Source organism: Lactuca virosa, chromosome 8, assembly GCF_052849685.1.
Source record: "Lactuca virosa cultivar CGN04683 chromosome 8, Lactuca_virosa_CGN04683_v6, whole genome shotgun sequence".
In the NCBI taxonomy this organism is placed as follows: Eukaryota; Viridiplantae; Streptophyta; class Magnoliopsida; order Asterales; family Asteraceae; genus Lactuca; species Lactuca virosa.
In genome coordinates, this window is record NC_136433.1 from 6,707,121 (window position 1) to 6,851,299 (window position 144,179).

Below are 144,179 nucleotides of genomic sequence, written 5' to 3' on the forward strand. Positions count from 1 at the left end.
CCAACAGACCGCGTACCCCAAAACCGCGTACACCGTCTCCTGCCGTAGGCAACGGTACCAACGGGAGGTCTAGCACCAATACTCCGAGTCATTCTTTCACCGGAAGCCCATGGCACAGTACGTACCCCGCGGGGGTACCCCCGACGCCATCACCGGCGAGGACGCCGAGGCGGATGTTCAAGTGGCCTTTCCCACCTCCGTCTCCGGCGAAGCCGATCATGTCGGCGATTATGAAACGGCAGGGTAACGGAAAGGGAAAAGGGAACACGGCAGCGACGGGAACGATACCGGAAGATGAAGGCGGAGAGGGAGAACGAGCGTTGGATAAGAGTTTCGGGTACCAGAGGAATTTCGGGTCAAAGTATGAGTTGGGGAAGGAGATCGGAAGAGGGCATTTCGGGCATACTTGTTGGGCAAAGGGCAAAAAGGGAGCTCTCAAGAATCAACCCGTTGCTGTAAAAATCATTTCAAAAGCTAAGGTGCCCTTGATTCACATTCTTTAGTTCTTCACTCAATTCAGTAATCTACACTTCTCTTTGTGTCTTGCACGTTGATGGTGATCAAGTTTTGAAATTTGATTCAAAATCGAACTTAGGGTTAGATATATTCTTTTCTTTTACCAGATGACAACAGCCATATCAATTGAAGATGTACGTAGGGAGGTAAAGTTATTAAAGGGCTTATCTGGACATCAACACATGGTCCAGTTCCATGATGCATTTGAAGATGATCAGAACGTGTACATAGTTATGGAGTACGTATATATCATCTTCCTTTTATTTTACCATATATGATAGCTATCATTCTTCCATAGCTAATACATATTTTACAACAGGCTGTGTGAAGGGGGAGAACTCCTTGACCGGATTTTATCCAGGTGATAACTAAAACACCGTAGTTTTTGTATTTATTTCTTATTCTGTAACATATTTATTAACATTTTCATGTGACAGAGGTGGAAGATATACAGAAAATGATGCTAAATCCATAGTTGTACAAATCTTGAGTGTAGCATCCTTTTGTCATCTTCAAGGTGTAGTGCATCGTGACTTAAAGCCAGAGGTATATATATAATATATTTTGTTTTTCTTAAATCGATTGATATTAGAAGTTGAGAAACCATTTCTTCTAATTAATGATGTTTTGGGCAGAACTTTCTATTTAGCACAAGAGAGGAAGATTCGGCATTAAAGGTTATAGATTTCGGTTTGTCTGATTATGCAAGACCAGGCAAGTTTCTTATTTCACATACATGGAAAACAATGTTTCTTTTTTCTTTTAAAAAAAATATTATTAAAAAAGAAAAAAGATTAAATGTTGTGAATTAATGTACAGACCTACGGCTGAATGATATTGTTGGAAGCGCGTATTATGTAGCACCAGAAGTGCTCCATAGATCATACAATGTAGAAGCTGATATTTGGAGTATTGGTGTGATAACATATATTTTATTATGTGGAAGCCGACCCTTTTTTGCTAGAACTGAATCCGGAATCTTCCGATCCGTTTTAAGAGCTGATCCTAATCTTAATGACTCACCTTGGCCTTCTGTAACCCTAGAAGCCAAAGATTTTGTCAAAAGACTTCTCAATAAAGATCATAGAAAAAGAATGACAGCCTCACAAGCCTTAAGTAAGATCTTCATGATTTTAAATATTTCCGCAGTTTTTATACGTATGTAACTTTTTATCATGTGGTGGTAACTGATTGTGTTTACTTTTTACAGCTCACCCGTGGCTAAGAGATGAAAATCGTGCAATTCCTCTAGACATTTTGATTTATAAATTAGTGAAAACATATCTTCGGGCCTCGCCTTTAAAGCGCGCAGCACTTAAGGTATCTATTAATTATAGAATTTCTATTTTTTGTTTTTTTAGCAATTTTTAGAAGTTAAAGGTTTGCTAAATTTTGTGTTTATATTGATTATTGCAAGGCTCTCTCGAAAGCTTTGACCGAAGATGAGCTTGTTTACTTAAGGGCTCAGTTTGAGTTATTGGAACCGAAAGATGGGTGTGTTTCTCTCGACAATTTTAGAATGGTTAGTTTGTTCTTAATGGAGGCCTTTTATTTTTGCAATTTCTGGGTATAGCTTATTTTTGCAATTTTGGTCCTTATTTGAGCCGTAACTTTACAAAAACCTCAAATAAGGACCAAAATTGAAAAAAATCAGTTATACTTGACCGAAAATGTAATTTACTCTTTTTTCATTGTGAAACTTTCATAACTAACATAATTGAAATGTGAAGGCTCTGGTGAAACATTCGACTGCTGCCATGAAAGAATCGCGGGTTCTTGATATCTTGGATGCCGTAATAAAGATTTCTTGATTTTTATTCGTTTTATAATGTCATTTATTGATTAATAAAAATGGTTTATTTATTTATTTATTTGATTGAAGATGAAGCCACTTTCTTATACACGAATGGGATTTGAAGAGTTTTGTGCTGCTGCAATTAGCCCACATCAACTTGAAGCTCTTGAGAATTGGGAGATGATTGCAAGTACAGCTTTCGACTATTTCGAACTAGAAGGAAACCGTGTCATTTCAGTAGATGCATTAGCACAGGTGATTTTTTTTTTATCTTTTTTTTTTCTTGACCCAATTTTTGATTTTCATTTTCTTAATAAATACAATGACATGGCGATATGTAGGAAATGAATGTGGGCCCATCAGCACACGCGATACTGAAAGATTGGATAAGAAATACGGATGGGAAACTTAACTTTCTTGGATATACCAAGCTTTTGCATGGTTTGACTATTCGTAGTTCAAACACAAGGCATCATTAATAATAAGAAAGATGGATTTATTAAATAGGTGATTCTTGTTTGTTTATTCTTAATTTGTTTCTTCTGATTGATGCATAAACAACAAAATGGGCTGCAATGGTTACATGTATCACACCCTTACATGATGGGGGAAAGAACGATAAAGATAGGGCAGATAGATATATATGCCCATGAGATGACTGATGGCATGTTGGTAATTTTTGTGTTTTTGTCAAATTTGATTTATTGTGAATTGGTGTTTAAAGAAATTGTAAAGGTCAACTTGTTATTATTTTTTTTTTGTTACAGATTAAGTACTTATTTTATCATCAAGTCATTGCTTAGATAATTGTTTGTAATGTTCATTCAGAAAAAAAAAGTAAGTAAAAGCAGATTTGAATTTATTTCATTATTGTTGACCAATGATAGTATGTTTAATGAATGTAGTTAAAGTTTGCAGTCTTAGGCCACCTACCTAGCGAAAGAACAGCAACAACAAAGGCCACCTAAATTTACAAATTTAATATATTCAACACATATACAACAACCAACATAATTCAAGCTTTTATGTGAATCTTCATCTAAATTATTTATCCATGTAATTGAAGGTTTACAACAACACATTATTTTGGTAGTTGTTTATGTAAGTAGTTTTCTGGATCCTTAATTCAATTTAAAAACCTTCAACTACTGATCATGTTCGTTTTGAAGTCCTAGTTTAGAAATTATAATGTTGTAATTTCTTGGATCCTTAATTCCATTTTCAAACAAATCTCTGATTTTGTCATATATCTTGATATTGCTTCCGAAATATGGAATGCACTTAAAGAGCGCTTTCAAGAAAGCAATGGACCACATATTTTTCAAATCAAAAGAGACTAAATAAACATCAGTGAAGGTCAAGATTCAGTGAGTACATATTTTACAAAATTAATAGTGTTGCATGTGGGAAGAATTATCCAACTAAGGGAAAGGAATAACCACACAAGCTACTCTTCTCTAGCATTGGGCAACTTCTTCAGCTTTCTTGCTCTTCTTTTCTTTTGGGCATCTTACTCTACCTGTCAAATAGTCAAATAACATTCTAATTAACTTGCATATTTCTAGGTTCATGGTATTATAACCATTTAAAATGGTAATAAATATTTATTTTAATTTTTTATTATTTAGTAAATTATATATCAATTTACAAACAACCTTAAAAAATAATATGTGTTTTGCAAAATTAAAGTAAATCTCTTTTGTTCTATTTTAAAAAAAAGAAACATAAAGTTAACTTCATTTTATTATTTGATAATTAAATTTATAACATATAACAATGCACTAATTACTTGCAATAAAGATTATATTAACACCAAAGTCAGTTCGGTTTTGGCAATATGGGACGATGAGCTTTAATATGTCAATGTGGGTAACTTACTTAATCTGATATATTTTTCTATTACACATATTGTAACATCCCAAAAATACTAAGTAAAAGTTTTGTTTTTAAGTCAACCAAAACAACCATTCATTCCTCTAACGTATTCTAGTTAAAAAATGTTTTTAAAATAAAAACAATGGGGTGAAAAATCATGATGTTACATTGTAATTAATAATAGTTGCATCAATGATCCCTATCAATGATTTATTTTTTAAATATAGAACAACATATAATGAAAGTAGGATGCTAACAGTTGTAGGAATGGTTCCTATAAATTACGGTTTACATAAATGGTACCGTAACTATAATTTTAAAAAGTTAGTATATGTAATTAGTATGTAATAACAGTTGCAAGAACGGTCCCTATCAATGAAAACTTTTTTTTTCAAAATACTACAACTTATAATCATGTGGCAAGGGTAAAAATGGTCATTCCATTAAACAAATTGGATTTTCAAGTTTCTAATAACAACATTACAACAATAATCAAATTATTTGACCAATTCACGAATTAATACCAATTATAACAACATATTTTCAAAGCACATTGATATAATTTCTATAACTTTATAATAGCAAATTAATCTCTTACCCTTTCTTTCCTTAATGATGAAGCTTAAATTTAAGATTATAGCATATTTAACTGTTTTACAAGTCTACAAACCATGATTTTGTTTCAAATCCAAGAATAATATTTTGAATATGGATATAATGGTCATTTTGAATAATTTTAATAGCAACACACACATATAAAACACACATAGATACACATCAAACACGTAACAGTTAACTAAGATGTTATAAAATAGAATTTTCATCTTTTTAGGAAAAAAGGAACACACATAGATAAACATCAGACATATATGATATAACAGTTACAGTCATCTTTAAGAGAAAGTCGAAGAAATGCTATAACACATAGAGTAACATAGACACACACACTGTAAAACATACAACCTAATATGAAAAAGCAACACACACATAAAAAGAAAAACACAAAAAGAAACATAGCAAAAAGAAAGAATTTGAAAGTAGTTTTTTATACGGGTCCTACTTCATACATACCAACCTACATTATCATCATATACCATTAGACTTACTTTTTAGGTTATTATTATCATATAATTATCATTGATTTTACTTTTTAAATAATCATTACCATATAATTACTATTTGACTTACTTTTATTATTATTCATTATAACCTAATCAAAAAACCATTTATTATTTAATAGTTACAATTTTATTATTAACCTTATTAATATTAATAACTTTAAATTTGTTTTTTTATTAAGATAAATAACAATAATAACATTATTTTTAGAATATAATAATATAAATAATATTATAAAAAAATAAAATTCTAAATAAATTTTTATCAACGTAATATCATTGATAGTATAAATAATATTATAAGAAAAATAAATTAGAAACAAATCTTCATCATTTTTTTTTAATTTTAAATATTACCTAACAAAATTCTGAGACAAAAATAAACAACTAATCATCTATAGTCATAAAAGATCTTTCCGTAGGTCTAAGTCGCTTATAGAATTCTAGACGCGACTTATACATAGTTTGCCATTTCGGCAACGTCTAGTGTTTCCGGTAGCGTCTAGTGGAACAACTGCCAACTCACTTTCAATAAGCAGGCAGTCTAGCAAAACACTTATTCGATCTTCTTGGCCCTCATCCATGAAATCTAGAGACTCAATTACAGGTTGATTTTGTTTCTCATCCATGGCGGCAACATAAATGCTCCAGTAATGTAAGGTAAATATTTAGGACAAGTTAAGAGAAAGAGAAAGAACTTACAGCGAATGCTCCGATAATGTATTTCCAGCAAGAAATGATGGCTCCAACGATAGATATTTCGGTTCCTAAAGTATTTCCGGTGATATTTTCCGGCGATATATGAAGTTTACAATTTATCTTTTGTGAATGTTTTTTTTATGTAATATGAACAGTAAAATTTATAGGTGTAATATAACCTAAAATTTGAATTTTTTTAGATAATAATAATAATAATAATAATAATAATAATAATAATAATATTAAAAGATAACAATTAATTATAATTTTTTTTAACTTTAAGCTTAAGTTTAGAATGAAAAATAATTAAAAAATAATTAATAAAGTGGGTAAATTGTGAACATACACCGATAAAAAAAGTCAAATTCGAAAAACCCAAATATCACTCCACTTGCATTTGGTGGTCAACAATAATTCAGGCTCAATTTCAAAAAAGAAAAAACGGAAGTCATCTTTAATAAAAGAGGCGGAAGATGTGTCCAGACGCCTCCAATCAAAATTAGTCAAAACTCACTGAGTAATTAAAAAGCCCTATAAATATATTGGTGTGTACTGCCGTATAGATAGATTGGTGTGTGAAAAGAAATTTCCTTTTTATACACTTACCGGATGGATTGAACTTCTGTGAATGAATAGGGTATTTTGCATTGGTGCCGACTTTGATCGAAAGCAAAAGACAAAGACGCCAAAGGAACTTGAAATTCCAAACATAATATACTTTTTTGGGGTTCGAGTTTTATCACTGAAATCAAAATGATGAGATTTTAATTAATAAAATAATTGAAGATTTTTTCCAAATTTAATTGATTTAAGTGATTCAAAAGAAATCTTTATTTTTGAAGCAGATAAGTTATAAAATTCATTAATTGTTACGGAATTTACATGCATTCCAGGGTTGCATTCTTATGTTGGATGTATACTTGGTATAAGATAAATAAATTCAAAAAATAAGTACAAATTTTAAGGGATATTAGGTTAAATGTGTTTTAAAACTGAAATGTTGATTTAAAGGATACTATGATCAAATACATCAATGATTTAAAGGATATTTTCATATTAAATGCGTTTGACTTATTTATAATTATTATGGTTTTGATTGTAGATATCTCCATACTTAATAAAAACCTCATTTAAACGCCACATGTCCCTTTTTTAGACCTCCTTCATTCCACGTGTCAATAGTGCAACTTTCTTATCAATTGTTTTCCCGCTCATTGCCTCTTTGAGGAATCGATATCTTCTCCTACTAATTAGCAATTCGGTTACCATATTCTCCCTGCAGCGTCTTCCCAACTTCGCGTCTTCCCAACTTCCTTTCCAAATAAAAGTCCATGAAATATGGATTTCAAAATGTGAAATCCCTAAATCTCGGTTCCTTCTCATCTTTTCCCATTACTATAGTTGTCGTATGCCCTCTGTCATTCATAGTTCTTTCTCTATCACGTAGCTATTGGATTAGGTATAGAAATAGCATGAGGTAAACCATACTCTATTATCTTTTCTCCAGAATAGACACTCCATCTGCCCTATCTTATAGCCGGTGAATACACTTCACCACCATCCAACATAAACCCTAACACCACTTCTATTTCTAAGAGCTTGGTTACCCAAACGTGTTGGCCGATTGAATTTCCTAGGTGCTCACTTACTCTTTTTGTCTCTCTTTAGTCTAACAACGATGGCACAATTAGGGTTTGGGGATTTGATGCACAAAAAAGGTACACACTTAATCATATAAAATACCTTTACTTTTTGGCTTAATCATTAGTCATCTATTGTTTGCCTCTTTATTTCTTAATTACTGTCGTGTGAAAGTTTATGTAGATTCTTACTTCAGGAATTGAATATGTTTATCATTAAAGAGGAGCTTCAAGAAAGAGATAGTCGGCAAAAAGTAGGAGGGCAAACACTTTTTCGAAACTTATTAGTTCATGATTGTCTTCAAGGTATGTGTTATTGTAAATGTTAATAGTTGTTCAAAAATTGATGGTCTATATAACTGCGAAAAATGGCTAATTAGCCTTGCTATTAAGTTTTTTAGCATATTAGTCATGTTTTATTCACCAAGTGCTACTGGGATAACAATTTGTTTGGGATAAACAATAATGTTACAAGATCTTAGAAAATTGCATCAAACTTGGGACTCCTTTATAGTTAAGGAGTAAAGTGCACTGAAATAGAATAATATTGGCTTTGTACGTTCAATAGTATCATATTTATTTACTTCTTTTACAACTTTTATTTCCATTTTTTTTCTTCTTAAAAAGTTATCAGATTAAAAACTATTTTTTTTTGCTCTGGGTCTTATGGTCTGGTTTTGAAAATAGTTCCTTTTTCAGTATGTGATCATTTGTATTCCAAAACTAAAATAATTTTATGTTCTTAAAGGGCCAATTCTTTGTCAAGAAAATAAAAACCGTTCATCAGGTAAATAAAGACAATGGTATTTATATTCATATTTCATATGTATATAATCAAATAACATTGTTATATATTTTATGCATAGTTGTGTATATACTTAGAAGGAAGGTGCTACTCTTTGTTCCTGAGTGAAGAAGCTTTATGCATGTTCTCATTATTTTTAGAGTAACTTACATATTTGGCCCCTGAGTATGTTTGATTATTTAAATTTTGTTCCAAAAAAGCTTTTTGCAGTTTCAATCCTTATTTTAGTGCATTTATAAGTTTTTTGTCACTGTTTTGAATAACATAATCGTAATATGTTTTTTTATTCTTTTAAAAAAGTTTATTTATTTTTTAAATCATTATTATATTAGTTTTGTTGTTAGTGCCTTGACTTTTCATGCATTTAACCCATTTTTTTAATTAAATTGCAGCTAAAGAAAGATGGGAGGAGAGTTTTTATCATGTTAGATTGCTTTTCCATCGGGTTGTTATTTATTTGTTTCTTGATTTTTTGATTCAAATCCTATAAAATCAGCAGTTGATTTATCTCTTTTCAATCCTAAAATAAAATCGACTCTTCTTCTTCTTCTTCAATTTTACACTCGATCTCACTCCTTCCTCCCAATTTTGACGATTTCTTCTGCCACCAGGTCTCCACCATCACCTACTCTGCTGCACAACACCATCTGACCACCACTACTGCATCTTCATAGTTTAGTCACACACCCTTATGACAATATTTGAATCTCTTCCCCCGTTCACTGGTGCTCCACCCTTGGGGTTGTCAATTGTTTAATTACTCATTAATAACGATTAGGTGTTGATATCCTGTTTTGTTTTCTACACAACGATTAACTTTTCAGGATTTATGGTTTTGCAGGGTTGGCATTGTTGAAGTTTTGGGATGGAATTGGGAGGTTTTTGCTTGCCAGAGAGTTTGATTGGCTTTTAGTCAGGTTCATGAACAACTTTATTACTTTGTAATTGGTACTCAATTCTCTTTATTTTCGATTTCCATAATGTCAATCATAGAGGGGAGGAGGAAACTAATTGGTGAAATCAACTGATTTTATACCATTAAACCCATGGTGTTAATAATATATCCTTTTACTCTCTCTCTCTCTCTCTATGAAATCTGACCATCGTTTACTTCTATCTCTCTAACTCTCTAACCCTGTCCTTTTTATCTATCGTAACCAGTGACCTAATCCCCCACCCGAGTTCTCATCAAACGAGAACCAGGTAAACTTTTACATAAGATTTTTAGACATAAATCTCAATTTAAAGCACTTTTTCTGTAATTTAAATAGCCCTTTTTATATATATTTCTTCAGTTTAAAGAGATTTAAAACAAATGGGACAATGTGTGTTATTGTAGTCGAGTTTCTTAATGTTGTCTTCTAACATTCTATAACTTATTTCTCCAAATTGTTTAGATCATATCGTTTTTCCTTTATAGGTGTACCTGTTCTCCAGATGGTTTAGATATTTTAGATTAACATTTTTGATTAAAGTACTCAGTGAAGTAACAAAGGTTTCCTTCACTTTTGATGCATTTATGTTTTTTGAATAATAAATCTTTCTTGTAATCCATTCCTTTATAGGTGTACCTGTTCTCCAGATGGTTTAGATATTAGGATATGGTTTGATGAAATTCCTTGGGTTTTAGATTAACATTTTTGATTAAAGTACTCAGTGAAGTAACAAAGGTTTCCTTCACTTTTGATGCATTTATGTTTTTTGAATAATAAATCTTTCTTGTAATCCATTTCTTGAATGTAAACATATGTTTTAGGTTTAAATAAGATATGTTTTTGGCTTTTAGGAAGTGAAGAAATAAATAAAAAGAAGAGGTTTCAAACTTGCAGGAATCAAAGTCATCAGAAAACGAAGTAGCCGAGCCATATTTATCTAAAATGGGTAGCTGGGTAGTTGAGGTAATTAGTCTCAACACATTCGTAGGACCTTGAATTTTATCTTTCTTAATTTGCTTCTTAATGATGACAAAATATGGTTTTTTGAATTATCAGGCCAAACCCTCAGCTGAAGATGAGATGTTCAAAGTGATCAGAACTTGCAAAAGGAAAAATGAGTTTACCCCACATGACCATCATATATTTTAGGCTCCCTTTGATTCTTTGGTTAGTGTTGTGGCTTTTGAACTTCTTTTTCGGGTACTTATATTGTAGTTGGACCTTTTTGACAATCTTGAAGGACATTGTTTCCCATTTTAATAGATAATTTGTGTAAGTCTACATTTACCGTTACAAGATTGGAATAATAGAAGGCAATTTGCAAACAAATTAATGTACTTCGGTATTACTTTTAGAATTTAGATATCATCAATTTTTATTGGAATTGATAAAACTAATAATAGATTTATTTTCACTTATTATAATTTAATATTTTTTATAATCAACCCGTGTGGTACACGGGTTATAACCTAGTTTTTGAATATATGATCAACTAATGAAAACTGAAAAGTTGATTTATAGGATATGATGTCCATTTCAGCAATTAGGTTTCCAATTTAAGGCCTTTAAAACTGGAAATAAAAAAAATGGTATTGTCAGTTACTAAATTAAATGGAATCGAAATATTTGTTGATTTGGTATGAAATGAAATATCGAAGTGTCATGTGTACAAAATGCAGTGGCGAATATAGGATTCAAACTCACATGTGTCCCATATAAATGAAATAATAAAATTAACGGGTCAAAAAATTTGGTTATTGGGTCGGTTTATTAGTAATATCACTCATCTTATTAAACAAATGGTTTTTTATTAACTTCATTATTTCATTGTGGGTTATCATGATTATGTCACAAAGAGCTAGTTTCACCTTTTTGTTTATAAACCATTAACATATTGTCTAGAATAATACAATAAACAATTACCAATCTAAATAATTAATCAAAACAAACACATCTAATGCTATAATGTATAGGTATATGTATATGAAATCATATGAGCAAGCTGGTAGGTCTATTGTTCTAATTGTTTATTATACCAAAGACATAGAGTATAGACTGACTTTTTAAGTTTATATAGACAATGACTTTTCGTTTACACAGTAGGCTACAGTCCTACGCCCATTTTATTGCTTTACACACATGACCAGTTAACCACAAAGTAATGAAACCAGACATAAAAGAGAGAAAAAGTTTTACCCAAAAGTATATGGAATGCACGAGAAGCAACACACACGTTGTAGCGCCGACGACTGGTATTCTTCGGTCCGGTCGGATGACAGGCTGGCGGCGGAGATGGTATCGATGCAAGTGGAGGCAAGGAGGTAAGGAGTTGGGACTTGGGGGACGACCAGAAATCACAAACTTTAACACCAAGAATTGTTTAAGATAGGTTGCGACCGACGGAAAACGGAGACGGCCAGAACTATGATCGTCGACGACACTAATGAATCGTATGCGGACGGTGGCAATTCGAAGTTGAGTAGACGAAGGCACTTTGGCAGCGTCCGATCCACAAAACTCGTAATTATCTTTAGGGTTTTATTTGCTGTTATTATATTTTTGAAAAATATTTGTTACTTAACGAACTCCTAGATTTTTGCTCTTACGTTTTTTTATAAGGTTTAGAGATTAAAAATAGATTATGATTAGCAAATATAAAAGATCAAAATTGTTTGTTATCTTTCCTTTTCTCCAAAGGTTTTCTCCAAAGGGTGTCCAATTTGTTTTGTCAAAGGGTGTCCCATAAAATTTATGATATATTTAGTAAATAAAATTTCAAAGTCATGGACACCCTTTATGTGCATGTAGACTCGCCTCTGACAAAATGACTCTTTTATATATTAAGATATGGAGAAACGGGAGATGAGAATCGAAGGGTTATTTTATATTGCTATATATATAAACTAGGTTATAACTCGTAAAATCTACGGTTGATGAATTATAATAGCATAAGTATAAAAATAAAAACAATTAATACTAGATTTACATAGACTAATTTTTATAAAAAAAATTTGATGTGTTAATGGTAAATGTATAATGGTTATTACTTGCATTAAGTGAGGTAATAAGAGTTTTTGAATTTATAGTTCAAAAGAAAACTTTAAAAAGAGATGTTATAATAGAATAGAAATAAAAATCATATACAAATACATACTCATGGTATGCATACACAGTAAAATAAAATTGGAATATTACATTTAGAAATTAAAAAAATAACAGGTCTTAATATAGTAAAAATTACATAAGTGGTCGTGTAAAAAAAACTTACCCAAACACGCACATAGGTACTTTAACTGTTTAAGACATCCACATACACACTCATGCACAATTAATCATACATACTTATAAAACTAGCATTTTTTCTTGAATCTCATGCATTTGAAACCCCATTTTTTAACTTCCATTCACCACATTCATTTGAAACTCCCATGCCTTTTCAATTTCTTTACAATAATATTATAAATAAGTTAAATAATGTTCTATAAACAAGAAAGGAATCATTTTCCTTTCACAACAAACATTTGAAACTCCCATGATTTTTCAAATTATTTCTAATAATATTATAAATAAGTTATATAATTTTATATAAATATAAAAAAGCATCTACCTAAACCTAAAATTATAGCTGTTTGAAAAATCACTTTGATTTAAAAGCACGAAATATATACAAACCGGGTTTCACTAGAAAAAAAAATATGTAGTTTGGTATATTTAGTTGAATCGGTCCGAGTTTGATCTATTTGGACCATAAAAGAAGCATTTTCCTTTCACTACATACATTTGAAACTCCCATGATTTTTCAAATTGTTTCCAATGATATTTTAAAAAAGTTACATAATGTTATATAAATATAAAAAAAATCTACCTAAACATAAAATTATAATTGTTTGAAAATTCGATTTGATCAAAAGCACGAAATATATACGCATATTATATTTTATAAATAAATTTTTTTTATAATGAACTTTTGAATCTTGAAAATACATATAAACAAACTTTCTATATTAAGTACCTAACTGAATTTATGATTTTAGAATTGAACAAAAAGTTATTCAATAAAAACTTACTTTTTTGGATAGCAACTTACGAGATTATAGAAAAATTGAACTATTGAACAATAAAGAAAGGGTAAACAAGAGAAAGGGTGTTTTACTAAATAAGTTGAATAATGTTTTATAAACAAGAAAGCATGTTTTATTATAATGTCTTCATCCCACATCGATGGTGAGAGTAAACAAGAGAACATTTCCTCTTCTATAAATAGGAAAGGTTGTGAAATGTTTCAAAGGGACCAAACCATGAGAACTTCCTTATGCCTACCTTTTTAGGATGTTGAAGGTATTCTTTGGTGAGATTGTCTTTATTGGCAACTGTCCATTTAAGTTTTAGAATCCCGAAAATGGTTTTGAACAAATTTTTTTAGGTTCAAACAGAGTTTCAGTTGAAAAACCGTTATGTAGTTTGGTATATTGAGTTGAACCGGTCTGAGTTTGATCAATTTGGACCGATAAAGGAAGCATTTTCCTTTCAGCCAGTGTTGCAGAAATTGGCCAAATAGGCCGATTAATCGGCGATTAATCGCTAATCGGACCTCCACCGATGAGATTTATTGCTAATCGGTCACTATAATCGGGTTTGGTCAATACGGGTCAAAGTCTGGATTAATCGGACCTAATCGGGCATAATCGGACCTAATCGGACCTAATCGGGCATAATCGGACTTAATCGGACCTAACCGGGTTTAATCAACGCAGGTCAAAGTCGGACCTAATCGGCCCTAATCGGCCCTAATCGGACCTAATCGGCGCTAATAGGACCTAATGGCCGATTAATCGCTTTTTTTGTAGGAATAAAATTAGATTTATAAATTTTTGAATAATTTTCTTAATAATTAATGGTCTCCGATTAATCCCCGCCTAGCCGATTAATCCTTAATCGCTAGTCCACCGATTAGCAGCCGATTAGCGATTTCTACAACCATACTTTCAGCACATACATTTGAAACTCCCATGATTTTTCAAATTGTTTCTAATAATATTATAAATAAGTTACCTAAACATAAATTATAATTGTTTGAAAAATAAATTTGATTCAAAAACACAAAATATATACAAACCGGGTTTCAATAGAAAAAACGTTATGTAGTTTGGTATATTAAGCTGAATCGGTCGGAGTTTGATCAATTTGGATCGATAAATGAAGCATTTTTCTTTCACCACATACATTTGAAACTCCCATGATTATTCAAATTGTTTATAATAATATTATAAGTTACATAATGTTATATAAATATAAAAAAATCTACCTAAACATAAAATTATAATTGTTTGAAAAATCACTTTGATTCAAAAGCACGAAATATATACTCGATTATATTTTATAAATGAATTCATTTTATAATGACATTTTGAATCATGAAAATACATATAAACAAACTTTCTATATTAAGTACCTAACTGAATTTATGATTTTAGGATTTAACAAAAAGTTATTCAATAAAAACTTAATTTTTTATAGCAACTTACGAGATTACTGAAAAATGGAACTATTGAACAATAAATTTTCTGGATAACGTTTTATTTTTATTATTTAATATTTTATTTAACAAAATGAAATTATTGGCAAATAAAGAAATGAGTTTAATTAAAATGTCTTCATCCCACATTGATCGTGAGAGTAAACAAGAGAATGTATTCTCCTCTATAAATAGGAAATGTTGTGAAATATTTCAAAGGGACTAAGCCATGAGATATTCCTTGCATCTAACTTTGTAGGACGTTGAGTGTATTTTTTGGTGAGATTGTCTTTGTCGACAAGTGACCAATTAAATTTCAGAATTTCAAAAATGATTTTGGACCGTATTTTTTAGATTTGGATCGAGTTTAATAAGGATCCGAGTGTCTTCTGGCTGAGTTAGGCAAACTCGCTTCCATTCGAGGCCGAGTTTAAGTAACATGCCGAGTATTTGGTTGTGTTAGCCAAGTTTTACAACCCTGTATGTAATACAATTTAAAGTTTTAACCTTATAAAAGACGTCACTATTATCATATGTTCTACATAATTATGGTAATATTTATGATACAAAACATTTTTTGTACTATTTAAGATAAAAAGTTGTCTCTATTATCATATGTTGTACAGAATGATAAAATTTAAGATAGATAAAAAGATGTCTCTATTATCGTATTTTCTACATAATGATAATATTTAATATAAACGTTTTAATTTAATATGAAATTATTATTTAATAGATAACAATAACGATTTATGTATTTTTAATTTTTTTTTTCTATTTTAATCATATAACTTTGTATATGCAAAACAACTTCAAGTTCCAACCTTATCTCTTATAATATAGTTCAACATAATAACAATACTAAAAATCAATTTTTTTTATTAAATTATTATTTAATTGTTAATAACAATGATTTAGTTATTTTTAATATAAAATATTTTTTTATATCCCACGCAATGCGCGCGCATTCGCCTAGTGATAATATAATCTCATGCACAATTAATGATAATATAATCTTGTAATGCGGTAGAAAGATTAATAAGAAATAAAGAGAACTTAAAATGCAAACAACAATATTTGGCTATGTACTCGAGTGTTTTTAATGATAATTATAATTACATTAGTACCCCTCCCCTTAATCAATTTTGCATATATTATAGGAGGATCAAAGTGTACAAGCGAATGAGTTTTTGAAAGTAAGTTATTATTTGTTTTTAATTATTGTATTTATATTAAAGCTTTGATATATATATATATATATATATATATATATATATATATATATATATATATATATATTAAGGGCTTAAGGCATTAAAGATAAAATAAAAATTGACTTGTGAGTTTTAAATAAAATTTTGAAAATTTATAAACACGTTAAATAACTTTTCAATTTTTTTTTCTTATTAAGGAATAGTACAAGAATATCAAGACAAACACACAAATTATAACAATGTGCTTTAAAAGTACATTGCTATAAATCGATTTTTTTCCAAAAAAAAAATAACTTTTCATTTTTGTTTTTTTCTTATTAAGCCATTGTAGTATAGTACATTAACACAAACACACAAATTAAAGGAATGTGTTTCGAAAGTACATTAACACAAACACACAAATTAAAGGAATGTGTTTTGAAAGTACATTAACAATAGTCTCTGTAGTATATGCTGCTGTCATTTTGTAAAAATAACAAAATATACCCAAAAGTTAAGCAAATACCACTACTTTCATATTCAATCTCTTTCATTTTATCATATCAATACAAAAATAATAAAATCCCAATAATTTACGTACTCAATGCCTTTATGCGCTAAAAAAATCATGTGGAAAATATGACATTAACAAATTACACATAGATTCACATCAAATATCTTATAGTGTCCATCAAATAAATGAAAGTATAATGCCATAGTATGTGACAACCGTCAATTTTGGTCAAACAAAGTCAACAAAAGTTAACCAGGTCAACTCAACTCGTATTAGAATTTTAGGAGAAATGTGATATTCCCTAATGTTACTAATGTACTATTGGCAAATTATAATTCAAAGTACCTCTGTTTTTACCAATTATTGAATATAAACCCTAATTAGGGTTAGTAACGTAAAAATTCAATAACTCAATTATATATTATTTAGGTATAAATAATATTCATAACAAATTGTAGTTGAGTTCATAAACCTTATACTACATGACAAATTCATAACAAATGTTACATATTCAGATTTTTGGTGAATTCGTCACCAAATGCGACAAATTCTATACCCGACTTAAACACTCAAACTTTAACGAAAAGAATTAGAAATCATAATAAATGTGTTATTATTTTTTATGATAATGATTTTTATAATAATTTGAATTTAGATGATTCAAATTAAGTAATTATACATCATTTTTACCACATTTTTTATAAAAATCACCAACTCTTATAAAAACTACCCATTCTTTTCATAAAAATAAACTAAGGAAACCACTTTTGTCTTATATGATTACTAGATTATGACCCGCGTTAAACGCGTACAATAATTAAATACATATCACATTAATAGGTGGTTTTGTCTTACGTTGAATTTTAATAAAAAAATGTTAGTTAGATTCTTTTTTAGAGTTTTTGAACCAAACTTATTAGATAAGAATATTTAATAATTATATTTGAGCAATTGGTTTTTTAATACAGTAATTTTTAACATAAATGATTTATGTGATATTTGTTTTATCACAACATAATGCGACTTCTTGATTAAAACATGTTGTGTAGTAACTTTATGAATTGACTGTGTTCGGTGTACTAACCCCCATGGAGGCTCATATGACTTTTTTCATATTGGTCATGTAAAACCAAAAGCAACAATAAGTTGTTACATGTACCAGCAACATTAAATTCTGCAAAGAAATTCGATAAACATCATATCATATCATATCATACTATACTATAAAGGAAACATTTTTCCTTTCACCACATTCATTTGAAACTCTCATGCATTTTTCCTTTCACCACATTCATTTGAAACTCCCATGACTTTTCAATTTCTTTCTAATAATGATTATAAGTTGGTTAATAAGGTTAAATAAATATCAAACCTAAAGTGTAATCATACATAAACTAAATTTCAATATTAAAAAATATATTTACTTCTACATATAAAGTTATGTTTTTTAACTTTTAACATATTATACTTAATTTATTAATTTTAATATATTGTTGGATGTAAACCATTATCATTTTAAAGTTATAAATTTTGAACAATTTGTATAAAATACTTAAATTATAAATTTAAATATCATATTAATTGGTCAACTTAAATATAAATTTTAGTTTAACTTAAACAGCCCAAAAAAATATTTTGTAAATAATTAAAAGTGATAAATTTTAATGTCTTTCTAATAATGATTATAATTTGGTTAATAAGGTTAAATAAATATCAAACCTAAAGTGTAACCATAAATAAACTAAATTTCAATATTAAAATAATATCTTTACTTTTACTTATAAAGTTATGACTTTAACTTTTAACATATTATACTTAATTTATTAAATTTAATATGTTATTGTATGTAAACCATTATCAATTTAAAGCTACAACTTTTGAACAGTTTGGACAAAATACTTAAATTGTTAATTTAAATATAACATTACAGTGTCAACTTAAATATAAATTTTAGTTCCACTTAAAAAACCCAATGAATGTTTTGTGAATAGTTAAAGTGATAAATTGTAGTAAATGAAAAAACTACATTGTAATATCAATTTAACTAAAATATTTCCTAAAGATATTTTTCTAATCGTTAAAAGTTTTCAAATAAATAGCTTAAAATAACTTATAATAACAATAGTTAAAATAACTCTATATAAATGATTATATTGTTACCTTTAAAATCAAAAAACAATGTTTGATGTTTTAAATAATTATAATGACAGAAATTAAAACGTTAAACAAATAAATTTTAAAAAATTAATTAACAATAACAACAACTATAAATAACATTAAACCATATATTATATTTAATTTTATTCATGAGTAACTCGGAGGTAGAAGTTATTCAAACGATTGAGATTATGTAATTATAATAGATGTATATATTATCATATAATTAAAAATAGTCAATATATTATATCAATTTAGTATACAAATTATTATATCAAATTTAACAACAATGTTATTGTTATATTTAAAAAACATATATTTGTAAAGATTTTAACTATATAGGTCTTTCTGCGCAACGCGCGGGTATTCGCCTAGTTACAAATAAAGTGAGTTGTCATAACCATAAACATCAAATTCGGACATTGTAACTTGGTCAATTTCAAAGTATTTTTTCCTTATAAAAATTAAAATATGATTTTTCAGGCTACACCCAATCACATATACATATCTTCCGATCAAATAAATTATTACAAAAAAAATGTTATTAACAAAAATATAATATTTGTTTCATAATTTGCTAAAGGTTAACACTAATAAATAATAATGAACTTTCACAAATCTTGCATTTTTGTCACTACATCCAACTAACAAATGAAATTCGGTTTAGAGGATTGATTCAAGAAGTGCATCAATGACTTCTTGTAGCTGAATTTTTGGAAATGTTAAGACCTACTGAGATATGAGGGAATGGTCTGTGAGGCTACGGTTGGTTTTTGTAGGGCAATACAAATTCAAAATCGTTAGCACATATCTTTCCTACCTGCTTCAATTATCAAATTTAGATCAAACTTGTCAAAATCAAATTATATAAACAAAAAAAAAACAGATATGTAACCTAACAATCAAACAACATATTTTTCGTTGAAATAAATATCATAAATCTACAATTTACACTTTATATATTATTCTTAAATTATATATTACCTTTTCAGCTTTAATGGTCACTCACACCTCTTTCTGCCTTATTGTTGTGACACGCATCTATATCAAAAATAAAAGAAAGAACTATAGAGAAGAATATTAACAGAGTGATACTTCATTGAAAACGTAGCAAAATTCTTCGTAAGGCCGCTAGGATTCTTCTATAGACCGCTAGAAGGTCTATATAGTGACAACCGGTGTGGCATCCATGAGAACGCACCACTTAAAATAACAGTTTTGATTAATGTAAGTGAAAAAATCATTTAGAATGCTTACCAGTTTTGATTGTTTCCACTTGGATGTTAACATTAACATTCTTGTAGAGAAATGGAACCTCAAATGAACCTTACATAGCCAAATCAACAAACATGACAACACAAAAAGAAGCGTAACTTGGCATATAACCAAATTTCCAAAAAATTTCAAAATTTTAAGGTTTTGCTGAACAATTTTTTCAATTTATCAGAATTTTATTTTATTACAACCTTATATGAGTAATCAAGAATCTAAATCAAGTCAAAGAAGTAATTATTCATTTAAATCCAGTAAAAAAAATTACAATATTGTGAAATTGCATATAATTTACATCTTTGCTTATTGTCTTGGAGATACCCTGTCACACCCCCAAACCAGAACGACGGACACGTTCGGGGGCGGAGGACGTCATGTACAATATCACCATAATATAAATATATTTGAAAAGTTTACATGATTGTATGTGTTACATGTTTAAATATCAAATACAATATGGTGATCCAAAATATGTTACTAACGCCAGCGCGTTAGTCTTCAAAAGTAGTTGCTACCTGATTTAGCGTTTTCCTGAGAATACAAGTTATTTCAAAGAAAAAGTGTCAACAATAAAGTTGGTGAGTTCATAAGTAGTGTTTTGATAAAATGTATGCCATTCGAAAGTTCGTGTATGTTTTCCAGAAAATCCGATATTTTCTAACAAATGTATGAAATGAGTATGAAAGATCGTTGTATAAACTGTATGTATTTGAACCAGGAAAATCCTATATTTTCCTAAAAGTGAAATGCAGTCTCAAATGTCCAAGACCGTAACCTGTAAGCAAATATGACATGCTCAAAAGAATGATGTTGTAAATCGTTATTGTACAAAATGAATGTATTTGAACCAGGAAAATCCTATATTTTCCTAAAAGTGAAATGCAGTCTCAAATGTCCAAGACCGTAGCCTGTAAGCAAATATGACATGCTCAAAAGAATGATGTATAGTCTTATTATAAAACAAAACTACAAGAAGATTTGTATTTGAATGTGAAAAGAACTGTATTTGTTACTTTTCCCCATTAAAACGTAATACCATAATAATTGTCTATCCAGTGAGTTTTTATAACCGTACTATCATAATTTGCCTGTAGCGACGTTCTTCAGGCGTCGAAATGAGATGACACTTGTCGCCCCGGGAACTGTAGCTAGCAGTCAGGGCGCGAGATCATTAGTCCCGTATAGATCTATACACACTTTTCACGTTCTCCGGACGAGAGATTCTGGTTATAAACAGGACTTCTAGTGGTACCTTAAAAGGTATATTGAAGATGAATGCCTCACGAATTCTCAATTAAGTCACGTATCAAAATGTATATGTTTGTTTCTGTAACGATTATCCTTTTTCATAATGATAATAAAGGCATTAAATGATTTGTATGTTCTTGTATGTATAAAGATGTCATAACGAAAGTGGTTACCCTAAATATGATGTAAACGTATAAATAGAGCTTATGATATTTATACTCATGTTTCATTCCGTGAGGGTAAAGTAAAGTGAAATGTTTTGTATGTTAGACATGATCCATATGATAGTTATTAAAAACAATCTTAAATGTATAACGAAAGATAGATGTTTTCACACAAGATTAACCATGTGTTTACTTGTATTCTCCCCCGTAAAGTGTTCAAAAGCATTTAAAATCAGTTAAAAGCGTAGAAATGGGGGGTATGAACTCACCTGATAGAAGTGGTGAGTTGAAGAAGGCGAGACTAAACTCGGGCAGTACTTCGACTGGAAAGAAGCAAGTTCCTCGGGAACTACGGGACTTCGAGCCTTGCGTCGTGTGCTAGGGTTGTTTTCGGGGCTTCGGGGTTGTCTCGGGATGCTTAACACAGAGTAGAAGTGGGAGAGAGGATGGGGTTGAGCAACCAAAGTCGGAAGGCTTAGATTTCTATATATGGATATAGATCCGGTAAGAAATTTTTTTTGGTAGGAAGGTAAGAAGTTTTTTTTCTACATATTTTTTTGACGAACAAAATAAATGAATCACTAGATGAGTCATTTGTAAGATGATTCACAAGAAAAAATTCCCAAAAAAACATCTTTATGATTCATTTTTAAGTAAATTAAGAAAAAATTCATTTTTATGACAATTTTAGTGAATAACAACAAAATCATTGTATAAATGAATCATCGAGATGTTTTTTTGAGATTGTTTTCTTGTGAATCATCTTAAAAATGAATCATCTAATGATTCATTTTGTTTGTTCGCGAAAAAAATATGTAGAAAAAAAACTTCTTACCTTCCTACCAAAAATTTCCTTCTTATTTGATATTGACTCTCTATATATAGCCACCATTTTGACATTCGCGTCGTGAGTTTTGGTCCCGAATCGTCATGGCATGCGTCACTCGTCAACTTGCTCTGGAAGGGTCATTCAGACTGTTCACGTCGTGAACACTGACAAATCCTGACACAGCGTCGAAAATCGTGCCTTGAACTTCAAAAATTCATATCTTTCGCATACGAGCTCCGTTTTCGACGTTCTTTATATCCACGCGTAGGTGAGATTATGCTCTACAACTCTCGTTTAGACTTCGTTGGCTAATTTTGATTTATTTTTAATATTACATTTTTAACAGGCCGGGACAGGAAAAGTCCGTTAAAAATCCATAACTTCTTCATTCGATGTCCGTTTTCGTCAGACTTTTTACCGTTACAATACCATTGATGAGATCTTCGATTCTCGTTTAGGTCATGTTGGCAAAAAGTCGCTCGATCTCGATTTCGAGTTTTTAGCTGTCTACTGCTATGTCCGAAACTTCGAAAAATCATAACTTCCTCATATGAAGTCAGATTTGGGCGTTCTTTTTATGTATGTTCACGGTTTTGGGATATATACAACTTTCATTTAGACACCTACGGTTGAAAAGTATTTTATTGAAATTTCTCGTTTTATGTTTAACAGTGTTTTACCGGTATTGTCGCGTATCGTCGATCAGTCATAACTTCTTCGTTATAACTCGGATTTTAGTGTTCTTTATATTTTTGGAAACCTAGTTACGATATCTACCACTTAGTATACTCAATTATGGTTACTGAACAAATTTATTTTTGACCTAATTTTGCTGGTGTTACATTATCCCCCCGTTAGAGAGAATTTCGTCCCGAAATTCGCATTTTGACTGGGACTTCAATCGTTGAGGAAAGATGTGTGTACTTCTGTTCCATTTGATCTTCTTGTTCTCTAGTGAATCCAGATCCTAGCGTGGGTGTTCCAGCGGATCTTCATTATTCTGTCTATTGTTTTGATCGGTAGAGGTCGTGTGGATTTGGGTTTATTTGTCTATGTTCATCTAAATGTTAGTATTGATTACTCGTAATACAGGTCGGATTTGTCTTGAACTTCATAGTTGAATTCATACCTGGTTCGTCTATCATCGCTTTGTGTATACCATTCGCATACACACTTTGTAGTGATAGGTTAACCGTAATCATTCCTAGCCTCTTCGTTTGAGCTTGACTCGTCGTGCGTGTGCTATTCCTAAATAGTCTGTCGGTAATACTTCGGGAAGTTTGCAAAGGATATAACACTCCTCATATGATTGCCACGGGATTTTGAAACTAGAAACGATTTGGGAGTTGTGTCGGGTTTGTCGTTATAAATCGATAGAGTTTCGTTAGCCAACGGTGAAAGTGAAGGGTCTTTTCATAGCACATGCAATTGGCATGGTGAAGACCAAGCCAATCCATTTCTAGTAGCTATTTGGGAACTTCTTATCGTAATAATTGTGAAGTCGATCAGGACAAGTGTTCGTTAGTGGGATAGTGCATTCTACATATGGGTTTTCAGTGCTTGTAGTCTATCTTTGTTATTACTACTATGAAGGTTTTGCTTAATGATTGGGGTGTTTGTTTGAGTAGATTTTTAAATTTAAGACTCACGAAACTCCTCTCCGCTCCACTATAAATCAAAATGCATGTTAATGTTCTATCGAGGAAAAACGTACCCGTAACAACAGTGGAGTCTGCAACGGCTTCCTCCTGGTCCATTGCGATTACTTGGCCACTTCCCCCAGTATTCTTGTTGTTTGCCTTCGGGCAGTCCCTTCGGAAGTGCCCCGTTGCTCCGCACTCATAACAAGTACGGTCTACTACGACATTTGTGGCTGGAGCGGTCGGTTGGGTTGGTTCCTTGCAGTAGCGGACGGTGTGTCCCTTACTGTTGCACCTAGTGCAAAGCATTTCACGGTAGGGTCCGTGATGATGAAAGTTGCATCGGTTACACTTAGACTGGTTGCCGTTGTACGGCCTTGTGGGTGTGGGGGTGGTAGGAATAGTAACAGCGTGAGCTGTCACTACCTGATGTCTTTTGGTAGACCCTTGTTTTGAACTGCCCCATTTTTCATTCCCGAACCTTCGTTTCGTGTTACTAGGTTTGTGGTTTGGAGTATCCTTGTGGGTAGACATTCGTTGATTTCCTTGGTTGACACAACTATTTGAATTTTTGACATCCATTCCAGTGTTACTTGTGTTTCTTGCGTTGAGATGTGCCATGATGACTGTCACGGCGGCTGTGACCGCAGCTTGAAAAGTAGCTGAGTCAATAAGCAGGAGTGGTGTTTCGTTGGTTGCTCGGTTATTTCCATGTGAAGACATGATTCTGTTACATGATGCGAAACGAGTTGGTCAGATAACTATGATCGTTGTTCGTTGGATTCTATAAGTATAATTTCCTCATTTTGTTATTCGGTTTCCAATGTTTCGACTTATATTCTTATGATGTATTTGTGATTGAGGGTTGGACTAGGTATCATATTTTAAGTTTAGTTTCAGTAAATTTAGGGTGGGGATGTTGAAATCTTAAGTCGATCTAGTTTCATGGGTTTTGGGAGAGGGTATCTTTCTTACTATCTTGAGTTATGAAGAAGGATGTGACGTACCTATCTCATAGCGTAAGTAATAAAATTACCAACTCATTAGATAACTATTACTTATTAGTCTGACGTATCAGGTTCTCTACCACTTCGCAGGCTTCACGAGTGGTTTTCTCTGTTCTCTGTCCTATCCTCGGTGGTACTTATTTGTTATAGCCTGGTATCTACATACACGTCGTCCTTCCTTTTCCTCAGGCATATTTAATCTTCGTCATTGGTTTGAGTTCCTTTAGTTGAAGTTGTAAAGGTTTGTTATTATATGGTATCTGTCTCTTTTTCTAAAGAGTGTAGGTGATAGAAAAGTTGGATTTATTGAAGGATTGATTCTGTTTGAATAGCGAGAAGGCATTTCCGGCTATAGGGTTACAGACGAAATGGTGGCAAAACTTCGCCAGTGTTGTTGAGTTCAATAACATTGAACTACATTAGATTAGATCGACAGGGACAGTGTAGTGAGTTGCTATCATAGTTTATGACACGAACTGTTTACACAGCCCAAAGCATGGGTTGATAATGATGATCTTTTTAGAAGAAACAAGAAGTCTGTCATAATAGTTGGTATAGAAGTTACACAGAATTCGGAAAATTTGACCTTGTAGTAGGTCTACAATATACCACATAGGGAAAAACTTGACAGCTTAGAGGTCTAGTGAAACAGTAATTGCTAGACGGGAATATTTACATGAAAAGAGTACTACATGGAGTATGTACCAAGGTTATTCCACAAACCAAAAGAAGGAGCGAGTAGAGTATTCCCTACTCGTGACGGGAACTGTTCTGGTGATCCTTTGGTTCTGCCAACTGACGCTCCATCCCGATCATACGCATTTCATACCTTGCCTGGCGTGCTCTAAGTTCCCTAACTTCAGTTTGAGTTGCAGTTAGCTCTCTCTGCCAGGCCTCATTTTGATTCACGATTCTTCCATGAGCTAATCCTAACTGCCGGATGCGAACTGTATTGACTCCAGTGTTCGCATCATTCTCCTCAATTCGATGGATGGTTGTCCTTCCTTGTTCATCAATGCGAGAAATTCGGCGAACCAATATAGGAAGGACTCTATCTGCTGAGCCTCCCTCACTCAGATTGTAGAAGCTTCGGTCTCCGTTGTATGGAAGGGATTGACCCTGTTCGCGACTCCACCTATTCAGGTTGGTTGCCCATAGAGGTGTCGAGCCATGAAATTCCGGTCGAGGATTAGGATTTTGAATTTAAGCCGCTAAGGGTAGGTTATTGTCCTCGGGATCTGGGTCTGAGTCTTCTTGCATTTCTTCTTCTGGATCATTCTCTATCCCTTCTCCACTGTCTTGGATCGGGTAGTAGGGGTCTCCTGGTAGGTGGAATCCGGCCATTGTGTCTGTACGAGAATAGGGGTATAAGAATTGTCTAGAATTAAGGCACATAAGGCTGATTATTAAAGTTAAACTAGGGTATGCATAATATACTCCTATAGTATTTTAAATGTTATGCTTGATTCTAAAGTTTATAAGTTTGGTAAGTTTTAGACTTGTTGTCCACGGTAGCTATCCCCTGGCATACGCAGTTCGGCTCTCGGACAAATATAGTTGATCAGACTATATTCATCCCAGTCCCGATTACATATCCCAAGGCATACCTGTATTGTACAACTCATCTATAATACTTCTATATTGTTTTCATTATGATACTGACCTTGTTATATAATGTATGCATGTATACTTTATAAAAATTTCATTTTAAAAGTATAACTCTCACTCAGAGTGTTTTTGCCCAGTTGTGTTTATAGTTGTATATCAAAAATGGTTTTGATATACTTAGTTCACTATAAACAATGCTCTGATACCAATCTGTCACACCCCCAAACCAGAACGGCGAAAACGTTCGGGGGCGGAGGACGTCATGTACAGTATCATAACAATTGAATAGTAAAGAAAGTACACACCACCATAATATAAATATATTTGAAAAGTTTACATGATTGTATGTGTTACATGTTTAAATATCAAATACAATATGGTGATCCAAAATATGTTACTAACGCCAGCGCGTTAGTCTTCAAAAGTAGTTGCTACCTGATTTAGCGTTTTCCTGAGAATACAAGTTATTTCAAAGAAAAAGTGTCAACAATAAAGTTGGTGAGTTCATAAGTAGTGTTTTGATAAAATGTATGCCATTCAAAAGTTCGTGTATGTTTTCCAGAAAATCCGATATTTTCTAACAAATGTATGAAATGAGTATGAAAGATCGTTGTATAAACTGTATGTATTTGAACCAGGAAAATCCTATATTTTCCTAAAAGTGAAATGCAGTCTCAAATGTCCAAGACCGTAACCTGTAAGCAAATATGACATGCTCAAAAGAATGATGTTGTAAATCGTTATTGTACAAAATGAATGTATTTGAACCAGGAAAATCCTATATTTTCCTAAAAGTGAAATGCAGCCTCAAATGTCCAAGACCGTAGCCTGTAAGCAAATATGACATGCTCAAAAGAATGATGTATAGTCTTATTATAAAACAAAACTACAAGAAGATTTGTATTTGAATGTGAAAAGAACTGTATTTGTTACTTTTCCCCATTAAAACGTAATACCATAATAATTGTCTATCCAGTGAGTTTTTATAACCGTACTATCATAATTTGCCTGTAGCGACGTTCTTCAGGCGTCGAAATAAGATGACACTTGTCGCCCCGGGAACTGTAGCTAGCAGTCAGGGCGCGGGATCATTAGTCCCGTATAGATCTATACACACTTTTCACGTTCTCCGGACGGAAGATTCTGGTTATAAACAGGACTTTTAGTGGTACCTTAAAAGGTATATTGAAGATGAATGCCTCACGAATTCTCAATTAAGTCACGTATCAAAATGTATATGTTTGTTTCTGTAACGATTATCCTTTTTCATAATGATAATAAAGGCATAAAATGATTTGTATGTTCTTGTATGTATAAAGATGTCATAACGAAAGTGGTTACCCTAAATAAGATGTAAACGTATAAATAGAGCTTATGATATTTATACTCATGTTTCATTCCGTGAGGGTAAAGTAAAGTGAGATGTTTTGTATGTTAGACATGATCCATATGATAGTTATTAAAAACAATCTTAAATGTATAACGAAAGATAGATGTTTTCACACAAGATTAACCGTGTGTTTACTTGTATTCTCCCCCGTAAAGTGTTCAAAAGCATTTAAAATCAGTTAAAAGCGTAGAAATGGGGGTATGAACTCACCTGATAGAAGTGGTGAGTTGAAGAAGGCGAGACTATACTCGGGCAGTACTTCGACTGGAAAGAAGCAAGTTCCTCAGGAACTACGGGACTTCGAGCCTTGCATCGTGTGCTAGGGTTGTTTTTGGGGTTCGGGGTGGTCTCGGGATGCTTAACACAGAGTAGAAGTGGGAGAGAGGATGGGGTTGAGCAACCAAAGTCGGAAGGCTTAGATTTCTATATATGGATATAGATCCGGTAAGAAATTTTTTTTGGTAGGAAGGTAAGAAGTTCTTTTTCTACATATTTTTTTGACGAACAAAATAAATGAATCACTAGATGATTCATTTGTAAGATGATTCACAAGAAAAAATTCCCAAAAAAACATCTTTATGATTCATTTTTAAGTAAATTAAGAAAAAATTCATTTTTATGACAATTTTAGTGAATAACAACAAAATCATTGTATAAATGAATGATCGAGATGTTTTTTTGAGAATTTTTTCTTGTGAATCATCTTAAAAATGAATCATCTAATGATTCATTTTGTTTGTTCGCGAAAAAAATATGTAGAAAAAAAACTTCTTACCTTCCTACCAAAAATTTCCTTCTTATTTGATCTTGACTCTCTATATATAGCCACCATTTTGACATTCACGTCGTGAGATTAAAACACAATCAAGAGCCCTGATTGCTTCATTGGTAACTTAAGGGTTTTCTTTTAATAATATTTAGAGATTACATCTTTTATAAAATATTATTATTTAATTGAAAAAGCCATTCATGAATTTTTTTTCAAGAAACCATACCCTACTCCCCCCACCCTCCCTTCCTTCCCTTTATTTTCGGCCGCCCCCCTTCATCCCATCTTATTCATTTGTTCATCTTCTTCCTCAAGAACAAGTTTTCCCTCTCAAGATTAATTCCCATAAGTTGGTTCTTGATCTCTTGGTAAGTTTTTCCTTACTAATCTAGTGATTCTATACATATATATACTAGTTTTGTTATAATTACACAAACTAATATGTGTTAATATCCATAGGATCTTTCAATCTTCAAGTGTTCTTAGCTTGAAATCTCTCATCTTCATCTCTTTATCCACCAAGAAACACACTCAAGGTGAGTTCATACCCCTCATTTTCATCTTTATTCAAGTTTTAGGGGGAGAATACAAGTAAACTTGTATAAATATGCAAGTTGTTATGCATGCCTTACTTTCATGTTGTGTAAAAATGTTATCTACATAAAATAATGTTATTACCTAGTATTATGAACATTTATGTGTGGTATGTTGTTTAAAATACAAATCTATGAAAAATGAGTATAAACATGCTATATGTTCTTAAGAAAAAGTCATAAAAACAAAACTATAAAAACTATGGTTTTTATGAATATAATATAACTTTTCTAGCAAAAATGGTTATAACCAAGATATTACACCATTTTTGTGAGATATAAATCAAAATATGTTATTTTGGACATATGTTATGAAACTAGTTATAAATACCAAGGATTTGGTTTTATAAAAAGAAAACCTAAAAATCTATTACTTTATGTGAAAATTATGGTTTTCTAACAAAAATGGTCGTAACCAGGTTATGATACCATTTTTGTGAGATTTGACCTAAAATATGTTGTTTTAAACATAAAAGGGTAACTTGACTTAAATGTAACGAAAAGGTAATAACAAATTTTACAAAGTTTATAATTAAATATTTACCGTCTGGTGACGTAAAGAAAGTCAAAAACTAGAAAACTGACTTTATCATACTAAAAGTTCATATACTTGTGTTAGCTGTATTATATATGTCATTTATGAGCATCTAAACATGTTAACCCGTGTATATGTGGATACGACGAAATATTTATAATAAACTATAATAGGTGTAGTTTATGAGTCATTAACACTATTATAACATTTTGGGACAAGACGAATAATTATATAAAAGTATATAATTATTATACACTATATTAATACTATGGAAAAGTGATATTTATACTTACAAGGGTTTTTATTACACAAAACGTAAACTTGTTTAAACAATTATGTGAGACAAAGTCTTCACCGTACTTACCAGAGTACACACTAAAGTCCCGAATTATAACTAGAATATCGGTAAGAGAGTGTGATACTTGTGTATAGATCTATACGGGACTGACAATCCCGCACCTAAGTTGCTAGCTACAGCTAGACTAGCGGGTCTGGGGTGACAAATGTCTAACATTCCGACACCTGAAGAATGTCGCAGCAGGCCAACTTCGGTTTTAGCATAGTTGTAATAACTCACATGGGAAATCAACGATACATTTAGTTTATGGGGTAACATGCATTCAAATGGTTTTATATAAGAATAAAACTGTGTAATACTATTTTAAGTATAGAAATACTTACACATTTTTGGTCTTAGAGATTTTAATACTACAACTCATTTTTAAGAAAATATTGGATTTTCTGGGAACAAACACTATCATTTTACAAGGAAAGAATTACAGATTTTTCCCATACAAAACTCTTATGAACTCACCAACTTAATTGTTGACACTTTTCAAAACTACTTGTATTATCAGGAAACCGTTAAACAGGTAGTCACAAGGCTTTTGAGGATGGGACGTTATGACGTCGTACTATTCATTTTGTCATCATAATGTAATTGGTTTTGAAACATACAATACTTGGATACAATGTAACGTTCTCAATTATATTTATGATGGTTGTGTTTGCTTTGAATCACTATTCTACATCATGTTGTCATACTGTTCATGAAGTCATCCACCCCCAGACGTTTCCGCTATCCTAGTTTGGGGGTGTGACAGATTAGTATCAAAGCATTGTCTATAGTGAACTAAATATATCAAACCATATAAGATATACAACTATAAATACAATGAGACTAAAACTCTCTGACTAAAAATTTCGTACCAGTATACTTTTAAAATATAATGATATATTTTTATAAAGTATAAGTACATACCTACATATAGAACGGTGTCATAACAAGAACAATACAAAAGTAATAAGATAAGTTGAACACTACAAATAGGCCTAGGTAGTTATTAAAAATGGGGAAAATGCTTTAACATGGTAATTAACTTTTTGTTTTGTTTACATTTAGACAACTTTATTTTTTGTACGCATTTGACCATTTAACTTGTTAAATGTGTTCACATATTGTCATTGTCACCTGATATAGTCGGTGACAATGGTAATATGTGAACACATATAACATATTAAATGGTCAAATGTGTATAAAAAAGTTGTCTAAATGTGAACAAAACGACAAAGATGATTACCCTGGTAAGTCATTTTCCCTTAACTTATTCGCAATAGCTAACAAATGTTGAACTAAGAGAGAGAGAGAGAGAGAGAGAGAGAGAGAGAGAGAGAGAGAGAATGGCGAAGGTGTTTGGAATGAGAGATAGATATAGGGTGAAGCGTTTGCAGTGTTTGATATTCACAGAGAGGACGATTGACGATTTGATTCCCTTAAATATATATTTCGTAATTGGGGAAACAATGTAAACAAAGAAACGGATTAGAATTATCATCTCAATACCTACAATTAAGTGGAACCTGATTTAATGGGATTTAGTATAATCCCTCATAAAATTAGGATTTAATACGAAAAATACAATTAGGAAAAAAAAAGACGAATAGGTAGAGTTCGTGGAACATACATCAAATAAACTCTTATTTTTTTAATAGATCTTTGAAGGTACGTATTAACACAATTTTAAAAAAATTGGATTCTTGGTACATATCGTTTGAAGACTAATTTCGGTCATATTTTTTCTCTCCCATGATGATTGAATTGCATTTGATTGTATATGATAAAAAATTTGTTTGATCTGAGTTTGATTTAGACAGAATTGCAAGCAAAATTTCTTGATGAATAATGCAAAAATTACTACTAATACTAATAATCAAGGTTGTAGAACTCGTTACTCGGTACCTGTTCGGCCGACTACCGAGTAACGAGTACTCGGGAGTACTCGGGGAGTACTCGGATTCGGTAATTCATATAAAAATATTTTTAGGTAAATTATATATGTCAAAATCATAAGTTAAAATTATAAGTTGATTGAAATATATAACAAAATTAGATATATGTGATTACACAAAAACTGAAAAACACATAATGGTCTCACTTCGTGAGTAATTACTGAAAATTTAAGATATATATGTAGTAATAATCACATGTGTGTGTTAAATAATAAATCATTAAGTATACTATACATATTAATCACCGAGTGACCGAGTTTTTACAACACTACCCAGTTCAGTAAGGAGTCGATCGGGGAGTACTCGAGATTCTGTAACTCGCCTCGGTAAGGGCCGAGTAGCGAGTACTCGGAGGAGTAATCGGCCAACTCGGCGAGTTTTACAATACTGCTAATAATAGAAACAATTTTATCTCGATTTGAATTTGGTTTAGGTTATGTCAGCGGAAACAACTTATATAAATATATTTTTATTCTTTGAATTTAATAATTAGTCAATTCGTTTTTTATCCATTATGTGTGTAAATTACAATTTGTTTAATTGGCAGCAAAAATTGTGGCTTTGACTTTGAAAAAAAGACGGTAAAATGTAACAATTTGTATTTTGGGACTTAAGATCAAGTTTTATCTTTTAAATGTTATAAGAAAAACTGATTTTTGTTTGTGATTGTATTTTTAATTGCCATAAAGTAATTCTTATCCCCATCCCCATCCCCATCCCCATCTATTCTTAATAAAAGAGTACTTTGCATGACACATGTCCCTCTTATGCACCTCCTCCTTGCCACGTGTCTTAACCAGGAATCTCTTATGCAAAATTTCCCGCCCATACTTTACAGCAAATATAGATACAATCACCTCCTAAAATTCAGCTCATTTACCTGCATATAAAATCAGAAAAAATTAAATATCGATACATCAGCTCCTAAAATTCAGCTCAATTACCTGTATATAAAAACAGATATTAAAGATATTAATCCTATAATTTTGGTAAATTTATGGTCAATCCTACATTTATGGTTATTTGTTTTACAGCATATATTTTGAAATTGAAAAAATAACAATCGATATTATCATATCCTGTAATCCTGTAAATCAGGAATCAAATTAACCCAATTCTTTGCAGAAAAAAAAAGAGAAAACGAAATTGTAGTCAAATATTTTAATTTGAAACAATTACCCACTAATCAGATCCAAAAAAATCAGGAATAAAATCGGCAAAATAAAATACTTTTCTGCAATTAATAAAATTTTTGTGCTTCATTACTCTCTGCATATTTATATTAACCCATCGATGCCCATAATCTTCTACTGCTTTGCCCTCAAGTTTGAGTTTCTTAACTGCTCTGCTCTACCGATTTGCAAAAGGTTAGTAAAACACTCATTTCTATTATTTTTTCCTTTTAACATCAACCTGCACATCTATTTCTGTAATTTCAATCTTTCTTTTTCTCTTTTTTTTTTTCTGTCTTTGTGTTTAGAATGTAATTCGTTTCTTTGCCTTTGTTTCTTGAACATATGTTTACATCAATTAATTGACTGTAATTCTTGCTATATTTGCACGCAATGAAGGTACAATTTTAAAAGTTGTTATTTTTTATTATATGTTTACACAATATGTTTCAATAATTTGATTTTACATTTCATTCAATCCCTTCACTGCTTTCACTGTTTCACATGTCAATTGCTATCTACTCTAATGCTACACGAAAACCATGATAACTATGCATTTTATGAGTGGATAAACGAATTGGTTGTTCTTTGATAATTAGTTCAACTTGTTTTACATTTGTTTTTCCATCCGTTTCATTTTATGTATGTTGATTTTTCTGTGCAGAGTAATGGCACAGCCAAATGTTACTTTGATTTCGACAACAAATTATATAACAAAATTATATATAATTTTTGTCTTTTTTTATAAACTGTTTAACAGAACTAAAAGAGTATGGTTATTCAGCAACAAATTGTATAACAGAACTAAAAGAGTATGGTTATAGATTTTACTTGATGTGTATATTCATTATTTTGAATTTCATTTCATTACTTTTTTTACTGCATTTTCATTTCCAGTCATTTTACATTAGGTTATCAGCTTGGTTGTTCTTTGATAATTAATTCAAGTTATTTTACATTGCTTTTTCGATCCGTGTCATTTTATATATGTTGATTTTTCTGTGCAGAGAAATGGCACAGCCAAATGTTACTTTGATTTCGGATTTGGATATACTTAAAGATGATTCGACTATCAAAGTTAAAGTGATAAACCTATGGAACCTTTTTTCATTCTATAACAAGGATGAACTTTTCTCGATTGAATTAATCTTAATAGATGAACAGGTATTTTACAACTTAACACTATATATTCATTACACATTCAAAATTTAATATGATTTGATGATAATTTTATATATCATACTTCTTTTAGGGTACCAAGATCCAAGCAAATGTATTAAGAAAAAACATCTATCGATTCAAAAACATTCTAAAAGATGGCTTGGCATTTTATATACAATGTCCAAGCTTTGCATCTCAAAGGATGGGTGGTTTTACTTTAACTCGGCAACATCATAAACTTACTTTTGTCCGTAACACTGTTCTTACGGAGTGTCATGACTTTTCTGGACCTGCATTTGGTTTTGAATTTGTTGATTACCAGTCTATTATCTCATTGACCCATCCTAAAAACACCGCTATCGGTTAGTTGCAATTTGTTATAGATTAATTATTGTCAATTTTATGGTTTGAATAGTATATCATATTTTTAAAATCATAACAAAATTTAATTCATCTTTTTTGATGTTCATAGATGTTATTGGATTGGTCGTTGCAATTGGTGAGATGGGGAGAGACAATGATGATATCAAAAAACACAGACTCAACATCCAAATCCAAGATGCAAAGTTTGTTATTTTATATTTTATTTTATTTTATTGGATATTAGATTATCTAATTATAATTTCATTTAATTTAAAACTTTTATTTGTCGGTGGTTTGCAACTAAGTGTCAATTTGTGGGGTGATTTTGCTTACAAAATGCAAGGGTTTCTTGATAACAATTCACACAATCTTCGTATCATTGTTATCATTCAATTTGCGAAACTTAGTATTTGGAGAGGTATACTATAGTATTTTGTTATTAATTATTTTTTTAATCATTAAATTAACACTTATTAAAATCTTTTTTATAGATCGTCCCACAGTTAACACCTATTTTTCCGTGTCGAAGCTGTTCATTAACACAGACATTGATGAAATCAATGTTTTTAAGAAAAGGTATTTTATGTTATATCATTCTAATTTCTCCGATTAACTTTTATGTCACTAATATTAGTTATATGTGATTAATATTACTTATTTGTTATTTGTTATTTCATTATAATTTCTATATTTATCTTTTATGTGATTAATATTATTTACTTTTCTTTATTTCATTCAAATTTCTACAATTAATTTTTATGTGACTAATATTAGTTAATTTTTTTTAACAAACAGTTTGGATGGAGATGATCGCCCTGATTCATCCACAAATACATTCACACTTATGAAGTCTAATAAAGTTTCTGAACATGATGATTTCATGGTTAAGTTTCAGTTGAAGACAATTGCTGATGTTTCAGAACCTGTGGAGGTGTGGTTTTTATATATTTTATAATATTTATAAACCTACTTTTTTTGTTATGTATATTGCATAATCAAAATAAAATTAATATGCAGAAAAATACTTTCATTATCGTGGGCACTATAAAGGGAATTTTACAAAATGAGCCATGACATTATTTGGCATGTACAAATTGCAACTACAAAGCAATTCGGCCTCCTGGTGCAGAAGATCAAGTTGATGATGAAGGATTAACTCGTTATGAATGTCATAATAAGGATTGCACAAAAAAGAAAACTACGTTTATTCCGAGGTTATTATTTTCCTCCTGAATCATTAAAACCTATATTATATTTTATATTGTAATTAATATATTTTGGATTTTCCTTTTTTATAGATATAAGATTCCGATACGTGTGCAAGACAATACTGGTACTCTTACCTTAACCATGTTTGAAAGAGATGGAAAGTATCTTTTGAAAAAATCAGCCCATGATCTGTTTAAAAAAACAGTCAAGGTCGTCTTCCTTGATTAAAATTAAATGATACATTTACTTAATATATTTAGTTTAACTAAATTTTTTTTACTTTTCTTTATTGTAGCTTGGTTTTAGTACTCAACTTTATCCCGGAGAGATAAATGCACTAAAAGGTTTGAAGTTGGCTTTTAAAATATCAATCAGTCGCTTCAATGTCTCGAACAACAACAACCAATACAGTATATGTAGAGTCAGTGATGATGAAAAGTTGATTGAAGAACTCGAAAATAAGTTTACCGTTTCACAGGTCATTAATTTATTTATTATTATTATGCTTAATATTTTTACTATTCTTATAAAAAGATTTATTATTATTATTATTATTATTATTATCATTATCATTATATTATGTATTACTATAATTACTATTATTTTATTATTATTATTATTATTATTATTATTATTATTATATGTGTTCATATTTTTTATTATTTATTATGCAGGTTGGTAATTCACAATCATTTGATATTGGTGAAGCCGATTCTGAATCACAAGATAATAGGATTTTGAAGGTTATATACACTTTATAATAGCATATAATTATTTTATAAATATAAGTTCATATTATAAATTAATTAAGTACAAATTTTTTTTAGGATGCAATTTCTGGGACAGACGACAACATAACACCTTACACTGTTGATAAAAACTCAGCAACAAGTCCCATGAAGGGTTTCAATACACCAACTGCTTTGAAGAGAAATCCGGAAGAAGTGTTTGATCTGGAGTTGAATGAACATTTATCATCATCAAAAACTCCTAAAATATCGCCAGAAGGACGCATTAACCAGATTGTGAAGGTAAAGTTGGAAAAAAGTGGCTGATTTTTTATTTTAAGTTTAAGTTTCGTTAGGTATTGGATTATGATTTATAGACAATGATTATGCATTTTACTTTTCATTAAGTACTTTCACGTTTTGTTTTAGAATTTTCAAACATTTGTTGGGGATGATTGTTTTTTTATTAGTATGTTTAACCTACATTCATAATATATTATTATGAATGTTAATTTATGATTTAGAAATAATTTTGTTATTTAAGTCACTTATGATCTTGGAATAATTTTGTTATTTAACATACACCACATTTATTTTTTAATTTTCAAACATATATTATATAGACTTCTATTTGTAGCAGTTGTTTACATTTGACTTTGAATTTGGATGTTTCTTATTCCTATTCTAAAGTAGCCCAGTCTCTGATTGTGATTGTGCTTCAAAATGAGATTGACTGAAGATCTTAATTCTGGTTGATTATATGTTGTTTATTCATTGATATTTCCAGCTTTGTAGGAGGACGAAAATAACACAATTTAAATTTCACAAATCAAATATTTACAAAAACAAAAACAAATACAAAAAATTTCAATCATATTTTTATTACCTGAAGTAAAACCCTGAAAGATTGAGGTTTTGTTAGCTGACCACATTTCAAGAATGGTGCCCACAGCTTTAGATTCTTCCATATCTAAAGAAAACAAGAAATTATTAAAAGTGTAAACAACAATTTTTTGATAGTAGAATGTTATAATAGGAATAAATAAAGGTACGATACCTAACGAAAAATTAACATAATATTAGTTCATTACCATTTTTGTCCAATTATCATTTGTCTAGGCTACACATACCACCTATCTGTCAATTTAAGAATATTGGTTATAAAATACTAAATATTGTGTATTACATATGTTGATTAAAAGATATGTTAAATAATAAGAAATATAAATAAAAAAAAACACAAAATTTTTATCTCAACTAAATATCATCTTAGGGTTGCCATCTTTTAATGAAAAATTGTGTATTAACAGATTCAATACATTCTAAAATATTATGCAAATCAAATATCCCCTAAGGGTTTCGATATTCAATTAAAATGTGTTTGATACAAATAATTGAATTTAACATATAAATTAATTGTACTGATTGCTATGTTTTAGGCAATATAACTAATGATAAACAAATCTAATTAATAAAAATAGCATTGTTATTTCTCATTTTAACCCTTCTGCATAAAATCCTAAATAAAATCCTAAATAAACATTTATGCATGCACTTATACATCAAGTAATAAGAGTTTTAATAAACTATATCATCAATCAGTCATTTGAATCATATTACTAATACACTTTGTTGTCAAATAAGCTGAGTAGTGTCCACTTTTCCAACCGGCTACGTGAAAGCCAAAAGGGAAAACCATTCCTTTTTCAATAATGGAGTTTGAAATCTTTCCCTTCCTAACCTTTTAATCCAATTAACTATTCATCTGTATTATAAATACTTAAATAATATAATATCTAATGTGATATATAGATAATAAATAATTATCAATAGCAGAAATATACCATTAGACAATTAGACATGGATTGGTGCATAAAATAACTCACTTTTTAAGTTTATTACATTTCAATGTTCGTTGCCCTTGGCTATGGTATATTGCAATCTAATATAACTTATATGGATTTCTGCAATTTGTCACATACCATTTTTATTGGCCTGCAAGATAATGAATCAGTAGTAAAAAGTAAGCGATTTTGATTGAAATATGGATTAAAGGTATGCAAAAAGATAAAGTTTGATAAAAATGAACAATGATTTAAACTAACATAAGTATCTTGAAACACAGTGACCCACCAAAACATCGATTCTTGATCACAACTGAAATATGGATCAGATATGGATTATCTGTATTATACATAAAATTGAAAACCTTACTATACAATGATACAAAACTCATATAATTTACAAGGTATATCAAATAAAATAATTGCTTTATTTACTCATATGATCCCCTAAATAATCATTAACGAGATTTTGTCTAAAATTTAGCAATTTCAAAATTCAAATGTTTAAACAAACACTCAAATTTCAAAAATCGAACCAAAACCATTTCTACCTTATTGTGTTTCTGCTATTAACGAATGTGAGTTTATTCTTTTGAATGGCTTAACTTTTCGCTTATATCTTCAGTCACAACATTTCTGGAACAAAGAAAAACAGGTAAATTTTCTTCGACATAATCTATTTTCTGTTAAAAAAACTAAGATTAACCATCAGTTGATCATCTCTTACCTTAAATCTTGCTTTCTTCAAACCCCAATGTTGCGTTCAACCAGTCTCTGAGTTCGACAGCGGGATTACTCAACGTAAGCTTTTCTTCACTTCACATTTCTAATCGGTGGTATATTAGTATCTTCCTTTATCGATATACATGGATAAATGTTCACAACCTTTAAGAAATCGAACGGTGGCTGTGGAAATGTGTATGTAATCAAAATTCTAGGGCTGGGTTTTTTGTTTCATCGTGTGTGTTACAGACAAAAGGGAAAGGGGAAAGTTTGGGGAATAGTGATAACTTTTAGGTGGGTTTTATTATAAATCAAAAATTATGAATAATCTTTAAAATGGTTAAAATTAAATTTATTTAATTTCTCATGTATTTGATTTACTTTATGCATAAATACGGTTTTAAATGTCAACCCGAATATCTTAAACATTTGAATACATTAGCTGTATTGGAATTTTCAATATATATATATATATATATATATATATATATATATATATATATATATATATATATATATATATAAGGGTAGTGGAATTTCCATTGTATTATCAAAATCGAGCATGAACAATGATAAAAATACGTTATCACTTTCTCTAACATAAAAAAACCACTTTTATGATCGATAAATATATTATGTTTCTCCAATTGTATTGCCATAACATAAGTTTCGCATTATGATTTATAACTATCTTTTGTTTGTTATTATTATTCAATTTCTTAATTGAAGTTTATTTAGATTACATAAGTTACCAATCATTTGTAATAGTTATTTTAAAATTATTAATTTTTATAAGTTAACTTTATTGATTTTATTATATATCAAAGAAGAATATGGATGCTACATATGCTAGAGAAAGAAGAAGAAAGAGAAAGTTATACTTGGATAATAAAAAATCTAAGAATAACTATACCGCGGAATCGTCTCAACGTATATCTATTGCACATGCTACTCATTTTAGCCAATACGGTAATTTTCTTACTTTTTTTTATATATTTAATATATTTTATTTATTTATTTTTAATCTATTGTTCATAATTATTTTAAAAATAAATAAATTTTTATAAAATATAATATATTTAATTTTATATAAAAATGTTCTTAAATTATTTACTATCATTTTACAGGTTCAATTAACACTACAACTTCTACAAACGCTAAAGAGAGGAGAAAAATTAGAAAGTTATATTTGGATAATAAAAAATCCAAAGTAAATTTTAACACATCTACCCATCAAAAATCACCTATTACACATGTTTCTTACATATCAAATACAGGTATTGTTATTCTTTTATTTTATAATTCTTTTTGAACTATATAAATTATATCAAATTGCTAAATTCTAAAGTTTAATTGTTTTTTTATAATTAATTTTATTGGTTTTATTACTAACAATATTTCTTTTTTTTTTTTCATTACATAACAGATGTCTACAATCGTTGTAGTCATTTAGTATCTGTAGATAACTACAGAAACGTTACATCAGATAAGGAAAATCTAAACTCAGTCAAATCATTGGTATATCAACATACAACTATTCATTCTCAGTCTGCAGATATAAATGTTAGAACTCCTTTATCTAACATTTCAAATCGTATGCATTTCTTTATAGACAGATTCTAAAATATATGTTTACCAGTTATATAATTTATACAAATTCCTAACGTTATAATTTGTATTTTTATTTTTTCAGGAAATTATATTTTTCATAATAACATTCAAACACCGCTATCTATTAACAATGATAATCCATTGTTTGGTATTGGCATGACATCTACCGGTCGTTCAACCATCACTCAAAAATCTTCATCAATCAAGTTACCAAAAGGAAAACATCAATTAAAAAGGAAGACTACACACATATCTGCTATACCTATGATTGACTTGACATTAGATGAAGAAATTAATGATGACCATATTATTGAAGATGTTTTTCGCGGTACTTCACAAGGTGATCATAAATATAGAAAATTTAATATTTTTATTTAATATTTTTAATTATATTAATTATTTTTAATTTATTTATGGGATTCAACAGATTACTTGGATCATAGAGACCAGATTGTCATATGTCAAATTTGTCATGCAAAACTATGGAAAGATGAATCGCTTAGAGGAAAAAAAACGGGAATACATCTTATTCGTTATGTTGTGGTTACGGCAAAGTTGAACTACCACCTTTAAAAGAAGCACCGTCATCTTACAAAAATCTTTACCGTTCCGTAGATTCTAAAAGCAAACACTTCATGAAGAACATTCGACGTTACAATTCAATGTTTTCATTTACATCTATGGGAGGAAAAGTTGATTCATCCATCAACACGGGCAACGCACCATACATATTTAGACTTAGTGGTCAAAATTATCATAGTATGGGAAGTCTTCTACCGACAGGTGGATCTAGACCAAAATTCTGTCAGTTATACATATATGATACGGAGAACGAGATTTCAAATAGATCAACAAGTATTGGGTAAATTTTTACAATTAACTTTAGTAAATCAATTCAATTCATTTTAATTTATTTACTAACAATAAATAATTTTTTATAATATTTTCAGTGGACCAAAGAGCGCTTCTACATCAACTTCAATATCATATGATCTCCAGATTATAGAATTTTTGAAGGTTATGTTAGATTCAAACAATGCGTTGGTCAAGTTTTATAGGATGGTAAGAGACAGTCTTCACGAAAATCCAGGTGCTAATTTGAAGTTAAGATTAATCGGAAAAAGAGAACAAGATGGAAGGACGTATAACTTACCAACTTCTTCTGAGGTAGCAGCTTTAATTGTTGGTGACATTTGTGATTCAATTGAAAAAAGGGACATCATTGTTGAAACCGCATCTGGATTACTAAAACGTATCAGTGAGTTACATCCTTCTTACCTTGCTCTTCAGTATCCATTACTATTTCCATATGGAGATGATGGTTATAGAGTTGACATCCTTCATAGAAGTATAACAGCTTCAAGTAACAGCAAACGCCCGACATGTACAATGAGAGAAATCCTTCATAGAAATTATAATGAAATAACAAATAACAAATAAGTAATATTAATCACATATAACTAATATTAGTGACATAAAAGTTAATCGGAGAAATTAGAATGATATAACATAAAATACCCTTTCTTAAAAACATTGATTTCATCAATGTCTGTGTTAATGAACAGCTTCGACACGGAAAAATAGGTGTTAACTGTAGGACGATCTATAAAAAAGATTTTAATAAGTGTTAATTTAATGATTAAAAAAATAATTAATAACAAAATACTATAGTATACCTCTCCAAATACTAAGTTTCGCAAATTGAATGATAACGATGATACGAAGATTGTGTGAATTGTTATCAAGAAACCCTTGCATTTTGTAAGCAAAATCAGCCCACAAATTGACACTTAGTTGCAAACCACCGACAAATAAAAGTTTTAAATTAAATGAAATTATAATTAGATAATCTAATATCCAATAAAATAAAATAAAATATAAAATAACAAACTTTGCATCTTGGATTTGGATGTTGAGTCTGTGTTTTTTGATATCATCATTGTCTCTCCCCATCTCACCAATTGCAATGACCAATCCAATAACATCTATGAACATCAAAAAAGATGAATTAAATTTTGTTATGATTTTAAAAATATGATATACTTTTCAAACCATAAAATTGACAATAATTAATCTATAACAAATTGCAACTAACCGATAGCGGTGTTTTCAGGATGGGTCAATGAGATAATAGATTGGTAATCAACAAATTCAAAACCAAATGCAGGTCCAGAAAAGTCATGACACTCCGTAAGAACAATGTTACGGACAAAAGTAAGTTTATGATGTTGCCGAGTTAAAGTAAAACCACCCATCCTTTGAGATGCAAAGCTTGGACATTGTATGTAAAATGCCAAGCCATCTTTTAGAATGTTTTTGAATCGATAGATGTTTTTTCTTAATACATTTGCTTGGATCTTGGTACCCTAAAAGAAGTATGATATATAGAATTATCATCAAATCATATTAAATTTTGAATGTGTAATGAATATATAGTGTTAAGTTGTAAAATACCTGTTCATCTATTAAGATTAATTCAATCAAGAAAAGTTCATCCTTGCTATAGAATGAAAAAAGGTTCCATAGGTTTATCACTTTAACTTTGATAGTCGAATCATCTTTAAGTATATCCAAATCCGAAATCAAAGTAACATTTGGCTGTGCCATTTCTCTGCACAGAAAAATCAACATATATAAAATGACACGGATCGAAAAAGCAATGTAAAATAACTTGAATTAATTATCAAAGAACAACCAAGCTGATAACCTAATGTAAAATGACTGGAAATGAAAATGCAGTAAAAAAAGTAATGAAATGAAATTCAAAATAATGAATATACACATCAAGTAAAATCTATAACCATACTCTTTTAGTTCTGTTATACAATTTGTTGCTGAATAACCATACTCTTTTAGTTCTGTTAAACAGTTTATAAAAAAAGACAAAAATTATATATAATTTTGTTATATAATTTGTTGTCGAAATCAAAGTAACATTTGGCTGTGCCATTACTCTGCACAGAAAAATCAACATACATAAAATGAAACGGATGGAAAAACAAATGTAAAACAAGTTGAACTAATTATCAAAGAACAACCAATTCGTTTATCCACTCATAAAATGCATAGTTATCATGGTTTTCGTGTAGCATTAGAGTAGATAGCAATTGACATGTGAAACAGTGAAAGCAGTGAAGGGATTGAATGAAATGTAAAATCAAATTATTGAAACATATTGTGTAAACATATAATAAAAAATAACAACTTTTAAAATTGTACCTTCATTGCGTGCAAATATAGCAAGAATTACAGTCAATTAATTGATGTAAACATATGTTCAAGAAACAAAGGCAAAGAAACGAATTAATGATCTACCGGTCGTTCAAGTAACAGCTTCAATTGTTGATATTTCAGAAGATATTCTCATTAATGATCCATGTGATCCTATTGGTTCATTAATCAATTTTGTATATCCTTCCATTCTTGAAAACTTCAACATCGCGGGTTATTTTCAAGAAAGAGCAATACTTGCTCCCAAAAATGAAGTTGTTCAAGAAATAAATGATCGGTTGCTAAAATTGATTCCAGGAGAGGAAAAAGAATATTTAAGTTCAGATAGCCTCTGCCAATCTGAGTTTGTCCATGATCAGTTTGATGCAAATTTATACTCACCTGATGTTTTAAATGGTCTTAAAATGTCAGGTATGCCAAACCATAATCTCATTTTAAAAGTCGGTGTTCCAGTTATGTTATTGAGAAACATTGATCAGAAAAATGGCTTATGCAATGGCACTAGACTACAGGTCAAAACTTTGGGCAAACGTGTTATCGTGACAGTTATCATATCTGGAAGTAATATTGGAAAGCGGACTTTTATTCCAAGAATGTCTTTAACTCCTACTGAAAACAAGATCCCGTTCAAATTCCAAAGAAGACAATTCTCATTGGCTGTATGTTTTGCAATGACAATTAACAAGAGCCAAGGACAGTCTTTATCGAAGGTTGGATTGTTTCTCAAGGATCCTGCTTTTACACATGGCCAATTATATGTTGCTTTATCTAGGGTTCAAAGTAGAGAATGATTAAAATTGTTAATTTTAGATAACCATGGTAAACTATCAAATAAAACATCCAATGTCGTGTATAAAGAAGTTTTTAGAAATTTATAAAAACTTTGTACAACTTTATTATTTATATCAATTTATGTTTCTTGTTTTATTTAAATTTTTGCATTATACAAAATGATTATTTTCTTACATATCTATAAATACAAATTGTTTATTTGATATTCAAACGATTACCATTTCTTAATTTCAACCAATCATTATATCATTATCCAATTACATACAAAACATTGCTAAATAATTAAGTTATAATTTAATTGATATTATTTTGAAATTTCTCACCCGTGGTGTCCACGGGTTATAACCTAGTACTTAATAAAAACCTCCTACATACCACATGACATTCTTTTAAGCCACCACTATGCCACGTGTCACTACCACAAAAAATGTTTGACTAATTTTCCCGCCCATGGATTGCTAGGATTGTCAATTAATCACCTCCTAAGATTAAGCAAATTAGTTTTAATATCCAAAATTAAACTCAATTGAAAATACGTTTTATATATTTAAACACATATATAAATGGTATCCAAGAAATCAACTCCATTCCGGTAAACACAGCAATTAATATTTAATCACCGATAATTTTTGACGTTTGAATTGTTTATTAGCAAAGATCTGAACCAATTTCATTCCAATCCGCTCATTTACGTTTGAATTGTTTATCAACGCTTAATATTTATCCAAGAAATCGGCGTTGTTGATCTCCTTGCTTCTTCAATAAGGGCAAATATCAGACAAAAATTGATACAAATCCAAACAATAGGGAGATGTAAATGAAAATATAGGGACGAGCCATGATTCTGAGTAATTTACACTTTCAAAGCAACCCATTAGTTTTGAAGAACGCGATCATGCTTTGAATGCTATATTCATCAGTTTTTGTATATATATCTGACGTTACTCTGTTACAATTTAATTTTATCTGTTCTATTTCCATTTCCCGCCCTATCTCCCGATTCCCATTTCCGTACGATAATTTTGATTAGTTTATCTCCCACACCCATCTTTTTCTGATCACGAACTGTTTGAATCCTGGGGTTTAATTGTTACAAAGTGTGTCTGATTTTTTATTAAAATTCTTCAAATCATAGAAGCTGTAAGGCGATTGAGAATTCAAACAGATGGGAAAGAAGATGGAACTGCCATGGCGGGTTCAATGCCCTACCCAGATCGTCCTGGTGAACCCGATTGTATATTTTGTTTAAGAACCGGCTTGTGTGGCTATGGAAACATTTGTAGGTTTAATCATCCAACCCACATTGGTCAGGTAATAAAAAAAAAACCCCTTTTATTTTTCTCAATCGGAATAAAACGATTGTTGCTCTTCATGTCTGAAATTCGATTTTTAATCAGGCCAATCAACTTCAACTTGGAGGTGAGCTTCCAGAAAGAGTTGGAGAACCAGATTGTGTGGTAAGTCTCTTCTCCACCAGAGTGGGTGGTAGGGGTGTCGAACGGGTAAAATTTTCGGGTTTCGGGTAAAACGGGTATTTCCTTAAGAAAATAATACCTGATACCCAACTTATATTGTAATTCGGGTTTTCGAGTTTCGGGTATTCGGGTTTGAGGTCGGGTCGGGTAATTATCGGGTATACCCGAAAATTTCTTAAATGACACTTATTGATAAATTTTTTTTTATTTTTTTTTTATTATTATTTTTTTATTTTTACATGTTGGTTGGTTTAATAAAGATTCAGGTAGAAAAAAACTCCATACAATTAACAAGTACATATATAATAACAATACAAATCATTATAATATGTTATGTACTTTTTTAATTCCATTCCGTGCGATAGTGAGAAACTGAGAATTGTGATGACGGTTCAGGACTTCAGCTTCAGCGTCGTATTCCCTTTGCAAGTTTGCGTCAACTGTCGAGCCGTCGTTCATAAGAAGGAAACGAAGGGTTTTGTTTTATTTGAAGTGTGCGTACGTGACTGCATTGTATATTTGGTATTATTTAAAAAACGAATTCGGGTATTCGGGTATACCCGAAAATAAATATTCATACCTAAAACCCGACCTATATTATTATCGGGTTAACCTATTACCCGAATGTTCATACCCGTTACCCGTTCTACCCGACCCATTCTACCCGAATTCGGAACGGGTCGGGTGAGTAGAACGGGTTTCGGGTTTTTTCGACAAGCCTGTTGTGTGGTAAGTCTCTTCTCCATCATGTTGACGATGATAGTTAGGGATAATTAAGTAATTTCACATCCTTTTTTTTTCAGTATTTTCTAAAGACGGGTACTTGCAAATATGGATCAACCTGCAAATACAATCATCCTCGTGATAGGAGAGGTGCTGGACCAGTGGTGTTAAACATGGTTGGGTTACCTATGAGATAGGTTGCTATTTACTAATCTTGATTTTCAATTTCTATTTTTCTTTAAAATGATATTTTAAACTAACTTATAAATAGTTAATTAGGAAGAAAAAGCTTGTGCACATTACATTCTAACTAGATCTTGTAAATTTGGAGTGGCATGCAATTTTCATCATCCACAGCCATCAATGGATGGATCTAACATTCAATTGCCATATTCATCACAACCACCACCTCTTATCAATGGTGGTTCTACATGGTCATTACCTAGGGCAACATATGTTTCTGATCCTCTTTTACAGACTCCTCAAACTTATTTACCAATTGTTCTTCCTCATTCTCAAGGAATTGGGCCCACACAAGGTTGGAGCACTTACATGGTAAAGTTAATTGATGTAAATTTTGGGTTTTTGTTTGTGGGTTATGAAAAGTATGATGTCTAAAATAAAGTAAATTGTAATTTATTTTTTGTTGAGTTCAAATATTGTGTCTGATATGGTGTTTGTTTGGTTTTGGGTTTTGGTCAGGGAAGTTTGAGCTCGGTAAGTTCAGGCAGCATCTATGATGGCCCAGGCAGCATTGAACAGCCCTATTCCTCTGGTTCTACTAATCTGCCCGAACGGCCTGGGGAACCAGAATGTTGTTATTTTATGCACACTGGAAACTGCAAATACGGATCAGACTGCAAATATTATCATCCAAAGGAAAAGATTGCTCAACTTGCTGCTAGCTCTTTGGGCCCACTTGGCCTTCCACTAAGACCTGGAAGTATAAAACGGGTCAACCCATTTACATGATATTGGATAAACGGGTCGATTTTCATTAGCTTTATCTTATTTTACTTGAATGCAAATGCAGGGGCAAGCAGTGTGTTCATATTATAGTCTTTATGGAATCTGCAAGTTTGGGCCAACTTATAAATATGATCACCCTTTGATGGGGTACTCATACAACTACAGCACGAGTCTACCTAATGCTAATGCTAATGCACCATCTTTGTTCCCATATGAAGGGGTGAATTCGTCAACACTTCATTCTTCAGGGTCTTCCCCGTCAAAGTCATCTAAAAATGAAGGTGCTAAAACCCCAGGAGGTGGTTCACCTTCACCTTCGCCTCAACGTGCTGCATCTCCATCACATTTAGAATTGGGTTGTGTTTTTGAGAGATGATGATTTTTATGAGGGCTTTGTTTTTGGTTCTGAATAAAATTATGCAGATAAGGAAAAATGTTATACTTTTACTGCTATTACTTTTACATTTTATCTGGTATGAACTATTTTTTGTTGTTTTTCTATGGATGATTTTGTTAATTTTATGAGTGGTGATGCCATTTTTGTTCTAATATTTTATTCGTTACCTTTTTTTTATGGTAATGACATTAGTTATGTTGTGGACTATTTAATGGGTTGTTTCTTTTTGACACCTTTTAATTTCAACAACTATATATGAATTAATAGGGGTGAGCATGAGTCAGTTTTGAGAAAAAACCGAGCGTAAACCGCAATTTTTTTATTGTTTTATTATTATTATTTATTTATTATTTATTTTTTTTGTGTGTGTGATTTTAAAAAATATTCGATTTCGGTTCAAGTTATTGGTTATTTAAGTTTGGGTTTTTGGTTTTTCTGTTTGAACCTATGGGTACAGTCTATAATATTAGTATGGTATTGATGCATTATTGTTCATGGATCTAACTTCATGAATTGCAAGTACAGTTGACTAATTAATGAGCTAGCAATGTGTTTTATAATTTTGAAGATCTTATTTGGGAAATACATTGCCAAGTACTAATTTCGCCCTCTTTTGATGTAGGTAACTACAAGTTTACAACTATTGTTCGGATGACATAAAACCCATGTATGACTATTTATTATGGATTATGGAATTTATGAATAAGAGTTATCTGTTAATATGCTTATACGAATTGCTGGTAAAACAATTTTGGTTGACATGGTTTTTTTGTTTCGGTTACTAATTTTTTTAATCTTATTTTTGTTATAGATATTTTCAATAGTCTATTTGAGTTTAACATCTTAGTGTCATAAATTTCCCTGTTATGTGTACCATTTATATAGCAACATACTTATATTTATTAACCGGAATATCAACATACTTATATTTTTTACATAAATTACAATGTACGTATATTTATTGAGTAAAACAACAAACTACTTACAGAATTTGAAGTACAATGTTATTAACTAAATTATTATTATTTATGATTAAGACTATTTTTTTAAAGTGTATGTTATTTAAATTTATCACCCCGTGTAGTATACGGGTTATAACCTAGTATACTTAATAAATATCGAGATTAAAGCTACAAAAATTCTAGATTTAAAATATATAACATGCATCTTGTAAAATAAAATTTATTTTATGAAACAAAAAAACTCTATTTATATTTATATGTTGGTGAGGTGATGTGGTGTGAAATAACAATTATTCAAGTAATGGGTGAAAGTTGGAATTTTTTGGAAAAAAAAAAAAACTTTTAAGTCTAAAAGAAAATCAAAATATAAGTTTTTTTTTTAAATGAAAATAACCTTTTTCTCAAAACAAAAATGGACTCTTATATATTTCTCTTACCCTAAGAACAAATTTCCCACTTTTAACTTATCCTATCCGCCGGCCAGCATCACCGAGAAAAAGCAGCCAGTCGCCAGAAATCGCTCCCACTGGCTGGAAACTATATATATAGTGGATCCCGGTTATCCGACACTAGTTCAAACTAGACAAAATTGCAAAAATGGTCCATGTGGTATGCAAATTTTTGGGGTTTTAGTCCAAACTCCGAGTTTTTTGGATTCATGGTCCTTTTGGAGTGGTTCGTATGTGAAAATAGTCCCTCCGAGAATTGAAATGACTATAATACCCTTGGGGTATTTATTTTCCATTTTTCTTTCATTTCTTTTTAAAACTAATACTATTTTATTTATTTTAATAATTAAAAAAATAAGAAGGCTCTCTCTCTCATGATGAAAGAAGAACATGGAATCATCTTTTTGTTCATCCTCACTTCCTAATTAATCTATAACAGCTTGTCTTCCTTCTTCTCATCTTACCTTCCCAATTTCAAGGATCAGTTCCGTCTCCCCCAAAGTTAGAGTACAAATAACAAACCTCACATCCCAAACCCTAGATGAGAATCCAATTGAAACCAACATCACAACTCCTGTATCCTTCTTCACTCTCGACATTCACCAATCAACCGAGAATAATCATTATTCTTTATCCAGATAGTTATGCACACAGATCAACACACAAGTTCAACCTAATTCCATTGGTGAAATTGATGTTCTACATGATTTCTACAAACTAATGAAACGAAGATCAATTTTTGATTTCTACAAAAAATAACTTGATATCTGCAAAAAAAAAAAAAAAAAAAAAAAACTACGATTTCTTAGGGTTGAAGTTTGAAATCAATTTTTTTCAAGAGTTCTTAGGCTACAGGTTCGTCATTTTCCGCTTCTAAAGTAATCAAAATGAAACTTGTGACATAACATTTTTTTAGAAATCTTGATGTGGTTTATGGTAGCTTTTATCCTCCTCCTACTCAGCTTTTCCCTAATTTCATGGTTGTTCTTGTGGATTACATGTGAAATCGATCCGTTGCAAGAGAATAAGGGGTGTGATTTTACTGGAGTGAATCAATTTTAACATAGTTGTGCACCAATCGATCTGCAATTGAAAAATGGTGATGGTGTTCGGACCGACCAGTTTCCACAGTGGCCTACGATTTTTTCTTTCTGATGGTTGTAATGGAGGTGGGGGATGTGAGCAAAAGCAACGAGAGGGAAGAATTGAAAGAGAAAGCACATGCATAAACTTGTTTTTTTGGATCTGGGTTTCTTTGGAATCGACACAAACATGAGAGAGAGAGAGAGAGAGAGAGAGAGCCTTCTTATTTTTTAATTATTAAAATAAATTAAATAGTATTAGATTTAAAAAGAAATTAAAGAAAAATAGAAAATAAATACCCCAAGGGTATTATAGTCATTTCAATTTTCGGATGGACTATTTTCACATACAAACCACTCCAAAAGGATCATGAATCCAAAAAACTCGGGGTTTGGACTAAAACCCCAAAAATTTGCATACCATTTTTTTAATTTTGTCTTCAAACTAATTAACCAACATTTGGTATTGGTCTCTTTGCAAATTGCACCATCCCTACACCAGGATTCAAGTAATTTTGCCTGTTTCCAAAGCTTCCATTATGGGCTTAATCACCAACACAATCTCCCCAACCACACTACAAACCGCCACACTAAAAAATATCCCCAAATACACCACGCTAACACCTATGTTCTCCGGCATCCATAATGACTCCGCCCTAAGGAACAAAGTCTGAACCACGAGTGCCATCATCACTGTCATCCCAAACATGTTACTCTGTAACCTGATGGTTTTATTGATCACCAATAACACCACCCTCCAACAAGCTAGCAACAACCCCATTGAGTATACCATAGCAAACGCACAAAAAACAATACTGCTTAGCAATGGGTATGTGCAAATCATCCTTTTGTTCCCGAAACTATCAACAGATAACACCCATGGCAGTTGCTCCTTCAATGGCGTAAAGAACAACAAGATAATTTGTAGAATCAACGTTGGTAGGGTCATTAACATACATACCATTTTTCAGACGAACTGATAGGAGCCAATTTGAGATGGCTAATCTCCCAGAAAGTAAGAAGAAGAAGGATTAAAAACACAGGAGAATGGAACAATTTTCTGCTTAATTCTTGAACTCAAACATACGATTACATTCAAATAAATATGCTTCTAAACTCTAAACTTCATGCAACAAATAAACAGGAGATAAGAATGGGAACATGACCTACTGCACTAGTGGGAAACATGCTAATTAACATTAAAGAAACATGCATGCAAAATGAAAGGTGGGTTCCTAATAACACGCAACAAGCTACTCTTTGACTAAATAAACGGAAACGTGGCTAACGAAAACAGGCTAAGCAGGTTCGTATCAGTACTCCCGCCCTAAAAAATGGTCTTGTCCTCAAGGCCGAGATCGTATTGTGTGTTGAAAGTCCACGGTGGTTCGTTTTCGGATTGAAGAAGGAGGAATTTGGGTGGATTGCATTGATGACCCGGTTGGTATTTTGCTGGGCAATTGTAGCAAAGACCTTCGGACCGACGTTTCTGCATCTCGGTGGGGCTTAACCTTTTGATTGGAAGTGTTGGGGGAGGTGGTGGAGGGGTGGGCAATAATGGAGGTTTCATAGGGGAAGGCTCGAGGGAATCATCGGAAGAGGGAAGTTGAGCACGAAGTTTATTTTCTATTAGCTTCGCGAGGCCGTAAGTTTGGTGGAGAGTTTGGGGGCCATGAAGGGCAAGTTCTGAATATCGGGGCGAAGCCCGGAGAAGAAACAATCACGTAATACCAATGACACAATTACTAATCTTCTCAAATTCCGATTGGTAGGCGGCAACTGTGGAGACTTGCTGGAGCTTGAAAAGTGTAGCTTGGTGGTTCTCGTAGGTAGAAGGACCGAAGCGGGTTTCAAGTGCACGAGTAAATTCAGCCCATGTGTCAAGGAGGTTGTTGTTGGACATGTGTTTGTACCAACTGAGTGCATCACCCGTGAAGTAAAACACGGACAGCGCAAGTCGTTGGTTTGGTGGGATAGCATAATAGGTAAAGTAATTTTCCGCTTGGAACACCCAATCAAGCGGGTTTGATTCGTCAAAGTTGGGGAGATATATTTTTGGTGGGCGTGGGTGAGTATTAGGCGGCGGCGGCGGCGATGGCGGTGGTGATGGAGGCGGCGGTGGTGGCGGAGGCGGCCGGTGGTTGTTGGCGGCGAGGAGTTTGACAATGTTGTTCATGGTGTCGGATTGTGCAACAAGATGAGTGGTGATGGTGTCTAGGCGGTGGTTGGTGGCGGTGGCAAGGTGGATCAAAATCTGCAATTGATCATTGAGGGCGACATTGGGGTTGTCGGGGGTGGCCTTGGGGTTGTCGGAGGTGGAGCCGGACTCAGTTTTTGGAGGCAATGAGACGATGATGAAAGCACAAAATGATAGTAGCCAATTTGAGATGGCTAATCTCCCAGAAATTAAGAAGAAGAAGGATTAAAAACACAGGAGAATAGAACAATTTTCTGCTTAATTCTTGAACTCAAACATACGATTACATTCAAATAAATATGCTTCTAAACTCTAAACTTCATGCAACAAATAAACAGGAGATAAGAATGGGAACGTTGCACTAGTGGGAAACATGCTAATTAACATTAAAGAAACATGCATGCAAAATGAAAGGTGGGTTCCTAATAACACGCAACAAGCTACTCTTTGACTAAATAAACGGAAACGTGGCTAACGAAAATAGGCTAAGCAGGTTCGTATCAGTTTCGTTGCTTGATGGAGAGGTTGATCAGATAAAGTAGGGTGACGAGAAAACCAGGTTGGAGAAAACCAAGAGAAAGCACGATCACTACAAGGATATGGACCTATGCAGACGACACTTATGCCGACGACAATTGTCGTCGCTAAAAGTACACCTATCCCGACGACATGTCGTCGCCATATCTTTTGCGAACTTTGACCAATTTAATTTGACCAGGACCTCTATTCCGACGACAAGTCGTCGGCAAAAGTCTGGCGGGAACGACAAAAATATTGGCGGTCGTCTGAAATTCTATACTGACGACATGTCGTCGGTATAGGTATCAAAAAATATATTTTCCATTTATTTTTAATATATATGCGAGAAAAACAAAACGATGTAGTTTTGTGTATGCTATACTGACGATTAGTCGTCGGCATGACACGTGGCGATCCGCATCCCAGGTCTATCCCGTCGACATGTCGTCGCCATAGGGTTTTAATTTTTAATTTTTTTTTGTTTCAGCAAATAATTGAAACGACATCGTTTATTTGACCCTATACCGACGACATGTCGTCGGCATAGGGGTTTACCCTAAAGAATGGCACATCCCTCGTTCATTTGCACAGCGACACAACCATCTCTTTCTCTTCGACGAAAATCCAATTCCAACGTCAACTAGCCGGTGATTAGCTCCAGGTAAACCTTTTCTACTCCTATTTCGTTGAATATTGATGTGTGCTAATGATTTTTACCCCGAATTTGGGGTTTTTTTGGTATGTAGGGTAGTTAACCGGTGGTGAAGCACCACCGCCCGTTTTCCTGCCTCAACCTTCCCACCGGCGAGTTGTTCGCCGACGACCTCGTTCCAGCCACCAAGGGAGTTGTTCACTGGTCCGTTTTCTACCCCTATTTCGTTCATATTGTTTTTTTTTTTTCTGATTTTGTATTGCCGCCTGTGGCCACCACCAGCCACCACCGGAGGATTACCAGCTTCTTTGACTAGCCAGAATTCGTTCATCACACAAGAACAAAACACAGGTTAGTTTTTTTTTTCTAATTTTTATTGAAATTGAAATTATATGTATATATAGAATTGTGTTGAAATTGAAATTGATCCTCCTTTGATTATATAATTGTGTTGTTTGTTTGGTATATATATATATATGTGATTGTGTTGTTGTTTGTTTAGGTTTATACTTTAAACAAACTATTAAAAGTACAATGGTATAGAATTGTTTTGCTTGGTTGGTATATGTGTGATTGTGTTGTTTGTTTGTTATATGTGTGATTGTTGTTTTTTGTTTGGAATATGTATATTGTTTGTTTAGGTTGGTATGAAATTTTGTATGATTGTTTAGGTTGGTATGAAATTGATATTGTTTAGGTTGGTATATGAAATTGAAATTGTTTAGGTTAGTATGAAATTTTATGTATAAAATGTAAAATATGTATGGTTGTGTTTAATTTGTTTAGTTATTAATAGCAACATACTTTTTTTTATCTTGATAATTGAGATTTTTGGAATATGTTTATTGAGATTAAAGTTTATTAAGTCAAAAATATTTAAACTATAAAAGTTATTAATAGCAACATACTTTTTTTTTATCTTGTTAATTAAAGTATTTTATTTTCATTTCTATTCGAAAGTTATAACATAAAACAAAATAATAAAATTACGTTGTTAATAAAAGTAATATTAAAAGTATTTTTTATCTTGTTTATGGTGCTATAAAAAAAACAAAAAAAAACAAAATAATATTAAAAGTACAATGCTGTAATTGAAAAAAATAAAATGTATATATACTATAAATATGAAAGAGAAGTGAAAAATAGAATGTTTTAAACAAACTAATAAAAGTACATTGCTATAAAATGTGTTAAGAAGTCTACCCTTGTGAATACTCTATCAATTCCGTCCGATTTCTACTTACAGGGTATATATTTCTTTATATACTTGTCAATATCTATCCATTCCGTCCGTTTTTTTCTCAGACAAAAAGTCATACAATTTAACTATGTATACAATGTTATTTTTAATAATGAAACAGTAATGACAGTCGATAAGAGTTGGATTCGTGAAAACCGAATGTCCCCAAAATTCTTGGAAGGTCTTAAAAACTTTATGGAGATTGCCAGAAAACATGTTGACTCTGAAGACAAAGTGCGCTGTCCGTGCGTAAAATGTGTGAATATGTATTGACAGTTGTTGGAAGGTCTTATATATTTTGAATGTTTATAATATTTGTTAAATTTTCAAATGTTGCTTATTTATAATTAGCTTTATTATATATTTTGAATGTTTATAATATTTGTTAAACAGATGGCAGAAGTCGCGAGGGGACACGGAGGAGACGGTGGGGATAGACCACCACACGGGGTCGCACGCGGTGTACTATCGGGTTGCCAATCTTGTAAGTTACATGAAATTTTTAAGTATTAGATATATTAAAGTTTTAAATTTCTAAATTTTCAATTCTATATGTAAATGTAGCACAAGCGAAGAATGTGAATGTGAATAAGCGTGGCAAAGGGAGAAACTTAAATTTGTACGACGAGTATGAAAACAACAAGTGTAATCCTTTGGATTTGCGAATTGATATCTCCGGGCGGACGTACCGATTTGTGGGGGACAACGGGCAAATGTTTGTCAGACTGATCTCAAATCTGGTGGGATCAAAGGTACCGTTGCATTATCATACTTGGCGTCGTGTTCCTATCAAATTCAAAGATGATTTATATCCCGAGCTAGAAGTAAGTATACAATATATTTTATATGTATTGAATTTTACACTTATTAAATATTTTTTTACTAATCAAATATGTTTTCCTTTTGTAGACTTATTTTGATCTAAATAGGTACCGGGGCACAGACTTGTGGAAACCCCTTCGAGCGGGTATCCAAGCAGACATGCAAAGAGCTTATCGAGACCGTAAGCATGATATGAAAAAACATTTTGATAGAGTTGGTGGATATCATGATGTGGAAAGGGCAAGAAGATGTCCACCGACTGATTGGTCCGCCGAAGCTTGGAACAAAATGATTGATTTGTTATTTTTGACCGATGAATACAGACGCACGTCGGACAAAAATAAAATTTGTAGGTCGAAACTTCCGCACACAAGTGCTCACGGATGTAGACCCTATACTCAACGACGTTATTTAGAGGTAATAAAATATTATAGTATTAGTTAAAAGTGTTATTAACATTTGTATAAATATATTTATTGATTTCACTTATTATAGGAAAAAATGGGAATGAAGCCGCAACATATTGAGGGTTGGAGACAAATGCGCTACAAAGAAGGTTCGGGTTGGTGTACAAGTCGAACACAAGAAGATTGGGTAAGTGATAAACGAAATGAATGTGTTGTTTAAATATATTATTATTATTAATTATAGTTTTTTGTTTAAGGAATATTATTATTATTTTAATGTTTAAGTTTAGTTGTTTGTTTTAATTAACGTATGTTTATTGTTTTCTTTATTTTAGGAAAAAATTCAAGAAGAACATGAGAAAATGCAAAGCGAGGTTGGGGAAGGCGGAATAGTAGACTAGGAAGAATGTTTAGAACGTGCCCTTGGGACGAGACGCGGGCATGCTCGCGGGGTGGGTAGGAGATCAACCGCCAACTTCGGTTTAATTCCAAATGAACGACCTTCCACTTCAAAATCGTCCCAATCTCAACCCCAATCTCAATCCCAATTTGATGCACAACAAATGCAAGAATACTTGCAACAATATAATGCATCATTGGCGGCATGTATTCCTGGCTTCCAACCACCACCATTTCCTAACTTTCTATTCAATTCTAACACACAAGCAACTACCTCTCAACAAGTTGCCGAAAGGATGGAAGAAGAAGGAGAAGAAGGAGAAGGAGAAGAAGAAGAAGAATATGATTATGATAATGATGTTTGATGTTTTTTTAGTGTTTTGAACAATGTTAGTTAACTACTTGAATTTGATGTTTTGAATTTGAACAATGGTACTTAGTTAATGTATTTCAATTGATATATGTTGGAATGTGTTTTGGATTTGTTAAAAATGCAGGAATGGCAATGTACTAAATCTGTAAAATTGAAAAAAAAAAACAAACAGTGCCTATCCCGACGACAAGTCGTCGCTATAGGTATGTCATTGGCTCCTGTTAAAAACCCTATAGCGACGAGTTGTCATCGTAATAGACAAATCCTGTGGCGACGACATGTCGTCGCCATAGGTTTGCCGACGATATGTCGTCGCTATAGGTAATTAATAAAACTTTATCTTTTATCCACGAAAATATGATTGACAAGAACCTATCCCGAGGACTTGTTGTCGCCATAGGTGAAGCTATCGCGACGACATCTATACCGACGACACTATTGACCTATGCCGACACGACTATGCCGACGACTCTATCCCGACGACATGTCGTTGGCATACCCTATACCGACGACATGTCGTCGGAATTCGTCGTCGCCATAGGGTGTTAATGTTGTAGTGGATGTGGAATTTGCATAGGTAGGCTTGTTTTGAGAAGGTTAAGGGTTCTCGGATGAAGGGAAGGCGGAGGATCTGAGTAACGGCCCAACAGGCGACCAAGACGACGAGAAGCAGGCGGATGGTCCATAGGTTGTTAAAACTCCGGAGGTGGAGGGAAGAACGGGATTTGAGACAGAGGTGAAAGATGCATAATAGGGAGAGGAGAGAGGAGGAGAAGGAAGGCGACAACCGAAAGCGTTGCAAAATCGGTGACTGGGATTGAACGGAGGTTGCGTATAAATCATGTGGCGGCGGCGATGGATCGAGAGGCATACATGTTTTCTGGGCCATAGTACTCAATGGCAAAGGCTGATGTTCTCATAGAATGGAAGACAGAAGTAATTGCAGCAGTGGCGTGGTTACATATCTACCCACAAGAGGAAGACCCCGGCGGACTGCTGGAGGAAAGCAAGCAGGCTGATGTGCACATGATTTATGACAGTAGGAACAAGAGAAAGAGAAGGTATAGGAGTAATTAATGGTGGATTGGTGTGGTTGTGTTGTTTTAATTATAAGTGGGTTGAACTTGTAAGCTTCACCAGTAAGTATATTCGGAGATACCAACCCTTTCAATCGGCCTCACTATTCACTAATACATGTTGGACTCATCATCATGCTTATGGATATCCCCAAATTAACTCGATCGCCCCCGCTAAATATATGTTTGAAAATTTAGGTAACACTAGGTGTGATATTGTGGAAATTTTGTTTATGTATAATAGAAGTAGGATTATCTTTAATTATTTCCACTTTGATTTGTGAAAAAACAAATATATATGTAAAAAAACAAACTTTTACATGTTTTTAATGCTTTAATAACACCACATGTACGAAACCAATATGTTTTTACAACACCACATATGAAAAACAAGAAAACAAACAAACAAGTTGGTTGATGTGGTGGGAAAATACTAACGAGACCGTGATGCTGCCCCGAACCCTCATACTTATGTTGAGATCAATCGAGCTTATGCAAGCGTGCATCCCGTACTCCCTAACTTACAATATAGCATCAAGTTGTTTCAAAGGTAATTTTGATTTTTGATAATGCTAAACGGCCTGATTACATTAAAATTACCAACAAGACCTAGAGATACCGCCGATCATTTTATATTAACAAATATTTTGGCTATATTTAATATGTATAAAATAGATTTGAAAAGTGGATGACCTGTGATGGCATCACAAGTGGTTAACATGAAAAAAAACTATTAACAAACACTATTATGATAAGCACTATTCATTTGAATCAGCTATTTAATAAATTTATCGTTATCTACCTACAAAGTTTTATAAAGCTTTGTATTCGAATTTGTCATTCTTATACACATGTTATATTTCTCAAATTATTAATTTTCTATAAATTGTAATCATTTTATTTATGTATTAATAAAATAATAAAATATACTAACTAGTCAAAAAAATTAATAAGAATTTAGCTTGTAAAATGATTTTTTTTATCAAATATAGGGGCAATATGTAGCAAACGAGTTTTTACAATTCTATGTCTATGAAAACAAATATTTTAAAAAATTAGAAAATGAATATGTAAAAAAACAAAGTTGTAATAAAGTAAATTTATAATAAAAAGTCACTTTTTAAAAAACTTATAAAAACAAATTGAAAAAAAAAATGGAGAAAATTTGTTTTTTTTATCAGATTGATAGAAAGATACAGGGTAAATTACACGAATGGTCCCTATGGTTTGGGGTAATCTGTGTAGTTGGTCCCTAAGAAGAAATTTTAACTCGGAAGGTCCCTATTGTTTGTTTTTGTTGCGCCGTTAGTCCCTATTTGACCTAAAATGACTTTTTTACCCTTATTAATTCCTTTTTTAATTTGTTTATTTATTATTTATTATTTATCATTTATAATTCTAAAATACAAAAATACCCACCCAGCTCCTCCGACAACCTCTACAGTCCTAGACACAGCTTCCGACAACCTCCACGGCTCCTCCGATAACCACTACAATCCTCTTCCGCCTGGAAAAAAGGCAGGTAGCAGACCAACACAACCAACTCGTCTTCTTCCTTCTATTTTAAAAGATCTATGATACCTCATCCATTTCATCTCCGACAAACCTAACAACGTAAATGAAACCAAAACCAAAATTCATACTTGAAATCAAAATCAAAACTAAATATGATGAATATCAAAGTCAAACCTGTGAAAATGAATATCAAACCCGAAGGAAATGAAAACCAAAATTGACGTTAATAGAAAATGGGTTTGATGATAATCAAAATAAAATCAAACGATCAAGATGAAAATCAAAATCAAATGAATATCAAAATCTGATTCAATGGTTGGGGTGGCTCTAGTTCACTTCAAGCACCAACGATTTCAAAGGGGGGTTTCAGTGGTGCCCTCACCCTATGAATCATCGGTTTCAATCGGAGAAGGTTGTTAGGGTTTTTGATATAAAGTGTCGACAGTAAGGAATAAATGGGTGGGATGAGCGACGAGGGTGAGGCTAAAATAGAAGGACAACTCGTCGGACTCTCTAGTTTCTCCGGCTTCCTCCACCTTCTCCGGCGATCTGGTTTCTGTAAGGTTTTCCCGATCTGATTTCTCCAATAATTTTCTTCGGGTTTGATTTCCAAATTTCCTTTAGATCTGTCGGTTTCTTTTCCTAATTTCTTCGACATTTATTTCGAGTGGAGGTTCTATGACGATCTTGTTGAAGAAGACAAACAGGTTGATGATGGTTGGGTGGAGGATTACCAGAAGAAAACGGTGAACGGGGGGAGGAGCGAGGGGGTGGGTTGGATTGGAGGAGGAGGTAATCTGATTATGTTTTTCAACAATAATAATAATAATAATAATATAACTAGTGAAAATAAGAAATAATTATTAAAATGAATTTAAAATATAAAAAAATAACAGTAAGGGCAGAACAGTCTTTTTAAGAGTGGTAGGGACTAACGGCGCAACAAAAACAAACAATAGGGACCTTCCGAGTTAAAAATTCTTCTTAGGGACCAACTACACAGATTACCCCAAATCATAGGGACCATTCGTGTAATTTACCCAAAGATATAATATAGGCCAATACAGTAAAAAGAAAAGTTGGATGGGAAGACTTAAGAAAAAACCTATGACATGATAGTGCCCATGTTTTGTGACCTGCATACAAAAATGGGAAGAGAGAGGAATCGAATATAAACCTCCCTGATGGTAAACAAAAACGATGAAACTGTTGGGTTAGACATTAGGTTAAAAAAAACGTCACAGAAAAACTACAAACAATCAACTTACCGAATATTAAAATTATTGTTCACATGCAAATTGTTAGCAATAGTAATGTAGATGATCGATCACCTTTTGAATGGTTTAATGTTGAACCTACATGAGATAAAGCATTTAAAAGAAGTTATCTTCGTATTAAAAGAAGTTATCTTCGTATTATAATCTCACATGCTATGACTTTTGGGTTGTCATATGTGTAATGTGTTGCATAATGATTGAGCGGAATTTGGATACTCCTGAAAACTATTTCTAGATCTAAGTACGATTTGACAAAACTAGATGCTTGTTCCAGTTTGTATTTGATATAAAATACTCGGTATTATGACAAAACTAATAGTTACAACTCGTATAAGATATAAACGATAAAGTCATAAAACGACATAAAAACATGAAAACTGAAAACTTTAAATATTTAAAAACAATTTATAGTACGTTTTGAATTAATAGCATTTTATTTAAAATAAAATCTTATAAAATTTGTAATTCGTTGGACGTCTTTTTAATTCAAGCTTTTTTTAAAATTAAAATCTTTTAAAACAACTAAAAAGACGAAATTGACTAGTATTGGATTTACATCAGTTATAGATTAAAATATTTTTATGATTGATGGTGGAGAATCCTAAGCTCAACGATTATTTTCTGGCCCACCAAGCAAAGTCATCAGACGGACACGTGAAAAGTTTTAGGTTTAACGCCGGTGGATCGACCCTGTCTGTTGAAGTCAACAAAAGGGTGCACATCGTAGCTATGGCATCTTCATCGCAAACTCTTTTTGCTCCCCTGCGCACACTCAAACGCACTTCTCCAATTCCATTGCCCTCACGATCTCCGTCGTCGTGGATTCCGGTGACGAATCGATCGATCCTCTCTTCCGCACCGCCAAATCACAGTATCTCAGCAATCGGCGCCACCCACTGCTCGAAAAGATTCAGCTGTTTGAAGACAAAAGCGTCAACGTCTGCGAACATGGCAACTGAGAAGAAGAAAGTACAGGTATTTGATTCTGAAGAAGCTCTATCGGTGTCTCTTGCAAAATACACTGCCGATTTGTCGGAAAAATTCATCAAACAGAAGGGTTCCTTCACGGTGGTTGTGTCTGGTGGATCTTTGATCAAGTCGCTCAGGTAAATGTCAAAAAGATGCATATTTGTTCTTACTGAATTTGGGACCTGATATTTGATGGATGTTTTTGAAATTGGAATTAAAGGAAACTAGTGGAAGCACCTTACATTGATTCGATAGATTGGGCGAAATGGCATATGTTCTGGGTGGATGAAAGAGTGGTTCCTAAAGATCATCCAGATAGCAATTACCTTCTGGCATTTGATGGTTTTCTCTCCAAGGTATGTTTATCAAGATTATCAATTTGTATAGAAAAAAAGAAAGCATTGTCTTGTTCTTGTATAAATTAGTTTTCAATTTGTGTTGCTCAGGTGCCGATTCCTCCTGGAAATGTGTACGCCATTAACGATGCCTTATCAGCAGAGGGTGCAGCTGAAGACTACGAGACCTGTATCAAGCATCTGGTTCACAACGGGATAATCGCCACATCTGAAACAACCGGAATTCCAAAGTTTGATGTTATGCTATTGGGTATGGGCCCAGATGGACACGTGGCATCTTTATTTCCTGGGCATCCTCTACTTGAAGAGAAGAACAAGTGGGTTACCTTCATCAAGGAATCACCAAAGCCACCACCAGAAAGAATCACATTTACTTTCCCTGTAATCAATGCGTCTGCAAACATTGCACTTGTTGTAGCTGGGGCTGGTAAAGCACATCCAGTGCATGTGTCTCTTGGAAATGGTCAACATTCTGAGGTTTTACCTGTTCAAATGGTTTCACCTGAAGGAGACCTAACATGGTTTTTGGACAAGGATGCAGCTTCAAAGCTCTAGCTACTCGATGTGATGTTTTGCTAGCTTTAACATGAATGTTTTTAAACTTATTGGTCATTTTAGGACCAATACCCAGAGCTCTGAAATAAAAGATACAAAATCTATATGCTAAGTTAATAAAAAAAAAATGGGTTATTTTCTCTGATGTTTTATAGTCTAAGGTAACGTCTCTCAATCTTTACTAAAGACCATTTTTTGGCATCTTCCAATTGTGTATGCAAACTCAATAAATTGATGTGTATGTGGTTTGAAAAAAACATCTACAGTTCTCCAAAATGGCATTACAAACTCAACATATTGAATGATCTGTTGATAATAATCATTCTCTCAATGATTATGCACCTTTTTTAAAGATGATCGGTTCTTTTATTCACTACCTTGCAATTCATTTGGATGACATATTGGAGGCTGGAAAAGATGATGTTGAAATTGTGTCACATAAGCAATTCTTGGACAATAAATAACTAACGAAAAACCTGTCCTCACGACATATTTTTCATCTAACAAATAACCAAAGTCACCATGTTTTTAATAGACATAAATATTCTCCATAACTTAAAACCAACACAACACAACACACCATCTAAACCTCAAATAATGAAAGGGAAGCAAGCAAGCTCTCTCTTTCTCTTTCAAGCAGACTTCTCTTTGGTGTAAGATCTGACCACAAAGGCCAAACCTAAGATCACAAGAGGCACAATAAACTGTAATATCTTAATAACAAACTCCGAAGTCTTGTCATGATTGTAGTTGCTATCAGCAGGTTTAACATAAGCACGCTTCTTTGGAACAGTTGCCTTGTCCACCTCGCCAATGTAATATTTGTGCATCATGCCTCTAGCATCATCACTGTGTCCCACATCCTCAAAATCGTCGGTTGCATCTTTCCCTAAAATCATGCATACATCATTTATCAATACATGAGATTCATCTTCATTAGGTCTGGGTGTAATATTTCATTCAAAACTTACCAGTTGCTGCTAGCAGAACTTCATCGCCTCCAGGGTGGTCCTCCATAAATGGGGTTACATCATAAACCTATTGACGTTTAGATTCAGTTTAGGTTTAATAAAACTCAATCACCAATGAAAGCAAGGAGATAAACATGTTTACAAAAAAATTGTTACTAACAACTCTAAAATCAAACAATAGAGGCACAGATGATGAGTGATAAGTTTATATGACACCTAGATTCAACTCAGAGTCAAATCGCACAAATTTACTATAAAACCAAATCGACAGTACGATCGCAGGACATGCAATAAAGTTCAGATCGTATCAAGCTACCAAAGCACAAAAGATTTGATAATATCCAAAAGCAGGTATAAATCAGCAAAGTCAAAAGCGAATTAGAAAAGATCTGACCTTTCCGTCGATAACAAGCCAGCAATCCTTGGTTTTGTTGTGTTTGATAACATCATCGAATACGAAATTTTTGGGATCTGACGCCATTGAATCTGCTACTGCGAAAAGAAAAGATCAATAAGTAAGATTTGATCTTTAGTTGAACAAAAGAAAAGAAACCTGTAATCGATCTAAAAGGAATCGATCTACTTACGAGAGAGATTTTACGCCGGCCGGACGAAGGGTTTTCTTCTTTTTCTCTCTCTCTCTCTCTCTCTCTCTCTCTCTATTCGATAGGAATCAACGGTGAGTGGTCCTAGTAATTTATATGCGTCCACACTCCACACTCCAAATACTTGACTCTCGACTATTCTTATCGTGCGTGAAATTACTACTTTGACCTCCAAAAGAGTTTTGCCTTAATCTTTTAGTAAATTAAAATTTTCGTTTTTGGAATATGCTTCTTTAATCTAATACAAGTTCATCCTAAATCTCTCTATTGTAACAATCAATAGTCAGTGTATAACGAATAGGACCTTGAATTTTGAGATAAGATACCGAAATGATGTGAACATAAATCACATACGGACCACATGTCTTATAAGTTCTAGGACAATTTGTCATTTTACTATCTCGATTTTTCATCCCAAAATTAATTCTTATTGATTTTTTTGGCATCCCAAATTAAAACCCAAAATAGATGGTGGAAATAACTATGAGATGTAACCACCAAAGTTGGTATGCCATAATTGATGATTACAAATCGAGGACCATCGGTTCGATTAAATGGTGGACAATACTTTCCTTCAAGATTTAGAATCAAAAATCGACTTGGGTGTTGTTTGTTTAAAAAAAATGTTTGTAGTTTTTTTTGCATATCTTCAGAAAAAATATGGAGTTTGCAGTCTACAAAAGCAATATTATTGTTTTTTAAAGTGCTACTAAAAAAACTGATAATTTTTGAAACTTTAAAAGGATAATAACTTAAAAAAGTTACAGTATTGAAACTAAATTCATACAAGTGAATTAACAAAGTTTTTTAAATCCCAGGTGAATAACACCCTCTCCAAATTTGTGTGACTGTCCAAAAATAAGTTCAATGGGAATTTTAAGCTTATTTTTTTGTTAAATTAAAGATGTTTAGTATACATGTTGATTTGAAACGGTAGCCAAACACATAAATGGACAACAAATAATATCTACATCCTTCTATAAACAATTAATTCCAATCACTTATGTAAACTCTCTTAGGCTGGTGGGTGTGTTATCACACTTGTCAAGTTGCACATCAGCGCCAGCCAGGATTTGTCACACTCTCTCTAATTTTTGTCATTTACATGGCGTGGGTTGTCACACTTGTCATGCCAATTTTTTTTAAATAATTAATATAAAAAATAAACATTTCAAACATATTATTTTTTTTTAAAAAAAACTAAAATTTCATTTAACTAGAATAATAATTAGGATTTATAAGTTAAGGGTTAATTTTGTAATTTCAGAAAGTATTTTTATAATGAAAATTTAGGGGTATGTTTTGTTAGTAGACCAAACCCTAGAGACATTTTATGTCAAATTTTGAAAAACTTGTTATCTTGTGCTTGAATTTGAACAAAAGCAGTTTCTTCCATTTTTGTTGACTACAACATTACAACTCATGCAATCAAAAACTAATTCCCTATTTCTCTCTATTTTCTCCAAACCATACACTCTCTCTCATTAGCATTTCCACCGAGTTGTCGAGCCCATGTCGATGCCTCGGCCCGGTGTTCGCCAAGGTATCCTAATGGCTTGCCGAGACCACTCCGAACAGCATTAGTTTAAAATTGGGTATATGTTGACCTTTTACGGTCAAACAATACAATTTTCAAAGAAAACAAAAGTGAAGACTTTGGAAGAGTACTATTTTTAAGATTCCAAAACCACTTTGACCATCATCATTAATTCATTACTATTTACTATATAAACAAACTTTATATCTATGGTCCTTTGTGTTATCTACTCTAATAAATGAAAATCTTTTTGCCACTTGTCATTCTCTCATGAGTTTTTACACTTGTCATTTTATGGTATTTTTGAAATAAATATTATTTACTTGTCAATTTTTGGTTTGTTTCAATTTTTAAAATTAAAAAGTCACATAATACTTATATTTATATATGTAAAGTATTAAATTTAATAAATATTATACTAAATTACAATTAATATGTTTATTCATTCCTTATTTCAAAATTTTATTTTAAAAAATACTTATTATTTACATTTTAATATTTTATTTTTTTAGTTAACCCATCTAATACACGAGTTTTATACCTAGTATATTATAATATTTATGGTCCTTCATTTGTATATTATTAATTATATTATTAATGATTTTGATTTTTTGTATTTTTAAATATAAATAATCCAATCGCTTGCAAATAAAGTTTACATGTGATCCTTCATTTTACAAATTATTTTCCATTCTAATTTTTTATATAATTTACATATTATTTTTAATATATATTACATATTCATAGTTATGAAAATAATATAATTATATATTAGTATCAAATAAAACCTATTTATTCTATATAATCTCAACTTTTTTTTTTATTTTATATGTGAAAATTGAATGATATATTCAAATATTGTTATTTATAACCTTTTTATTTATATGTTTTCTGCTTTGACATGTTTATATTTTTTAAAATCAGTATTTATATTTAATTAATATCTATTAGAAAATGTCATAATTCAACTAACAATAATAGTTTACAAGTATTAAATTTGTATCAACAACTAATAAATTGGGATTAAGGGTGTTAACGGGAGCAAACAGAACGGAGATTGCATCCCCCGCCCTCACCCCCAAAATTCCCCCACTCCTTCGCCCCCGTCCCAGCCTTAGAAATTTCCAGCATCTCCACCCCCCGCCCCTGCCCCCGAATTCCTAGATTCACCCCCACCCCCGTTTCCCCGCTCCCGATCGATTTTGAGATATTTTTAACAAATATCCCCCATATGGGTAGGGATGTCAAAAAGTCTCATGGGGCAGGGCAAGGTTAACCCCCGTTTTAATTTCGGGGGTGGGGGCGGAGATAGGCATTCCCGTCCCGAAACCCTCATGGGGACCCCGTTAATAAATTACACATATATTTACATATATTAATTATATAAATATAATAAACAATAACATGATTTTGAACTTGCAAAATTCATCAAAAAATATGTTTTTAAATTGTTAGTATAATGTTTTTAAGATGTCATAACTTTTTTATTTTTAACATGTAAAATTATACTATAGATAATTATTTGTTACCTAAAAAATAGCTTCTTTTAGCCTAAATAAAAACTTATTTTAGCCAAAAAAAAGGCAGCCCAAAATCAATCGGGGGGTCCCCTGGAACGGGGGCGGGGGCGGGGGTAATAAAGGGGATTCGGGAGCGGAGGCGGGGGTAGGAAGACTGAACATTTCTAGGGCGGAGGAGGGGAATGCACTCCCCGTCCCGTTTGCTCCCGTTGACATCCTTACATATGGGATCGGGGTCTCATGAAACTTTTTGACATCCCTAATTAGAATATGAGCTATAGTACGAACTTTTATGTTATTTAGATCTTCTAGATAAGTGATGTATCAAACGTTTATTTTTATCGGATAACACTAACTTATTATTAGAAGCTATATAGCTATATTTTTAACTATCAAACCCTAATTTTACCAAAAATGGCAACCCTAATTTTTTAGCTAAATACTCAAACGTAGCTTAAAAAAGATGGGCACCAGAGTTTTCTTTAATCTTAGAGCAACCACATCAGTGGTAGTCTTGCAATATATTTGTAAAGGCCATCTGTATAATGTTTGCAAGACACATGGATTAGATATTATTATTTTATTATAAAGGTAATATAATATATCAATTCAATTGTTTTTAATATCTTGATATGACTATTTAATTAAAATACTAATATAATCTTTTTACAAGTCTTTCAAGTTTTGAAAGAGACACTCCTATATAACATAAAATAATGGCCTACGCAAGCCATTTGCAAGCCATCGAAGTGGATGGTCTTACATGGCTTGAGAAAGGTCCAACAATATGAACCACTGATCATCATGGCCCATTATATTTAATTTAATTCATCACATTTAATTTTAATTTATTTGTATTTACATTTACTCCCCCTATATTCATTTTAAATTTTAATATACACCCTCCTTATATATTTTTTCCATTTAATAGATTCACCTACTTAAGTATATTAACTTAAATTAATTGATGATCCGATATCTTAACAAAATATAAAATTAATCACATCATTAAAATATATCGTTGCCAATATTTGATACTATGTAAGTATTTATATTAATATACATATTTAAATTACTTCGTTGATATGAATTGTGATTTTTTGGCACTTAACAATATGACAACAATAATTTTTAGGATAATGACTTAAACGAACTTTTAACTTTGTTTACATTTAGTCTTTAAATTTTTTTTTTATTATCTATTTGTCACTGAACTATTGAAACTGTTTAGTGACAAATAAATAATGAAAAAAGTTTAGTGACTAAATGTAAACAAAGTTGAAAGTTAGTTACCCTTTCAAGTCATTATCCCTAATTTTTAAGTATTATTGAGTTGGTCCATGATATTATTACTATATACAATTTTCGTTTTACTGATCATACATGAGTTTTGCTATTACGCATCCCAATTTATTTAGTTTGCTATATTGTGCCAATAAACTTTTTGGAGCTAAATTCAATTGTAATAATACATAACTACATAAATAGTCCCTAAAGTTTTTTTTTCTTTTATTTATAAAGCTGGCTTAATTCAATTGCAATTGCCAAAAGTTACAAGTTACATAAATGATCCCTTTATTTTGCTCATTTATTTAGAAATTATCTAGTTTTGATTTGTTTTAATTTTTGTGCTCATTTGTTTAGAAATTATCCAGTTTTGATTTGTTTTAATTTTTGTGCTCATTTGTTTAGAAATTATCCAGTTTTGATTTGTTTTAATTTTTGTTGTTTTAACTTACATAAATGGAATGGTCCCTGCAGTTTGCTCCGCTGCAAAGCGTGGTTTTCTTACTAGTTAGTTTTTATTTTTGATTTTATAAAAATACGAAATTTGAAAGTTTTTTTTATGCTTTTCTATTAGTCATCCTTAAATTCTTAGTTATTCTAAATAAGATATTTTGTTTTATTTTATTATTTCATATAAAAAAAACTTATATTTGTTTAACCTATCATAAAATACATAATAAAATATAAATAAATTACACCAATAAATACTTTCAAAATATAGATACTATTTAAGTATTTGTATTACTTTTTATTTTTTATTATTGAAGTCTTGAAGTGGGAACTCTACATTTAAGGGATGTTTGGTAAGATAGAATTTTTAATATCTGAATTTTTAATAGATCCGAATTTCTATGATATGGATTTTAACATGATGTTTGGATGGAAACATTTGAATTGTTGTGCTAAATTTTAAAAATGATTATTTTACCCTTCTATATTTTTTTTGCTGAATTCAATATTTATTTATCATCTCTAATAAATGAAGGTTTTTTTGCCACTTGTCAAATTCTCAAGAGTTTTGACACATGTAATTTTGTGGGAGTTTTAGAATTATTATTTTCCACTTGTCATTTTTTGTTAATTTTCATTTTTTTTTAAAATAATATTCCACAAAATTCTAACGATTTTTATAAGGAAAGAAAATCATTCTATTAATTTGATAATAAAGTCTCATAAATGCTTTAAGTATTTGATTTCTTTTATAAATGTTCCAAAAGATTACATTATGTTATGTAAAAGTATTATTTTATAATATATTTATGTTTAAATATTGATATTAAATTTTTATTTTTAATAAACTCGTGTATTACACGGGTCTCACACCTAGTGTTTTATAAAATAATCAAACCAACTTCTTGAATAATTATAAAAAAATATAAATATCATACAAAATCCAAATTAAACATAAATCAAAATTACACACCCACTACCTTACCAACCAATCATAACCGAACATTTATTGTATTAAAGAGGAATGAAAAGTATAAATTCTAAGACATCAATAACAGAATAATTGTTAAAATATGAAACTAAATTAAAAAACAAAGTAGGAAATGAGATTGTAAAGATCTTTATTTCAATACTTGTGGTAAAAACAACCAAACTTTACAATACATAATACTCATTATTTATATTAGACAAAGAAGATAAAATGTGAGATATGTTATGAATGCTTATTATAGTGGTGCATAACTACATTCATAAAACTCATAATAATGTTTTTTTTTATAATTCTCATTAGTTAAGGAGAATGACAGAGGGAAATGGAGAATCAGATAGTCATTTACTAAATAATAATTTATAACAATAATGAAATTATATTCTTTATAATGTATTGAATATGTATACAAAATGTAACTTCCTAAAAAAAATTAAGATATTGTTATATATAAAGGAAGCATTGGGACTAAAAATATCTAAAAGCAATATGAATACTAAAGGGTCTTTGGCCTAGCGGTAATGAGTGACCCTCTCAAATAAGAGGTCATGAGTTCAACTCTCTTAGGAGACATATGTGGTATTTAGGAATAGGTTTGCTAGTGTCGTTTCAAAAAAAAATATGAATCTATAGGCTTATATTAATGCAAAAGATGTGACCAAATATATAACTTCAACAACATAACCACAAATTCAACAAGTTTTAGAACAAATTTCACAGATCCTCTGTGACGTTGGAGATGCAGGGGTGGAGGTCGGTGTTCTTCGATGCTACAAGAAAAGAGAGACGAGGGTAGGGTGTGTTATACACACATGACACATAACAAATGGCCATGTATCATGTATATATGTGTGTGTTATACACGTGTGTGTGTTTGGCGAGATAAATATGTGTATGACGTGTTTTGTGACAAAGGTGCTTGACGGTGGTGGTGTGTGACGACATGTGCGACGCCGACGCCGATCCTCTGTGACGTTGGAGATGCAGGGGTGGAGGCCGGTGTTCTTCGATGCTACAAGAAAAGAGAGACGAGGGTAGGGTGTGTTATACATGTGTGTGTTATACACACATGGCACATAACAAATGGCCATGTATCATCATGTATATATGTGTGTGTTATACACGTGTGTGTGTGTTTGGAGAGATAAACATGTGTATGTCGTTCGTGTGTGAATGCATACATACCTTTCGCTTGTACAACTTACTTTTGTGTAAAAAAGTCAAGTTGGCAACATTTATAACACGTCCCCCTCAACATTTTAGATATTTTCATTTTATCATTGTCTTTTCAAAAATATAAGCATTCATGCCGATGCTTCGTATTGTATTTGTCTAAAAGACATTAACACGCCACAAAAGACACAATCCATGATGTTGTCCATTTCCTTCATGTACAACCATCATAACGCGTAATTAGTATAGTAACTAATAACTTCTAACAATAACGTTAAATGTAAGGAAATTTAGGGTCTGTTTTAGAATAAACCAATAGATGGTATTAGATAAACAAATTGATTCGAAGTTGAAGGCCTTTTTTGGATATTTACCATGAATAAAGATGGCAACATTCCACCTATGCGAAAATCAATTTGAGCCTACCAAACCAACCCAAACAATAAAAATCTTAGTACAAAGACCGGTTTAAAGTAGGATTTGATTTGTACTGGAGAGAGTCTAATTTCATGTGTACTACACACCATGTCACCATTTGCAGTACAAAAGTGGTTTTGATTAGGCCATTAATGGTGAAAAATTTTCACCACTAACAACAGCCTTCTTCTCGCCATTAATGGTTGAAATCTCTTTATCCGGCACTCATCTTTATAAATTCATCATTTCGACACCCCTGTCAGAAATCATTTCACCCAAAACACAAACAAAAAACCCATTAAATTTCTTGTAGGGTTTTCAATTTTCGTGTTGCGAGACCTCTGAAACCCACATTTCTTCTTCTTTCGCCTTTCGTTTCACGATTATTCTTGTTCGTATCAATTGAATCGGTGGCTGATTAGAAGTTGGTGTTTTGATGATTTGATCAGAACATTCGTTGAAGAAACTTGGGGAAGATGGAAATAGAGATGGAGAACGTGAATGGGAATGCGAATGCGAATGCTGTGAAGAGGCTACCGCCATGGACGGCGCACATAACATGTCGAGGAGTGGTAGCGAGTACAGTGATCGGTGTTGTGTACAGTGTGATAGTGACGAAGCTTAATCTGACGACTGGCCTCGTACCCAATCTCAACGTTTCCGCAGCTCTTTTAGCTTTCGTCTTCATCAAAACATGGACCAAATTGATTCACAAAGCTGGATTCGTTACTACGCCATTCACTAGACAAGAGAACACCATCATTCAAACTTGTGCTGTTGCTTGTTACAGCATTGCTGTTGGAGGTAAATTTAATTACTTTAATTGAATTCATTCCCATTTTTACGTTATGTTTGATTAATGAATGATTGATTAACAGGTGGATTTGGGTCTTATCTGTTGGGATTAAACAAGAGGACATATGAGGAAGCTGGTGTTGATGTGGATGGGAATTCACCAGGGAGCTATAAGGAACCTGGGGTTGGCTGGATGACTGGTTTTCTGTTTGTTACTAGTTTTGTTGGTCTTTTGGCTTTGGTGCCTCTAAGAAAGGTTTGTACTTTACGCTTTAGTGACTTGTACCTAGCTACCATCTTTGCATGTCCAACATATATCGTTTAATTGTACGTGCAGATTATGATCATAGACTATAAGTTAACATATCCGAGTGGAACAGCTACTGCAGTTCTCATCAATGGCTTTCACACTCCAAAGGGAGACAAGATGGCTAAGTATATATGCATCCATTATCCATATTTACATTTTACACCAAAAAAACTCAAAGTTGATTAAACTTTTTGTTGCAGAAAGCAAGTTGTTGGGTTCACAAAATTCTTCTCAATGAGTTTCATGTGGGCATGTTTTCAATGGTTTTATTCTGGTTCGGGTACCATGTGGGTTCACCTTTTTCCCTACTTTCGGGTTGAAAGCCTTCAAGAACTCGTGGGTGCTTGTTTATTTTAGATTTTTTATTAGTTTAATGAAAGATTATTCGATAATGGAGATGTTGATACGAATATTGGTGTTGGATGCATGCAGGTTTTATTTTGATTTTAGTATGACATACATAGGAGCCGGAATGATATGTTCACATCTTGTGAACCTGTCATTGCTAGCAGGAGCTGTGCTTTCGTATGGTATTATGTGGCCCCTCATTGGTGATCTCAAAGGTTCTTGGTTTCCTCCAAATTTACCACAGAGTAGCATGAAAAGTCTGAATGGCTACAAGGTTAGACAAACCTCAACTTAATGGGTTAAGCACTTAATACATGACTGTTTCTTTTTTATTTAATCCGGACACAATGACTTGATGAGTTAAGACAAAAAAAAAAAAAAAAAAAAAACCTGGCTTAAGATACTAAAACACTTTATCTAGACAGATTTAAGAGGATTTGAAATATTTGCAGGTTTTCATATCGATTGCTCTTATCTTAGGGGATGGGCTGTACAATTTTCTCAAGATTGCATTGTTCACAGCAAGAACCATATATCTCAAATCCAGGAAGAACCCTAGAACAAGTAAGTATTCCATAACTCCATCAAATCTTCCAATTGTTTTTGTTTTTGTTTTTTGACATTCTTTTGACATTAATAAACACAGATCCAGATGATGTGAATCAACCGCAAGATGATTCCGAGTTAAACGAGGTGTTCTTAAGAGAAAGCATTCCATTCTGGGTAGCAGCTACTGGTTACCTAATCTTCTCCATTGTTTCCATAATTGTAATTCCATTGATGTTCCCAGAGCTGAAATGGTATTATGTTCTTGTTGCTTACATCATCGCACCATCTCTCGGGTTCTGTAACGCGTATGGTGCTGGTCTAACAGACATGAACATGGCGTATAATTACGGAAAAGTCGCCCTATTTGTCCTCTCTGCCATGTCCGGGAAAAACAATGGTGTTGTTGCAGGACTCGTGGGATGCGGATTGATAAAGTCGATTGTTTCAATTTCGTCTGATTTGATGCACGATTTCAAAACCGGACATCTGACTTTGACTTCGCCACGATCAATGCTGGTTAGTCAAGCAATCGGAACTGCAATTGGATGCGTAGTGGCGCCTCTTACGTTCTTTTTGTTTTACAAAGCGTTCGACATTGGAAACCCTAACGGAGAATATAAAGCGCCTTATGCGATTGTGTACAGAAACATGGCGATTTTGGGGGTGGAAGGTTTTTCAGCGTTACCCAATCATTGTTTGCAGCTTTGTTACTTGTTCTTTGGGTTTGCTATGGTGGCGAATTTGTTGAGAGATGTTTGTCCGGAGAAGATGGGGAAGTGGATTCCTTTACCCATGGCTATGGCAGTGCCTTTTCTTGTTGGTGGTTATTTTGCCATTGATATGTGTGTTGGGAGTTTGATTGTGTTTGTATGGAGAAAGGTTAATAAGCAGAAAGCGAACCTGATGGTTCCTGCTGTTGCTTCTGGTTTGATTTGTGGAGATGGGTTGTGGATTCTTCCTTCATCGGTTCTTGCTTTAGCTGGAATCAAGCCTCCTATCTGTATGAACTTTTTGCCTACAAAACCAAATTAGGGTTTGTGTTAGAAGAATATCAATAATCTGTAGCAGTTTTGTCATATATATAGACTAGATGATAGTAGATAGGAACAAAGTTATATATGCAATATCAGATTTCCATTAAAAGTTTATTTAACAAAACTTAAACTATTGAAGTAACAACCCACTACTGTAATCAGTTGTTTATGATGCATTAAAAGTTAACATTGTGCTAAGTGGGGGACGACGAAAAGATAAGAGTAAACATGACTTTTGTGTTGTTTGAACCGATGAAGTAACAGAAAGAACCATGAATCTTTTTCATAAAATCGGAATAGGCCCCACCAATCCATTCATGGAATTCACTTTAAATGTTATACAGATTATTATTGAAGAGATCGAATTAGAGAGATGGACAGAAAAACCACATGTGATCCCAATAGCAATATAGACTTCCACAAATTCGTGGTAAAATAGCCGACTTAAAAAAGAAGAATATGACATAAATTTCTCCTGATGATAATATATATATAAAAGTTACGAAAAGATTTTAACAGTAAAGTGGCTCAATTTTGTTCATCCAACTTATAACATTGACGATTCACCTTTATGTTTTTGTTCACAAACAACCATTTCACTTTGGTTTTAATTTTTCATAACTCTCGCCTTTTATTATATATTATTAGTATTTAGTCTTTTGGCAGAAATGGTCCCTCATTATTATTATTATTATTATTATTAGACAAAATTACATGATTGGTCCTTGTGGTTTACTAGATTTAACACATTGAGGACAACGATGGAAACCGAAATCACTCTTTTACTCTTAATCTGATTTTTTTTTATTAATTTATATTTCTTTTTTTGGTTTTAAATTAATGTTTTATTTATTAGAAAATACTCACCCAATACCATAAAGCCACCCACCATCTGCCATCACCACCACCACCACCACCGCCAAAATTACATAAATGGTCCATATGGTTTACCCATAGTCACAAATTCAGTCCCTACTACCTGAAAAGACCAAATTACCCTCACATTAACGGACAAAAAACAACGGTCTATATTTTCCGGATTGCTTTTCCGGCCGCTGCCATACATGGCAATAAAGTTCAATTTGTGAGACCATTTCTTTATTTTCCTCATTTATTGCAAGAAATAATGATTTAGATTTCTTTACTTATGTAATTAGATGACATTGTTTATCTTCCTTTATTAGATTATCTCAATGCAATTCAACATGATACTTTACTTTACAAAGCAATACCTTCCGACCCCGACAACGCCAGAGAATCTTTTCTAGTTATTATAAAAAACTTCTAAATTTATCACACATCTTATTTTCAAAAGAATTAGTTTTGCCATCTAGAAAGGGCTAGCGGCGCAACTTGTTGCTCGTTTGTCTTCCATCGATATGTATTGAACTATATATGATAATCTTTCTAATTAAGAAGAATTTATCAACAACACATTAATAGCGATTTAGATGGGAATGGAGCGGACGGGGCATAGTTGACAATTTATGTCCCCATCCCCGAGTGACTAACTTCATCCTTATCCTCAACGGATGTGAGAAATTAAATCCCTCTGACTCATCCCCAATCAATCAACATAATAAAGTCAACTTATGCAAAAAAAAAAAGTTCAAGTTTAATAAGCAATCAAAACCAGAGGCCATAATTTTTACGTCAATTATAAAGTTGACAAAACTTCAAAAATGGTCCCTGTGGTTTTCGAAAATCTGAAGTTTACTCCCTAATCTTTAAAAACCTCACAGATGGTCCCTGTGGTTTCAAAACTTTTAACAAATGGTCATTTTTGCTAACTCCGTTAGCTTTTGGCCGTTAAGTGAAGGACATTTCGGTCATTTCACTACTACAGGGACCATTTATGAAGTTTTGCATTATTTATAAAAAAAAGAATATATATATATATATATATATATATATATATATATATATATATATATATATATATATATATAATTATTTAATATAAAGGGGGTCCACCCACCCACCTCTATCTCTCTCTCTCTCTCTCCACAATTCACATTTTCACACTCACATTTTTCTCTCGTTTTCGCCATTGTTGTCTTCCACCCCTCATGAGAGGAGTAGAAAACCCAATTCAACAACACCATAAATCTCAGCGAACTGAATCGAAATCAAAGTGTTCCACCAGTTGCAGAAGCTGTAATCAACTTGATGGAGTCTCCGACTTACTACCAACCACCGCCGCCGCTACATCACTTCGACTCAATTCGCCCCACCTTATGCTTTCCTCTCGGCACCGCCTTACTACTCATCGTGATTTTCAGCATTAGTAGTTAATCGAATAATAGATCCTTATTCAATGAAAGTAAGTTGATTAATTTGATTTTAAATGTTTTCAGGAAAAGACGCAAAGTGAGAATCAGATTTTGTCGGTGGTGATGCCCGGCGATCGGGTTGCTCGATTCATCGCATTGTCGTGTCCGTGTGAAAGTCGATTGCTTTTCAGATATCATACTTTTGGTCTTTGTTTGGTTTTCGTTTTTCCAAATCTTGCTGACGAATTGAAAACCTTCGTTCTATATTCAATGCAATTTCATCGACTCAAACTTTTGGTTTTTAAGCAAAATTACCTTCATTCAGCACCAAAATCAACCAATTAATTTAGTTTAGTCGAGTCCGATTATCATTGATCATTCAATATAATCCTGAATTTGGGCTTAATTTGAATCAAAACAGTTTTAATCAAAACAGTTTCATGGCTTCTGGGTCTCACAGTGGACCATCTGACGTTTCACAAAACATCAAGTTTTGGGATATAAGATTCGAGAATCTTGTTCCAGAAATAAAAGAGAAAGTCCATTGCTTTTCGGATATCATAGTTTCTAATACCCTTTCAGCTAGTTTCAAGATCGGAACAAATTCTGGAGAGGTTCATAAATTGATTTTAGGAACATTTTGTCGGATAATTCTTTGAATTGTCTTGGTTATTCAAGAAAAGTGATGAATCTGAAGAAAGAAGGGTATGGTTGTAAGATTGAAAGTCACGGGAATCAAGTTTTTTTGCAGTAAAGAAGGTAAATCGGAGCTGTGGTCTGAGGTTTTGATGGGTTCTTTGAGAACTGGTAAAAATGGGAAAGAAGAGAGGGTCTTTAAGAATAACATGTTGGGTAGGTCGAAGGATTTAGGACAAAATAGGATCACAAATCTAGGGTTTGGTGGAAACAAAATGTTCGTTACTAGGAAAGATCAGCAATTTGTTGAGGTTTGGCAAAGCTCTGTAAGAGAGAGAGAGAGAGAGAGAGAGAGGTGGGTGGGTGGGTGGGCCCCCTTTATATTAAATAATTATATATATATATATATATATATATATATATATATATATATATATATATATATATATATATATATAAATATATATATATATATATATTAAATAAGGCAAAACTTCATAAATAGTCCCTGTAGTAGTGAAATGGCCGAAATGGCCTTCACTTAACGGCCAAAAGCTAACGGAGTTAGCGAAAATGACAATTTGTTAAAAGTTTTGAAACCACAGGGACCGTATGTGAGGTTTTTAAAGATTAGGGACTAAACTTCAGATTTTCGGAAACTACAGGGACCATTTTTGAAGTTTTGTCTATAAAGTTTAACAAATATCAAAACGAGAAATAACGATTTAATATACATACCATCAAACGAAGTGACGACTGACGAACTCTAAGAATTGTCAATGTAATTTGGTATAAGGACTTTGTATCTGATGGTTTAATACAAATCAATTCATGCTTATTGGACTTAATTCAAATTCAGTAATTTATATATATATATATATATATATATATATATATATATCCCTATTTTAATAAATAAATAGTTTTAATCTCCTTTTGTCAAGTGTCACTCTAATACAACTCCTCATTAATATTATGTCATGTGTCATGTAGATATATTAGGCAACTCATTTCAAAATTTAAATTTACATTTTCTAATTATATGTTAAATTTGAAGTTATAATAACTTTAAAATTTTGATATATCTCTTAATTAATAATTTATTTAAAATGACTTATTTAAAATAATTGATTAATAAGTATAAATTTTTATTATAAAAATTTTATAAATTTTATAACCATGATTCCCACGGGTTATAAACTACTATATATATATATATATATACACACACACACACACACACTTTGATTTCCAATTGTTTGCGTCTGTTGTCAGCATAACTCTTCTATCGACTACGTGCGGCCTTTAATCGTTCTTTTATTTGAACAGTGTATCCCCAATATGATTTCTAGCTAGTTGGGTATCTTCAACTTCTGCCCAACATAACGGTGAACGACATTTGCGCCCGTACAAGACCTCGAATGGAGCGGCCTTTATACTGGTGTGATAGTTGTTGTTATATGAGAACTCAACTAGTGGCAAGTGAGTATCCCATGCGTTACTGAAGTTTATCACATAAACGCGGAGCATATCTTCCAGAGTTTGTATTGTTCTTTCCCTTTGGCCATCCGTTTGGGGATGGTATGCTATACTCATATCGAGTTTTGTTCCTAGGGACCTTTGGAGTGATTGCCAAAATCTGGAAGTGATTCTACTATCTCGGTCCGAGATGATAGATATTGGCACACTGTGTAGTTTGACTATCTCCTTGAGATAGGTCCTGGTGAGTTTCTCCATCTTGTCAGTTTCTTTGATGGCTAAGAAGTGGGTGGACTTGGTCAAACGGTCAACCACTACCCAGATGGTATCATAACCGCTTGATGTTTTTGGCAGTTTTGTTATGAAGTCCGTTGTTTTCTGTTCCCACTTCCATTCTGGAATCAATGGTTATTGTAGTAGACCTGTCGGCTTCTGGTACTCTGCCTTGACCTTGGATCTGGTCAAACACTTACCAACATAGGTGGCAATCTTTGCCATCATATTGGGGCATCAATAAAGCTTTTTGAGATCGAGATACATCTTGTCTGATCCAGGATGTATTGAGTATCTCGATTTGTGAGCTTCTTTTAAAACCAAATCCCTGACTTCTCCAAATCCTGGAGTCCAAATTCGGTTCATGAAGTATCGCGTTCCATCTTCTCTGAGGTCGAACTGTTTGTCTATGCATCAGAGGTTTTTGTAACAACCCAATTTTTACAAAGAAAATTTTCATTTTTAATTAATAAAAACACTTACATAACCCATGAAATTCCAACATAATTGTTTCAAATCCATATTCATTATAGCTTTGTTTAAATCATTAGAGTGTCCCAAAACATAGTAGTGAAAAAGAGAGATAGAGTGCACGCTGCGCCATCACGCCTTGCCTTTGCCCTTGGGCTCATAAGTACCTGAAACAAATCCACAAACGGTAAGCTTGGAAGCTTAGTGAGTTCCCCAGAGCATACCCACACACAAGAACACATACAACATGCCATACTAGCTAAACAACAATACAGAACACATAAGCCATGCGAAACAACACATAAGGAAGCCCTGGAAACCTTCCAGGGTCTTACTCCAGGTGCCATGGGAACCCCCACATGGTCTTAGCCCAATGCCCCGGGATCCCCCCCCCCCAGGGTCTTTGACCTAGGAAGTCAACGAAAACCCTCCAAGGTCTTAGACCTAAGTGCCTCGGGAACCCCTGATATTTGCATATTTAGCTACATATTTAGTATAGATTTTTATTATTTATTGGCTAATTATTTGCAATTCATGGACAAAAGGTGCTTAATTGTGTTTAAATTGTATTTTCAGTCCAAAAGATATGCTCGGAAGCAAAAGGAAGCAGGAGATACGATCGGAAGCTCGGGAGCTAAAGAAAGAAGAAAAGTGCCAAATCCTGAAGCTACTCGGCTAGTAGGGACGTCTGCTCGACGAGTAGGCACGGAGATTCGCGAAGCAACACGTGGAGTCCTTACCGTACACGGATTCTTCAAGGGGACTCGACGAGTCAATTGTCTACTCGACGAGTAGCCCCTGTTTTGAGTTATCTATAAATAAAGGCAATAAATCCGAATGGGGGACCTCTCTGGCTTTTGGGAAGCTTACTTGGCGACTAAGGAGACTGCTGGAGATCAGAAGAACGTGACAATAACCCTAATTCTTAATTTTAAGAAGAATAAGGCAACTTAGGTTTAATTTTCCACTTTACCTTTTGATTGAATCATGTCTAGACTAATTGAATTCATTTTTGAGTTTGTTTTTACTACAATTATGAGCTAAAAACCTTTGTCTTCTGTCTAGGGTAGATGATTTTGTGAATATGGATTGGTTTTATGGTTAGAATGAATTTTAATTGGTGACATTGTTTTGCTAAGCTTGTTAAAGAACCTCATAGATTAATGACAACTATATTCTGTTAACAAATCAGTAATTAAGTTGTATGAATATGTCTTAGTTATTAATTTCATATGATTTATGTGACCACATAGTTATATGTCTAGGAATAACGAATGTGAAACTAGAATTAACTAGAAGATAGGTAAATTAATACGTGAGCTTGTGTGATACACCGTCAACAAGAGGTTAATTGAATCACCAATTCAATTAACCATTACAAGTCTTACTTAACCCGAATTAATTAACTAGGGAACTTATTAATTTAGACAACTGGCCACTGCTTGAGTTAATCTGTTTTCTAAGGATTAGCAATAACGAACGTGAACCTAATCATCTCAATCGGTAGCTAATGAAAAGTTAATTCGAAATATTTACCATAAAATCAACCACAGGATCAAATGACTCGAACCTAGACAGAAGTCCTTTTTATTATTGAATTTAGTTGCAATTTAATTGTTAGTTGCTTAGTTAAGTGTAGTTAAATTTTGTTTAAGTTTCTAGTCTTGCAAAACTAGAGAAAACCCTTCCTTTTATTATTTGCTTTTTAGATAATTCTAGTAGTTCGTTTAATTTGCCGTTCCCTGTGTTCGATACCCTGCTTGCTTAATTATACCACCAATTGACAGGTACACTGCCTTTTGTATGTTAAATTTATATTTAAAAAGTAGGATTAAAACTAGTTGGTTTTACACACATCAACCTTCCCCCCTGAGGTCTTCCATACACAATACACAGAAACAACTAGCACATTGCATATCAAATAGTCCAAATAGAATATACGTAACAATTAATGGGCCGGCCTTGGTGCCTTCGACCCATTGGTATGGTGAGGAGACTCACCTCTTTCTGATGAATACAAAAGCTGCTCTCCTAACAGTCTGCAACCTCCGATGCTGAATAATAAAATTAGATAATGTTAGGACTTAAATAACCAAGGGATACCCAAACTCCCAACCCTTCCATAAGGCCCAATTATCCATCCCTTGCTATTGGTCCCAAAGTCCAAGTCCAAAATCCTTAATGGGCCACTTGGCCCAATAAGGCCCAATCAATATGTCTATGGTCCATAGCGAATGATATAGCCCATAATTCCCAGAATACCCCAAGCCCAATAATCAAATGAGGCCCAAAAGCTCAAAGGCCCAAAACGCATTTGGCTCCACTGTGATGCGTACGCTTAGCGTACCATCCTGGTACGCGCATCGTACTGAGGTTCTAAGGTGTACGCGCAGCGTACACTGAGTTACGCCCAGCGTACTAGCGGTTTAAGCACTTTTTCCATTAAGTGCTTAATACTCAATTCTTTTATGTCCAGAAGTCAGATCTAACCCTATTAAAACGACCTAAGGCATAAAGTTGGCAACTTTATGCCTTTGCATGTCTCATATGCTCCCAACACCATCATTAAGACCTTTTAAAGCTCTTAACCCATGCATGAGGTCAAAATAGCCACCAAGACTCCATTTTTATATTGAAAAAGGACTAAGGGACCTTAGATCTGCCATTTCCATCCTTTGGAGTTGCATAACTCACCAATGGAGGTCCAAAATTAACCAAAAGGGACAAAGATGAAAACCCTAGCTAGATCTAAAGATTAAAGAAGAAAGATCCAAGCTTTTTACCTCCAGTAGCTTTGCAAGGTGCCTAATATGCAGGTTCTTGAATCACCAACTCGTTCCAAGCTTGTTTATCCACCTCTTCTTCTTGGAAAGAACACTAAAAAGGCCACAATGCACTCTTTAAAGCCCAAAAATGGTCTAACAAATTTCTCTGGAGTATAAGGACGTTTTAAGGCAGTGGAGGCTCTCTAGGGTTAAGTACAAAGGACTTAAGGTTGCTTAAATAGGTATCATGTCCGAAAATTAGGGTTTTGGACCCCTGGCACGTACGCCCGACGTACATGCTGGTACGCCCAGCGTACGCCTAACTCCTCTGAGTCCATCCATGCATAGTACGCTAAGCGTACACTTAATTATGCCCAGTGTACTTAAAGGACCAATTACGAAAAATGCAATTTCATGAGGGTTTCAATACATACCAGTTTTAGGGTGTTACAACTCTCCCCCACTTGAACTAGACTTCGTCCTCGAAGTCCGTAGCTGCAAACAGTTCGGGGTAATGCTCCCGCATCTCCTCCTCCGGCTCCCAAGTCCATTCGGAGCCCTTCCGGTGCTGCCATTGTACCTTTACCAACTTCACTTCTTTGCTCCGAAGACCCTTCGTCTTCCTATCTAAGATGGCGACCGACTTTTCAACATAATTCAGGCTCCCATCCACCTGAATATCATCAAAGGAAACAACTGCGGACTCATCAGTAACACACTTCCGAAGCTGAGACACGTGGAAGGTATTGTGGATTTGACTAAGCTCCTCGGGGAGCTCTAAGCGATATGCCACACTGCCCACCCGGGCCGTGATCGTGAACGGGCCTATGAACCGAGGCCCCAACTTGCCCCTCTTCCGGAACCTAATAATCCCTTTCCAGGGCGACACCTCCAGCAGTACAAAATCCCCTACTTGAAACTTGAGATCCGAACGATGTCGGTCTGCATAACTTTTCTGACGGCTCTGCACGACTCGCAACCGGTCACGCACCTGCTGAATCAAACTGGTGGTCTTGAGCACCACCTCAGTGCTCCCCATGACCCGATGCCCAACCTCGTCCCAACACACTGGGGTCCTACACCTCCGACCATATAACATCTCAAATGGGGTTCGTGTTGGATATAGTGTCTAAGTCCATAACTATATTTGGTATGTACTTGACCCGACCCGGCATGGTCCATTTGGGTTGCACTTCACCCGAACAATTTATGGATAATCGTTTGAGAATAGTATAAGTTATGATTTATTAATATATTATAAGTCCTAATATATTAATATAAAATCATATTATTTAATTAGTATTGATCTATAATTAATCTAGAATTAATTTAGAGATCAAAAGTATGACTAATTAAATATGGGCTCTTGTATTTATATAGTGTGGGCTAATGCTTATTTGGAATGGGCTAGGCTTGCATGGAAAGTCCATGGATACTCCATGGAGCTTTAACCCATGGATCTCATGGAAATGAAAAGACATGGGTATTAGGGTTTACATGAATGTAACCCTAATCCACCACACTATATAAAGGAGGCTTTGGTTCTTGAAATCACACGAGTTGTGGTGAGTAAAGTAAGAGGGCCGATTTCAAGAAGGTGATTACTATTCTCTCAAAGTTCCAAGTTTGTGGTGATTTGTGATTTCCATTTGAGGCATCCACACTATTGGTGCTAGGCTCTAAAACTCCAAGCAATCAACTACAACTACAAGGTAAGTAATTCTACTAGCTTTATTTGATTCAAGTTCCCCATGCCATGCTAGATAGGATAAGAACCTTGGAAAAATAATTATTTGCATGTATCATAGTCAAACATAGATCCAAGGTTTCTAGGGTTGCATGTACACCATAGGAGTGTTAGAATGCTCTGAAAACCCATTAGTGGTATCAGAGCCTGGTTTGTTTATTTGATACTTGATGCAAAAAAAAAAACTTGAAAATCGAAGTTTTGTTCAAAAGCTCGTATCAAAATTTCAAGTTTTGTATATGTACTTACGATTCTTGAAATTTTTTATATGAACATTCATAAACATATGAGTTTAAAAGATCATAGAAATTATGTGCTAATAATTGATTAGATTAATTCTTGATCTTTATGTGTTTTAATGGAGTCCATAACTAGTTCTTAAGTTATGGATAACCAAAAGTCACATTTATAAATAACCATTAAAAGAACACATAGGTTACAAAAAATGAAGAGTCTTCATTTTTAATAACCATTAACTCATAAGTTATGAGAAATGAAAAGTTTTGAAAGTTTACAAAACTTGCCCTCAAGTTTTGGAACATGTAAAGTCATATTAAAAACTTTAGTTCCAACCCCTAGAATTTTAAAAGTTAAAATTCAACCCTTATACTTTATAATATTATAAGTTTAATAATATTTATATATGTATAAGATCAAGTCGTCTTACCGCTAGTACGCCTCATTCACGAAGCCGGTCTATAAGGGGGGTATAAGGTTGTTGCCTATAAAATGGCAACTTAATGGGTGTCCACTCTCACCCACCGCTTCCTTGATCGGTGGAGGGTCGTTAGCCGAACGGGTAGGACAAGGACTTATAAATTCTCATTAAAAGTATAATGATAATACTAAAGTAACTAAACTTTATTGAATTCCCAATCTTAGTTATTTTAGGAAAATGTGAATAAGGTGCTAATCCATGAAATTACACTTTACACTTTGTTTAAGTCATTAGTGGAGCGTGTGTGGTTAACCGGCACACTAACTTGAACTTAACAAGGTAGGTAAAGGGTGACTTAATGTTTATCATAGTATCGATGGAGCGTGTGTGGTTAACCGGCACATCGATTGAGGGGTAATACATTAAGGGTACCAAGTAATTTGCATGGTTACTTCACACCTTGTTTTGTGATCCTCGGCATCCCAGTCACAAAACTTGAAGGGCACACTCGAGATTGAAACATGCCATTGAAGAAAGTTCAATGATTCTCAAAGAATCTAGGAGTTTCTAAACCAATTAAAACCTAATTAAATATTTCTTTTTTCATGGTGGAAATTGGTGAATCGTCATTCACCTACCTTCAAATATCTTATAGCTTAGATTACGGCATCCCTCTTCTAAGTTATAAAATATTGTGTTGGGTCCTAGCCTTAATATTACATTTGGATGTTTTGTTAAGGACTATCTCTATATCTAATCTAATCTATTCCCTCTTCTTTTCAGATGTCTTCCAATAACAATGCTTCTGGCTCAAACCCTACTAGCTCCTTCTCTCTCATGAATCTTTGTGGGAGAGTCATCTTTGATGGGTCTAACTTTACAGATTGGATCAGAAACATCAGGATGGTCACGCGGTATGAGAACAAAGAATATGTTCTCGACAAGGAGCTGAAGGTACCCGAGCCAACTGCTACTCCTGAAGAGCTTGCTGAATATGAGGTACATGAAAGAGATGCTACAAAAGTGGCATGCATCATGATGGCCACCATGACAGCCGAGCTCCAAAAGTCCTATGAGGACTATTATCCTTTTGAGATGCACCAGGACTTGATGGACCGCTACCATCAAAGTGCTCGTCAAGAGCGATATGAAATAATCTCCTCCATGATAACAACCCGAATGAAGGATGGTGAACCCATCACGGGCCACATGCAGAAAATGCAAAGGTATGTGGACCGTTTACTGAAGCTGAATGTGAACTTCCCTGAGGAGTTAGCAATAGACATCATTTTGCACTCCTTGCCATCGTGTTATGATCAATTCTGCATGACATATCACATGAACAAGGAAGAAGTCACCCTCAGCAAACTTCAAGGACTCGTGAAGACCGCCGAAAGTGGTCTAAAGGGTAAGTCGGTTGTTACTACTCCTACCCCTACTCCAACTGCAGCCAATGTCTTGGCAATCGGGCATGGCAAAGGGAAGAAGAGAAAGAACCCTTATAAGGGTACCAAGGGTAAGACCCTTGAAGGATCCTCTTCAAGCAAAACCAAGAAAGGTTTTGTCACTCCTTCTGCTAACCCTAATGAGGCTGAATGCTTCTATTGCCATGAAAAGTCGCACTGGAAGCGAAACTGCCCAAAGTACCAGCAAGATTTGAAGGATGGGAAAGTAAAACCCAACCATGCAGGTATATACACTATATTGTCTAATAACTCACCTCATTCTAAGTCTTGGGTCCTTGATACAGGTTGTGGTATTCACATATGTTGTGATTTGCAGGGACTAAAAAGAAGTGAGAATGTGGAGCAGGGAAAGATAAACTTGATCATGGGAAACAGGAAAGCTTCACCTGTCACCAAGATAGGAGTTTATTCCTTAGTGTTAAATAGTGGGTTTACATTAGATTTGAATAAATGTTATTATTCGCCAGAAATGGCAAGAAATGTTATTTCCTTTCATGCATTGTATAAACAAGGTTTTACCTTTTATTTTGATAATAATAATGGTAGTATTGATGCTTTCTTTAATAATGTTCTTTATTTTAAAGCATTACCTTGTGATGGCGTGTATGGAACTGTATCTGTTGTAGATAATCTAGGAAATAATGTATTGTGTATTCACTCTTCCACTAGCTTAGATAAAGCATCCTTATGGCATTGTCGTCTTGGACATGTAAGCAAGAAACGCATAGGCCAACTCCAAAAGGATGGAGTCTTGGAGTCATTTGACCTAAAGTCAGATGATAGTTGTGAATCTTATTTGCTTGCTAAAATGACAAAGTCACCTTTTACTGGCACTTGTGCTAGGGGTGAAGGTTTGTTGGACCTCATACACACGGATGTGTGTGGACCCTTCAGAACCGCCACAAGAGATGCTAATCGGTTCTATGTGACTTTTACTGATGATTTTAGTAGATATGGATATGTCTACCTAATCAAGCATAAGTCAGAAACCTTTGAGAAATTCAAAGAGTTTAAGCAAGAAGTGGAGAATCAGTTGGGCAGGAACATTAAGATGCTTCGATCCGATCATGGTGATGAGTATCTTAGTACTGATTTCCTTGACTATCTTAAGGAATGTGGGATTGTCTCACAATTGACACCTCCTAGGACACCACAGTTGAATGGTGTAGCTGAGAGGCGCAATCGGACCTTGTTGGACATGGTTCGTTCCATGATGAGTCGAGCTTCGCTACCAATCTCATTTTGGGGTATGCCTTAGAGACTGTCGCCCATATCCTTAATCTAGTCCCTACAAAGAAGGTTGCCAAAACACCTCACGAGGTGTGGACTGGAAAAGTTCCCAATCTAGGCCACATCAAGATTTGGGGTTGCGAGGCTTTTGTGAGACGTGAGACTCACGATAAGCTCGAACCCCGAAGCGAAAGGTGTATTTTCATCGGCTACCCACAGAAATCCTTTGGTTACATCTTCTACAGACCCAATGATAATATGGTCTTTGTAGCAAGAAGAGGATTCTTTCGAGAAAGAGAATTCATGAGCCAAGGAGACAGTGGGAGGCAAATTGACCTTGAGTAAATTCAAGAGTCAAGTGGTGAAGGAACCTCAAACCCTAGCCCTCAACCTGAGGAGAAAACTCCTGTTGAGCCGACTGAAGAATCTATACCTCTGAGGCGTTACACCAGAGTTAGGAATGCACCTGAGCATTATTATGGTTTTCATATTACTGGAGAAGGTGAGACACTTATCAATGATAACACACTGGTAAATCTGGATGAGCCTAACAGCTACACGGAAGCCATGGCAGGCCCTGAGGCTGCTAAATGGAAAGAGGCTATGGATAGCGAGATACAGCCCATGTATGACAATCAAGTTTGGAACTTGATTGACAATGTACCTGATCGTAAGATAGTTAGGTGCAAATGGATCTTCAAGAAGAAGACCGACATGGATGGTAATGTACACACTTATAAGGCACGACTGGTTGCAAAGGGTTATTCTCAAACTCCGGGAGTTGATTATGATGAGACCTTTTCACCAGTGGCCAAGATTAAGTCTATTAGGGTTCTGTTAGCCATTGCTGCATTTCATGATTATGAAATATGGCAAATGGATGTCAAAACCGCTTTCCTTAATGGAAAGTTGGCTGAAGATGTTTACATGGTTCAGCCAGAGGGTTTTGTCAGTACAGAGTACCCCAGTAGAGTGTGTAAGCTCGAGAAATCCATTTATGGATTAAAACAGGCATCTCATAGATGGAATCTTTGCTTTGATGAGAAAGTCAAAGAATTTGGCTTTTCAAGGAGTGAAGATGAATCTTGTGTCTATATCAAGGCTAGTGGGAGTATAGTCAGCTTTTTGGTACTGTATGTGGATGACATACTACTCATAGGAAATGACATCCTAACCCTGCAGGAAGTAAAGTCCTGGCTTGGGAAGTGTTTCGCTATGAAGGACCTTGGAGAAGCTGCCTATATCCTAGGGATAAGGATTTTGAGAAACAGGAGTAAAAGACTAATTGGACTTAGTCAAAGCACCTATGTGGACAAAGTGTTGAAAAGGTTCAACATGCATAACTCCAAGAAAGGAGAGTTACCCATCCAGAGTAACGCCAGATTGAGTAAGACACAAAGCCCTAGTACTGAGACTGAGATAGCAGAAATGAGTCGAATACCTTATGCTTCAGCTGTAGGATCGATCATGTATGCTATGACGTGTACTCGACCTGATGTAGCCTTTGCTTTGAGCATGGTTAGCAGGTATCAGGGTAACCCTGGCAAGGCACACTGGATTGCGGTAAAGAATATCCTCAAGTACCTACGGAGGACTAAGGACTGAGTCCTTACCCTCGGTGGCAGTGAGGACTTGAGAGTTGTAGGGTACATTGATGCTAGCTTTCAGACTGACAGGGATAATTTCCGCTCTCAGTCGGGCTGGGTCTTTACTCTAAACGGAGGGGCAATTACTTGGAAAAGTTCCAAGCAGGAGACAGTGGCTGATTCCACTTGTGAATCAGAGTATATAGCAGCAAGCGAGGCATCAAAGGAGGCTATATGGCTAAAGAACTTCATCGGAGACCTTGGAGTTGTACCAGCTATAAAGGAGCCAATGGAGATTTTCTGTGACAGCAATAGTGCGGTTGCCTTAGCCAAGGAACCAAGAGATCATGGGAGATCCAGACACATTGACAGAAAACATCACTTCATCAGACATCGAATAGAAGAAGGAATCCTCGTGGCAAAGAGGGTATCATCGGATGAGAACCCAGCAGATCCCCTCACGAAGGGACTGACTCGGGATAAGCATCTCCAGCATGCTCGGAGCATAGGGTTGAAGGATGATATTAGTTTTAGTAGTTAGATAATCTTGAAATTTGTAAAATGTAATTGACATTTGATGATAAATAAAAGCTGTTATTTATGAGTAAAGTGTTGCTATCTCTTGTCAATCGTTTACTATTATTTCTTTTTGCATGTTTTGACTTCCAGAATAATTATGTTATGGTTTATATCATATTATTCAAACTCTCCACAGTCGGTCATATGTTGGAAGTAGATATGAATCAAGACTGTCATGGGTTGGCTTGTAGAGGTCTAAGATGTTAGACAAAGCGGGGGCTACAGCACTCATGAGTGCTCATAAGTTCTGAGTATTGGATTCAACCCACGCTCACTTGTATCACTTCATGGAATTTATCTCGAGTGATCATAAGACGGTAATATCATATAAGTCTTCAAACCTAGAGATATGATTTGTTTCCTATGAGTTGGTTATGCATTGATTGCACGAAAACGCATTGGTAACTCGATGTTATAAACCGTGCTTTTGTGTGTAATTCAACAAGTAGTAGAGCAAAAATATGAGTCGAAGTTTATCTGTTCCTTCTAGGATTAGAAGCGATATCTGGGCCCCTCGATGATTTTGTTTTGACCTATGTACCGGGCCCGGTCAGAACTAAATTGATGTGTTCAGTTAAGTTCTATGTCAAACAAATCGGAAATCGGGAAACAAATGCTGGACAATAAGCAAGACCATGTTCCATGTATTTGTCCAGCTGATATCTAGAACAGAGGATTATATGATCACTTATCTAAAATGGCGCTTCATAGTTCAACAGAGTTTAAAGAGCTACGATTACTGATCGGTTCCTGAAGTCATACTTGCAACTATAGTTATTAGACTTATCCAAGTGGGAGACTGTTGGATATAGTGTCTAAGTCCATAACTATATTTGGTATGTACTTGACCCGACCCGGCATGGTCCATTTGGGTTGCACTTCACCCGAACAATTTATGGATAATCGTTTGAGAATAGTATAAGTTATGATTTATTAATATATTATAAGTCCTAATATATTAATATAAAATCATATTATTTAATTAGTATTGATCTATAATTAATCTAGAATTAATTTAGAGATCAAAAGTATGACTAATTAAATATGGGCTCTTGTATTTATATAGTGTGGGCTAATGCTTATTTGGAATGGGCTAGGCTTGCATGGAAAGTCCATGGATACTCCATGGAGCTTTAACCCATGAATCTCATGGAAATGAAAAGACATGGGTATTAGGGTTTACATGAATGTAACCCTAATCCACCACACTATATAAAGGAGGCTTTGGTTCTTGAAATCACACAAGTTGTGGTGAGTAAAGTAAGAGGGCCGATTTCAAGAAGGTGATTACTATTCTCTCAAAGTTCCAAGTTTGTGGTGATTTGTGATTTCCATTTGAGGCATCCACACTATTGGTGCTAGGCTCTAAAACTCCAAGCAATCAACTACAACTACAAGGTAAGTAATTCTAGTAGCTTTATTTGATTCAAGTTCCCCATGCCATGCTAGATAGGATAAGAACCTTGGAAAAATAATTATTTGCATGTATCATAGTCAAACATAGATCCAAGGTTTCTAGGGTTGCATGTACACCATAGGAGTGTTAGAATGCTCTGAAAACCCATCAGTTCGGTCTATATTAGAATGATAACTATTGTTGTACGAGAATTCTGCCAGTGGAAGGTATGTATCCCAGCTCCCTCCAAAATCCAGTACGCAGGCTCGAAGCATGTCCTTCTGTGTCTGGATGGTCCTTTCACTCTGACCGTCAGTCGGAGGGTGGTACGTCGTACTGAAATGTAGATGGGTGCCCAGCTACTCTTGGAACTTCCTCCAAAACCTGGAAGTGAACCGGACATCTCTGTCGGGACTATAGACACATGCACCCCGTTCCTAGCCACTACTTCCCGGACGTAAATGTCTGCCAGCTTCTCTGCGGAGATACTCTCGGAAATCGGAATAAAATGGACACTCTTCGTTAGTATGTCCACGATCACCCAAATAGCGTCCACTCCCCTCGCCGTCCTCGACAACTTCGTGATGAAGTCCATCATGATCTCTTCCCACTTCCACATGAGAATAGGTTGTGGCTGAACCTTTCCGTGAGGCCGCTGATGCTCGACCTTGACCTTCCTGCAGGTCAAGCACCACTCTACGAACCCGGCGATCTCCCGCTTAATGCAGGGCCACCAGTAACCCAGCCTCAAGTCCATATACATTTTCGTAACTCCTGGGTGTATAGAGAACTTGGACTTGTGCGCCTCCTCTAATAACCTCTGTCTAACTCCCCCTGTCACTGGTACCCATACCCGACCACACTGCGTCAAAAGACCACGACTATCCTTCCCAAACAAAGGGTACTGCCCCCGAATCCGCTCGATCTTCCAATTCTCCTTCTTCACCCCTTCGACCTGGGCCTCTTTGATCATGTCCAACAAGGGAGAAGTCACCGTCATCCTCATACAAATGTCCCTAATCGGGGACCCTGCCGTCTTGCGGCTCAGTGCATCAGCCACCACGTTGGCTTTCCCTGGGTGGTATAGAATCTCGCAATCATAATCCTTCAGCATATCCAACCTCCTCCTCTGACGCATGTTGAGGTTTTGTTGATCCATCAAATACTTCAGATTCTTGTGATCGGTATAGATAGTGAACCGCACTCCATATAAGTAGTGCCTCCAAATCTTGAGGGCAAACACCACTACCCCCAATTCCAAGTCATGAGTGGGGTAATTCGCCTCATGAGGCTTCAACTGCCTCGAGGCGTAAGCTATCACATGCCCCCCCTGCATCAGTACCGCCCCTAACCCTGAGATCGACGTGTCGCAGTACACCACCAAATCATCTAACCCCTCCGGTAGTACTAGAATCGGAGCCTCGCATAACTTCCGTCTTAGGGTCTCAAAAGCCAGCTGTTGATCCGCACCCCACCGAAAAGTCACATTTTTCTTGGTCAAGCGGGTCAATGGCACAGCAATCTTGGAGAAATCCTGAATAAATCTCCGATAGTAGCCTGCTAAGCCCAAAAAGCTACGAATCTCTGATGCACTATTTGGTACTTCCCACCGCATCACAGCCTCAACCTTGGCTGGATCAACCGAAATACCCTCCTGATTGACGACATCCCCCAAAAATTGTACTTCCCGCAGCCAGAAATCGTACTTTGAGAACTTCGCATAAAGTTTTTCCGCCCTCAGGGTCTCTAATACCTCCCTCAAATGTTGCTCGTGCTGGTCACTGGTCTTAGAGTAGACCAGAATTTCATCGATAAAAACAATCACCGACGGATCCAACATCGGCCTACACACCCTGTTCATGAGGTCCATGAACGATGTTGGGGCATTGGTGAGCCCGAACGACATCACCACAAGCTCATAATGCCCATACCGAGTCCTGAAAGCCGTCTTCGGTATATCCTCATCCCGAATCCTCATCTGATGATATCCAGACCGAAGGTCAATCTTGGAAAACCAAGACGCACCCTGAAGCTGATCAAACAAATCATCAATCCTCGGCAACGGATAACGGTTCTTCACCGTTAGTTTTTTCAGCTCCCTATAATCGATGCACATCCTGTGCGATCCATCCTTCTTTTTCGCGAAGAGGATTGGTGCTCCCCACGGGGAACTACTCGGACGGACGAACCCTCGGTCTAGCAACTCTTGAAGCTGAGTGGATAACTCCTGCATCTCCGGTGGTGCCAACCGATATGGCGCCTTTGCTATCGGAGCGGCATCCGACACCAAGTCAATACGAAACTCCACCTGCCTCTCTGGAGGCACTCCTGGTAACTCTTCGGGGAAAACGTCCTGAAAGTCCTGAACAACTGGCACACTGCCTGCATCCGTCGCGGTCTCTACCCTCATATCCGACATGTAAGCTAGAAATCTCGTGCAACCCTACTGCAAAAACCTCCTAGCCCTTGCAGCCGAATAGAGGGTCGGTCCCTGCGAGGCCCTCTCACTGTGAATAACCAGTTCTCCCCCACTTGGGGTTCGAACCCTGACCAACTGGCGCTCGCAATCGATCATGGCCCCGTTGGCCCCCAACCAGTCCATCCCAACAATGACTTTCGACCCTCGCAACGGTATCGGAACTAGATCAACACGGAACCTTTCACCCAACACGTTCAGGACACAGCCCTGATATACCCTTGCAGCACTGACGGTGCGGTCGTCTGCAATCTCTACCTCGAGCGGGGAATCCAAGGTCGCCGACGCGTCCCTAAACTTCTTGCTAAGCGCAAGTGACACAAATGATCGGGTAGCACCCGAATCAAACAATACATGTGCAGGCATACCATTGACCAGAAAGGTCCCTATATAATCATAGAATACACATAAGTCATATAAATCATAATGAGCAGATAATAATAGATACGTACCAGCCACGATGTCTGGTGCTGCCCGAGACTCCTCGGTGGTCATCTGAAAAGCGGGACTCTTCACCGCTGGAACATCAGCCTTGGAAGGGCGGCCATCGGTAATTCTAAGTGTGGCGGGTGCGGCCTCCTCCACTGCTCTACCCCCTCCCTGCAACCTCGGACAATCGGCCTGCTTGTGGCCGGTCTGGTTGCAGTAAAAACATATCAACCGCTTCTTAGGGCAGTCCCTGCTCACATGGCCCGGATGACCACAAGTATAACACGTCGTGCCCTATCCCCTACAAGCTCCTCCATGCGACCTCCCACACTTGGCGCACCGGCCCCGGCCCTGCTGGCCCCGACTAGATGAATCCGAGGTCTTTGGCTTTTTAGCCTGACCTACTGCTGCCTGGGCCTGCTCAGGCTTCCGCTTCGTGTGGAAGTCCAACTCCATCTCCCGCTCCCGGGCCTTCTCCACCATCTCATTCAGGGTTTTGCACCTCGTAAAGCTCACAAATTCCCGAATATCATCCCTCAACATGGAATTATATCGGGTACGCCTCAACTCCTCATCAGTAGCATACTGCGGAATCAACAAGGCTTGTTCCTGAAACTTGGCGGTGATCTCCGCCACAGTCTCGGTGGTCTGCTGTAAGTCATGAAACTCCTTCACTAGTCGTTGCACCTCAATAGGTGGTGCAAAATCCGAATCAAATCGCCGAACAAACTCGGTCCATGTCACCTCTGATGGGTTTTGAGCATTCTAACACTCCTAAGTGTACATGCAACCCTAAATACCTTGGATCTATGTTTTCTCTATTATACATGCAATTATGAACTTTCAAGGTATTACCCTATCTAGCATACAATACTTGATACTTGGGTAATCAAATGGATAGAATACATACCTTTGTTTGATGTAGCTTGTCTCCATGAAGCTTGAGTGCCTAGTGCCCCAAGTGTGACACCTCAAATGGTTCACACAACACCAAATGCGCATGGAATGACTTGAGAGAAATGGAACACTCCTTGAAATCGTCTAGCCCTCATATTCACACATTAGTGCATGATTTCTTGAGCCATGGGATTCTTTTATATGGTGGCTATTAGGGTTACACCATGTAACTCATAAATTTACCCATTCCTTATGCTCCATGGATTTTAACCTCCATGGAGTATCCATGGGTCACCCCATGGACTTAGTCCAACATAAGGAATCTTGGATCACAAGCCCACATATATAAGAATGAATGATTTACACAATCAACCCATATATTTAATTAGTCTCCTTTTGATCACTTAATTAATTCCAAATTAATTCTTGATCAATACTAATTAAATAACCTTATTAATATACTAGAACTTATAATATATTAACCAACCTTAAGTGTTATTTCTCTCATTATAGTCTATCCAAATGCATGATGCCATGCAACCCAAATGGACCATGCCGGGTCGGGTCAAGTCTTACCAATTATAGTTATGGACTTAGACATTAATCCAACAGTCTCCCACTTGGATAAGTCTAAAACTATTATTGCGTATGACTTCAGGAACCGATCAGCAATCGTAGCTCTCAAAAGCTTCTGTCGAACTCTGACCTTGTCGATGAACTCTGACCTTTGTCAATGACTTGTCCATTAGATAAGGGATCATATATTCCTCCATTCTAGATATCATATGGACTGAGACATGGATTATCAATCATTCTCTCTGTCCATTTGTTGTTTCCCGATTTCCGATTCATGATGACTGACTGATTGAACAAATCAAATCAGTCCTAGCTTGGCCAAGCACTCACATGTGTCATCGCTAAATCATCGAGGGGCCCACAGATATCGCTTTTATCCCGAAGGTAAAAGGAATAGATAAACTTCGACTCATATTGCTTGTTCTACTACTTGTTGAATCATACACAAAGGCATGTTTTATAACATCGAGTTACCAATGCGTTTTCGTGTAATCAATGTACTATCAACTCATAGTAACAACTCATATCTCTAGGTTTGAAGAATATACGATATTATCGTCTCATGATCACTCGTGATAAAATCCATGAAGTGATTCAAATGAGCGCGGGTTGAATCCAATACTCAGAACTTATGAGCACTCATGAGTGTTGTAGCACCACTTTGTCCACCAACTTGGACCTCTACAAGCCAACCCATGACAGTCTTAATTCATATCTACTTCCAACATATGACCGACTGTGGATGGTTTGAATAACTTAGTCATTCTGGAAGAATAACCTAGTTTATTCTGGAAGTCAAAACATGCAAAATGAAACACAAAAATAAATGAATCTAATATGGTATCAAACTATGAATATAAATAAAACACTTTTTATTTATCACCATACTGATTACTCATTATTCATTGTTTCGGTTTTATCAACTTTATACTTGAATTTAGAAAACACTAGTTGTCCCATGCTCCAAGCATGTACACTATGTTTTTCTAAACAATAGCTTTGCAATACATCAAGTATGCACTCTATGTTTGTCTATGATCCTTACTTTGTGAAATAGATCGATTGAACGTACTTTCAATGATTCTAATTTCACACTCCCAAATCCTTATCGAAAAATGTAAGAATTCCAAATTCCTAACATTTACCAAAATCTGTTTAGATTTTAAACTTATATGCACAGACCCTCTTGTAATGAATATGTACAAAGTCACAAAGACTTGTCATCAGTCATTACAGGTTATTCCAATGGAGATCAATTCCATGGAGACGAAGTCTCAAAGCACATTGCTTTGAATATCCTTCTTGCATTAAGTCTTCTAATCTTACACATATAACTTCCACCTATGGAGACAACTCCATATTCTCATTTTGACTATCACTTCTGAACGAGAGATGCCTCTTTTCAGAATATGTCAATATGGTCCTTCCAATATTAACAATATACTTCCAACTGTCCTTGAGCAACCAATCTTTTGTAAACCTTAGATTGTCCTCGACAATTGCTTAATCCTTTTAGTCATATCCAATTCTAGACCTTTTCCCTTCTTAATGCCCCAGGCATTCGGAAAATTTTAGAAAGGACAAATATTATAGCACATGCAATCGATCCTGTACCCAAAGCAAATGGGACACGATTCATGATGTCTCACATAAAGACATGATTCTAGACCAATCTTTTGCTACAATATTTTTATTTGCCATGTTTTCAAAATTTGACTATGAAGAGGGATGCCGTAATCATAATCGAATTTTGAGAACGCAATATATAGAATTTCCTTAAGTTGAACCAATCCAACATGAAATTCATATATATATTCTTGACTAAAGATGATTAAGGTCTCAATCTAAGCCTTTAGAACTGAAATGAAGTATATCCTCTCCCTTAATTATAGCAAAACAACTTTTTCAATCCCTGCAGCCTCATGAATTGAAACTTTTGTTTTCTATAATTAACATTGCTAACTTGCAACACTAACAATAATTATCATGCTCCCACTAACATGATGATTATTAGTATAACACTTATGCTCCCACTAGCTTTGACATGTACTCAGAAATCAGTTGGACTTCTAGAAATCAATACTTTATTGACTTCCTTACCAAAGTTCAGATTTCTGATACGAGATGCTTTGATAAAACTTTATCAAAATCATACACCTTTCCTTAGATAGCATGCATGTGTGTCTAAACAATTTCAGAACTATGAAAAGGGATGCCGTAATCATAGTCTCAATTGTTTAGACCTTTTGCCATCTGCTTCAAATCTACTTGGTGGAAGTGTTTCCTCACCATCATTTTCATGAATCGGAGAGAAACCTTATGACCCTTAGATTTTATGGTGTATGTGTTCTTATCCATGTGAATCGTCAAAACCATAGTCACAAGACAAGGATAATGACAAATCCAAACTCATATGGACTGAACTTATGCAATCTTAACTTCTTGCCACCTGGCAGTACAGGGCCTGCCATTGCTTCCAAGTTGTTATGCAACCAATTGAGAACTTTCAGAACTCCTATGCAAAGCCAACTTTAACTGGAATGGGCACAGAATATGTCAACACGATAGGTTATAAACCTCAAGTCGTGTGCTAGTGAAGAACCTCAGGTTTTATTCTTGATTAGTTCTTGAAATTCTTTTTAGGATCTTTAAGACTCCCACTATCCTCTTGACATATGAGACTATCTTGCCAAATATTCAAGAGATAGTGCGGATTCTTTATCAAGACAAACACTTCACACAATTGGCCTTAGTTGGTCTTCGTTTTATCCAAAACATCACAACTTACCAATTTCAAATGTACAAGAGTAGGACACTTTTACTCTTACATTTGACAAGTGTTTTAAACCTTTCTTTAAGATATGTCACTCAAGTTACAATCTTGGAGTATGACTCTAAGAATTGTTTTGGAACGAAGTATGACTCATCTTCCTGATCTAACCATTTCAACAATTCATGACTCCTCTTCATAGTCATAAGAATGCACTAAGATGACCTTAGAAGACCAATTGTGATGTGGTCCTTTAATCATTAAGATGATCACAAAACATGATACTAAAGTACTCTCCCATCTTTTCAGATTTGAGAAACTTTTATCTGTCTGCCTAATTTGATTCTTCCCATTCGTTCTGCCATACATTGAGACTTTTCCAATGTTTCAGAATTATACTTAAACTTGTAAGTATAACCATATTTACTAAAATTTAGTAAATCATGACGAATAGTCTTAACGAGCTTTGTGGTGGACTTGACCAGTGCACAAGAATGTGTACTCGATCCCTTTAGTCCTTAACTTGACTCACACATCCATGTGAACAAGTCTTAATTTTCCAATGCTTGAAAGTTCTCATTCATCATACTATTCAACTTGCATGATTCCAAGTTTCTATCCAACTGAAGCCTTGGGAATGAGAATCTTTCCTTATTTGGTAATTTATGACACTACCACAAACGAAAGAATCAAGTCCATTTTTTTTCAAATATTGCTATCAATGGAATCATATAAACAACCATTTTCCACAAATGCCACTTGTAAGGATATTTAAAATAAATATAAAATTAAAACTTTTATTTTATTTCAAAACTTTGCGGAAAAAACTTTTCATTATAGTGCAAATGCATACGGAAAAACTTGTTGTTATCTATTCCTAAGCAATATATCATAACTCCTAAGTAACAGCTTCAAAATTCTGATGCGATCGAAATCCACCTTCGCGATCAGAATCAGCATATACTTCCTTTAAGATTTCTCTCTATTCTTTGATTCTTAAAACATCAACATGTGACCCAGTCACATCATGTAATGAGGATCTCAAAATAGAACTTAACAGAGTTAGATAATGGGCTCTACCTGATGTAGAGTCAAACTTATTGACTTTAACATCCTTAGGTAAATTTGGCAGCTTTGCAATCAACGCCCCTTCCTTTGGCAAAATAAACATATGGACCCTTTGGTAATGGGACTATCTCAGACTTAGCCTTTCTCTTTACCATTTGGTCAACCGGGTTGACTATGGCCAATCCCTTTCCATTGGGAAGAGAATGTTTTTTCTGGATTTCTAGTGTCACCATTGTCACTGTCCATAAAGTTTTTGGGAAGTTGATCTTCTAATCAAATTTGCTTTACTATCGTTCCAAATCATTGCTGATTCAGCAGCACCAAGCAAATAGATATGATCATTAAGGTTCATGTCATAGTCTGTTTCATAGTAGTCCCAAAGGAACTCACTATGTGACTTAGAAAGTGATTGAACATCCAACTTTCTCAAGACTTTGACACCCAACTCTCCAGCTTGTCAATATGTGACTTCATCTCTAAGATGTGATCACACATAGACCTTGCTTGCCATTAGGGCTTGAGTGACCTTGAACTTGTGGGTTAGGGAGAATAATTGGAGGAGGTGGAGGAAGTAAAGTTCCAAGAGATTTGGGAAGATCATAGATGTCTGAACTAGACATCTTTTGGGAGATATTCAAGATAGTTGATCTAAAGTCCTTAATATAACACCCAATATGAAATATTAAAGCTAGGATCCAACAACCTATTTATAACTGGAAGAGGGATGCCGTAATCCGAGTTATAAAATAGTTGAAGGTAGGTAAATGACGATTTACCAATTTCCACCATGAAAAACGAAATAATGTAATTAGGTTTTTAATTGGATTTGAAACTCCTAGATCTTTTGAGATTCATTGAACTTTTCAATGGCATGTTTCAATCTCGAGTGTCCCCTTCAGGTTTTGTGACTGGGATGCCGAGGATCACAAAACAAGGTGTGAAGTAACCATGCAAATATACTTGGTACCCTTAATATTTACCCCTCAATCGATGTGCCGGTTAACCACACGAGCTCCACCGATACTATGATAAATATTAAGTTACCCTTTGCCTACTTTGTTAAATCCAGGTTAGTGTGCCGGTTAACCACACACGCTCCACTAACGGTTTAAACAAAGTGCAAAGTGTAATTTCATGGATTAGCACCTTATTCACATTTTCCTAAGTAACTAAGATTGTGAATTTATAAGTGTTTAGTTACTTTGTATTTATCATTAATACTTTTAATGAAGGGAGAATTATAGTCCTTGTCCTACCCGTTCGGCTAACGACCCTCCACCAGTCAAGGAAGCGGTGGGTGAGAGTGGACACCCATTAAACTGCCATTTTATAGGCAGTAACCTTATACCCCCCTTATAGACCGGCTTCGTGAATGAGGCCTACTAACGGTAAGACTGACTTGCTCTTATACATATATTTATTATTAACTTATAATACTATAAAGTATAAGGGTTGAATTTTAACTTTTAAAATTCTAAGGGCTAACTTGGAATTAAAGTATTCATGGGGAAAACTTTACAAATTCCAAAACTTGAGGGCAAGTTTTGAAAATATTCAAAACTAATTAATTCCATAACTTATGTGTTTAAAGTAGTTTTAATTAAAAAAAAACTCTTCAAGTTCCATAACTTGAGGACAAGTTATGGAAGACTTTAAACTAATAAAAGAATGTAACTTTTCTTTATTTTTGTAACTTATGGAACTAATTAAGGTTACACATTTTATCATTTAATGAAGTGACTCTTGAACCTCCATAACTTGAGGACAAGTTATGGAGTCATAAAACCATTTAATGAGGACAAGACTCTTCATTTTTTGTAACCATTGCCAACTTTTTATGAGTTTTATGAAACTTAAATGTGACTTTTCATATAACTTGAGGACAAGTTACAAAAACACACTTTAGAATCTAACTCTTAGATTAAAATGGATTGAAAACACATAGTCAATTAACTTTTCTATTAATCTAATAAACTCATATGAACAAAGATAATTCACATCAATTTTTTTTTCAAGTAATTAGCATAACTTTTAAACTAATACAAAACATGAATCTATTGACAATTATCTTTGAAATTGGATTAGCATGAACATTACCACATCAAAAACAAGTTTATCAGTCCAAAAACATCTAAGCGTAATGTTCCTAGTCCATTTCTAGCCAAAACAGTCGAATATTTTTCAGCTAATTTTGCAAGTATAACAAGAAAACAAGCCTTGGCTCTGATACCACTGATAGGTTTTGAGCATTCTAACACTCCTAAGTGTACATGCAACCCTAAATACCTTGGATCTATGTTTTCTCTGTTATACATGCAATTATGAACAATAAGGAATCTTGGATCACAAGCCCACATATATAAGAATGAATGATTTACACAATCAACCCATATATTTAATTAGTCTCCTTTTGATCACTTAATTAATTCCAAATTAATTCTTGATCAATATTAATTAAATAACCTTATTAATATATTAGAACTTATAATATATTAACCAACCTTAAGTGTTATTTCTCTCATTATAGTCTATCCAAATGCATGATGCCATGCAACCCAAATGGACCATGCCGGGTCGGGTCAAGTCTTACCAATTATAGTTATGGACTTAGACATTAATCCAACAATCTCTGCCACCCCGACTGGCCCCACCTGGCTAGCCACCTCGCCCCACCAATCGCGGGCCCTATCCCTCAGCATACATGAAGCAAACCCAACCTTTGCCGCATCCGGGCAGGAACTCGTGCGATGGGCGTTCTCGATATCCGCTACCCGGCGTCGGCTAACAATGGGGTCCTTGACCCCGAAAAACTTCGGCGCCCCACACGCCTTGAACTCCCGAAACGAGGGAGTTTGGGCCCTAATCTGACCCGCCGCCAACTCAGCCTTGAAAGATCTGAGTCTCTCCTCCATAATCTCCATCATGCACTCCTTGACCGTCCTGAAAATGATTGGGGTCACGTTAAGGATGCCCCTAGTAACCTCGGCTGCAATGAGTACGCACAGCCTCTCATTGATGGCATCAGTAGTGTCTCCTGATCCCGCCCCGGATCCAAACCCTGATCCTGATCCTCCTACTCCAAATCGTGTCACCACCATGCTGGACTGAAATATCATAAATTACAATGATCAGGATTTCCATATAAGGGATCTTCCCACACCGGTCCTCCTTGAAATCGTCAGATCTAACATTGGTTCGGGTACAGGTCCTGTGCTTTCAGTAGTACGGGCCTAATACTACCTTCCACACCTACCTGTACCTTTCCCCAATGCCCTACCTGACAACCCCAAATTGTCCCAAAACTAAACCATATTCCACAAATTACCGCATAAATCAAATCTCTGGTCATCCTAAGATTTATTCTACTCACATCCATCAAACCAATCTTGACAGGTTGCCTTTATGCATGCAAATTGTACACAGAAAAGGATCAAATATACTTTCGAATAAAAGATTCTACCCTAGGACCACAAGCAAACAAGGAACAGGAAATAAGGCCAAATCAATCATTCTGAGGCTATAAGCTCCTAACTGTATACAATTGTAAAAGCATACACATAGCAAGTTCCATGAAATCAACAAGCTCAAATATCAGTATAGCATGGCTAACATATTGAGGAACTACTTACTTGGCTCGGCTGATCACGCGTGTTGCACTCTCATCTTTTCATTTCCTTTTGAAAACCCTTTTTAAATTTTTTTTTGAAAACAATTTCACCATTTCCTTAGTTTGAGTCCTGACACACTCGAGAGTGTGCCCGAATCCCTCAAACCAAGGCTCTGATACCAACTTGTAACAACCCAATTTTTACAAAGAAAATTTTCATTTTTAATTAATAAAAACACTTGCATAAACCATGAAATTCCAACATAATTGTTTCAAATCCGTATTCATTATAGCTTTGTTTAAATCATCAGAGTGTCCCAAAACATAGTAGTGAAAAAAGAGAGATAGAGTACACGTCGCGCCATCGCGCCTTGCCTTTGCCCTTGGGCTCAGAAGTACCTGAAACAAATCCATAAATGGTAAGCTTGGAAGCTTAGTGAATTCCCCAGAGCATACCCACACACAAGAACAGATACAACATGTCATACTAGCTAAACAACAATACAGAACACATAAGCCATGCGAAACAACACGTAAGGAAACCCTGGAAACCCTCCATGGTCTTACTCTGGGTGCCATGGGAATCCCCACATGGTCTTAGCCCAATGCCCTGGGAACCCCCCGGGGTCTTTGACCTAGGAAGCCAAGGAAACCCTCCAAAGTATGACACCTAAGTGCCTTGGGAACCCCCCGAGGTCTTCCATACACAATACACAGAAACAACTAGCACATTGCATATTAAATAGTCCAAATAGAATATACATAACAATTAATGGGCCGACCTTGGTGCCTTTGACCCATTGGTATGGTGAGGAGTCTCACCTCTGTCTGCTGAATACAAAAGTTGCTCTCCTAACAGTCTGCAACCTTCGGTGCTGAATAATAATATTAGATAATGTTAGGCCTTGAATAACTAAGGGAGACCCAAACTCCCAACCATTCCATAAGGCCCAATTATCCATGCTATTGGTCCCAAAGTCCAAGTCCAAAATCCTTAACGGGCCACTTGGCCCAATAAGGCCCAATCAATATGTCTATGGTCCATAGCGAATGATATAGCCCATAATTCCCAGAATACCCCCAAGCCCAATAATCAAATGAGGCCCAAAAGCTCAAAGGCCCAAAACGGATTTGGCTCCACTGTGATGTGTACGCTTAGCGTACCATCCTGGTATGCGTAGCGTACTGAGGTTCTAAGGTGTACGCGCAACTTACACTGGGTTACGCCCAGCGTACTAGCAGTTTAAGCACTTTTTCCATTAAGTGCTTAATACTCAATTCTTTTACGTCCAGAAGTCAGATCTAACCCTATTAAGACGACCTAAGGCATAAAGTTGGCAACTTTATGCCTTTGCATGTCTCATATGCTCCCAACACCTTTATTAAGACCTTTTTAAAGCTCTTAACCCATGCATGAGGTCAAAATACCCACCAAGACTCCATTTTTATGTTGAAAAAGGACTAAGTGACCTCAGATCTGGCATTTCCATCCTTTGGAGTTGCATAACTCACCAATGGAGGTCCAAAACTAACCAAAAGGGACAAAGATGAAAACCCTAGCTAGATATAAAGATTAAAGAAGAAAGATCCAAGCTTTTTACCTCCAGTAGCTTTGCAAGGTACCTAATATGCAGGTTCTTGAATCACTAACTCGTTCCAAGCTTGTTTATCCACCTCTTCTTCTTGGAAAGAACACTAAAAAGGCCACAATTCACTCTTTAAATCCCAAAAATGGTCTCACAAATTTCTCTGGAGTATAAGAACATTCTAAGGCAGTGGAGGCTCTTTAGGGTTAAATCCAAAGGACTTAAGGTTGCTTGAATAGGTCTCATGTCCGAAAATTAGGGTTTTGGACCCATGACACGTACGCCCGACGTACATGATGGTACGCCCAACGTATGCCTAAATCCTCCGCGTCCATCCATGCATAGTACGCTAAGCGTACACTTAAGTACGCCCAGCGTACTTAAAGGACCAATTATGAAAAATACAATTTCTTGAGGGTTTCAAGACATACCAGTTTTTGGGTGTTACAGTTTTCTTCTGCGATATTCTTAGGTTTGAGTGCTTCTACCTGAGTATCATGAATTTGGGTAGTGAGGTTCGAATGGATGGTTAGGGTTAGAGCTGTTACACTAAGAGGTTTTGCTCGTTCTTTCCTGCTTAAAGCATCTGCCACAACATTTTCTTTACCAGAATGATAACGGATTTCGCATTCGTAATCATTTAGCAATTCGACCCATCTTCGTTGCCTTATATTGAGCTCTTTCTGATCAAAGATGTGTTGAAGGCTCTTGTGGTCGGTGAATACAACGACCGTCCAAATTTTCAAGGCAAACACTACAGCTCCCAACTCTAGGTCATGGGTAGTGTAGTTCGTCTCGTTTGGCTTCAGTTTTTGGGATGCATATGTAATAACCTTATTCCTTTGCATTAGTACGCATCCTAAACCTTGATGTGAGGCATCACATTATACTACAAAGTCTTCTGTTCCCTCGGGAATAGACAAAATTGGTGCACTGCATAACAATTGCTTTAATTTTCGAAAGGCAGACTCTTGACTGTCTCCCCAATCAAATTTTTTGTCTTCCTAGGTTAGTGTGGTGAGAGGCTTGGCTATCTTGGAATAGTTCTCGATGAATCTCCGGTATTAGCTTGCAAGCCCTAAGAATTTGCATACTTCGGTAGGTGTTGTTGGTGCTTTCCAATTGTTGACCGCTTCAATCTTTGCGGGATCGACGTGAATCCCTTTACTGCTAACCACGTGACCGAGGAAATGAACTACGTTTATCCAGAACTCACATTTAGAAAACGTTTCATAAAGTTTCTCTTTTCTTAACAGTTCCAAAATTAAACGCAAGTGTTGGCCATGTTCTTCCTTGGTTTGTGAGTATATTAATATTTCTTCTATGAATACAATCACGAATTTATCCAAGTAGGGTTTACACACCCGATTCATAAGGTCCATGAATACGGCTGGTGCGTTGGTCAGTTTAAATGGCATAACTAGGAACTCATAGTGACAGTATCTAGTTCGAAACACTGTCTTTGGAATATCTGCTTCTTGAACTTTAAGTTGATGATAGCTGGATCTTAAGTCGATCTTCGAGTAATAGTAGGATCCTTACAGTTGGTCGAACAGATCATCGATCCTCGGGAGTGGATACTGGTTCTTAATAGTGAGCTTGTTCAACTCTCGGTAGTCGATGCACATCCTGAACGATCCATCCTTCTTTTCGATAAATAATATTGGGGCTCCCCATGGAGAGAAGCTTGGTCGGATAAAGCCTTTGTCGAGAAGTTCTTGAAGTTGACTAGATAGTTCTTGCATTTCCGATGGAGCCAGACGATAAGGAGATCCCGCCACTGGTGCTGCACTCGGTGACTCGAGATTAGGTCAATTCAGAATTCAACCTGTCTGACTAGAGGTACTCCAGGTAGATCTTCTGGAAATACGTCCGGGTAGTCGCACACTTGCAGTATGTCTTTGATTTCCTTACCTTTGTATTGGGTATCCATGACGTGGTCCAAGAAAGCGTAACATATTTTGTGCAAATACTTCCTTGCCTTCATGCAAGTAATGAATCTTAAGTTCTTCCCTGCCTTGTCTCCGTAAATCACAAGGGCTTCGTCATTTGGTAAAGTTAATCGTACAACTTTTTCGTAACATAGAACCTGTACTTGATGGGTTGATAACCAATCCATTCTGATGATCACATCGAAACTTCCAATGGTCATGGACATTAAGTCAACATGGAACACATGATTATTCAGGGTGAGAAGGTAGTTGTTGAGTATTTCTAAGGTGCTTTCTACTTGACCATTGGCTACTTCTATTGCGTAAGCTTCATTAAGTTTTCATGATTCCTGATCTATCATTTTTCTAAACTTGTGGGAAATAAAGCTTCTATCAGTACTAGTGTCAAATAATATGGAAGCATAAGTATTGTTGATAGGAAACGTACCAGTAATCACAGTTGGTTCATGGCGTGCATCTCCCTCACCTATCACAAATGCCCTCCATTTTCCACCCTGATTCTTTAGCTTAGGGAAATCTTTCTTGAAGTACACTGGTTGGTTGCACTCAAAGCAGGCCTGACTTCCTCCTACAACAATAATTGGGGTTGTGTTTTTCGGAGCTTTCCTGTAAAACTTAGCGGTGTGTCCCTTAAAGTTGCAGTTGTTGCAACCATGCAATTTCCAACATGATGATAGTTGCACTTGGGACAGGGAGGTAGAGTTGCATAGTAAGGTTTAGCTGGAGGGGGAGTGGTTGTGGCTATAGTGTATACTGTTACAGGTTCTGCATTAGGCTTGCGATGCTTGAAGTTCCCTTTTAGCTTTCCATGAAACTGGTGGATTTTGAGCATAGAAAACAATTCCTATGTGTGCATGCAACCCTAATTTTTTGGATCTATGTTTTTCCTATTAGACATACAAGCATTGAAGACACAACTTGAAATCCTAGAAGGTAAACATAATTTTCGAAATGTACAAACCAAAAGGGTTAGAAATCATACCTTGATTGTTATATTGTAATAACAATGTATTCCTAGAAGATCTTGAACTTTGAGAACAAGTGCCACACGTGTAACACCTCTAATGGCTCACAAACACACTAAGCAAAGGATGTATGAGAGGAAGGAGGAGAGAGGACGTAGTTTCAGATTCTTCTCTTAGGAAAGCATGGCCGAAATCTCAAGAGGTTTGGGTCTCCTTAAATAGTTGAGATAGCTTAGAGCCAAAGCTAGAGTTAAGATAAGGAAACCCTAATTGCTTTGCTTAAGGACCAAGCAAGCCTTAAACCTTCCATAAGAAAGCTTATGGCCGAAAATTCTAGAGCCTTTCTAGAGGATTTTTGTCCAAGCCTCTTAGGAAGGTTCTAGGGCTTCTTCCTTAACTATCAACAAAATACCAAATAGCCCCTGCACTTTTAATTAATGTAATTAATCCCAAAGTTAATTCCAAATTAATTTCAGATTAAATATTTATTAACAATATGATTTCTAATTAATATATTATGTCCATAATAGATTAATAAATCATTTATATCAATTTATTATTCCAAATAATAAATTATTCCTCTTTCTCAATTAATCATCTTGTTTAGTTGCTAGTGTGAAGACAACCCAAAAGGACTGTGTCACTATCAATTCAAGTACATACCAATTATAGTTATGGTCTTAGACACCTAATCCAACAGTCTTCCACTTGGATAAGTCTAATAACTATAATTGTAAGTATAACTTCAAAATTGACTAGCAAATTGTAGCTCTCAAAGCCGCTGTCGAACTATAACCTAGTCAGTTAAGTGTCCTAAGATAAGAGATCATATACTCCTCCGTTTTGCAAGATATCATGTGGACAACCGACATGGAATAGAATCAATCTCATTGTCCAACTCTTTGTTTCCCGATTTCTGATTTGTAATGACAAAGAACTTAATTGAATACATCAACTCAGTCCTGACCGGGTCCGACACATAAGTCAACATCAAATCACTGAGGGGCCCAGGATATCGCTTTTCCAGTTAAGGCAAAAGGAATAGATAAACTTTGACTTATATGCTTGCAATATTTACACATCAAATCATACACAACAATACGTTTTATAACATCAAGTTACTGATGCGTTTACGCATTATCAATGCACAACCAACTCGTAAACAACAACTCATATATCTCGGTTTAAAGATTATACGATATTATCGTCTCGGACGTACTCGTGATAAATTCCATGAAATAATTCTTTGAGCGTGGGTTAATCCAATACATAAATTCCTATTTCAAAAGTACTCGTGAATGTTGCAGCAAACCATTGCCATGTCTAAACCCTTAGACAATTTACAACCCAATTTACGACAGTCTTAATTCACTACTTACTTCCAAAGTATGATTGACTGTGGATGTTTTTGAATAATCTAATTATTCGGGAAGTAAAACATGCAAAACAAAACACAATGATAAACAATTGACAAAAGACAATAAACAATACTAATAAATAAATCTCCATTATTTAATCATCAAATGTCAATTACATTTATTTGTTACAAGTTTCTAAATAACTATCTAATCACTAAAACTAATATCATCCTTCAGACCAATGCTCCTTGCATGTTGAACGTGCTTAACCCTACTCAGACCCTTTGTGAGGGGATCTGCTAGATTCTCTTCAGATGATACCCTCTTTACGACGCGGTTTCCTTCTTCTACTCCATGTATGATAAAGTGGTATTTTATGTCGATATGTCTCGATCTACCATGATTTCTTGGTTCCTTCGTCAAGGTAACCGCTCCTTCTTTATCACATAAAATTTCCATTGGCCCCTTTATGGTTGGCACTATTCCAAGGTCTCCGATGAAGTTTTTCAACCATATATCCTCCTTCAATGCTTCGCTTTCCGCAATGTACTCGGATTCATAGGTAGAATTAGTCACCGTCTCCTGCTAGGAACTTTTCCAAGTCACAGCTCCTCCATTAAGGGTAAAAACTCAGCCAGATTGAGAACGGAAGTTGTCTCTGTCTTTTTGAAAGCTGGCGTCACTATACCCAATAACTCTTAAGTCATCACTACCACCAAGAACAAGGACCCAGTCCTTAGTCCTTCGCAGATACCTAAGAATGTTCTTGACCGCTATCCAATGATCTTTACCTGGATTTCCCTGATATCGACTAACCAATGTCAAAGAAAAATCCACATCAGGGCGAGTACATGTCATAGCATACATGATCGATCCAAAGGCGTAATCATATGGAGCTCAACTTATTTCTGCTATCTCTTCATCGGTACTCGGACTCTAAGTCTTACTCAGATTTGTATTTCTCTGGATAGGCAACTCTCCTTTCTTGGAATTCTCCATGCTAAAACGGTTTAGCACCTTATCCAAATATGTGCTTTGACTAAGTCCAATCAGTCTTCTACTCCTGTTTCTCAAAACCCTTATTCCCAGAATATAAGCAGCTTCTCCCAGATCCTTCATAGCGAAACACTTTCCAATATAGGACTTAACTTCTTGCAAGGTTGGAATGTCGTTTCCTATAAGTAGTATGTCATCAACATACAACACTAGGAAAGTCACTATACTCCTACTAGCTTTGACATATACACAAGATTCATCCTCACTTTTAGAAAATCCAAACTCTTTGACTTTTTCCTCAAATCAAAGATTCCATCTGCGAGAAGCTTGTTTCAATCCATAGATTGATTTCTCAAGCTTACACACTCTATTGGGGTACTTAGAATCCACAAAACCCTCTGGCTGACTCAGGTAAACATCCTCATCCAACTTCCCATTAAGGAAATAGGTTTTGACATCTATCTTCCAGATTTCATAGTCATGAAACGCAGCTATGGCTAACATAACCCTAATAGATTTAATCTTAGCTACTGGTGAGAAGGTCTCATCATAGTCAACCCATGGGGTTTGAGTAAAGCCCTTCGCAACCAACCTAGCCTTGAAAGTTTGTACTTTTCCATCCATGTCGGTCTTCTTATTGAAGATCCATTTGCAACCAATTGTCTTACGACCTGGTACATTATCAACCAAATTCCAAACTTGGTTGTCATACATGGACTTGATCTCGCTGTCCATTGCCTCTTTCCATTTGGCAGACTCAGGACCCGCAATGGCTTCCTTTTAGTTAGAAGGCTCATCCAAATTTACCATTGCACTATCACTGATAAACATATCACCATCTGTAGTAATATGGAAACCATAAAACTCAGGTGTCATTCTAACTCTGCTGGAACATCTAAGAGGTAATGACTCGCAATTGGTTCAACCAGAATTTCTTCCTCAGGTTGAGTGCTAGTGTTAGAGGTTCCTTCATCACTTGACTCTTGAATTTCTTCAAGATCAATTGTACTCCCACTTTCATCTTTGCATATGAGTTCTCTCTCGCGAAAGACTCCCCTTCGTGCTACGAAGACCACGTTCTCACTCGGTCTGTAGAACAAATAACCAAAGGATTTTTGTGGGTAGCCGATGAAAATACATCTCTCACTTTGAGGTTTAAGCTTGTCGTGAGTCTCTCGTCTAACGAAAGCTTCACAAACCTAAACCTTGATATGTGCCAGCGAGGGAACCTTCCTTATCCACATCTCGTGAGGTGTTTTGGCAACCTTCTTTGTTGGGACTAGATTAAGAATGTGGGTGATAGTCTCTAAGGCATACCCCCAAAATGATATTGGAAGTGAAGCTCGACTCATCATGGAACGGACCATGTCCAACAAGGTCCGATTACGCCTCTCAGCCACACCATTAAGTTGTGGTGTCCTTGGAGGTGTTAATTGTGAAACAATTCCACATTCCTTGAGGTAGTCGTGGAACTCGATACTAAGATACTCACCCCCTCTATTGGACCCAAGCATCTTTATCTTTGTGCCCAATTGATTTTCGACTTCATGTTTAAACTCTTTGAACTTTTCAAAGGTTTCTGACTTATGGTTGATTAAATAGATATATCCATATCTAGTATAATCATGAGTAAAAGTCACATAGAATCAATTTCCATCCCTTGTGGTGGATCTGAAGGGCCCACAAACATATGTGTGTATGAGATCCAACAATCCTTCACCTATTTCACAAGAACCAGTGAAAGGTGATTTGGTCATATTTCCAAGCAAACAAGACTCGCATGTTTCGTCTGACCTTAGGTCAAACGATTTCAACACTACATCTTTTTGGAGTTGGTCAATGCGCTTCTTGTTGACATGTCCAAGACGACAATGCCACAAGCATGCTTTGTCTAAACCATTAGACGAATCAATTTGTAACACACTATGTCCTAAATTGTCTACAACCATCACAGTTTAATACACGCCATCACAAGGTAATGCTTGAAAATAAAATACACCATTTTATAAGCATAAATAGAACCATTCTTATTATCAAAAGAATATTTAAAACCTTGTCTATATAAACAATGAAAAGAAATGATGTTTCGTGTCATCTCTAACGAGTAGCAACAATTATTTAAATCTAAACATAAGCCACTACTAAGCACTAAAGAGTAAACACCAATCTTGGTAATAGGTGGCGATCTCCTATTGCCCATAATCAGGTTCACCTTCCCCTGCTACAGATCCTCAATTCTTTTTAGTCCCTACAAGTCAGAACAAATGTGAAAACCACATCCTGTATCAAGGACCCAAGAATTCGAATGTGATGAGTTTTTAGATAGAATAGTGTAAATACCTGCCGAGGTTGGCTTCACCTTACCATACTTAATGTCCTGCAAGTGTTTGGGGAATCTTCGTTTCCAATGTCATTGTTCATGACAGTAAAAGCAAGTATCCTCCTTAGGATAAGAGGCAGAGGGAGCTTCTGAACCATATTTGCCTTCAGGGCCATTGCTTGACGACCCTGTTTGGGACTTTCCCTTCCAGTTCTGCTTGGGAGGAGCTTTCCTCTTTTTTCCTTTTCCTTGCCCTATTGCCAGGACAGGAGCAACACCAGTAGGGGTGGAGGCAATAATCTTTCCCTTTATCCCACTTTCAGCAGTTCTCAGCAAGCTTTGAAGTTGACTCAATGTAGTTTCCTCCTTGTTCAAATGATAGGTCATTATGAACTGATCATAACAACTAGGCAATGAGTGCAAGACTATGTCAATAGCCAATTTCTCATGAAGTTCACATTGAGTTTTAACAAACGATCCAAAAAACGTTTCATGCGTTGCAAGTGGGTTGTGATAGACTCTCCATCCTTCATCTTTCTAGTAATGAGGGACTTTATTATCTCGTATCTTTCTTGACGAGCTCGTTGATGGTACATTTCCATCAAGTCCTTATTCATCTCATACGGCCAGTAATCCTCATAGAAACTTGGGAGCTCAGGAGTCATAGTAGCCACCATGATGCATGACACTTTCGTTGCATCATTGCATTGTCTCCTATACTTAAATAATTCTTAAGGAGTAACTTTTTCTTCATCAATCTTGTATATTTGTTTTTCGAGCACATACTCCTTGACCTCGAAACACAAAGCCATCTTGATGTTGTGCATCCAATCATTATAATTGGAGCCATCAAAAGCGACTTTTGAGAAAATTCCCAATAGTGAGAAGTTGTTGGAGGAGGAACCAGAAACATTGTTGGAAGTTAACATCTGAAAAAGAAGAAGGACAAGTTTTGATTAAATAGGAAAATCCTTAATATAACACCCAAATGAAATATTAAGGCTAGGATCCAACACAATAACTCAAAATTCATAAAAGGGATGTCGTAATCCAATTGTAAATTATTTGAAGGTAGGTAAATGATGATTTACCAGGTTCACCACGAAAAACGAAATTTGAATGAATTAGGTTTTAAATGAAATTCCTAGATGTTTTGAGATTCATTGAACTATTCGATGTCATGTTCAATCTTGATTATGCCCTTTACATTTGTGACTGGGATATCGAGTATCACAAACAAGGTGTGAATAACCATGCAAATTAGCTTGGTACTCTCGATGTCATTTATCACCTAATTAATGTGTCGTTTAACCACACAAGCTTAATTAATCAATGATAATTTATGAGACACCCATTGCCACCCTTTATTAGTCTATATTAGTGTGTCGGTTAACCATACACGCTCCACTAACGACTTTTATAAAGTGAAATGTGCAATTTCATGGAATAACATCAGCTTCACATTTTCCTAAAGTAACCAAGATTGGGAATTTAATAAAAGCATTTAGTTACTTTATTAATTTCATTATACTTATTAATGAGGATTAAGTGTCCTATCAAACCCATTCGGCTAACGACCCTCCACCAGTCAAGAAAGCGGTGGATGAGAGTGGACACCCATTCAATCATCATTTTATAGGCAATTTCCTTATACCCCTCTTATAGATCAGCTTCGTGAATGAGGCCTACTAACGGTAAGACTGACTTTTCTTATACATATATAATATTAAATATTTAATTTTATCATATATATAAGGGTGTATTTTAAACATTTCAAAATACTAGGGTTTTTTTAAATCTTATTTAATTTTTTGAAAATTAAAAACAATTATAATTTAAATCTTAAAATTTAAAAACTTTGATTTAATAATTATCTATTAATTAAACCTTTAATTATTTTATTAAATCAATTAAGGATTATCCATTAAACTAAACAAATTAGTTTAACCCAATCCCTTATCCCCTAATTTCGAAAATATGGGAGGAATTTATAAGATTCTATAATTATCTAGTTAAACAGTTAGGAAGATAATTATCAAATATAACAACCCTATCAATCCCCTGATTTTCGAAATCTTAGACTTGGAGTGGAAGGCAAGGCTTTCAACCTTGCCTTATTTTTGAAAACCCTATGGTTAGGAAACCCTAGATTTCAAATTTTAGGAGGCCAAAGGAAAAGGGTTAAAAACCCTTTGCAAATTTTTGAAAACCAGGGTTATGAAACCCTTTTTGCGGAAATTCCAAGGCCTAGGGTTTAATTGCCATAAACCCTAATTTTGTTAAATTCAATCAATCACATCAAATCTAATTGAAAACAAAAACCAAAAGCTCTGATACCACTGATTGGTTTTGAGCGTAGCAAAAAATTCCTATGTGTGCATGCAACCTTAATTTATTGGATCTATGTTTTCTCTATTAGACATACAAGCATTGAACAATAAACTTGAAACCCTAGAAGGTAAATAAAATTTTCGAGATTTACAAACCAAAAGGGTTAGAAATCATACGTTTGATTGTTATATTGTAATAACAATGTATTCCTAGAAGATCTTGAACTTTGAGAACAAGTGTCACAAGTGTAACACCTCTAATGGCTCACAAACACACTAAGCAAAGGATGTATGAGAGAAAGGAGGAGAGAGGAGGAAATTTCGGAAGTTCTCACAGGAAAGAAAGGCCGAAATCTCAAGAGGTTTGGGGCTCCTTAAATAGTTGATGTAGCTTAGAGCCAAAGCTAGGGTTAAGATAAGGAAACCCTAATTGCTTTTCTTAAGGACCAAGCAAGCCTTAAACCTTCCATAAGGAAGCTTATGGCCGAAAATTCTAGAGCCTTTCTAGTGGATTTTTGTCCAAGCCTCTTAGGAGGGTTCTAGGGCTTCTTCCTCAACTATCAACAAAATACCAAATAGCCCCTGCACTTTCAATTAATATAATGAAGCCCAAGATTAATTCCAAATTAATTTCTGATCAAATATTAATTAACAATATGAGTTCAAATTAATATATTATTTCCATAATACATTAATAAATTGTTTATATCAATTTATTATTCCATATAATAAATTCTTCCTCTTTCTCAATTAATCATCCTGTTTAGTTGTTAGTGTGAAGGCAACCCAAAAGGACTGTGCTACTATCAATTCAAGTACATACCAGTTATAGTTATGGGCTTAGACACCTAATCCAACATGAACTTCCTCTTTGCACTTCCAGTTGGGTTATTCTCTTTTGGTGGGACCATGGTGGCTCGACGGATGTATTGCTCAGTCAACTGGTAGGCCAGTTGCTTAGCATTATCAAAAGTGGATGGTCCGGATGCAGTAACCAGACCTTGGACCGGTGATTCTAGTCCCCAAATGTATCTCTCTGTCTTCTTATCTTCTGATGGCACCATTCTTGGGCATAGGTAAGCAAGGTCATTGAATCGAGAGGTGTAGGCAGCTATCTCAGATCCTTGCATGATCAGCTTCCAAATCTCCTGTTCCAGGGCTTGGATTTCCTGTTATGGGCAATATTCTTTGATCATCATCTGCTTCAGTGGCTCCCAACCCATGACACATGCCTCGGTGATTCCCTTGGACTTGACATGGTTATTCAACCAAGTTAAGGCGGAGTCCATCAGTGCACATGTAACATACTTGACCCGGTAGTCATCGGGACAAGAACTGATGTGAAAAACACCCTCAGTCTTTTCTATCCAACGGGATAGGCCAATAGATCCTTCTGTGCCGTAGAAGGATCGAGGTTTACAACCCATGAATTCTTTTTAAGAGCAGTGCCTGGGGTTGTTTTGGTGAGTTATTGGAGTGCCACTTCCGCTATTCCCAATGTTTTCGTTTCGAGCTGCCTCGTATGCTGCCAAGGTTGTAGCAATTCCTTGTGAAAGCATGTTTTGCATCATGGTAGGGTCCATTTGGAAAGTTTGGTTTACATTTGTTACTTCTAGGGCTCCTCCCTGGTTTGGAGTTTCCACTGATGTTTAAGTTACCGTCGGGGGTTTCTTTCGGTTGCCTTGGGGAGTTGGCGGTGGACGAACTCGTGGTTCCTTTCGTTGAGGCATTATCCTAATATGTTAGATAGGTAAGTTAAGTTGTTTTTAAACCATGTAGTTATATTAAGCATGTGTGTATATTGTATTCATTCAATTTGTTTTTCTCCCGAAATCATAAAGATTTTTAAGTCATAAGATGAAAGTTTTACCTGATATAGAGTTTTGCAAGCAATACATAATAAATGCAAACATTTAACAAAATACTGAAATATTTTCATTAGAACTGCTTGTTTTGGTTACAAAGTATTAACCACATAAGGTTAGAAATGGAAAAGCTTTTCAAAAGATCTATTACAAACCAGGAAGTGATAAACTTTCGTTGCATCATGATGCATGACACTTTCGTTGCATCATTGCATTGTCTCCTATACTTAAATAATTCTTAAGGAGTAACTTTTTCTTCATCAATCTTGTATATTTGTTTTTCGAGCACATACTCCTTGACCTCGAAACACAAAGCCATCTTGATGTTGTGCATCCAATCATTATAATTGGAGCCATCAAAAGCGACTTTTGAGAAAATTCCCAATAGTGAGAAGTTGTTGGAGGAGGAACCAGAAACATTGTTGGAAGTTAACATCTGAAAAAGAAGAAGGACAAGTTTTGATTAAATAGGAAAATCCTTAATATAACACCCAAATGAAATATTAAGGCTAGGATCCAACACAATAACTCAAAATTCATAAAAGGGATGTCGTAATCCAATTGTAAATTATTTGAAGGTAGGTAAATGATGATTTACCAGGTTCACCACGAAAAACGAAATTTGAATGAATTAGGTTTTAAATGAAATTCCTAGATGTTTTGAGATTCATTGAACTATTCGATGTCATGTTCAATCTTGATTATGCCCTTTACATTTGTGACTGGGATATCGAGTATCACAAACAAGGTGTGAATAACCATGCAAATTAGCTTGGTACTCTCGATGTCATTTATCACCTAATTAATGTGTCGTTTAACCACACAAGCTTAATTAATCAATGATAATTTATGAGACACCCATTGCCACCCTTTATTAGTCTATATTAGTGTGTCGGTTAACCATACACGCTCCACTAACGACTTTTATAAAGTGAAATGTGCAATTTCATGGAATAACATCAGCTTCACATTTTCCTAAAGTAACCAAGATTGGGAATTTAATAAAAGCATTTAGTTACTTTATTAATTTCATTATACTTATTAATGAGGATTAAGTGTCCTATCAAACCCATTCGGCTAACGACCCTCCACCAGTCAAGAAAGCGGTGGATGAGAGTGGACACCCATTCAATCATCATTTTATAGGCAATTTCCTTATACCCCTCTTATAGATCAGCTTCGTGAATGAGGCCTACTAACGGTAAGACTGACTTTTCTTATACATATATAATATTAAATATTTAATTTTATCATATATATAAGGGTGTATTTTAAACATTTCAAAATACTAGGGTTTTTTTAAATCTTATTTAATTTTTTGAAAATTAAAAACAATTATAATTTAAATCTTAAAATTTAAAAACTTTGATTTAATAATTATCTATTAATTAAACCTTTAATTATTTTATTAAATCAATTAAGGATTATCCATTAAACTAAACAAATTAGTTTAACCCAATCCCTTATCCCCTAATTTCGAAAATATGGGAGGAATTTATAAGATTCTATAATTATCTAGTTAAACAGTTAGGAAGATAATTATCAAATATAACAACCCTATCAATCCCCTGATTTTCGAAATCTTAGACTTGGAGTGGAAGGCAAGGCTTTCAACCTTGCCTTATTTTTGAAAACCCTATGGTTAGGAAACCCTAGATTTCAAATTTTAGGAGGCCAAAGGAAAAGGGTTAAAAACCCTTTGCAAATTTTTGAAAACCAGGGTTATGAAACCCTTTTTGCGGAAATTCCAAGGCCTAGGGTTTAATTGCCATAAACCCTAATTTTGTTAAATTCAATCAATCACATCAAATCTAATTGAAAACAAAAACCAAAAGCTCTGATACCACTGATTGGTTTTGAGCGTAGCAAAAAATTCCTATGTGTGCATGCAACCTTAATTTATTGGATCTATGTTTTCTCTATTAGACATACAAGCATTGAACAATAAACTTGAAACCCTAGAAGGTAAATAAAATTTTCGAGATTTACAAACCAAAAGGGTTAGAAATCATACGTTTGATTGTTATATTGTAATAACAATGTATTCCTAGAAGATCTTGAACTTTGAGAACAAGTGTCACAAGTGTAACACCTCTAATGGCTCACAAACACACTAAGCAAAGGATGTATGAGAGAAAGGAGGAGAGAGGAGGAAATTTCGGAAGTTCTCACAGGAAAGAAAGGCCGAAATCTCAAGAGGTTTGGGGCTCCTTAAATAGTTGATGTAGCTTAGAGCCAAAGCTAGGGTTAAGATAAGGAAACCCTAATTGCTTTTCTTAAGGACCAAGCAAGCCTTAAACCTTCCATAAGGAAGCTTATGGCCGAAAATTCTAGAGCCTTTCTAGTGGATTTTTGTCCAAGCCTCTTAGGAGGGTTCTAGGGCTTCTTCCTCAACTATCAACAAAATACCAAATAGCCCCTGCACTTTCAATTAATATAATGAAGCCCAAGATTAATTCCAAATTAATTTCTGATCAAATATTAATTAACAATATGAGTTCAAATTAATATATTATTTCCATAATACATTAATAAATTGTTTATATCAATTTATTATTCCATATAATAAATTCTTCCTCTTTCTCAATTAATCATCCTGTTTAGTTGTTAGTGTGAAGGCAACCCAAAAGGACTGTGCTACTATCAATTCAAGTACATACCAGTTATAGTTATGGGCTTAGACACCTAATCCAACATGAACTTCCTCTTTGCACTTCCAGTTGGGTTATTCTCTTTTGGTGGGACCATGGTGGCTCGACGGATGTATTGCTCAGTCAACTGGTAGGCCAGTTGCTTAGCATTATCAAAAGTGGATGGTCCGGATGCAGTAACCAGACCTTGGACCGGTGATTCTAGTCCCCAAATGTATCTCTCTGTCTTCTTATCTTCTGATGGCACCATTCTTGGGCATAGGTAAGCAAGGTCATTGAATCGAGAGGTGTAGGCAGCTATCTCAGATCCTTGCATGATCAGCTTCCAAATCTCCTGTTCCAGGGCTTGGATTTCCTGTTATGGGCAATATTCTTTGATCATCATCTGCTTCAGTGGCTCCCAACCCATGACACATGCCTCGGTGATTCCCTTGGACTTGACATGGTTATTCAACCAAGTTAAGGCGGAGTCCATCAGTGCACATGTAACATACTTGACCCGGTAGTCATCGGGACAAGAACTGATGTGAAAAACACCCTCAGTCTTTTCTATCCAACGGGATAGGCCAATAGATCCTTCTGTGCCGTAGAAGGATCGAGGTTTACAACCCATGAATTCTTTTTAAGAGCAGTGCCTGGGGTTGTTTTGGTGAGTTATTGGAGTGCCACTTCCGCTATTCCCAATGTTTTCGTTTCGAGCTGCCTCGTATGCTGCCAAGGTTGTAGCAATTCCTTGTGAAAGCATGTTTTGCATCATGGTAGGGTCCATTTGGAAAGTTTGGTTTACATTTGTTACTTCTAGGGCTCCTCCCTGGTTTGGAGTTTCCACTGATGTTTAAGTTACCGTCGGGGGTTTCTTTCGGTTGCCTTGGGGAGTTGGCGGTGGACGAACTCGTGGTTCCTTTCGTTGAGGCATTATCCTAATATGTTAGATAGGTAAGTTAAGTTGTTTTTAAACCATGTAGTTATATTAAGCATGTGTGTATATTGTATTCATTCAATTTGTTTTTCTCCCGAAATCATAAAGATTTTTAAGTCATAAGATGAAAGTTTTACCTGATATAGAGTTTTGCAAGCAATACATAATAAATGCAAACATTTAACAAAATACTGAAATATTTTCATTAGAACTGCTTGTTTTGGTTACAAAGTATTAACCACATAAGGTTAGAAATGGAAAAGCTTTTCAAAAGATCTATTACAAACCAGGAAGTGATAAACACTTGCAAAATAAAAGCTATTCCTCAAAAGTTCTAACCCTATCCTAGGGTACAAGCCGTCCTAGACACTATACCTACCTCCCAAAGCGGGTCATCACATAGAGGACAAAATCCTCGAACTGGTCCAAGATGTAGCGCCGCTCCTGCGCAAAGAAAATCGACTGATGTCATTCCGACTCAAGCTCGCTCTCCAAGATTTGAATCATGTAATCATGTGCTCTAACCTGACCACTCAAGGCATTCACTATAGTGCGATCAGCACCAGAGTGATGGTATAATGTATGAATCGCATCAGAATCCTCCTTCTTCCCTTCCTTGAGCGTCTCGACTCGGTGCCCGAGGGAAGTAGAGCCTGAATCTCTCACGGAGTACCCTAAGGATCTGACCTTATCCTCAGTCTGATCAACCCGAGACATCAGACAGGGTATTAGATTATTCTCAGGGTTAACCCTGATTGGTGCTCATGAAGATTCACAACCCTCAAATCGTGGTGGCAAATCAGTAATGTCCCTCCTACAAAGGAGGTCTGTGAGCCAAGTTGGCTCAGTGGGTCGAGTCCATTTCCCTAATTGACCACTAGTGGGCCGGGAAACATGGGCAGCTAGGTCGAGGTGGTAAACAGGGGATATACTCAGCCCCAGGCTCCTCATTGTTAGGTCATAAATTATGGTTTATACTTTGCTTTTCATAATCTATTAGAGTTCTCGGTCTAGGACCGAAAACACCATGTTTTGGTGTTGTTTGGACCGAAATCCCATGTGATTTCGTTTGGGCTTAATGTTGTTTTGTTTGGGTTTTGGGTTGGGCCTTTGTTTTTAGGTCTAGGTATAAATAATGTTATTTGAGCCTTGTAAAGGGTGAGAGGGTGTTTTTGGGGTGCTCCACAAGCCAAGAACATGTTCAAGAGAGAAACAGAGAGAAATCCAAGTGTAATCGTGAATCTTATGTACCCGACTATTCATCTATAATAGTGTGCATTGAAGATTAAACATCTTGTTCTTATTCCATATTACATCTTGCATCATTCGCTAGATTGGGATTCCACATCATCATAGTGAATTCGATTGATACATAGCGATTTGGGGTTTTATGATTGGTATCAGAGCTAAGGATCAGTGTCAATCTGGTTATTGCAAGTTTTGGGTATTTTTGGTCAAAATTTGCGAGATCCCGGTGGCATTCCTCAGTCTTCGGTCAAACCCTCAGACTTCTCGGCAGCGGCCTCGTATTCGGTTAGGGTTGCGAAGTTCTCGGTGACGGTTCTAGTTCTCGGTGCGAAGGTTCTCGGTGCGCCGGTTCTCGGTTCGGACTTCTCGGCCTCGGATCTCGGTCAGACAGATTTGGGTCTTGCATTCTCGGTCAACCTCGCCTTCTCAGTGAAGCGTCTTCAGTCCGAGACTTCAGCCTCGCACCTTCGGTGGTTTTTTCAAATTTTCAAGATTTTGGCTAAGGACTTCGTATAGAAACCTAATTTTCGATCTAATAACCTCATTTTCGATCCAATAACCTCGTTTTCGATCCATTAACCTCGTTTTTGATCAAATAACCTCGTTTTCAATCAAATACCCTCGTTTTTGGTCTAGAAACTTTTGTTCTCGGTCAAGGTTATTTTTTGGACAAAAAGTTTGACTTTCAAGTTTGACCCTCAAGTTTGACTTTCAAGATTGACTTTCAAGTGGTATTTTTGGCTTCACAATCAGATTTATTTTGGTGAATAATGAGTTTCTCTATCACCAAGGAGGTTAATGATGCTTCATGCTCTCATTCCTGTGAAGCTAAAATTAAAATTATCGCGATCAACATGACTTATTGATTAGGGAAATTGATGACCATAAATATGAAAGATATACTCTTAGGAAGGCCCAAAAACCCTTAAAAGAACAATTAGAGGCCAAAACCAAGGGCTTTAGAAAACTTCAAGCAGAATATAGCACTAAATGCGAACACTATGATTATGCTCAAAAGAAGATTGCCAGTCTAACTGCCGATCTTAACACATTGAAAAATAAGTTTAAAAATGCAGACTTTAATTTTAAGAAATTTGATGTGTCGAGTAATAAAGTTGATAGAATGATTGAAAAACAACTTAGATGGAATGACAAAAAGGGTCTAGGTTATGATAGTGTTTCTCCTCCATTCAATGACAACTACACTTTCACTCCTATGACTAAGGAAGAGATGGCAAGGGAAGCACACCTACAGTATGGCAAACCTACTGTAATTGAACCAATAGATAATGATAGGGTGCTTGATACTAATGTCCCTGCCTCATGTGCAGATAAGGTCACAATGCAAGATGGGCATGAGCAGAAAAAAAATAATTCTTGTTCTGCTAAAAATAAATCAAAAACTTATGATGAGATGAATGATTCTAATGCTTCTACTTTATGTACAGAGAAAGAAGCAATGCAAGATGGGAGTGAGCAGAACACAACTAATTCTAGTTCTGCTAAAATGTTTCAAAATCCTGTGATGATGATGTTGGATTAGGTGTCTAAGCCCATAACTATAATTGGTATGTACTTGAACCGAGAGCAGCATGGTACATTTCGGGTTGCCTTTATCAGGACAATTTGATAGGATAGATATTTGAGTAAGAAGTTATTTGTGATTTATTAATATGTTATAAGTATAATATATTAATTGAGGAATCATATTATTTAATTAGTATTGATCAAGAATTAATTTGGAATTAATTTAGTGATCAAAAGAGACTAATTAAATATATGGGGATTGATTTGGTAAATGAATGATTATTATAGTGTGGGCTAATTGTTGTTTAGGATGGGCTAAACCAATATGGTGGTCCATGGATAGTCCATGGAGGTTTAACCCATGGAGCCTAAGTAATATGAAAGGTCATGGAGCATTAGGGTTTGCATGGTTGTGACCCTAGTTATGTTACACTATAAAAGGAGTCCCATAATCACCAAATCAGCACCCCTAGTGTTCTAAGAGTTCATTGAGCCGATTTTGTGCTTCATAACTTCACTCTCAATATTCTCCAATTGTTCATGATGTTTGTGACTTGTTTGAGGTGCAACACTTGAGACACTAAGCTCTTAAAAGGCCAATGTGTACAAGCTACAACAAAGAGGTAACCTTCTAACTCATTTCTATGATGTTTATGTCAATTGTATGCTAGTTGTAGGCTTAATGCTTTGGAAACAATATTGCATGTATAATTAGAGAAAACATAGATCCAAGGCATTTAGGGTTGTATGTGCACCATAGGATGTTGTAGTATACTAAAACCCAACAGTGGTATCAGAGCCATGGGTTGTTTTCTATTATATTTGATGTTTATTGGTTTTCAAAGTTGAAAAAAATCGTTTTTCTGCATTCTGACCGATGAACTCGCTGAGTCCACTGGGTGACTCGACGAGTCCACTCATTAAAACATGAACTCGGCGAGTCCAGTTCATGAACTCGCCGAGTTGGTGCTCCAGGATGCAGAATTTCAAGTTTTGGCCAGAAATTGGATTAGGATCATTACTCAAAACTGTTTTTTGAACCATGAAATCTATTTTTTCATAAGGTAATGATCATGCTTGTCCAATTTAAAGATAATTATCATAATTTCAAGATTTGTATTAGTTTATATGATTAGGCTAATTTCTTGAAGATTGATAATATGAATTATCTTGTTCTTATGAGTTTAACTAGATCATGTATGTATTATTTGATTATTGTGCTAATTAAAATAATGATCTAAATGATTTTAATGAAATCCTAGCTTGTCCTCAACTTATGGAAAATGAAAAGGTTTTCTTTTAAGAGAGTCATTAAACTCATAGGTTATAGAAAATGAAAAGTCTCATTTATAAATGGTTTTAAAGTCTTCCATAACTTGTCCTCAAGTTATGGAACTTGAAAAGTTTTTCATAAAAACCATATTAAACTCATAAGTTATGGAACTCCAAAAGTTTTGACAAGCTTCAAAACTTGCCCTCAAGTTTTGGAATTTGTAAAGTATCACTTTGAATACTTTAATTCCAAACCCTAGAATTTTAAAAGACAAAATTCATCCCCACCATTAGTAGGCCTTATTCACGAAGCCAATTTATAAGGGGGGTATAAGGTTACTGCCTATAAAATGGCAATTTAATGGGTGTCCACTCTCACCCACTGCTTCCTTGACTGGTGGAGGGTCGTTAGCCGACCGGGTAGGATATGACATTAATTATCCCTCATTAAAAGTATAATGATAAATATAAAGTAACTAAACTTTTATTAAAGTCCCAATCTTAGTTACTTTAGGAAAAATGTGAAAGTGGTGATAATCCATGAAATTACACTTTGCACCTTGTTAAGTCATTAGTGGAGCGTGTGTGGTTAACCGACACACTAATATGAGACTGGCAATGTGTGGCAAAGGGTAACTTGATGTTAATCACAGATCAATGGAGTGTGTGTGGTTAACCGACACATTGATTAGGTGATTTGTAACATTGGGTGTACCAAGCTAATTTTCATGGTTATTCACACCTTGTTTGTGATCCTCGGCATCCCAGTTACAAACTTGAAGGGCACAATTGATATCTAAACATGTCATTGAAAAGTTCACATCTCAAAGGATCTAGGAATTTCAAATCCAATTAAAACTTAATAATCTATTTCGTTTTTCATGGTGGAAATTGGTAATCGTCATTTTCCTACCTTCAAATATTCTACAATTGGATTACGACATCCCTTTTCGCAATTGTAGAATATTGTGTTGGGTCCTAGCCTTAATATTTCGTTTTGGGTGTTATATTAAGGACTTAAATACTCTAACTTGAATTTCTCCCTCATAGATGTCTAGTTCTGACAACTATGGTCTTCCTTATCCTTTTGGAAAAAGCTTTCTAATGAAGATGATATCCCACATGGTGACCGAGGTGGAAGATTAATCCCTTTGTCGTGCATTAATGGAACTGGAAATCATAATTCAGTTCCTCCACCTCCTCCAACTATTCTCCCTAACCCACAAGTTCAAAGACTTGAAAATTTTAAGGTCACTAAAACCATATTGGCAAGAAAACACAAATATGGAATCTATATGTGCCAACATCTTGGAGATGAAGTCACACATTGAAAGGCTGGGAGAGTTAGGTGTCGAAGTCTGAAGGAAGTAGGCTGGTGACTCGGTTCTTCAGTCACTTCCTGATTCATATAGCGGGTTCATTAAGGACTACTATAAGACAGATGAAAGAACCCATTTCTTGACTTTCATATTTCTGAAAGACCCAAACTTTCATACTTGAAAATATAGTTACTCCAAAACATGCTACATGCATATTTATAAAATAATATTTTACATTGATAAAGTGATTACAAAAGATTGGATACAAACCGACTATGTTTTAATATTTTACATAACTACCCAGGATATTGTAAATCTATACAAACATAAACCAAAATACAAAAAATAATATTACAACTATTCTAAACCTTCCAACAGTATATGACTATACTGGTTAGTTATTCCCTGCAAATTTGTTAAACATTGAGAGGGTAAGCAGTGACGCTTAGTGAGTTCAATAATAGATGCAATATAACGTTATGCCATATATATACTTCAATATGGCAGAAGCAAAGAGGAACAAGGAACAACAAAGGCATAATGTGATAAGCTTTCCCTATCAATCACGTAACAATTTCCATACTTGATATACAATCAATAAAGCTTTGGCCCAAATGGCACAGAAGACATACAACTTCAGATTAACCTTTTTGGTAGATTTCAGGCTTATAGCCCTGTCTAACCTTTTGCCAATACCATAGAATAGAAATCATTCTCTTACGGAGACATGTTCTACATGGCCAGAGGCTACATACCAGTACCAATATGAATCTAAGTCCTTTCACTGATCACATGGTCAAAGGTATTTCTTTTGCTATTAAAAATAACGAATAACAATAATAGGAAAATATACTCAGGAATATTATTTTGCTAGAATATCCAGGCTTTCAGCCTTATCTTATCATACTACCGAATCCAAAGTGATGCCAATGTCATACACTTCATGGTCAACGGTTCATACCAATACCCAAGTGATGCTTATGTCATACACTTCAAGTCAAAGGTACAACCTTGCTATAAAAATAGCGGAAATAATAACTCGAGATGATAACATGGAAAAGCACATAGCACATATAACACATAACATACAATTGTTCCTATATATTAAACTCACCTTGAATTAACCGGGGGTCAAAATAATAATTTGTGCAGCATTTCGGCTCTAAATATGACTTTCGTCGTTGAAAACCGGGAGTTTTCTTGAAAACCGGGCCTGCGAGGGTTGGGCTTCGAAACCGAAAAGATAAATTTTTCAGGCTTCTCGGAGATTTCGGGGTGTGTTTCGGGCATTGGAATTAATCCCGGGGCTTCGGGGGATGTCAAAATAGTAAAAAGATGGAAAAAGGGGTCAAAAATGGCAAAATCCCATTTTTACCCGGGAGGGTTCGCAAGTCTCCTATTTATAGGAGAGGAGATCCGAAGGTCGGCCGAGAAGGAGGTGAGTCAGCGAGGCACGTGGCAGCCGCGGAAGAGAGCCACGTATGCGAGGGTTCGGACACATGGCAGAAGCAGCGAATCTTCGGACGAGGCGCGTCGGACTTCATTGGACCGCACCCTCGGTCGAATCAGCATGCGACACGCGGCTAGATCACGAGGGAAGCATGCGAGATCACGTGACGACTTCGGACACCTGTACGACACGCGTCGCTTCAAGGACGCACCACGCAGCAGCTTCGGACACGTGGCCAGCTCCGAGCGAGGGTGACGTGGCAGCACTATTCATGCGAAATTTCTCGAAAAATGTGCCAAATCTTGTAAAATCCATAACTTTCTCATACGGGCTCCGTTTTTGACGTTCTTTATACGCACGCGTAGAGAAAATTATGTTCTACAACTTTCGTTTAGACTTCATCGGAAAATTTTGACTTTATTTTTATATTATTATTTTTAACAGACCGGGACTGGTAAATCCGTTAAAAATTTATAACTTCTTCATCTGACGTCCGTTTTCGTCAGACTTTTTACCGTTGTACTGCTAATGACGAGACCTTCGATTCTCGTTTAGGTTGTGTCGGCTAAAAATCACTCGATCTAAAATTCGAGTTTTTAGCTGTCTACTGCTAAGCTGAAACTTAGAAAAATCATAACTTCCTCATACGAAGTCATATTTTGGCGTTCTTTTTATCGAACTTCTCGGTTTAACGAATACTATGACTTTCATTTAGATCACTAAGGCTAAAATGTAGTTTATCAAAAACTTACTTTTTACGTCATTCGGCACCGTGTGGGTTTTATCGCGGATCTTCGATTGGTCATAACTTCTTCGTTATAACTCGGATTTCGATGAGGTTTTCGCCTACATGTTTCTAACGAGATTCTTTACAACTTTCAATAATAAAATTTTACTTATTTCAAATTTTATATTTTCGCTAAATTTCACTATTTGGCTTTTAATTGGAATCTCATAAGACTTCCAATATTTTATGAGTGATTCTAAACATAGTTTTACTTCATTTCTAGTAAAAACTATCTGTTAGAACTCAACACTCAATTTCACATAATATTTCATAATATTATTAACTTTTTAAATTACATAACACGATTTTAAAACGTGTATGTTACAAATACCTCCTCCTTTTGAGGATTTCGTCCCCGAAATCACAACGATTTAGACAAATGAGGATATTTAGCTCTTATCTCATTCTTATTTTCCCTAAGTATAATTTGGGCCTCGATGGTGTTTCCATTTGACAAGCACCAACTTCACTTCTTTATTACGTAGATTAGTCGTTCTTTCATTTACGATCTCTTCTACTTAATTTATTATCCTGTTTCACCTCGGATAATGGAACCGTTTCATCATATACGCTCAAGCATTTACATAGATATCTTACATGAAATACATCATGAATACCTGCCAAATCTTCAGGCAATTCCAAGCAGTATGCTTGTTTACTAATTCTCTGGAGGATTTTGAAAGGACCAACAAATCTAGGACTCAATCTCCTTTTCTTCTCAAATTTCATAATACCTTTCCACGAGGTTACCTTCAGTATCACCCACTTGGAATTCTATGTATCGTCTCCTCCATTTCTACACAGGTCTTTTGTCGATCCTGGGCTACTTTCATTATTTCTCGTATAATTTGAATCTTATCAGTGGTGTCTTGAATCATTTCAGGACCACCAAGGATTTTTTGTCCTACATTATGCCAACATAATGGTGTTCACATTTACTACCGAACTCTAAGACACATGTACGAAGCATATCTTCTACTGTTTGGATTGTTCTCTTCGTCCAACCATCTGTCTGGGGATGATAAGTTGTGTTGGGAGCAACTCGAGATCCCAATTCACTTTTCATACTCGCCCAAAAGTGAGAAGTGAAGCGAGTATCATGATTGGAAATAATATTTAGTGGCACACCATGTCTCGCGATGATTTTGTCTAAGTAAACTTACGTGTATTTCGCTAATGGAGTCGTTTCACGTGTGGCGAGAATATATGCACTCTTCATCACCCGGTCGATAATTATCCAAATGCTATCATTCACAGTTTTCTTCTCCTTTTTCAAGGTATTAACTGTATAAGCCGGATAAGTAGAATATCCCTTCGATATAAATTTATGAGTTTTTAAGAAAGAAATTTATTATTTTCACCGTAGACATAAATAGAATCCCTCCTTTCGATAGGGATGCATATCATCTCTTCGTAGCACAAGAGATCTGCGTAGTTCTTTGACAATCGATTCATGACGAGAATAATATCAAAGTTGGGCAAGGAGATAGGAATTAGGTTAGCAGGAAGATTATAACCTTCAATTCCTATGATACTATCTCTATAGAATTTATCAGCAAGTAATTATATATTTCCTATGTTACCTATACGAAATGATTGGACAATTGCGTAAGAAGCAATTTGAAAAGAATGTGCGAATTTATAAGGCACGAAAGAATCTGAGGCATCACAATCAAATAAGATGTGAGTAGATCTAAAGTTTACGAGAAAATTACTAGTCACAACATTCGAGTCCTAACTTACTTCCTCTGTGGTAATCTAAAATGTACGATATTTAACTTTTGGTTTGCCAAACGATTGTCAAACTCTTCAAACTTCTTAATTACTAGCGGTGCTCAAACCTACACCCGCTCATCATTCTCTATTGGGCCTTCGATCCTAATCTTTAAGTTAAAACTCAATTCTCATTGCAGACTCCTGCTCCTTCTTGGTTTATAGACTAAACCCAAGATAAGGTCTTTACTTTTGCTATAACAACAACTCGAATGGTCTTATTCTAATGACCTTTAATTTTATAACGCATAAGACACATAACGAACCAAACTCTTGTATTAGAATCAGATCGAATAAATCAAGCTGATGGAATAAAGAAAACAGAAAGAGTTTGATCAACATGTGGATGCTTCGAAACAGAAAGAATAGCACCACGTATCTCTAATTTGTGCTTTCGGACATACACATCAATTTTGTCAAATGACAGAATATTTCGATTGATTACTAAATCACGGATTTCATACTGTAATCCTTCCATGAATAACTAAATTCTTCATCGGCTTCATAACAGGTAACATCTCTAGTTAATGGTTGCTCAATTCTTTAATGAAGATTGTTATATTTCTATCGACCATCTCGACCATCTCCTTCTTGACTGAAGTTTCGTCATTACTCAATACATGGCTTTCTAAACCAATCAACTTTATCTTTGTAGATTTATATTAATCGGACTCCACTCTTTATGACATTAAGATTTAAACGATAATTATCTTCTTAGTCATTACCGAAACGAAGGTAACGACACACATGAATAAAACGGAATCATTTACTAGCTTCTTGGTAACCTTGTGACTTTTCCTGATCCAAGTGTGAGTCCTGTGCTTCCAGTAGTATAGGCCTCTACTACTATTCACACCTACTCATACTCGTCCCAAGTATTGTCTTGCAGTTCCCAAGTCACAATTCAAAAGTTTTCACAAAGTAACTTTTCACACCTGAGTGTGTTCAAACAAGTACATACAACAATTTCTCCTAGACTCAACTAGGGTTTTCGCGTTTCTATCAAACATATCTTGAATTACTTATACTCGCCTTCTAAGATTCTTCTCACACATATGCTTGATCTAGCATATTTTAATACTTTTTCATAGGTCGATAGAATTTTACTTCCAGTTCTTCATATAAATTCTTTCTCGGGTAGTGTCTACTCTACAAGAAATACTACACCCAAAATTTACTCTAGTAGTGTAGAGACAAACGGTTTTCAACTACTTGCATCATCTTCTAACTCATGTAATTCACTATGCACATTTGTTCATTTCATTATCCTTCCATGACATTGTCATTCCTGTATCTGAGTAAGTCTTCTTCTTATGGTTGTATCTTTTAAGTCTACTTCATAGGAGTCTATCCTAAGAAGTCTGCATTATAGCTGCATCTCAGCAAGCTCTACTAGCTTCAACTTGGTTCTCTGTCATTCCTAACTACAACATCTATTCTCATATAATAATATGAGTATATATCTTCTTCAACTAAGTACTCCACCTTACTCTAACAAGTAATCCACTTAACCTTTTATTACTAAATGACTTAATTCACCATCATAATCATGTATGTTAAAGTCGGCTTAACACACAATGTAATTTCTATAAGGCTGTGATAGAAGTCAATCATCACTCAGTATTATTAAATACTAAGTCTGAACATCCTATATAGGGTTACTACTCGAACTACATACTACGTCACAAAGCCTTGGCCTATTAAGTCTAAAAACTTCGTTAGCCTTTCCTTTGATCTTCGTTTAATTCTTCTAAATCTTGTACCACATAAATTTCGATACTGTCGAAGTATTTATCACCAGCTTCGGTTCTTCCGACTCTATAAACAATCACTGCATCAATCTGGACAGCGATGGAACAACTTCATGGATTTGTACCAACACATTTATCTCACCCAAACGTGTTTCAAACGCACATCTTTCTTCCAAAGATGTTATTATATATCAAACATACTTTAAATGTATAATACCACTCTATTGGTATTAATACATTATTTACGATAACTTTTTATATTTATTATTATTTTACGATATCCCGTGATCGTTTATTTATAAACTTATCGATGTCAACTATCATAAGTCTCTTTATCATTTTGAAAAGTTTCATGTAAATTCTAATACAGAAATTCTTAGAATTCTGAACATATAATTTTCTCATCTAAACCAAGGTCGGTAACAAACCTTAAACTTTATCAAGTAATAGCAATATAGCTAAGCAACTTAAGGCATGCTATATTTACTTATCATTTAGCACATCTTAGAATATAAGGCATATCCCCTCTTAATATTCTAGTGCTTGTGTCCATTAGGTATGTAACCTAAAGTATACCAGATACATATTGTATCATCTTCACTTAACAATTCATATTTAAATCTAGAAATTCTCAAAATTCCTAGTTCATATATACTAATTCTCTAAAATTTTTGAAGTAACTTAATATCTTAGAATACTAGGGTTTATCACTACCCAATACCCCACTTAAGTATTTCCTATGGTTTGTATCCATATATTTACAATGATTCAGTTCATATATTGAACTTCCAATAGTTTAAGTCTAAATACCAATCCATGGAATTTAGTTCACTTAAACCACTGCTCCGATACCATGATTGAAAGAACCCCTTTCTTGACTTTCATATTTCTGAAAGACCCAAAATTTCATACTTGAAAATATAGTTACTCCAAAACATGCTACATGCATATTTATAAAATAATATTTTACATTGATAAAGTGATTACAAAAGATTGGATACAAACCGACTATGTTTTAATATTTTACATAACTACCCAGGATATTGTAAATCTATACAAACATAAACCAAAATACAAAAAATAATATTACAACTATTCTAAACCTTCCAACAGTATATGACTATACTGATTACTTATTCCCTGCAAATTTGTTAAACATTGAGAGGGTAAGCAGTGACGCTTAGTGAGTTCAATAATAGATGCAATATAACGTTATGCCATATATATACTTCAATATGGCAGAAGCAAAGAGGAACAAGGAACAACAAAGGCATAATGTGATAAGATTTCCCTATCAATCAATGAGACGTAACAATTTCCATACTTGATATACAATCAATAAAGCTTTGGCCCAAATGGCACAGAAGACATACAACTTCAGATTAACCTTTTTGGTAGATTTCAGGCTTATAGCCCTGTCTAACCTTTTGCCAATACCATAGAATAGAAATCATTCTCTTACGGAGACATGTTCTACATGGCCAGAGGCTACATACCAGTACCAATATGAATCTAAGTCCTTTCACTGATCACATGGTCAAAGGTATTTCTTTTGCTATTAAAAATAACGAATGACAATAATACGGAAATATACTCAGGAATATTATTTTGCTAGAATATCCAGGCTTTCAGCCTTATCTTATCATACTACCGAATCCAAAGTGATGCCAATGTCATACACTTCATGGTCAACGGTTCATACCAATACCCAAGTGATGCTTATGTCATACACTTCAAGTCAAAGGTACAACCTTGCTATAAAAATAGCGGAAATAATAACTCGAGATGATAACATGGAAAAGCACATAGCACATATAACACATAACATACAATTGTTCCTATATATTAAACTCACCTTGAATTAACTGGGGGTCAAAATAATAATTTGTGCAGCATTTCGGCTCTAAATATGACTTTCGTCGTTGAAAACCGGGAGTTTTCTTGAAAACCGGGCCCTGCGAGGGTTGGGCTTCGAAACCGAAAAAATAAATTTTTCGGGCTTCTCGGAGATTTCGGGGTGTGTTTCGGGCATTGGAATTAATCCCGGGGCTTCGGGGGATGTCCAAATAGTAAAAAGATGGAAAAAGGGGTCAAAAATGGTAAAATCCCATTTTTACCCGGGAGGGTTCGCAAGTCTCCTATTTATAGGAGAGGAGATCCGAAGGTCGGCCGAGAAGGAGGTGAGTCAGCAAGGCACGTGGCAGCCGCGGAAGAGAGACACGTATGCGAGGGTTCGGACACGCGGCAGAAGCAGCGAATCTTCGGACGAGGCGCGTCGGACTTCATTGGACCGCACCCTCGGTCGAATCAGCATGCGACACACGGCTAGATCACGAGGGAAGCATGCGAGATCACGTGAAGACTTCGGACACCTGTGCGACATGCGTCGCTTCTCGGACGCGCCACGCAACAGCTTCGGACACGTGGCCAACTCCGAGCGAGGGTGACGTGGCAACACTATTCATGCGAAATTTCTCGAAAAATGTGCCCAATCTTGTAAAATCCGTAACTTTCTCATACGGGCTCCGTTTTTGACGTTCTTTATATGCACGCGTAAAGAACATTATGCTCTACAACTTTTGTTTAGACTTTGTCGGAAAATTTTGACTTTATTTTTATATTATTATTTTTAACAGACCGGGACTGGTGAATCCGTTAAAAATTCATAACTTCTTCATCTGACGTCCGTTTTCGTCAGACTTTTTACCGTTGTACTGCTAATGACGAGACCTTCGGTTCTCGTTTAGGTTGTGTCGGCTAAAAATCACCCGATCTAAAATTCGAGTTTTTAGCTGTCTACTGCTAAGCTGAAACTTAGAAAAATCATAACTTCCTCATACGAAGTCAGATTTTGGCGTTCTTTTTATCGAACTTCTCGGTTTAACGAATACTATGACTTTCATTTAGATCACTAAGGCTAAAATGTAGTTTATCAAAAACTTACCTTTTACGTCATTCGGCACCGTGTCGGTTTTATCGCGGATCTTCGATTGGTCATAACTTCTTCGTTATAACTCGGATTTCGACGAGGTTTTCGCCTACATGTTTCTAACGAGATTCTTTACAACTTTCAATAATAAAATTTTACTTATTTCAAATTTTATATTTTCACTAAATTTCACTATTTGGCTTTTAATTGGAATCTCATAAGACTTCCAATATTTTATGAGTGATTCTAAACATAGTTTTACTTCATTTCTAGTAAAAACTATCTGTTAGAACTCAACACTCAATTTCACATAATATTTCATAATATTATTAACTTTTTAAATTACATAACACGATTTTAAAACGTGTATGTTACAACAGACCACGACATGAAACTTATCGATCTTACCTATTTACGTGTTGCTGCTGAATTAACAATGATTTGGTGCACTGGTAAAGCAAACTTGATTGGAAGGTCTACTCCCCAAACTTCCATGGACATTGACAATGGTGATATTGGAAGTCCAGAAAATCTTTTTCTTCCCAATGGAAAGGGGCCGGCCATGGTCAAGTCATTTGACCGAATGGTAAAGAGAAAGGCTAAGTCTGAGATAGTCTCGTGTACCATTCCAAAAGAGTCTGTTTGTTTCTATTTCCTAGAGAAGGGGCATTGGTTGCGAAGCTGCCATTTTTACCTGAAAGATTGCAAGGATGGTAAAGTCAAAAAGGTTTGACTCTACTTTAGGTAAGTCCATTATCTAAATCCATTAAGTTTCTATTTGGAGATTCTTAATACATGATGTAATGTAATTACATTTTGATATTGTGAAGGATCGAAAGGAAACTTAAAGGAAGAGTAAGTTGATTTTGATCGTGAAGAGATGGATTTCGATCGCATGGTTCGATGATCAGAATTTTAAGTTGTTGCTTAAGAGTTATGATAGATTGCTTAGGAATAAATAACAACATAGTTTTCATTTGTAATTGAATTGTAAGGAAAAGTTTTTTTTCCGCAGTTTTATAAATAAAGAAAAGTTTTTATTTTATCTTGTTTTAAGTTTCCTTACAATGAAATTTGTGAAAATTGTTGCTTATATGTTTCCATTAATATCAATATTGGAAAATGGATTTGATTCTTTGGTTTGTGGTAGTGTCATAATTTACCAAATAAAGAAAGATTCTCATCACCCAAGTTTCAGTTGGATAGAAACTTGGAATCATGCAAGTTGCATTGTGTGATGAATGAGAATTTTCATCTTTGGGAAATAAGACTAATTCCTTATTCACATGTATATGTGAGTCAAGTGAAGGCTAGGGGATTGGGTACACTTGGTTTTGCGCTGGTCAAGTCCACCACAAAGAGCGATAAGACTGTTCGTTATAATTTACTAAAGTTTAGTAAATATGGTTATGCTTACAAGTTTAAGTGTAATTCTGAAACATTGGAATAGTTTCAATGTTTGGCAGAACGAATGAGAAGAATCAAATTAGGCAGATAGATAAAAGTTTCTCCAATCTGAAAGGATGTGAGAGTACTTGAGTATCGTGTTCTATGATCATCTTATTGATTATGGAAAACCATATCACAATTGATCCTCTAAGGATATCTTAGTGCATTTGTATGGCTAAGAAGAGGAATCGTGAATTGTTGAAATGGTTAAGTCAAGAAGATGAGTCATACTTCGTTCCAAAAACAATTCTTAGAGTCTGTGACAACCCGAAATTTCCATTCGTACAAACTCTACTGTCAAGCCCTTCAAATAGGAGTCAAATACTTTTCTGCTAAATTATAGCCGGTTTAAAGTCCGTTTGAGTGTTTTAAAGCTTAGTGATTCAGGAGATAACTGGAGAGAGGATACACTGGGTTTTATTGTGCATCAATAAAGTCCCAAAACTCCAAGAGTTTGGAGTTTACGGCCCAAACATGGAGTTTACGGCCGTAAACCCCAAGGAGTATAAATATAACACTTAGTCATTTTTATCACTTTTTCCACTTTCAAGCTCAAGAACACTCCCTTTTCTCTCTCAAGTATCATCTGACTTTTCTTCAAATCTTCCAAAAACGTAAGTGTTTCTTCCCTAGATTTGTTGATATAACACTTTGTCTAGTGTTTATACACGATTTCATCCAAGAAATCTTGTCTTTTTCATAGATCTTCAAGTGTTCTTCAAAACACCAAGAACACCAAGAACACACACTAGTGTTCTTGGCCCCTAAACACTCTTTCAAGTTTCCTATAAGTAAGTACACTCCTTCTATCAAGTTGTTTGCTTAGTATACTTGTTAAATCATGGAAGAACACCAAGAAAACCTCAAGAACACATGGGTTTACGGTCAAGGGATATCCTTGAACCGTAAACACCATCAAGTGGTGTTTTTGTACCACTAACACCTTCTAAGGCTTGGATAATGGACTAGAACCTTGCATGCATGAGTTAGAAACCCCAAAAACATGAAATGTTGGAGTGACCATGAGTTTACGGCTATAAACTCATGGGTTTACGACCATAAACTCCAAGGGAGTGGTCCAAGGACCCTAAACTCCAAAGAAGGGTCATTTCGAGCCCTTGTCCCTTCCTAAGCCTTTGATGCAAACCTAGAACACTTCCTTGAGGAGTATAGGGCCTTAAAAATCACAAATGCACCAATTACCATGAGTTTACGGCCGTAAACTCATGAAGGGATTGACTAAAAACCGTAAACTCATGTATTGGTGCCAAATGAGAAGTAAACTCCAATGTGAGACCATACTCTCCTTAGATGCAACCCTTAAGCACTCCTAGCACTTGAAACAAAGTGTTTCCATGTATTAGAGTGTCTTTACTTGATTAATTAGTTATTAAATGACTAATTAGATACATTTATGTATCACTACATGTTACATAGGATCTGTGTGTGTGTTCAAGTCCTCACTTGACACCTAGCATCCTATCCAGCACTTCCATCCAAACCACTCACTGCAGGTGAGTTCATACCACTTAATTAACCTTTTAAATGTTTTTTTTAAATGCTTTTATGGGGGGGGGGGGAATACAAGTTGAATCATGATAGTTATCATATCAATCACATGTGATTAATAACTATCAAACTATGGATTTACTACACTTTTAGCTGTTTTATCAAGCAAACTTCTCCAAAATGGTTTCTCGAATGCTTTTACACGTTGAGCTCTTTATCAAACTTGTTTTCTAAACTAAATCTTTCCTTTCAAATTCTGTTATGACTATGTTTCAAACAAAGGTTTTCATGTACTTTGAACTATGTTCTAAATAAGGGATTTCTTATACTTTAATCTGTTTATATCAAACCAACTGCTTTTAAATCGTTTTATAAATTGACATCAAGTCACTCATTTCTTATTAATAAACTTCTCAAATGTTTTACAAAACTTCTTTTAAACTTTTATATTATCAATTGCATGCCTCTATGTGTATAGTTATATAAGTAATGTTTAAAGGACTTAGGACTGCTGACCCGCCTTACTTCCTGTTCCTTGTTTGGTTGTGGACTTAGGGTATCCCGTTATTTGTCCGAAGGTCGTCTAAATATTAGTTATATATTATGTATACATATATAGACATAAAAGTTCTATCAGTCAGTTTAGTACCTTTGGGTAGCAAAGGCATCCTTCCACTTGTTCATATACATATTACTAGTAACTATTATGGGTATAGTTAGGACATACTACTTACTATTGCTAGTACAAGGAATCACACAAGAGTCAGTTCATTCATGAGTCTATACAAATATTTTAATACTATAAAAAGAATGTGACATACTATTTCTCGATACGACACTTCATAGTGGTATCACCGTGTAACCAGAGTCTCCTGGAGGGAGAGTGGGCATTATGTGTATAGATCTATACGGGACAGACACTCCCACATCCCGGCTGCTAGCTACAGTCCGCGCCGATAAGGCCCAGGGGTGACAAAATGTCACATTATCATATATGACCTGGAGGGTCATCAATTATTCAGCGTCGATCAGCATGGTTACATACGAGTTCACATTCAAACCTTTATTTTATCCAATTAAGAATTAAAGGCCAAGTTAGACTTTTCGAGACGTATTGTTTATTTAATACCACCTGGAGTCTACACTTCATTCATTTAGACTTTTCGAGGCGTATTGTTCATTTAATACCACCTGGAGTCTACACTTCATTCATTTAGGCTTTTCGAGGCGTATTGTTCATTCGATACCACCTGGAGTCTATGTTTTATTCACTTTATAGCCAGCAGTGTCACTGTTGAGGTAAAATATTATTTTCCCTATTATAGTTACTTTGTGATTTTATCACATACACGCTCATGCATATCTATAATTTTAGTTATACTAGGGGAAAAACCTTCATTTTTACAAAGGTGCAAATCTTCAAAACAGTTGGGTCTTGGTAGAAGGCTACTTTTTATACTAGTAGGAAATATGGGATTTTGTAGGGTTTTTCACACTTATACCATGTTTTCATAAAGCAATTACAAATCCTTTCTTCACAGTTTTACTAAGCAATGACACTAAACTACTTATGTTCTCACCAGATTTAAAGCTGATACTCGCTTTCAAAATAACTTGTATTCTCAGGTCACCAGTAGACAGGTACGATGATCCGGTTTTGAGAAGACGGAGCGGTCAAGACTCGCCTTTTATTTTGATGTACTATATTCATGTATTATTCTATGAAAGAACACCCATGTATTACAATTATTATATTAATGCAATGGATGTTGTTGCTTGCATTTACTATTATGCATTGTTGTGATACTGTACATGACGTCCTCCACCCCAGAACGTTTCCGCCGTTCTTGGTTTTGGGGTGTGACAGAGTCATATTCCAAGATTGTGCCTTGAGTGACATAATCTTAAGAAAGGTTTATAACACTTATCAAATGTAGAGTAAAATGTTTTCTTACTTTTGTACATTTGAAATTGGTAAGTTGTTATGTCTTGGATAAGACAAAGACCAACTAAGACCAATTGTGTGAAGTGTTTTTCTTGATAAGTAACCGCACTAACTCTTGAATATTTGTTTGTCAAGTAATGTTTCTTGACAAAAGAGAATCTTATATATCAAGAGGTCAGTGGGAGTCTTAAAGATCTTGAAAAGCTTCTAGAACTAATCAAGAATAAACATGTTGTTAATCACTAGCACACGACCTGAGGTTTGTAACTTATCGTGTTGGCATATTCTTGTTTCTGTGCCCATTCAAGTTGACTACGCATGTGAGTTCTATGAGTTCTTAATTGTTTGCATAACAACTTGGAATCAATGGTAGGCCCTTGTGCTACCAGGTGGCAAGAAATTAAGATTGAACAAGTTCAGTCCATATGAGTGTGGATTTGTCACTAACCTTGTCTTGTGATTATGGTTATGACAAATTCACATGGATAGGAACACATACACCATAAAAATCTAAGTGTCATAAGGTTTCTCTCCAATTCATGAAAATGATTGTGAGGAAATACTTTCACTAAGTAGATTTTAAAAAGTTAGTAATTGTGATCTTTGCATTCTCAAGTTCGATTATGATTACGGCATCCCTCTTCACAGTTCGAATTATGAGAAATGGCAAAGGTCTAAACATTTGAGACTTATTGCTGTAAGTTCTAAAATTATTTAAACACACATGTGAGCTATCTAAGGAAAGGTGTAGAATTTTGAGAAGCCTAGATAAGGTCTTATCGAAGCATCTCGTACCAGAAATCTGAACTTTGGTAAAGAAGTTAATAAGTATTGATTTATAGAAGTCCAGCAGATTTCTGAGTACATGTCAAAGCTAGTGGGAGCATAAGTATTATGCTAATAAGAATGTAATTATTATGCTAGTGGGAGCATAATTATTACGTTAAGAGTTGCAAGTTAGCAATGTTAATTATAGAAAACAAAAGGTTTCAATTCGCAAAGTTGCAGGGTTTGAAAAGTTGTTTTTCTATAATTAAGGGAGAGGAATTTATACTTCATTTCAAATCTAAAAGCTTAGATTTATTTTTTAATTAAATTTAGTCAAGGATGTATATGAATTCTATATTGGCAATGTTAATTGCGTTCTCAAATTCGATTATGATTACGACATCTCTCTTCATAGTTCGAATTGTGAGAACATGGCAAATAGAAATATTATAGCAAAAGACTAATCAAGTATCATGTCTTTATGTAAGACATTATGAATCGTGTCCCATATGCTTCAGGTATAGGATCGATTGCATATGTTATAATATTAATTTGTTCTAATATTCCAAATGCCTAGGGCATTAAGAAGGAAAAAAGGACTAGAACAAGATATGACTAAAGTGATTAAGCAACTGTCGAGGACAATCTGAGGTTTACCAAAGATTGGTTTCTCATGGACAGTTGGAAGTATAGTGAAAATTTTGGAAGGACCATATTGACATATTCTGAAAAGAGGTGACTCTTGTTCAGAAGTGATAGTCAAAATGGGAATATGTAAATGTTTCCATAAGTGGAAGTTATTCTTTAAATCTGTATAAGATTAGAAAACTTAATGCAAGAAGGATATTCAAAGGAATGTACTTTGAATGTGAGACTTCATTTCCATGGAATTGCTCTCCATTGGAATACTTTGTAATGTATGTTGCCAAGTCTCTGTGACTTTTGTGCATAGTCATTACAAGAGGATCATTGCATATAAGTTTAGAATCTAACATATTTCAGTAAATGGAAAGAATTTGGTATTCTTACATTTATCATAAGGATTTGGAATTGTGAAATGTGCATCATTGAAATGTTGTCAATTGATCTGTTTCACAAAGAAAGGACCATAGGAAAACATAGTGTGCATGCTTGGAGCATGGAATAACTATTGTTTTTAGTTCAAGTATTAAGTTGATTGTTCGAAACATTATACAATGAATAATGGGTAATCAATATGGTGATTAGATAAAAGGTGTTTTATTTACACTCAAAATTTTTGGGTCCATATAGGATTAATATTATTCTTGTATTTGACTTTGCATGTTTTGACTTCCTGAATAAATAGGTTATTTAAACCATCCACAGTCAACCATACTTTGGAAGTAGGTATTGAGGCAAAACTATCATGAATGGGTCTGTAGGATTGTCTAAGGTGTTAGACATAACACAAGTTTTCTGCAGTATTCATGAGTACTCCTGTAATAAGATTTGAGTATTGGATTTAAACCATGCTCATTTGTATCACTTCATGGATTTTATCACGAGTGACCATGAGATGATAATATCTTATATTCTTGAAACCAAGACATATGAGTTGCAGTTTACAAGTCGGTTGCACATTGATAATATGTACACGCACCAGTAACTTGGTGTTATAAAACGTATTGTTGTGTGTGATTTGATGAGTAAATAGAGCAAGCATATGAGTCAAAGTTTATCCGTTTCTTTTACCCTAAGGGGATAAAAGCGATATTTGTGGTCCCCTCGATGATTTAGTGATTACAACCCTAAGTGCTTGGCCAAGCTTGGACTGATTTGATTTGTTCAATTAGTCGTTCGTCACAAATCTGAAATCGGGAAACAACAAATGGACAGAGAGAATAATGATAATCCATGTCTCAGGCCATATGATATCTAGAATGGAGGAATATATGATCCCTTACCTAATGGGCGCGTCATTTGATTTTTTCAGAGTTCGACAGCGGCTTTTGAGAGTTACGATTGCTAGTCGGGTTTTGGAGTCGTACTTGCAATAATAGTTATTAGACTTATCCAAGTGGGAGACTGTTGGATTAGGTTTCTATAGTTGTATATCTTTTATGGGTTGATATACTCAATTCACTATAAACAAAGCTCTAATACCATTTTATCACACCCTCAAACCAGAACGGCGGAAACGTTCGGGGGCGGAGGATGTCATGTACAGTATCATAACAATGCATAATAGTAAAACAAGAAACAACATCATCCATTGCATTAATAATATAATGTAATACAAGTGTGTTCTTTGTATAGTTTGAAAGACACCAAAATATGAATCAAAATAAAAGACGAGTCTTGAACATGCTTCGTCTTCTCAAAACCTGGTCATCTGTACCTGTCTACTAGTGACCTGAGAATACAAGTTATTTTGAAAGAAAAGATCAACATTTAAGCTGGTGAGTTCATAAGTATTTTAGTGTCAATTGTTTGTATACGTTTGATGAAAATGTTTGTAAGTGTTTGATGTAAAGTTTGTATACTTCCTAGAAAATCCTATATTTTCTACTAAATTGGAGAGTAGTCTTCTACCAAGACCCGACTGTTTTGTATGCGTGTTCTTTTGTAAAAGTGAGTGTTTTTCCCAAGTATATGACTATCATTACCAGAAAATAGTTTACATTACCTTTTATCTGAGAAGATCACTATATGAATGTAATGGGAAAATGACAGTGTACAGTAATGTGGTAATAAGTAACAACTGAAGCACTAACTACCTTAAAACCAATTTGTTTAATTAAGGTTAAAATGTGATGTGGTTATAACCATACTGATTGACGAGTGTTTAACACGAGGACCTGTTGGCGTCGAAACTGATGTGACATTTGTTACCCCTTGGCTTGCATGCGGGACTGTAGCTAACAGTTGGGATGTGGGATTGTCAGTCCTGTATAGATCTATACACACAATGCGTGCTCTCCCTCCAGGAGACTCTGGTTACAAAACGCGACATAACAAGTATATTGCTATGCCGTAAAGTAGTGGTTCCACATTAATGTTATTGTTCTTGTAAAAGGATGTATGTTCCTTTCTGTTCTTGTTATTGTATGTTCCTTTATGTTCTTGTTATTGTATGTTCCTTTCTGTTCTAGTTATTGTATGTTCCTTTCTGTTCTAGTTATTGTATGTTCCTTTTTGTTCTAGTTATTGTATGTTTGAACTGACTCATGTATGAACTCACTCATGTAAGTTTCATTGTTCTAGAAATAGTAAGTAGTAACCTCCTAAACTATACCTATTATAGTTTACTAGTAAGCTCTGTAATTAAATGACTGATCATGCTTGTACACCTTTGGTACCCAAAGGTATTGAACTGATTGGAAGTACTTTTATATCTACATACATATACATAATATATAACTAAGATTTAAACAACATTCGGACAAGCAACCGATACCCTAAGTCCACATCCAAACAAGGAAAAGGAAATAAAGCGAATTATCAGTCCTAAGCCCTTTAAACCATGTTTCTGTGCACCTTCCTATAGAGTTGCCAATTCCTATGAGTTATATGGTTCTCATTTGACTGCAAAAGGTGGAGCGCGTTGATCAATGATAGTACATTGATCAATATGGGGGAGCTGATTAACAACATCGAAGCATTGGTAGGCCCTTGTGCTACCAGATGGAAAGAAATTAAGAATAAGAACAGTTCAGTCCATGAAAGCTAAATTAGAATTTGAATTTGTCATAAAAATTGTCTTATGATTGTAGGTTGGAATTGATGGATTCACATGGATGGGAACATGTACACAAAAAAATCTAGGTGG

General features: G+C 34.8%; 6 protein-coding genes, 2 long non-coding RNA genes and 2 pseudogenes across 22 annotated transcripts in view; 6 read left to right on the forward strand and 4 right to left on the reverse strand.

Annotated features, from left to right (window-relative positions):
* The window catches only part of LOC145129431 (CDPK-related kinase 6-like), a 3,365-nt gene extending 304 nt beyond the window's left edge, over positions 1 to 3,061 (forward strand). Inside the window, exons 1-11 of the mRNA XM_079064128.1 lie at positions 1 to 479; positions 624 to 754; positions 836 to 877; positions 954 to 1,062; positions 1,152 to 1,230; positions 1,336 to 1,632; positions 1,727 to 1,836; positions 1,934 to 2,038; positions 2,247 to 2,309; positions 2,399 to 2,566; positions 2,653 to 3,061. The exon at positions 1 to 479 is cut by the window's left edge and continues 304 nt beyond it. Coding sequence (XP_078920254.1) covers positions 1 to 479; positions 624 to 754; positions 836 to 877; positions 954 to 1,062; positions 1,152 to 1,230; positions 1,336 to 1,632; positions 1,727 to 1,836; positions 1,934 to 2,038; positions 2,247 to 2,309; positions 2,399 to 2,566; positions 2,653 to 2,790 — 1,721 coding nt within the window. The 3' untranslated portion in view covers positions 2,791 to 3,061. The remainder of the gene's footprint in view (positions 480 to 623; positions 755 to 835; positions 878 to 953; positions 1,063 to 1,151; positions 1,231 to 1,335; positions 1,633 to 1,726; positions 1,837 to 1,933; positions 2,039 to 2,246; positions 2,310 to 2,398; positions 2,567 to 2,652) is intronic.
* Positions 3,062 to 32,288: 29,227 nt separating this feature from the next.
* Positions 32,289 to 39,583, reverse strand: LOC145134351 (uncharacterized). 10 transcript variants are annotated; one of them, XR_013719090.1, is made up of 7 exons: positions 39,311 to 39,583; positions 39,135 to 39,219; positions 38,845 to 38,923; positions 38,626 to 38,734; positions 37,831 to 37,876; positions 37,626 to 37,709; positions 32,289 to 32,986 (listed from the first exon to the last, which is right to left on the reverse strand). It is a non-coding gene; the product is annotated as an uncharacterized LOC145134351 (long non-coding RNA). The 10 variants fall into 10 exon arrangements; XR_013719089.1 differs by lacking the exon at positions 37,831 to 37,876 and having other exon boundaries at positions 38,873 to 38,896; XR_013719088.1 differs by lacking the exon at positions 37,831 to 37,876 and having other exon boundaries at positions 38,845 to 38,896.
* Positions 39,584 to 41,597: 2,014 nt separating this feature from the next.
* Positions 41,598 to 42,357, forward strand: LOC145130058 (uncharacterized). The gene is made up of 2 exons (XM_079064906.1): positions 41,598 to 41,779; positions 41,868 to 42,357. Exons 1-2 carry the CDS (start codon positions 41,598 to 41,600, stop codon positions 42,355 to 42,357), a joined length of 672 nt encoding a protein of 223 aa, XP_078921032.1.
* Positions 42,358 to 42,398: 41 nt separating this feature from the next.
* LOC145130059 (uncharacterized) lies at positions 42,399 to 43,524 on the reverse strand. Its single transcript, XM_079064907.1, has 5 exons — positions 43,372 to 43,524; positions 43,013 to 43,283; positions 42,809 to 42,902; positions 42,594 to 42,706; positions 42,399 to 42,520 (listed from the first exon to the last, which is right to left on the reverse strand). The coding sequence occupies exons 1-5, from the start codon at positions 43,522 to 43,524 to the stop codon at positions 42,399 to 42,401; spliced, it is 753 nt and encodes a 250-aa protein (XP_078921033.1).
* A 110-nt stretch (positions 43,525 to 43,634) lies between these two features.
* LOC145130060 (uncharacterized) lies at positions 43,635 to 44,939 on the forward strand. Its single transcript, XM_079064908.1, has 2 exons — positions 43,635 to 43,664; positions 44,208 to 44,939. The coding sequence occupies exons 1-2, from the start codon at positions 43,635 to 43,637 to the stop codon at positions 44,937 to 44,939; spliced, it is 762 nt and encodes a 253-aa protein (XP_078921034.1).
* A 701-nt stretch (positions 44,940 to 45,640) lies between these two features.
* Positions 45,641 to 47,870, forward strand: LOC145133372 (zinc finger CCCH domain-containing protein 3-like; annotated as a pseudogene). The gene is made up of 5 exons (XR_013718566.1): positions 45,641 to 46,251; positions 46,338 to 46,397; positions 47,219 to 47,335; positions 47,418 to 47,698; positions 47,841 to 47,870. The product of XR_013718566.1 is annotated as a zinc finger CCCH domain-containing protein 3-like (transcript).
* Positions 47,871 to 62,046: 14,176 nt separating this feature from the next.
* Positions 62,047 to 63,499, forward strand: LOC145128400 (putative 6-phosphogluconolactonase 4, chloroplastic). The gene is made up of 3 exons (XM_079063197.1): positions 62,047 to 62,580; positions 62,664 to 62,799; positions 62,890 to 63,499. The coding sequence occupies exons 1-3, from the start codon at positions 62,063 to 62,065 to the stop codon at positions 63,352 to 63,354; spliced, it is 1,119 nt and encodes a 372-aa protein (XP_078919323.1). The 5' UTR covers positions 62,047 to 62,062; the 3' UTR covers positions 63,355 to 63,499.
* Positions 63,500 to 63,819: 320 nt separating this feature from the next.
* Positions 63,820 to 65,036, reverse strand: LOC145128401 (cytochrome b5-like). 3 transcript variants are annotated; one of them, XM_079063198.1, is made up of 4 exons: positions 64,913 to 65,036; positions 64,720 to 64,817; positions 64,326 to 64,392; positions 63,820 to 64,243 (listed from the first exon to the last, which is right to left on the reverse strand). In XM_079063198.1, exons 2-4 carry the CDS (start codon positions 64,804 to 64,806, stop codon positions 63,987 to 63,989), a joined length of 411 nt encoding a protein of 136 aa, XP_078919324.1. In that variant the 5' UTR covers positions 64,807 to 64,817; positions 64,913 to 65,036; the 3' UTR covers positions 63,820 to 63,986. The 3 variants fall into 3 exon arrangements, with proteins under 3 accessions (XP_078919324.1, XP_078919325.1, XP_078919326.1); XM_079063199.1 differs by having other exon boundaries at positions 64,720 to 64,811; positions 64,913 to 65,030; XM_079063200.1 differs by lacking the exon at positions 64,913 to 65,036 and adding an exon at positions 64,879 to 64,902 and having other exon boundaries at positions 64,720 to 64,811.
* A 7,439-nt stretch (positions 65,037 to 72,475) lies between these two features.
* On the forward strand, positions 72,476 to 75,536 carry LOC145129435 (metal-nicotianamine transporter YSL3-like; annotated as a pseudogene). Its single transcript, XR_013717486.1, has 7 exons — positions 72,476 to 73,106; positions 73,181 to 73,353; positions 73,435 to 73,532; positions 73,608 to 73,743; positions 73,840 to 74,029; positions 74,208 to 74,319; positions 74,402 to 75,536. The product of XR_013717486.1 is annotated as a metal-nicotianamine transporter YSL3-like (transcript).
* Positions 74,063 to 75,747, reverse strand: LOC145129436 (uncharacterized). 2 transcript variants are annotated; one of them, XR_013717488.1, is made up of 2 exons: positions 75,489 to 75,747; positions 74,063 to 75,319 (listed from the first exon to the last, which is right to left on the reverse strand). It is a non-coding gene; the product is annotated as an uncharacterized LOC145129436 (long non-coding RNA). The 2 variants fall into 2 exon arrangements; XR_013717487.1 differs by having other exon boundaries at positions 75,485 to 75,747.
* Positions 75,748 to 144,179: the final 68,432 nt, after the last annotated feature.

What these genes read in the sequence shown, in the direction of transcription:
- LOC145130059 (XM_079064907.1), bottom strand. Translation starts at nt 43,524, where the DNA reads ATGGCACAGCCAAATGTTACTTTGATTTCGGATTTGGATATACTTAAA. An exon ending in TAATCTTAATAGATGAACAG is followed by an intron (nt 43,284 to 43,371) that starts GTATTTTACAAC and finishes TACTTCTTTTAG; the next exon opens with GGTACCAAGATCCAAGCAAA. An exon ending in TCCTGAAAACACCGCTATCG is followed by an intron (nt 42,903 to 43,012) that starts GTTAGTTGCAAT and finishes TGATGTTCATAG; the next exon opens with ATGTTATTGGATTGGTCATT.
- LOC145128400 (XM_079063197.1), top strand. Translation starts at nt 62,063, where the DNA reads ATGGTGGAGAATCCTAAGCTCAACGATTATTTTCTGGCCCACCAAGCA. An exon ending in TCTTTGATCAAGTCGCTCAG is followed by an intron (nt 62,581 to 62,663) that starts GTAAATGTCAAA and finishes TTGGAATTAAAG; the next exon opens with GAAACTAGTGGAAGCACCTT. An exon ending in TTGATGGTTTTCTCTCCAAG is followed by an intron (nt 62,800 to 62,889) that starts GTATGTTTATCA and finishes TGTGTTGCTCAG; the next exon opens with GTGCCGATTCCTCCTGGAAA.
- LOC145128401 (XM_079063198.1), bottom strand. Translation starts at nt 64,806, where the DNA reads ATGGCGTCAGATCCCAAAAATTTCGTATTCGATGATGTTATCAAACAC. An exon ending in GGCTTGTTATCGACGGAAAG is followed by an intron (nt 64,393 to 64,719) that starts GTCAGATCTTTT and finishes AAACGTCAATAG; the next exon opens with GTTTATGATGTAACCCCATT. An exon ending in AGTTCTGCTAGCAGCAACTG is followed by an intron (nt 64,244 to 64,325) that starts GTAAGTTTTGAA and finishes GCATGATTTTAG; the next exon opens with GGAAAGATGCAACCGACGAT.
- LOC145130058 (XM_079064906.1), top strand. Translation starts at nt 41,598, where the DNA reads ATGGGAGGAAAAGTTGATTCATCCATCAACACGGGCAACGCACCATAC. An exon ending in AATAGATCAACAAGTATTGG is followed by an intron (nt 41,780 to 41,867) that starts GTAAATTTTTAC and finishes TAATATTTTCAG; the next exon opens with TGGACCAAAGAGCGCTTCTA.
- LOC145130060 (XM_079064908.1), top strand. Translation starts at nt 43,635, where the DNA reads ATGACTGGAAATGAAAATGCAGTAAAAAAA. An exon ending in ATGAAAATGCAGTAAAAAAA is followed by an intron (nt 43,665 to 44,207) that starts GTAATGAAATGA and finishes CAAGAAACAAAG; the next exon opens with GCAAAGAAACGAATTAATGA.